Source organism: Pan paniscus, chromosome 7 (genome assembly GCF_029289425.2).
Source record: "Pan paniscus chromosome 7, NHGRI_mPanPan1-v2.0_pri, whole genome shotgun sequence".
NCBI lineage: Eukaryota > Metazoa > Chordata > Mammalia > Primates > Hominidae > Pan > Pan paniscus.
The window spans coordinates 23,822,559-23,949,524 of record NC_073256.2 but is presented as its reverse complement, the minus strand read 5'-3'; the positions used below and the strand labels follow the sequence as shown (position 1 = coordinate 23,949,524).

At 42.0% G+C, this 126,966-nt stretch overlaps 4 protein-coding genes and 2 pseudogenes across 9 annotated transcripts; 4 read left to right on the top strand and 2 right to left on the bottom strand.

Annotated features, from left to right (window-relative positions):
• Positions 1–4,896: 4,896 nt before the first annotated feature.
• LOC129395876 (beta-defensin 104A) lies at positions 4,897–9,579 on the top strand. Its single transcript, XM_055107300.3, has 2 exons — positions 4,897–4,954; positions 9,419–9,579. Exons 1-2 carry the CDS (start codon positions 4,897–4,899, stop codon positions 9,577–9,579), a joined length of 219 nt encoding a protein of 72 aa, XP_054963275.1.
• A 6,768-nt stretch (positions 9,580–16,347) lies between these two features.
• On the top strand, positions 16,348–32,480 carry LOC129392922 (sperm-associated antigen 11A-like). 6 transcript variants are annotated; one of them, XM_055107303.2, is made up of 4 exons: positions 16,480–16,540; positions 17,124–17,276; positions 29,088–29,165; positions 31,950–32,480. In XM_055107303.2, exons 1-4 carry the CDS (start codon positions 16,480–16,482, stop codon positions 31,982–31,984), a joined length of 327 nt encoding a protein of 108 aa, XP_054963278.1. In that variant the 3' UTR covers positions 31,985–32,480. The 6 variants fall into 6 exon arrangements, with proteins under 6 accessions (XP_054963276.1, XP_054963278.1, XP_054963279.1 ...); XM_055107304.1 differs by lacking the exon at positions 31,950–32,480 and adding an exon at positions 28,789–28,864 and having other exon boundaries at positions 29,088–29,109; XM_055107301.2 differs by lacking the exons at positions 29,088–29,165; positions 31,950–32,480 and adding an exon at positions 18,445–18,614 and having other exon boundaries at positions 16,348–16,540.
• A 26,967-nt stretch (positions 32,481–59,447) lies between these two features.
• LOC100969098 (60 kDa heat shock protein, mitochondrial-like) lies at positions 59,448–61,874 on the bottom strand (annotated as a pseudogene).
• A 1,182-nt stretch (positions 61,875–63,056) lies between these two features.
• On the top strand, positions 63,057–65,067 carry LOC129395878 (defensin beta 4A). Its single transcript, XM_055107307.3, has 2 exons — positions 63,057–63,224; positions 64,898–65,067. Exons 1-2 carry the CDS (start codon positions 63,167–63,169, stop codon positions 65,032–65,034), a joined length of 195 nt encoding a protein of 64 aa, XP_054963282.1. The 5' UTR covers positions 63,057–63,166; the 3' UTR covers positions 65,035–65,067.
• Positions 65,068–101,189: 36,122 nt separating this feature from the next.
• LOC117981555 (beta-defensin 108B-like) lies at positions 101,190–106,963 on the bottom strand (annotated as a pseudogene).
• Positions 106,964–116,986: 10,023 nt separating this feature from the next.
• Positions 116,987–122,115, top strand: LOC129395879 (putative zinc finger protein 705G). Its single transcript, XM_055107308.2, has 5 exons — positions 116,987–117,156; positions 118,853–118,979; positions 119,760–119,855; positions 120,391–120,473; positions 121,531–122,115. The coding sequence occupies exons 1-5, from the start codon at positions 117,145–117,147 to the stop codon at positions 122,113–122,115; spliced, it is 903 nt and encodes a 300-aa protein (XP_054963283.1). The 5' UTR covers positions 116,987–117,144.
• The last annotated feature ends 4,851 nt before the right edge of the window (positions 122,116–126,966 follow it).

Below are 126,966 nucleotides of genomic sequence, written 5' to 3'. Positions count from 1 at the left end.
GACAGGAAAGACAGCGTGTGCAGGGGAACTGACCTTTATAAAACCATCAGATCTTGTGAGACTTACTCATTTTCATGAGAAAAGCACAGAAAAAAAACCCCTCATGATTCATTTACTTCTCACCATGTCCCTCCCATGACTCATGGGGATTATGGGAGCAAGAACCCAAGATGAGATTTAGATGGGGACAGAAACCCTATCATCCACCAACCTTGTTCTTTCCAGTATTGTATTGACGATTCTAGGTCTTTTGAATCAGTTTGGAAATGTCAACAGCATATCTTGCTAAAAGTTTGACTGGGATTATATTTAATCTATAGATCAAGTTGTAAATATTGACATCTTAACGTTAAATTATCTATTATATGAACACAGAATATTTCTCTTGTTAAAATAATTAAATGAGAGGCGATTAGACTGCGGGAGCTTCAGTGCACTCGGTTTCTACATAAGCAAACTAAAACCCAACTCGGTTTGAATGGTAAAAGAAAACTTTAACCAATCAGAAACCACCAACTAACCTCTAACAAGGGAATGGAATGATTCGAATAAGGCTTATACTCCACCTTAACCAATTAGATGTTTAATTTGCCTTTCTTCCATTTTCACCCTATAAAAGCCTTTTCCTCGTGCCTCTTTGCGTGAGCCCCAAAAGACTTGTGATTTGGAGCCTGCCCGATTCTTAAATTGATATCTGCTCAAAAGAAAACTCTAAGATTTTTATGTGCCTAAGTTTATTTTTTAATACTTCTGTTGTCAGAAGAGGGACCCAAAGAAGCCCTGATAATGGTTCCTGGGACAATGAGTAGCCAGATGTAGTTACCAGCTGAGCCGGTTTTACTCACCGCTTTCTCTCTGTGTCTGGATCCAGCAGAAACTGGACTGGGTCCAACAGAAGGACTTAAGAAGGTAGGGTTTAGGGAAGACAAAGAATCATGAGTTCATCTGTATCCAGGTAGTCTGGAACCTCTTCATCTTGGACACTAGCTACGTTCATGTATAAAAATTATGGACCCAGAACCTGTGTTTTTCTAAATAAATGTGTAAACTTTACTAAAGACAACTTAGAATTACACTGGTCACAGTGAAGAAATTTTAACCTAAACAGTTATTCATCTATAAGCTACATTGAAAGAGAAGTGATCTTAAATGCCTCAAAAAAAAATGAGATATGTTTTTAATTGGCATGCAGAAGCTTCTAAAAGACTAAGCAAATCAAAACTTGCCTTTCTTAAAGACTCTTTACAAAAGGCAAATTAAAACCTTAAGCACTTAATCAGTGATGATAAAAAATTGTACATTGACTCACTCAACTCTCAATGCTCCTTCTTTTCCTCCTGTCTCTCTTCTTCCTCTGCCTAATTACTCTGATTCCACTACCCTCTTCACTCAGCTGCCTTTCTACTCTGAAGATGAGAAGCAAGTTAGGAAAATGCCTTCTAAAGTTAGTTCCTCAGATCAACTGTGTCTGCCTTCTTTAATTACCTTTATGTCTTGGTCAAAATCCGAACTGACAGAAATAGTGAAAGACTTCCCTAACCCAAAGGAAAACCCCCAGGAATTTGCTGAGGAATTTAGAATCCTCATTTAAACATACAATCTATGACTTCCTGATCTTTGTCAATTTATCCACATGATACTGGGACCTGGTCAAGCCTGCAAATAGAGGCGATGGTTGAATGAGACTAACCTGAGGATGATATTAAGGATCTTATGTCTCAGACAGCTGCAAGGGATGAACAAAAAAGAGGCAGGGGAAAAGGAAGCATTCTATAATCTTATAAGTAAATCTCATCTTTACCTGAGCCTGTGTGTCCCTGCACTGTGACTGTCACAAGAAAATTTTTTTTTTAAATCTCTGTCACCAGGCTGGAGTACAGTGGCATGGTCTTGGCTCACTTCAACCTCCTCCTCCCAGGTTCAGTGACTCTTCTGCCTCAGCCTCCCAAGTAGCTGGGACTACAGGTGTGTACCACCACACCTGGCTAATTTTTGTACTTTTTAAGTAGAGATGGGGTTTCACCATATTGGGCAGGCTGGTCTTGAACTTCTGACCTTGTGATCTGCCCACCTTGGCCTCCCAGAGTGCTGGGGTTACAAGCATGAGCCACCGTGCCTGGCTCTCAAGAAATTCTTAGCTACCCCCATCCCTCAAGTGAGACAGGAAGGTCAGATGGGGCTGGAATAGGGAAACGTCTTCCCCTCCAGGTGGGATATGGCTCGAGTAAAATCGTTTTTCCTGCAGAGGAGGAGGCTTTGGTTATGGGGAATCCTCTGGACATGTTTCACAATATCACTCTTCCCTTCTCCTTTCAGGGCAATGAGGGCTTCCATTCTGGCCCTTCACCATGATAACCTTGGGGGCTTCCTGGATTTAAAACCCAGGAAAGCAGGGGTTGAGAAGGGAGAGCCTTTGACCATGGTCTCTAGCAGTTTTTCACTCTCCTAAATGTCCACGTTCGGCCTCCAGCAAGTTGTCGAAGTCACCGTAAGTGTTCCTGCTAGTTTATGGTTACAGAGCTTCCATTCCAGGTTAGCTCATCTCAGCTGTGACTCCAGATTTCCACGCAATGGGTTTGCCCGGAGCCCTCAGTTCCCTAATGGGTCCAAGAAAAGTCATTGATTTTTCCATTTATTTGGCTTTTTTTTTCTTTTTTTAAGGAGTAAAGTAGTTACTTTCAGTCTTTTTACTTGTAGCGACCGAAACCAGAACTCTGAAATACTTTATAAGGACTCAGCAAATAAACCTTTTATTATTTTTTTCTCCTAAGAAGATATAGGATTTCTTTTGAAGTTTGGTTATTCAGTCCCTGTATATGAATTACTTTTTTTTTTTTGAAGAATTGCTGAATATTTATTATCATCAGAATTTTTCAGTTTTCTTCAGAATCCTGGTCACATAGATGACCTTGAATATTGGCTGATGTTTTTCCCTTGAAGCTCATCATCAAAAATTACTAAAGCCTGACATGTGGCAGGCTAGGAGGGTCCCATGGATCCTGCACATTTGTGCTTGCTGTGTGTCTGCTGTGAGGAGAGTATCCGACGGCCTCTACGTGCTGCACGTTTGTAACCTGCGGCAGGATTCCCATGGCTACCACTCTTGCCCTGGCTGCTTCCAGGCAGTGAATGAGCACAATGTGGTCTAGAGCTGGGCCATGTCTGCTGGTGTAGGACAGTCTTTGCCCTGGGGTTCCCCACTGGCAATGCTGAAATTTTCTGCACTGTAGTCTGAGGCTCCCCCGACTCCAAACCTTTTCACAGGTGTTAATTGACATCATGTTCTGAAGACTTTCCCTACTCAATCTTGCTCCCTCTCCCCTTCAACTTTTTATTTTGAATTTTTATTTTATTTTATTTTTTTCAGAGACAAGGTTTTGCTGTATTGCCTACTACACTGGAGTGCAGTAGTGCCATCATAGCTTACTGCAACCTCGAGCTTCTGGGCTCAAGAGACCCCCTGCCTCAGCCTCCCAAGTAGCTGGGACTACAGGGACACACCACCATCCCTGGCTAATTTTCTTTTTGTGTAGAGACGGGGTCTCTCTATGCCGTCCATGATGGACTCAAACCCCTGAGCTCACATGATCCTCCTCCCTCGCTCAGCCTCCCCAAGTGCTGAGATTTACAGGTGTGAGCCACTGCGCCTGGCCCCCCTTTATCTTTCACAGGCATTTCCCAATAAATTTATTTCCTTTCTAATTCCTGTTGATAAATGCTTCATGGAGCACCCAAACTGGCATAGTTTATGATTTCTGATGTTCTATTCTATTCCGTTACTGTGAAAGGAGACCTGGTTTTCCATCACATTCTCCCCTAAGTGAGAACTCTGGGGAAGACACACTGACTGCTAGATTTTGCTTAGGATGTGCAAGCAACGTATGTCTGTCAGGCTTTGTCTAATCTGTGTTCTAGAATAAGGGGAGCTTATTCGAGAATGTCAACTTCCAAGATTGGACGTTTTTACTTTCTCTAAAATACTTCATTTTAGAGAAATGAAGTATTTTTTTTTTTCTTAAAATAAAATTATCTGGTGTTTTCCCTAAGGGCAAATGCCAGGAGCATATGCTCTATATGTTTTGCCTCGGGTGGGGTTGGGGTTAAATCCAGGGAGCATGTACCCCGGGTTGAGGGCCAGGCGTATGCTCTCTGGAAGGTTATGTTTTATTTGAAGCCATTGTTAGAAATACAGCATTCTCATGAATTGTCTCCTTTTAACCTCTCTTCTCATTCTTGTCCTCCTTTTCACCTAAGCCCTAAGTGAGCCTGATGCTCTGTGGTTACAATCCCACCCTTGGACAATGCCTGCCATCAAGTATTCCTTGTTGTCACTTGTCATCCTCATCCTACACTCTTTCTATCACAGAAATGTGCTGGGACCTTTCACACATTTATGACCTCCCCACGCTCCATGCCATTCTTCTCCTTGACATTGTATGTTTGTTTCAACGTTTACTTCAGAGAGGTCTTGGGGGCTATGGACTTCAATTCCATTAGCCACATCACAATTTTCAACAAGAATCTCCTGACTGAAATGTACTGAAATGGAAGAGAAAGTCCTCTCACCAGAATTGAGGAATGTCAAGGCTGGAAGGTATCTTAGAGATCATCTAATCCAGTTCTTGCTTCAGAAACGATTCAGGGAAGCAAGTGAAGTGACTTGGACTTTACCTATGGTAATACTGTCTCCCCACCCTCAACACTGCCCAGCTGGCATTTCTGTAGCCCCAACACCTCCCCCACACTGTGCCTTGGTGAGTGTTCACCAAGGAACGCTGCATTTTGATAAGCCTCAGTAATCAAGAGTAGCCTCTGCCCATAAATACACCTGCCCTGCTCCTGCTTGGGGTGATTCCCTCCGACTTGCGTCTGCTTCTCGCCAGCAGCCCCAGCATTATGCAGAGACTTGTGCTGCTATTAGCCATTTCTCTTCTACTCTATCAAGATCTTCCAGGTAAAAAGGGACTCTCAGCTGGAAACATACACAGTTGCTGGGGATGACAGGGGGAGAAGAAAAACATTTGATTTAGAAAATAAATCCTGAAGGATGGAGTAACCTTCTTCAATCTCAGCCTTTTTTCTCTTTGCTTTCATTGGGTCCATTAGTAAAATGCAGTATGTGGCAGTCCTTGTATGCACCTTATAGCCACGAGGCTTACTAGCTCAAGGAGGAAAAAAGAAATGTAGGTATCAGGAGTCCTAGATGTCCTTGGCGCCCTGGCCACACACGGTAACAATTCCTCATGGAATCCTCAGCGATGAGGACTCACTAGCCATGCTTGTTCCATTGCAGGGCAGCAGCAATTATTCATTGTTGATTTTGTAGAATAAGATGCCTTCCCCCATCCTCCTCCTTCTGAACAACTTTACTCTGCACAGAAAGGGCGCCTACTCATCCTCCTAAATTTTGCAACTTTTCATATCAAGTCAGATGATTAGGATTAAAGGGGATGCAGTGATTTCAGTAGGCAAGAACGTAATTTACTGACAACACAAATAGCAGGTGCCTTTGAACTCTGCTCAGGAAATTTTAGACTGAGATGTCAGCAATCTTCTGACTCCTACGTTAATCTATGTCCCCAGAAGCATGTATTTCTTAATATATTTGCAATGGATATGAGAGAGCACCTAATCTAATTCCCTTCTTTTACAAGCTGAGCAGCATTCTCTATAGTACAGTGAGAGAAAATAAGATTTTTAGAGTTGCTTAACAAGTCTAGCAGTGCTGGGACGAAACCAATTGTTTTGACTCGTAGAAGCCATCGGATCTTCTCTTCCAAGCTGCTCAGTCAATTTTATGGGGCTTTGACAGACACCCAGCACCCATCTTTTTACCCTTCCAGGCTGTGCCTCCACTGTGATTCAGATGGGTTAATGATTTTTTTTCAGAGGGTACCTGTTTAGGTTAACTCTTCCTTTTTCTTTCTTCCCGTGTCATTTCCCAAAGACACTTCTGTGAAATTCTGCTATGAGCATGTTCCAGGTCTGTTAAAATATGTTAGCAATTTATCAAAGAACAGGTTTTCTTCAACCTTTGATCTCAAGACAAAGAACTTGGGATGGAAAGCCTGGGTCAGGGATCCCTCCAGATCCCGAAGAATGCACCGCAGAGCTGGCTGCCATTATCCCCACCTGGCTGCTGAGGGCTGGGTCAGACTGTCCTCTGCAGTTGAATTCTGAGAAAGACCATTAGCAGGAAGAGGATTAGGGAGGGAAGTGGCAGAAGTGGATGAGGGTGAATGACATGCGCTGCCTGCCTCTTCTCCTGCCACCCCTGCTTTGGGTAAGTTTGGCTGTCACACACTGTCAGCCCCTCAGATACCCACAGGGACTGGGGATGGGTGCTGTCAACCAAAAATAAAATTCTAAGACCCCTCCCCAACCATCCAAATGGACTCCCTCCTCAGCCAGGGCTCTTAAAATTTAATCTGAAAGACTGCTTCAGGCCATGAAAGGAAGTGGGGGTTGGACATGCCTCATTACACTTTCCATCATGAACATCAACACAGACTTTAAGTGTGATAAGAAACATTTTACAGCCTGTTCTCTCTGAAGCCTGCTATCTAAAAGCATCAACTGCATGATACAACTTTGGCCTCCACAATACAACCTCTTGTCGCAACCCAAACATTCCTGTCTATTGATCCCAGGTCTTTAGGCAAACTCAATCAATTGTCAACCAGAAAATGTTTAAATTTACCTATAGCCTGGAAGGCCATCTGCCACTCACTCCCACTGCACCCCCACAGGCCCCGCGCCACCCCCACTTTGAATTGTCCCACCTTTCTGGACCAAACCAATGTAAATCAGCCAGGTGTAGTGGCTCACACCTGTAATCTCAGCATTTTGGGAGGCTGAGGTCTGCAGATCACTTGAGGTCAGGAGTTCGAGACTGGCCTGGCCAACATGGTGAAACCTCGTCTCTACTAAAAATACAAAAATTAGCTGGGTGTGGTGGTGCATGTCTGTAATTCCAGCTACTCAGGAGGCGGAGGCAGGAGAATCGCTTGAACCCAAGAGGTGGAGGTTGCAGTGAGCTGAGATCGTGCCATTGCACTCTACCCTGGGCGACAGAGCAAGACTCTGTCTCAAAAAAAAAAAAAAAAAAAAAAGCAAATCACATGTATTGATTGATGTATTATGTCTCCCCGAAATGTGTAAAAGCAAGTAAGCTGTATCACAACCACCTTGGGCTCATGTCCTCAGGACCTCCTGAGGTTGTGTCACAGGTGTGTCCTCAACCTTGACAAAATAAACTTTCTACATTAACTAAGACCTGAGACCTGTCTAAGATTTTCTGGGTCTGTAGAGCAGAGGAGGAAAATTGCTTATGCAAGAAAGAAACTAGTGTAGTGTAGTCTACCCTGGAATGTATTTATTGCTTAGGATATATTTATTACTCAGCCTTAGTGTATGGACCGTATTCTCCCTTTTGCATTCTGTTTACTCAGACTATAAGACATACCAACTAGGTTTTTGTTCCAGCTTTGACACATAAGTTGCTGTGTGACCTCAGATTAGTCACTTTCCTTCTCTGAGCCTTAATTCCCATCTCTAAATAGATGGCCTGTGAGGGCTTGTTTGAAACTGACAGTCTAACAATTTAAAGGTTGTGTTCTCTTCCTAGTCTATTCTTCTTCTCCCCTAACGCTAAGCTTCGTTTTCCCTGAGCGAGCATGCTGTCCTCTTTTTCCTCCTCTAACTCCAGGTTGTAAAGTGACCTGCCACAGATATGTCAGAAGGCACATATCTGCTACTCAACCTCCACCTACTCCCTCAGCATGATACACACTGCAGCCCACCTCACTCCTTTCTTCATTGCCTTGTACTGTGACCACAAGGGCTTGCTTTTGAATGAAGCCTACAGCAAAACAGTCTTTCCTCATCACCCACTGTGGGGCCATTCCAAATATTAACCCCTTCAATATCCTATCAAGCACATGAATTGGTCAAACAGCCTTTTAGTCCTCACCTACATCCTGGACAAAGAACCTTGATACCTAAGCATCAGAAACAGGAGGCTTCTCTTTACCAGAACAAATGAAAGACATAAAACCCTGGTGCGAGGATTAGCAGCCCGTTTCTGCTTTGTAGAAAAGGAACAGATGCAACAGGGGAGAAGGACTTAAGGCTAAGATGAAATTAGGACTCTTGGGCCCCGACCTCTGCAAAGAGGTCCATTTGCAGCCCTGACTCTCCTCTCCCCAGGGTTCCTCTGACACCCTCCCCCAAGCCTGACTCCTGCTGAGTTTGCTAGAGAACCTCTCGCAAAGCTCTCTCCAGCGAGACTCTCTCGGTCCACCTTACACCGTCCTCCCTACCATCAGCCTTGCTTCTGGGTTTTCCTGATATCTCTGTAAGATCCTATCAGTGTGGCATGTGAGATAATGAGTTTTACAAAGCTGCTTTCAGCCTCAGAGAGCGCACCCTGAGACTGAGAAGCTAAATCCATGTCTCCTGAAAACTGCTCTGGGCCAACGGCCGAACAATCAGGATTCTGCTCCTTTCTAGTTTCCTCCGCTCTACTTGCAACCACTCTAGTTTATTCTGCTCTAGTCTATCCAATCATTTACTCTCCACGTCCTTACTGAGAACAGGCTATGTTCCTCGTAGCAGTTACACAATGGTAAGCAACATAAACATGGGCCTCATTGTCAGGGAGCTCATAGTTCGAATGAGAATAGCAAATAACAAAATATACATACATATATACATATCTATATCTATGTTTGTATGTATCTCTCTATATATATGTATATACATATACCTATATAGATACATAGATATATAACTACAACTTGCGATAGGTGATATAAAAGAATAACAAATGCATAGGGAGAAAAATACTTTTGGGGCATTTCAATACACGAAGAGGACAGAGAAAGATTTGCCCAATATTGGGAACTTAAGGTTGAGACATAAAAGTTCAAAGAATCCACTTATGGGAAGGAAGAAAAACCTTCCAGGCAGAGGGGACAGTGCACGTGAAGGTACTAGGATAGCAAAGAGTAAGCTCACATGGAACAGAAGGGAAGCCGGCAAGAGTTTCATGGACAGAGTGAGGGCCACAGTGGAAAAGCTTGAGTCTGAAAAAGTGGCCCAAGATCAGATCACGATTGCTTTGGAGACCCAGTAAGGGGCTTGGAGAGATTTAATAAAGAAAACAATAGTAAACTTGTAGGGATTTTGAAAATAGCTGTGACATGGAATGATGTACATTTTCAAATAAAATCCATGCTGGTTGGGAATCAGAAGGTCAAGTCAATCATCTAGGAAAGTGGAGGAGGATGGGGGTCCAGGAAAACCTCTACCACCATGCACTAGCATTCTCTATCCCCCTCTGAAAACACCTTCTGCCAAAGCCTTGCCTTTTGGTGCCAGTAAGCAATTAATGACAGTGCCATATCCCGTTATCTAGTGAGAAGCGAATTTGAATTGGACAGAATATGTGGTTATGGGACTGCCCGTTGCCGGAAGAAATGTCGCAGCCAAGAATACAGAATTGGAAGATGTCCCAACACCTATGCATGCTGTTTGAGAAAATGGGATGAGAGCTTACTGAATCGTACAAAACCCTGAAACGCAGTAGTGCTGGTCCCTAGAGTCGCTGGAAGTAGGACCTCAGTAGCTTTCCTTCCTGCGGCCTAGCAGCAAGGGCATCCCCATTGTAACCACGGGTTCAGTTATCAAAGAAGGTTTGCTGAGCTTCCACTCAATGCAAAGCCAATATAGGAGACTGAAGAAGAATACAGGCTGGAAAACCGCCTCTGGTTGTGATAATGGAGAATAACAATGGGAGTTAAGCATGAGTTTCAACACTTTATAAGTTGAACAAAAAATATGTCTACCTAATCAGCTATAAACCTAAGAAAAACATCATTTTTATCCTGATAATATCGGTTTTCTTTTCCGATCGAAAGTTTTGCTCAGGAGTTATATATATCGTGTGTTAATTAAAATGTAAAGTAAATCAATGTTAAGTGTGCCTTGTTTAGAATACACTATATTTCAAAACATAGACCTCTGAGGAGAAAAACAAAAGAGGTGATGTGTGATGACAAGCTTGGGAACCCATTGGAGCTTAAGGGGTTGATCAAGTGGGCGTCTGTGGAGGGTCCCATCCAGCAGAGGGCAGCAGAGAGCAGCCCTGCGCTGAGCTGTGGATTCTTGATCCTGAAAACCTGTAAAGAAAGGTGAGTGATGAAACATTTGACCTGCCTGCCTTTCCTGTCCAAACCAAATTTTAAGGTAGTCAAAAGCTTCTCTCTTCGAAAGCAGTCCAGCTAATAAATGAGGAGTGTCGCCATTTTGCAAACACATAGGGAAACAGGGATCTAGCCAAGGAATGTCAACAGCGATTCAAATAAGCCAGAAAGACAACCTGCTACCCTGTGCTTCCTAATAGAAGGACATAATGCCACGTACGAGCTTCTAGTCATGGTAAGCAGCATCATCCTCACCTTGTCAGGGTGGAAACTGAGGCTGGATTGTGCCCTTTCTACCAAAACAGTGTAATGGCCCTTCGCGTAGGCATCGCCCAGCCTCAATATGTGGTTAGTCTTGTTTCATCCCTTGATAACTCTCTCCTAGATTATCTCAAATAAAAATAAATTATTTCAAAGGTGCCCATTTGAAAATACTCTAGAAGGTGTAACTCAGGGGGAAAGAACTCGTTTTGTAAAATAGAACCCCAATACTATTATCACCCCTGGAAAAAATCAGCATTCATTCCTAAATACAATTTAACAGCCAATCTGTATTCAAATGACCCTGAGCATTTCATAAATGCCTTTTTAAGAGTTGATTTATTAGAATCTGGATCCTGGAAGGTCCACTTACTGCCTCAGGTTGTTTACCTCCAAGGCCTCTTGCACAGATGGTGATGTGTACTTCTATTCCATCTATAAAATATTGTGCTGAAAATTGAGTGCATATCTGGGCAAGCCCCTAGGTCTCAACACTGCAATTACAGGAAAAGAAGAAACTACTGAACCACGCCCAAGGATGCCACACTCCAAATGCAACATACAGAACACGCTATAAGACAATGTGACATTTATTTTAGTCTTATATTTTTTTAGACTCTTTTCATTATTCTCATATTTTGTATTTTATAAAATACTTTTAATACATAATCTCCTTTGATCCTCACCATAAACTCTTGAATTAGGCATGGTAAGTGTCAACATCCTCACCTTTTAGGCACTGTTACTAAGGTTCAGTAACAGTGAACCTTAGTGGTTCACTAAGTGAACCACTTAGTGATTTTCCTAAGTGGCTTAGTGGTTTTCCTAACACTGGCCACGATATTAGGCAAGACCAGGCCTAGACCCCACATCTCAAGTGCAATTCAGAGGCAGCACAGCATGGCATGTACAAATACACAAAGCCTGGAATCCCAGCTCTACTGCTTAGCAGGTGACCTTGGGAAGGTGACTTATTTGACTTGTACCTTGATTTCCCCTCCTGCCATATGGCCATTCTGCCCAACAACACTTACAAACAGAGATCCAACTGCTGACCCTGTGCTACAATTATTTTTTGTCTCCTTTTAAAATGTAATTTGATGCCTTGCCAAGAGAAGCCATCTTGTACTTCCCAATGTAAATATAGAGCAAAGCAAGGGACTTCTACAGACTTTAATCAACGCCACCCGCCGTAGTGGCCAGAGAGACAATAACAAGCAGAAAGCAAAGCTATCTCATTGTCAGATAACGTAGAAAGCCTTGTATCGTGGTCTTCACTGAAGAGCCCTGGGTTTGGCTTGCCGTCCTGGTGTCCTATTGTTTTGCTCTCTAAAGAGGCTGGATTCTGAAACAGCGCCCCCTCCCGCCCTCAGGTGTAATTCACATAGTCATATTAATGAACTGCTATCCTCAGCACTTAACGACATCACAAAGTCACACTACTTTAATTTCAGGGCTTTACAGTAAAAGAACAAAGATAGATTGTTCTATTTTATTGTTTCCAGAATTGGCAGGAAATATTTAATAATTTGTACCTGATGCACTACAAACACAATCAGAAACCCAATAACATTGCTACTTATCTTCTGTCTCCAAAGGATGGATACAGATCTGAAGTCTGTAGTTCATAATGAATGATCAGTAACCCTTTGAAATGTGCCTAATGAAAATCAACAGAAGGAAGGATTGTTTGGATATTTTTCACTTTTTAATTTATGCGTTTTTTATTATTTGAAGTTGAGAGAGAGAGACAGAGATTGACAGAGAAAATCTCTGGGTGAGCAAATCACCACCCAGGTCCTTACTTAAATATCCAAAAGAGCAGAACTTGAAATTTTCAACGTGCAGGAGTTAAGGTTTTCCACACTGGCATATTCTCTTTCTTGCCTCCCAAGAGACATCCCATTAAATCCTGGAAAATATGACTGTGTAAAGGGGAAACATATTGCAGCCAAGTCTGTGCTCAGAAGTTGCTATAGAATCAACTTTCTCTTGCATTACCACATGACCCAAAGAAAATTAGCCTGGAAGAGTCTCACAGGTGAGTGAAGCAGAGATTCCTATGTAGATTTTCTTATTCCTGAATTTTAGATTGTGATATGTCCACAAGGACTGCTGGGACCTCACTTTCATAGGCACAGAGGGCCCTGTGGGTAAAAATAGGTGGGGTCCTGAGTCTTCCCAACATGACAAAGTCAAAGACAGACACATGATGAGTGGTAGAGCTGCCTTTGTGGCTGAATCCGAGAGAAAAAATGATCAACCTGTAAGGACTGGGAAGGGGCTGAAATGCTTTCCAGTTATGAGAAATTACACACAAAATAATAAAAGCATCATGGCACCGTGGAGAAAAGATACTATTCCCGTGAAAAACTACATTTCTTCTTATGTGTGTGACCACCATGAACTCCTGCTCTTCCCCAAACAAATTTGTTGCCTTTCCCTTTAACTTTGAGCACCCCTTTGTTTATTTACATGGACTCCATTCTGTTAATAGTGTCTGCAGTGCATAGCCTCCTCCAGATCTTTAGTCTTTAATTAACACATATAGACACATCGCTTTTTCACTCATCCTCCATTTCCTCTTCTTAAAATATTGGTTAGGTCTCTAAGACAGTTTTCATTTCCAAAATGTTATGATTGTTTCGTCAGAATTGCCAACCTCGGCCAGGCAGGGTGGCTCACGCCTGTAATCCCAGCACTTTGGGAGGCAGAGGTGGGAGGATCACTTGAGGTCAGGAGTTCAAGACCAGCCTGGCCAACATGGTGAAAACCCGATCTCTACTAAAAATACAAAAATTAGCTGGGCGCGGTGGCAGGCACCTGTAATCCTAGCTACTCAGGAGGCTGAGGCAGGAGAGTCGCTTGAACCCGGGAGGCGGAGGTTGCAGTGAGCTGAGATGGTGCCGCTGCACTCCAGCTTGGGCAACAATGCCAGACTCCGTCTCAAGAAAAAGAATAGGCAATCTCAACACATTTATTTAAACTTATAAGAATACCATGTTTTTATTACCAAAACTAAATTGTGTTTATGCCTTAGCGCTCATGAAAGGATTTCCTGTGTTCTTTTATATGCTGCCTTAAGAGCATTCTTGGGATGGCTGAAATGGCTACAGATCAAATTGACTTCTGAAAACACAATTCATTTTGTGATTCTGTGCATGAAAAAGAAACAAAATACCAAGGAATATTTTTGCACAATTCTCAAAGCTACTTCTTTTACCACAATCCAAAAGCAGTTTTCTCTCCTATCATGTAATTCTTCCTGACTGCTTTTTCCAAAGAAGACTCTAATATTTGTGTGTTTTTCATATATCAGTTATTTTCCCTAGAGGGGAATCTGTGCCTCTGTAAATGGCGTTCTAGTTGGTCTTACAGACTTGTTAGCATGTTACAATCTCAGACTTAAGAATAAGAAAATCTGCATAGGAATCTTTGCTTCGCTCTTCTGTGAGTCTCCTCCAGAGAAACTTTCACTGGGTCATTTAGTAATGCAAAAGAAGAGTCTAAATTTGATTCTGCAGAGAACTTCTGATTCCAAACTGGGCTACAATAGGGTTTTCCTTCTCGCATTCATATTTTCCAGGATTTACAGGATGCTACTTGGGAAGCAAGAAGGAGGATGTGCCGATGTGGAAAATCTTACTCCCTGCACGTGTGTGCAATTTCCAATAAGATCCTTCAGGAATATGTATTTGCAGAACTTCTTATTTGACAATAAAATCTTGATCATTTTACTTTAGCCCACCTACTTAGTCCAAACGAATCAAGATACCACATACTAAGCAGCTTAAAAAAAAAAGAATATGATTTATTGATTGAATGGACCAAAAAAAACTTGAAACAATTATTAGAATATTCTATAATGGGTTCTGCCATCCTCCCCCTCAGGATGGATGTGGCTTTTAGCAAGAGAATTATTCAAAGATTTTTTTAGGACACAGAAATCTGGCAGAAGAGGACAGGAGCTGAGAGCATTGTTGTGTTAGGACAGATGTAACATTAATTGCCTTTATTACGACTTCACCAGCTTTTGCCTGTCAAAGAGCAGAACTAGGCTTTCCCGGCTGCTCTTTTTTAAGATTGTTCTTTTCAGAAGCATGGAAGAGGGGGCTTACTTTATCTCAAGACGTAGACAAAGGAAGTGAGATCTAACTATTTTTGGCTCAGTTTCTTCATTTAAATTATTTCAAATAATTCTAACGACTTAAAAGAAGATTCCGTTACCTGGGTGGTAATTACTCAAATGCTGTTATATTTTAAGTCACGATTTTGATTAATGATTCATTACTATTAATATCTGAATGGTGGAATAGGCTTGTTTTTGTTTTCTTTCCTTTTATAGAGAAGATAAAAATATATAGAAATAAGTTACCAATATACTCCAAAATTTCCATCACTGTTATAAAAGATCCACATTCCAAGTTTAAATAATTACAAATACAACTGTAAGAAGTTGCTATTGAACTAGAGTATAAAAAATACCCAGAGTATGTAGATGAGCGAATAAATCTTCATTTAGGGTTGAGGTAGAGCAGCTGTCTACCTCCTTTCTTGACTGTCTATGTTCTTCCAACATCCAATTATCAGAATTTGATGTAGTAAGTGATTAAAGAAACTTATCATGGGCCAGTTGTCACCTATCTCCGCAGTGTTGCCCTGTGCTCTTGGAATTGGAAGACTTCCTAATTCCTTAAAGTGAAAGGATGTGAATGATGCTCCTGCCCTCCCTGACCAGCACCTCATGCTTTGCAGTGGAGAATCTGTCCTGAGACCCAAAAGATAGTGGCCTCCGCATTGTGCTGCCAGGGCAGCTGCTATGTGCACCTGTCCGCAGCTGCAAACCTTCCGCCCTTTGTTGGTGCTTCAGCGGATGCCCAGGTCTCTATTGTCATTGCTGCCTCTTTCTCCATTTGCTTCCAGCTTTCTCCAGGTAGAGAGTAAGTATTTTTATTTACACAAATGACCTAAGTTGTTTTCTCTGTCTGGATTAAAATATACATGCAAATGAGGCATATGAGATAAGCACTATCTTTTCCAGACATCACTGATGTTACAATGGATGATATATGAATGCAAAACTCTTCAACCAAAGCCTTCTTCACTTTAGTTAAGTCCAGAGCAGACTGTCTGGGTTACATGCATACCTGAGCTAATGCAGCCAAGTAAGAAACGCACACTTGGTTAAAATGCTTAAAAAGATGAAGGAGAAGGGAAGACAAGTCCTCTGCTTGGATATTACTAGAGGAGAAAACCCAGACTCAAACACAGATTTTTTTTTTCTTTTTTAAAAGAATTGAATTGGACCCAGTGACATCAACAGGAGGTGTCTGGGGGTAAAGAGAATGGAAAGCGGAGACAAAAATCAAGACAACTCAAATAAGTTAAAATAGAAAGGAGGGGGGTCCAAAGTGAGGAAGGAGAAGTGGAGGGGACCAAGAAACAGGGAGAGAGACTCAGAGAGGAGAAGAAAAAGAAAAGAACATTTTGAGCAGCCTTGGAACTCTCTGTATAACTTCAGGAAGGGATAGTTTGTAAAACCAGGTCCTACCTGTTATGTTGTGTCTTATGCATGATTTTTTAACACTAAAATAAAAACGCTCAGCCAACAGGATAGAATCGACATGGCAGTTTATTTATGTCCCTGTTCTCATGAACATTAGGGGGCTTTTGAGAAGCGTTTGAGGACATTGGCAACTTTATGATAGTTATGTTTGTTCTGCCCCTCCATGCCTTTCATCTTTCTGTTTCTCTCTGTTCTTCCTTATTCACCAAACCCACCCAAGGCATTCAGGTATATTATTTACTTCCTGAAATATGTGTCTCAAGTGTTTGTTCCACCAGCAGTGGGATAGTAGCGTGTCCACATTGTCCTTTGAGAATGAGAAGTCATCCTGGAGCACAGCTCTTCCCACGCTCCAGGCCCACACACCCAGCCTCACTCCATCAAAGAAGCCCCGCTGCCTGCCCACCCACCCTGGGTGCTTTCTGGCTTGCAGTGCTCTTGGCAGACATGAGGCAACGATTGCTCCTGTCCGTCACCAGCCTTCTCCTTGTGGCCCTGCTGTTTCCAGGTAAAATGGAAAGGTGACCCGGGTCTGGGTGCCAGAATCTCTCTGCAATGGTCGTCTGAGGTATGGGAGTCCAGGCTGGACAGGGAGAGATGAAGTCCTTGGAGCATGTATTCCTGGTGGAGCTTTGGGTACGAGTCTCTGAACTGGGTTCATAAATGGCACTCTGAATTGGCTGATGGCACTTGCTTCCCAGGGAAGAGTGTCCCTCCCCGACTCCATTTTCTTATCCTTTTAACATTCCCCTTTCCCTTACAGAGAAGAACATTACATTTTAGGGAATCTTAACAACTGCATTAGTGACACTTGAAATAAATTCTCTGGCTGTGCTGGCTTTGAGGAGGTGCTCAGACTCACCGTTCATGGCATACATTTCTTACACTTCATTCATCTTCTCTTTCTACACATAGGTGCATACAACGCATGTGCACAAATGTGCACACACACGGAACACTAGCACGTCTCCCAACTCCCCCACCCAATCACCCATGCTCACTCACCTGGTAGAGTGTAGGTGCCTCATGCTGACGGGTCTGCCAGGCGGAGGCCTCAGAGCATCCTCAGACGTGTGTTGCCACTTGCACAGGATCGTCTCAAGCCAGACATGTGAACCACTCAGCCACTGAGGCTCTCAGAGAACTCAGGGAAAGAGCCCCTGGGCAAGGCACAAACGGGTTTCAGCTGCTACGCCACCCAGTGAAACGGGGCCTCTTACCACCGCGCACCCCACCTTACCAAGGTGAGTCAGGGACCAACACGTGCAACAAGTGCATCCACTGGGGAGACGTAGAGGGAACAAATAGACGGGAAGATGTCTGTGCTGGTCGGGGTGGGTGAGCAGTCATTGTTTGGGGAAGACATGGTGCGGGTGCATTGGGCTGCCCTGCCCGTCAGGGAGACCACGGGGTCTCACAGCTTCCCCTGGGGCTGGATCATTGAGGGCCTTGTGGAACGTGGGAGTATTGAGGGGCCAAAAGGCAATTTATCTGAAGCCACGTCTGTAATTGCTGGCTTCCTCCAAGAACAGGAGCCAGAGGAGACACTGGTGGAAACATGGCCTCCTGCCAGGTTGCAGCCCCATGCCCTTAGCTTTGGAGGTTGTTCCCGTTCAAGGAATTTACTGAATACCTACTAAGTTTCAGGTGTCCATTGAGGTCTGGGAAATGCTTCCTGAGGATGGGGGCAGAGAATAGACTGTATTGTCAGTCTACTCAGGCAAGGAGGTAGCAGGAAATGGCAAGGGACAATTGAGCCCACAGCCACTCTCCTGGACTCTTCCAGAAGGGCCAGTCTTCTGGTCAGCCCCCGAACCCCTGGGCAGGACCAGCTTCAAATCCAAAAGGGCCTGGAAGAGCCTGTAGTTTCCAAGATGCTTCTTTAATGCCAAGCTGATTGCTGACCCTAAGACAGGGAAAACTAGGTTAGCAGATCAGTGGGCAAGAGCAAGAAAGACAGGAGGGTGTTGGCAAATTGCTGTGACATCCAGCAAATAAAGTCCTGCTGAATTTGATGCCTGCAGCATCCTACCCAACCTCCCATCCCTTTCTAATTGGCCCACAGTTCCAAAGGACTCATTCATGTGGATCTCCTCCCAAGGGAAGGGAAAAAGAAAACTCAATTATTACACAACAAATATAAACAGGTGCAATAGTAGGCATGTGTTATTTAGTCTAACAGTATTCCTATGAGACAGGATTATTCCTTCCTTTGGTTAAAGGAGATTTAGTGGGGCAGAGCTATATATCTGGAGTTGATGTTTTAGTTTGGAACTTGAAGCTATTAACTATGGAAAGCTGTTTCATATCCATGCCACCCCCACCCTGTCCCTCACGGCTCAAATGACCACTGTTTGATTCTGGAGATGGTCTTAAGAAGCTAATGTTGGATTTTTTCTTTTTTTAATGCAGAACCTGCATCAGATTTAAAAGTTGTTGACTGCAGGAGAAGTGAAGGCTTCTGCCAAGAATACTGTAATTATATGGAAACACAAGTAGGCTACTGCTCTAAAAAGAAAGACGCCTGCTGTTTACATTAAAACTGATGTTGCTGATATAGAAACAAAGCTCTGCCACTTACCTGTTCTCCGGGGCCACGTTGTCCAATCAGGTGCAGGTTTTTTGCGGAAGTGTCTGAGCAGCAGGGAGCGGAGATATTGCCACTTGTGCCAGACAGTTCAAATATTTTATTGTGGCAAGATAAATGACAAAAATGCTACCTGTGATCTTACAGAAGATGACTTAGCTTGACATGAACAGAATTTTCAAAATCACACAATTTGTGCTAGTAAATGTGGATATCATAAACTTTTATTAGAAAGAATTAAAATAATTTGTTCTTTTATTTAAAAACTATTTTTTGAATACCTACTTCTATTCTAGGTACTGTGCAATGGAGTCCATTCTATTCTAAGTACTGTGAAATGTAGTTGAAGTGTTAGGTGTGTGGTCAAACCCATTCTCCATCAGCCCCATCATCTCCTACCTGCAGGCCAGTTCGAAGCCCTGTTCTCTAGCAGCAGCAGAGAGAGTATGCAGGCAAATGCCTTATGGGGAGATACTGAGAGCTGGGAGTTACTGCCTGTTCTCTTTGTGCTAAACCTGGAAGAATACCCTCTGGAAGTCCTCTTGTGCCCCTTTAAAACTACCCATTTGTTCTCTGTGGCCTTAGAAGACACAAAATGCAGAGACCCATTTATGACCCGATGGTGCTGTGCAATTCCAGGCTTTTGGTGTCCTGAACAAAGAACTGGATGTGATACTCAGACAGCAAAGCAAGCAGCAAAAGTGTGTGAAGCGCAGTATTACACTCTCGGAGAGGGGAGAGTGGGCTGACTTCCGCCAAATGAGATTAGCATGGCTTCGGTGTACCTTGGGTCTTTTTATGCGTTTTTTTTCCTTCTCTTCGCAAGGCTGCCTGATCTTTTGCCGGTGCCTGCCTTTTGATAGATAGGTGTGTTGCTTAGTTACTTTAGCCTGTGCGGGCTTGTGCATTGTCTCCATCCCATAATTTTAACTACATGCATGATAGGTAGTCCATATGCATGAGCTTTAATGAGCTGATTATCATACAGCATCCTGTTAAGGATACTTTTTCTCTTTAATGCCTATCTCTGAAGAGCTGCCCCTTCCTGGTTTGATGTGGATCTTGCTGGCCATGGGGTCCTTGCTCTCTTCTTTATCTCACTTTTTCTTTTGGCTGCTTCACTTCTGCCTTTCATCTTGCTTCTTGCTCACCCACCCTTCACCTTGCTTCTGTTTCTGCTTTTATTCACTCTATCCTTTATCCAACTTCCAATTTCCTCTGCAATTCTCCTGCCTCACATTAACTTCTAGAGATAAGTGATTTAGGAGCCAGTCCCCCAGGTGGCAGCTATAAAACTGTGCTTGAAGTATTCTCCTTCAAGGGAGAAGCTGGAGACCTGGATTTCTTGCTGGAGCTAGTCGAGAGGAGCAGGCGCAGTGCCTAGCTATACCTCTGTTCAGGCTCCCACAGGTCTACTGTTCACCCTGCCCCTTTGGCTCCCAGATACAGACCCAGAAGTCAACCCTCAGGCAGCAGATGGGAAAATGGGTAGATAAACCCCTTGCAGGTAGAAACCGGGAGGTGGGCATTTACCTGCCTGCTCTGGCCTCAGCCCAGGGAGAGAGCTGCCAAAAGTGCTTGCAAATCTGTGTCCCACCATCTCTTTGGTGTCTGTGGTTTAGGGAGACCTGCAGATGCCCAGCTCTATCAACCCTGAGCTGGGTGATTTAGGAGCCAAATCCCTGGGTGGGAAGCATAAAGGTCAGGGTACTATATGTGTGGTCCAAACCCTTCACTCCTCAGGGAGAAGCTAGGAGTTGGGACTTCCTTACCAATTAATTGTAAGGTGTTATGCCTGGGATAGGGATTGTGCGGGGAGTGTGTCTCAGCTCTTCCCACCTGTTTTCACATGAATATTTTCTCAGTTGCTTGATGTGTAGTAGTCTTTCAATTAGTCCATGGTTTTCTCTCAGAAAGAACCGATCTGTGTGTTGATATTTCTTTGGTATATCCGTGGAAGGAAGGAAAGGCTGGAGCCTCTTAGTCCACCATCTTGCAGATATCAGTCTGGCACACCCTTGATTACTGTGTAGTTGAGCGTTTTTTCGTTTGTTTATTGATCATTTTTTCTCTTCTGTAAAATTTAATAGTTTTACTGGGTTACTACTTTCTTTTCTTTTCTTTTTTTTTTTTTTTTTTGAGATAGAGTTTCACCCTTGTTGCCCAGGCTGGAGTGCAATGGTGCGATTTTGGCTCACCACAACCTCCACCTCCCGGGTTCAAGCGATTCTCCCAGGTTCAAGCAATTCTCCTGCCTCAGCCTTCCTAAGTAGCTGGGATTATGGGTGTCCACCACCATGCCCGGCTAATTTTGTATTTTTAGTAGAGACGGGGTTTCTCCATGTTGATCAGGCTGGTCTCAAACTCCCGACCTCAGGTGATCTGTCCGCCTCGGCCTCCCGAAGTGCTGGAATTACAGGCGTGAGCCACCGCGCCCGGCCAGGTTACCGCTTTATTCTTATCCATGTACATGTGCTCCTTTTATATCTAACCTTACATATTCTTTCCTCCATCAATTATCTTCCCTTTCTCTGGAATGCCTCCGGCTTAAACCCCAGTTATCCTTGAAATATCCTCTCATTATCTTTCAACCATAATTTTCATGCTTTTCCCTTTTGTTCTCTACTTTGCAGATATTTATTTTTATATCAGTTTCTCTTTCTGTAGAGCCCTTCTTTTTTTTTTTTTTCTTTTTTACTATTTTTGGATTTTGAAGTTCAGTTATTAGATTTTTAATTATTTTTAAATAGTCTTATGTTTGCAAATAGTCTCTTTCTTTCTCAACGTGTGACTTTCTCATGGGATCTAATTCTCATTTTGCTTACCACAGTTTCTCAAATCTCATTAGGAATAAATACATATTGATTGTTTTAAAACTGCATTTTTTCATTGAAATCGCACATATTCCAGTTCAGTTAAGTCTCTTCCAGTTTCTAAAAGTGCTGACTTCACTTCTGCTAGTTTTACACTGACCGCTAACATCTGCTTGCTCATGCAGACCAGCTGTTGCAGGATTGCTTTGCTAGGGTAAGCAAGCGAGTGAGAGGTGGCACAGAATGAATGTGGGTAGAATCTGCTGTTTGTCTTAAACTTTTCTGTAGGGTATCTCTACTTAAAAGAAGTTTCATGGATGTCTTTAATAAATAAATAGGGAAGAAATAATGATATTTGCCTAATCTGTCCATAAAATCTTCATCAGTGATAATTATTTTAGGCTCAAGTTAATTAATAATAAACTGCACATCACAAAACTTTGAGCTCATTATTCTCTTTGCAGCTTTCTTTAATCCCCATAAATTAAAACTTCCTGCAAATATTGTTATGTATTAGATTGCTACAAAAGTAATTGTGGTTTTTGCCATTGAAAATAACGGTCAAAACCGCAATTACTTTTGCACCAACCTAAATATAAGCATCTGGGTAAGAATCAGGATCCTGGGGCTCAGCATAGGAAAGAAACTAGGTACACAGAGCCCTTTACAGAATGCCACCTTTCCAGGCTTTTTTTCTGAACAAAGGTGTTCCTTAATCAACTTATATATGGGCACACTCACACGGGGCTGATAGCCACGGATAATGAAGGTATATGAAACTAGTCCTCACATACAAAACCAGAAGCACTGGTAACTTAAATAACCTCTTTGTAAAGCAATCTCAATATGTATGTAAGATATAAAATACTTGTTCTCATTGTTTCAGTTATTCTGCTCAGAAATTATCCTGGGAAATAAAAAATACTTTGAGAAACCAAAAAAAACCTCTAAAAAGTTCAAAATGGAGCACTACATTAGCGAACTACAATAAATCTACTCAGAGATATTACATATTCCTTAGGTATAATAAATATAACACAGTGAAAAACCATCAAAATGCATAACATTTTCAAAATACTTATATGTCCTAAAAATTATGATACCAATGTTCACATATTTGATATAAAATTAACTGTGAAAAGTATGCTTAAAAACAATAAAGTTTCTAATGTTAAAATTATTGGTGATTTTTAGATATTTGCACCTTTAAAAATACCATCAAGTTATTGCATTACTCTTAAATGTTAAATATACATTTGTAAGAACAAAATTAATGTGCCTAAAAATAAACATATATATGTATATACAAAGATATCACTTAATTATAAGCAAAGACATTCTGTTGTAGACTTAAGTTGCATCCAGAAACTCACAGAGTTAACATAAGAAAGCGCTTCCTGGGCAGTAAGATGATAAGACTCCTTGTTTGCATAGCGGTGAGTAAAAATAAAAAAAAAATTTATAAAAAGATGATATGACATTTAAAGCATGTTACCCAGGGAGATTTTGGAGCCTACCTGGGATTCATAAAAAACAGGTAGAAACTGATTTTTTTTTCCTCTCATTCTTTGATATTATAATATTTGCAGTGCTGGGTTGGGGACAAGGGGAGGGAGAGCATTAGGACAAATACCTAATGCATGTGGGGCTTAGAATATAGATGACGGGTTGATGGGTGCAGAAAACCACCATGGCACATGCATATCTATGTAACAAACCTGCACGTTCTGCACATGTATCACAGAACTTAAAGTAAAATAAAATAAAAATAAATAAAAATTACAGACATTAAAAAGAAAATGTGCCATCCTGCTTGGAGACAACTGAATAAATATAATGGGTTCTCAAGGTCAGTCCTGAGCCAGCAATTCCATTAGTTATGCATTCTTTGTTCTCACAGCAGCTTTTTAGTACAGGCCCCTGAGCCCTGATGAGGTTGTATGGCCACCAGTTTTACGCAGTGGGAAGAGGTCCTTAGACAGGAGCTTGCTGGAGGCTGTCTCAGAACGCCCTGCAGCACACCTGACTGCCTTGTATTCCACTCTGCACGCCCACCTTCCGCGCAGCGTCCTTCCCTCCCCTGCACCCCAGCAGCTTTCCCCGGGATTTGATCCTTCTGACTCATCCATTGCTCAGAGAGTCCCCATCATCAGGAAGCCTGTCTTCTCTTCAATGCCTGAGGTTTGCGGGGCAAGGAACAGGTGGGCAGGCTCAGTCAATTCCACCCCATTGCACCTCGTGTGACATAAATAATGGGCGCTTCTAATCTTTTCTTCCTGTCCCTACATGTGGTCGTCACTGCAACTCTGCAGGCTTGACCTGCTCTCACCTGGCTTATTTTTACCTCTTTGGGTCATGGGAAATGACCTTCTGCACCCAGGGAATCTCCCTTAGTTGATAAGACCAAAATGGAAATAAATAATAAGACCAAAATGGGAAGTTAGTATGCCTTCATAAAGAGAGATTAAATTCATGAACACAAACCCTGCCTCTTTCTTGAAAACCCAAAATACATAAATAAATAAAACCTCCGGAGCAAGAGGAGTAACATTAGCATTGCCCATGAGGATAAAAAAGTGGGGAGAAACCCCAGCTGACTTTTTCATCATCCCAAAAGGAGACACCAGTAAGCAGCCACTGGATTTGCCAGCTGTGCACATTTCATATATATGGAATCATACAATATGTGGTATTTTGTGCCTAGCTTATTTTACTTAATGTGAGATTTTCAAAGTTCCTCCATGTTGGAGAATGTGGCATTACTTCTTTTCCTTTTGTGACTAAATAATATTGCATTGCATGGATGCGCCACACTTTGCTTATACATTCATCAACTGATGCACATTTGCATTGCTTCCACCGTTGACGCTTGTGACTAATTCTGCTATGAACACTACACTCATGTACAGGTTGCTGTTTGAACACCTATTTTCACTGCTTGTATGTATACACCTAGGAGTTGAATTGCTAGGCCATATTGGTAACTCATATTGTTTAACTTTCTGAGGAACTGCCAGACTTTTCCACAGCAGCTGCACCACTGTACATTCCCAGCAGCAACATATGAAGGTTACAATTTCTCCACATCCTCACCAACACTTGCTGTTTTCAAAAATTTTGTTTTGTTTTGTTTCATTTTGAGACAGAGTCTCGCTCTGGCGCCCAGGCTGGAGTGCAGTGGCCCGATCTCAGCTCACTGCAACTTCCGCCTCCCGGGTTCAAGCGATTCTCCTGCCTCAGCCTCCTGAGTAGCTGGGATTACAGGCGCCCACCAGCATGCCTAGCTAATTGCCCGGCTAATTTTTGTATTTTTAGTAGAGATGGAGTTTCACCATATTGGCCAGGCTGGTCTTGAACTCCTGACCTTGTGATCCACCAGCCTTGGCCTCCCAAAGTGCTGGGATTACAGGTGTGAGCCACTGCTTCTGAAGTTTTATTTTTTTTATGACTGTCCTAGTAGATGTGAAGTGATATTTCATTGTGGTTTTGATTTGCATTTTTCTAATGACTAATGATATTGAGCATCTTTCGTGTGCTTGCTGGTCATTTGAATTTCTTCTTTGGAAAAATCTATTTAAGTCCTTTGTCCATTTTTAAGTGTGTTGTTTGTCTTTTTGTTGTTGAATTGTATCAATATTTTTTAAAATACAGAAACATTTTTTCTACTATCAAATGTTTGCAAACCCAAAGTTATCTTTCCTCTCTTCTCCTTACACTCTTCATTTCCATTCATGAGTATGATGCACATCAGAATAATTAGCTTGTGTGTTGGGACAAATTGAACTCTATTTCCTTTCAACTATGCAATTATATGAACCTATGAACCTATAACCAGATATTAACAAAATTAGCCAATACGCGTGATTTTCTAGTTTGATTTCTTTGAAATGATATGCCTTATTCTTCAGAATTATCCACAAAATAGTTCCGTGGGGATTGCTTTCTGGGTCTGTGATTTGGAAATGGATTCAAGTCTGGAGGAGAAGGTACATGATAAAATTTAGTACTATTAATTTATTTCTCCCCCAAATGAATTTATTTTCCAACATAGTTTATTGTTTCCAAACTATATAGAAATTTTCTAAACTATAATTTCACAATGATTTGATCAGTAACTGCACTACTAGAAAAAATATGCCATCCAGCTTTACCTTGGATCCTTTCCAAATAACGTGTAGTATAAATAGAAAGAATGAATGTAAAGCATAAAATATGCATTTTATTGTTTTATCTATAAGTCATCTTAGTGACTTTTAAAAAATGACTCAAATTTTTGAATATCCACACTCAGTGTTTTTATCAAACAATGGTTCATGTATCATACAGCCACTTTGTCCATGCACAGGATACATTCAGAATTGTCATTATTCCTTGGGACCCTTGAACTTAGGGTATCATCTTGGTGTGGAAGCCAATTTCCCTAAGGGGCAAATGAAACTGCTTTTCTTTCTTTATTTTTTTTTTTTTTAATGAGAGATTTCAGAGATGTCTTCAGAACAAATGCTCCACAGAGAAAGAATTTCACATTTTAATCGATTTTTTAAAGTACTGAGTTGGACCCTCACAAATATTCATAACTATTTTACAATTACTTAGTACATAGCTAACATTCAAGGTAACTTTTTTTCTCTCTCTTTTTTTTTTGGTGGAGGGTCAAAAGCAGCTTGGAGTGCCCAATTTTCCCTAAAGTCTTAACTTCAAAGGTGATTTTGCAAGGTACAGAAAGGTCTGTGAGTCAGAGAGTCCCTGCCAGGGCACATTGTCCTGCTTAATCTCTCCAGAGGTGGAAAGTTCAAAATGAACACCCAGCCCCTGCCTCTTTGAGATGCTCACACTGTTCACCCATGCAGAAAGTCCAAGACCACTGCTTGATGTCTCTTTTTCAAAATCCATGTCTAGGTAAGACTCATGGTGAGATATGGTTGTTGTAGACTGGTTAAATAATGCAGAAGACAGCTTGCAGAAAATATGATGTGTCTAATCTGAAGAATAACAAAGCTCTGCAAGCTATAACAAGTAATATAGGAAAGTCCAGAATGATATCTAGAGTCTGCTATTGTTTACATAAAAATGGGGTATGGATTCATCTCTGCTTCCATACACATGGGACACCTCTGGAAGGATTAATAAGAAGCTAACAGCAATTGTTATGAAGCCCAGGGGGATAGGAGAGAAGACATCCTTCTCACTTGCCCCTTTTGCTTAAGAGAATTTTAAGGGAAATAAATCTAAGTGATCCTGGGACTAAAATCAAATAGGGGCAAAATGTGCAGCTTTATCCACTGTGTGTTTTAATACCACATATTATATAAACCCACACACAAAAATATCATGTCCTTGCAGATTCTGTTTTCACAACTCCCAGCACCCCAGAGCCCACAAACCTCCCTCCAGCCCAGGATGACACAGCCCTGTGGTTGCCGGGGGCTCTCTGCATCCCTCACTAGACTGTCACCTCCGACAGCGGATAACTTCATCAAATGAGAGAAGAGCCTGTCCTCTTCCTCCAAAGTAGACAATATCCTGGCTCTTCATAAATAGGTGAATTTTGCCAAATTTTTGGAATAATGTGGTATGTTGTCTCTGTTTTTTTTTTCTTTCAGCATAGCGTTTGTGAGGTTCATCCACGTTGTTGTACACATCTTCTTGTTTTTCTATTCTTGTTGTGGTGTGGAAATACATTGTGTTTTGTTGTTGTCATAATACACTATTTGGTTGCATTCTCTTGGCTGCAAGGAAATGTGCTACAATGAACGTTCGTGCACATGTCTCCTAATGCACGTGGGCCTATGTTTCTGTTGGTAGATGGGAGTCATGTTGCTGGGAAATAAGCTAATTATCTGCTCAACCATGGTGGACACCGCAGCTTTCTGAAGGCGGAAAATATATCTTTACACAACCATGTCTCTAGCACCTAGCACAGGGCTTGGCACTAAGTAGCCACACCTCAACGTTGGTTCACTTTCATCTTCAATATCCGTATATGGAATTATTGGTTGATCCCTGCTTCTCTGAATATTCGGAAGCCAGTCTATTTTTAGGCAGAAAGGGAAGAGTAGTCAGTAACCTTCTGCCCACAGCCTTACTCAGTAGAGCAGATAAATATGCTCATGCTGATCAGTATTCCCAAAAACCTATAAATGTCCCATTTTGTGCCTTCTCCGCTCCATTTCATTCCATCATTCATCATATTTGCTCTCCTTCACGGGAGGGCAGGGAGGTTCAACGGACCTTAAAACATGAAGGTCTTTTTTCTGTTTGCTGTTCTCTTTTGTTTGGTCCAAACAAACTCAGGTAAATGTCTCCTGGTTAGCCCTGGGGAAGGTAGTGCAGGAATTCCATTTATGTGTGTGTCTATATGGACAGTGGGTAGGTGTGTCTGTATGTTGTTAGTGGATGCAGGTGGGCCACTGTGGGGCTCAGTCTTGGACAATTTTGATCTCCCCTGTGAAGTTTTTTAAAAGCTAAATAAGTGTTATAAAGGTCTTGACACAAGACAAAGGGGTATGCTTGCTCTGATACAAGTGGCAAGCACTCACTGCAGTCTGAGAAAAGTTTTCAGAAGGAAGTTATAGTCATATGAATGTCAGAGCTGGAAGGGAATCAGAGATTGTCTATAGCAGCCCCATGCTCTACAAAAAGAAAACCAAAGTCCAGAGAAAGTGTTAATTTACCACTGTGCAATGAATCTTTATGGTCATAGTAGGTCTTCAAACTTATAATATTCCCCCTGCTTGCACATAGAACACATTTTACAGATGGGCAAGCTGAAGTGTAACCAGTTAAATGAGTTGTCTAAGGAGACATAATGAGATATTGGAAGAAGTAAGACCAGAATCCAGGTCTCCACGCTTCCAGGCTGGGGGCTCTTCTGTCTTGACTAAAGGTGGACCCCCCACCTTCTTCACTTTGCCGTCTCCTCCAAGCTGTGACAGGGCTGAGATGATACAGAATCAGGGATTAGACCCCGTTTGGAGGTTGGATGTTGTACAAGAGTGTTTTCCTAATCACGCAAGACCAACACTGTGCTGTTGTTGTTGTTGCTGCTGTTGTTGCTGCTGTTTAAAGTCATCGTACGTGGCATTTGCAGATCTGACATAAGTAAGATCTTTCTTTCAACCATCTCTTGCCCAATGTCCTGTTGTTATAAAAATTTAGGTGGTCATTTGTGACTTACAAGCCCACAGGTCCTGGTGAGGAGAGAGGTTTTATTTTCTCCTTTTTGTTGTAGGACATAAAACTAAAAATTGGGCCATAAGTTGAGAATGGGTTAATACCTCTAATTTCCTTAGAGACCAAGACCTGTCCTATTCTGGACCACTTCTGTTTTCCAAAACTTCCTTTGTTTCCTTCTAGTGCACATCTCTCACCAGGAGGCTCGAGGACCCTCATTTAAGATCTGCGTGGGCTTTTTAGGGCCTAGATGGGCCAGGTGAGCATTCATAAAACACACCCTATCATCCTCCTGGCAACATTTCAGATATAAATTATCGTTCCTGTTTTAAAGCTAAGAGGCCAAAGTTCGGTTAAACTGGGGCTTGTCCAAAAATACTTAGCCTTGTCAGAATATATAACCCTTGGCAGTGGGCTGGGGTCATCTTCTATTCTCTGCACTATATGAGTTAAATGTCAACTCTCTTCTGTTGTATCCATAGGGGATGTTCCACTGGGAATTAGAAATACCATCTGCCGTATGCAGCAAGGGATCTGCAGACTTTTTTTCTGCCATTCTGGTGAGAAAAAGCGTGACATTTGCTCTGATCCCTGGAATAGGTGTTGCGTATCAAATACAGATGAAGAAGGAAAAGAGAAACCAGAGATGGATGGCAGATCTGGGATCTAAAATATAAGCTCCCGGAAGGCAGGGATGTTGAAGTATCCCAAGGGCTTAAAGGAATGTGTAGCTTATAGTAGGTGTTCAATAAATATTTGTTGAATGAATTTAGCACCAAAGGTGAAGAGCTGATAAAAGACATTTTTTTAACTTCCTTACTTCTCCATGTACTGCCTTTTCAAAGGGGTCTCAGAATTTTGTGATATTCCACTTTCCTTTCCTAATCAAGGGAATGTCTCTTAAGTATCTGGAGATGGGAACCGACTAGAAACCAAGCTCCAAACTGATTTTCAGAGAGACATAAATGCAACCAATCTGCTGCTCTGTTTTCCATCTGATGACATCTTTCTTACCACACCCAGCACTAGCCTTCTCCTGCTTATTCACCCAGATGGTAATGCACCTTATCCCTTTTCCCTTTATGCCTCCTCAAGCAATAACACCAACAGGTCACATTTCAGTAGGATAGTATTGTTTTCAAGCATTTACTCTTAGGCTATTTCAATTTATTAATACAACAAGCTGATAGTGTGTATAATAGGGGGTAAGCGGGTCCATTTTAGGAATGAAAGAAAAACGAAAATCATCAGGTGAAGCACATTTCCCCCAGGCTAGCAATTCATAAATGGCATTCTCAGTATGCCTATCAGCCAGCATTCATTCTTCTATGATCCTTCTAAAAAACATATTTCTGTGTAATTGGAGCAAGGCAGGGCCCCTGTTCATGGAGATTCCTGAATGCTTAGCTGCCTTTTGCCTTTCTCTGGATCCTGCTTGAATTTGTTGAATACTAGTTCCAATGGTAGTGAACACCAATTACAAGCAAGGAATTTAAAAAATAATAAAAACAAACGTGCTGAGAGATAGAGACCACATGCCAAGCTTTTTCCTGACTGACAGGTGGCTTGGGAAGATGCTCTGTGTTCCTCTTTCTGTCGCTGCCTGAGTCCAGTGTGCTCCTGAATGAGCTGAGGTGCTGTAAAGAGCCCTCTAGAATGTATACTTTGGGGCTACAGTCTCAATTCCCAGCTCAAGTTGCAATGAATATTTGTCATCTTGCCTTTGGCCTCTCGCAGCCTCTTCTAAACTCACTCTTGTTTTTTTTTTCTTTTCTAAATGCAATCAGACAGACCTCTGGAAGTGCACAGAGTAAGTCTCTCTTAGGCACAGGCACCTCTGCAGGGCTCTCTGTCATGCCTCTAGAGGGGAGAGCCATTGTTCCATCCCTGAAGGGAATGACTTCCTGAAGGGCATTGGCCCCTATTAGCCTTGGCTCAGAGTGAAACGCAGCAAACGTGCATGCCTCAGAACTGGCAGACACATTCTCAGCCAGGAGTGCCACCAGCCCACACCAGCAGATCTGTGTACCAGAAACACAAAATAAAATGAAGGGCCACTGGGGGGCTGGAGCCTGGTTCCATAAGGATGGGACTTCTGAGCAGGTGCCGTTAGACAGCAGCCCCTTCTTTTGGCCTCATGTTCCTCAGAAATGAAATGAAGGAGCTGGGCTCGATCTCAGACCCCATCAGAGCACAGCAGCCTGGGGGTGTGGAAGCAGAGCCTCACCCAAGGACCAAGGGGTCTCCACCAGGTGAGATGGGGAGGATGGGAACCCCGTCCCTCCCTGCCAGGGTGCTGCAGGTGAGAACCCCCAGGGAGCCCTCCGCAGAGTCCAGGGCCAGCCAGCAGGGCACTCGCGTGGGCCCTAGGCTGTACTATTTAATATTTTTAAGGTGGACCTTGGGCCTGGGCTGATCTAAATTGTAGAAAATGTCATCTCCCTCTTATGTAAAATTTCTCCAAAGGAAGTGTTTGTCCACCTGTAAGGCATGGTAAAAAACTGGTACCTATGGCATTGCGCAGCACAAAACAGGCTGTCTGGGAGTGTTTGCTGAGGCTTCCGGGAAGCAAACATGGAAGGGAAGGGAAGGGAAGGGAAGGGGAGTGGAAGGGAAAGGAAGGGAGGGGAGGGAAGGTGGTGCAGGCTCCTGGAGTCCTCAGTGGTGAGCTCCGGAGTTGCTCTGTTCCCTTTTTAATTTTTGTTTACTTTTTGGCTGTTTTTTCTTTTTCTTTTTTTCAATGTAAAGTGTCTCTGTAAGGCCTGAGAATGAATCTGACTGGATCAGCCCAGAGACCAAGTGAGAGCCCCCAAAACTGGGGCTTACTTTCTTGTTCCGCCCCTCTGGGATATTGGGCAGATCTCCATAGCATCCCTGTCCCCATCTGTAAAGTGACAGGATTGAACTCCGTCCTAAAATGTCCTGGAGTGGTTCTAAGACAGAATCCCCAAAACGCTCTTTTTCAAAGCCTGAAAGGCTTGGGTCAGGCAGGCATCCCGGCAATACCAACACCTACCACGCGGGGGCGCGCTGCCCTTCCAGTGCCTGCAGATGGGATTTTTTTTTTTTTTTTTTTTTTTTTTTTTTTTTTGAGCACTTGTTCTGAAGCTGGGCACTGGGCTAAGGACAGGAGCAGCTGGGGTCACCGCAGGGGAGAGCCAGGGCGCCCAGGTTACCAACGCTCCTGGCCTGAATCTCATGGCACTGATTACAGTGCCTCATTCGTCTCTGTCCTGCACAGGGTACCATTGACGCCAGGGGGGTGGAAATGAATTAAGTTCAGACTGAATCAGCAGGGATATTTATTGAGGCATTGTCAGGCATCTGCTCTTATTTGGGAACAGGGACAGGCCAGCAGCACAGACAACGCTGTGGATAAGGAGAGTAGAGCCTTCCTCTTCCTGCCTCCTGTCTTCTGGAGTTGTGACCGCAGGGTGGCCCAGGTGGATCGGCCTCAGAGGCCAGGAGGCAGCTCTCTGCAGCCGAAGAGCAGGAGCCTCACCCACGGTCTGTGGCTCTGACTAAGCCTGGACTGCCTCTCGGCTGTGCTCCGTGGACTGGCTCCCCAGGGATCCATGTGAGAGACCGGAGTATGATCCTCAGTGCGAGGACAAATAAAAGTAGTGATTACGTCCACCCCATCCTGCCCTCCGTCCAGATCTGTTTTCAATTTGAGGATTCACCTGCCTTGTCCTTGCTAAGACACCTTCAGCCTGTGGTCAGGGGAAGCTGGGAAGAGGTGCTGGGAGACCCAGGACATTGCCAGTTGCTTCTCTGGCTGGCACTCAGAGGTGCGTGAACCCTCTGCCAACCCCAAGAGGGGCAGGAGGGTGCCTGGTGGTGGGCCGGAGCTCCAGCCAGCCAGCAGGGGCAGAAGGACTAGGCATGGTCCAATGGGGGCCCAGGATGTTTTTCTTGGCAAATCCTCATACTTTTCACATAGCTCTTTCTTCTGAGATAAGTATGATAATCTCCACTGTATCTCTAAGGAATCAGCTTCCTGATATGACACAGTAACGAGGAATGACAGAGCTGTTCCCTCCTAGTACTCAAATTGGCTCGAATTTCAACCCCACTCTGAAGCTTTCCTGGCCCTCTACCCGCATTCCTGCCTGGCATTATCAATTGGTCTACGTCTCTGCCCCTCAGACACTTCGGTGCATCCTATCATAGGGTCTAGTCACTCTGTTGCCATCATTTATTTACATATTTATAGTCCTCCCACTAGACCTTGAGCTCCTCAAGGACAGGGCCTGGTACATAAATACTCATATTTACATCTTTAGTAACCAGTGAAGAACAATAAATATGAAATAGAGGAAGGAATGAGTGAATTAACCTAAGCCTCAAACACTGGTCTTCTTCAGTGCACCACTACTGTCCTTTTTAATCCAAGCACTGGGGCAGATTTCACCAGGGGATGCTGGGAAACCCCACTGTGATCGCGGCCACATCCTAGTCACAGCCTGAAGCCCGCATCCTTGTCTTATCTCTCACAATCCCCTGGTTTCACCGCCTTCTTCCTCTCCTCATTCCAGCCACTCCCCGTCCCATTGGGGTACTCGTCTCTACAATCGGTCAGAAGGTGGGGCAAAGCCTTTATTAGCTCTCCTTTATTATAGGGCTTCACAACAGAACTTGTAACCCCTTCATTTTCAGGGGCTTGACACTTACCCCACAGGAGGCAGCAGAGCTAACAGGGAGGCTCGATGTGTTGGGGCTGGAGAAGTGAAGAGTCCCCTGGCCCCTGAGTCTCCACACTGAGCATCTGCCTCTGACAGCATGACATGTGTATCTTCTGTCCCTCCCTCATGGAATCATAGACAGAAAAGGGACCCAGGATGTCACTAAATTGAAGCCATGCCCCAGTGAGCCTCATGGCATCCTGGAAAAAGCCCTGAACTAGGAATGAAAATGCCTGCGTCCTTGTCCTATGTCTGCCGTCCTTGACCTCACTGAGCTTTGGCCCTTCCTTGATAATTTGAACACACGCTGTTTGCTCTTTGATTTTGAAAACAGAGGATACACGAAATTCCTTATGAACCATACAGTATTGGGACTGTACAGGTGATTCATTTTATTAACTAATAATTGAATCTTCTTGATTCAAATAAGATACAGCAAATGTGATTTGAGATAGTTGTCAACCTGGAAAGAGTACATATTGCATTTTAACATCATACAGGTGGAGTAATTTAGTGACTAAAATACACACATGCAGATACATGTATAATTTACACATAGTGTCTCACTATGCAATTATAGCCAGAATGGATTTTTTTTTTTTTTTTTTTTTTTTTTTAGACTGAGTCTCACTCCGTCACCCAGGCTGGAGTGCAGTGGTGCAATCTTGGCTCACCGCAACCTCCGCCTCCCAGGTTCAAGGGATACTCCTGCCTCAACCTTCCCAAGTAGTTGGAATTACAGATGTGCGCACCTGAACCTGGCTAGTTTTTAAATTTTTAGTAGAGACGGTGTTTCACCATGTTGGCCAGCTGGTCTCGAACTCCTGACCTCAGGTGATCCACCCTCCTTGGCCTCCCAAAGTGCTGGGATTACAGGCATCACCCACCGCGACCGGCCTAGAATGGATTTTTAAACCACCCATGCATGAGCCAATCTCCCACATAAGCTCAAAGTCTAAACCTTTTAGAGTTGGTCTGGGCTCTTCAGATCAAGGCAGTCAGGCCTGTCTTGCCACCTCTTGGAACACTTGAATGTGAATAATCGTCACAGAAAGGTGAGGCTCTTGTCCTGCCACCCATCTCTAAAGGTGATTTATTATCACCAAATCCCACCCCCATGACAATCCTGTGCTGGGCGATATGAGCAGGTCCATCCCACCGAAACTCCTCCAAGCCCCTATCCTTCCTCACATGAGGCAGAGACGGGCAGCATAGCTCTCCCAGGCTGATTATCGACCACTTGAAAATAGCTCTCTGTTAACATACTGCAACAATAAAGGGGTAAGATGGATTTTTAACAAAACAAAGAAGGAAACCTTTCAAAATACTACTCTTGCAGGACCATAGGCTATGTGCTTTAACAATAACACTGCAATACCTCAGAATACTAAAATTCCTCTTTTGGAATTGCCTTCCACATCCCCCTCTATGCACACAAATAATGTCATCTGTTCGGAATGAATTAAGAAATTCACCCAAAATTATAAAAGAAATTCACCCAAGGTCCTCGGCTTCCTCCCTCACTCTGCAGAGAAGCAAGGGTCCGCCACACTGAGAAGACCATAAATGGCGTCTCTAAAATCCTGACGGTCCTTGGGATGGCGGGATGCCAGAGGTTCAAGCTTTTTCCAAGATTCCTCCCCATGGGATGCCATGGGTGTGTTAGATCACCTGCAGATTGTTCTACAGGTGACTCCACTGGAAGCTTAGTCACAGGTCTCGCCTGCAGGGAAACATGTGCCTGTCCTGCCTAAATCTGAGAATGCACACAAAGGAGTAGCCCACCCTATAGACAGGCTAGCAAGGGCTTCGTGGTCACTGTGGTTACCCAGAGGGAGGCCCCTGGGATGGGACACAAGCGCCGGCACAGACAAGGCCCAGGCAGATGGAGAGCTCAGACCAGATCTGTCCAGCATACAGGTATAGAAGAACTCTGCTGCTAAACTCCCAGGGGTCCAAGTACCTCCTGCAGGTAGACCTAGCAACACCACCTCTCCCAGCTCGTTGGAGCTTACTGAATGCTTTCTCCACTCCAGCTTCTATGCCGAGCACTGCCCATGCATTGATCCCAGGTCATCTATGGAGTGGCATGAATATGCCTACACTGCAGATGAGATACTTAAGACTCAGAAATGTGAAGTCACTTACCCAGAGCCACACAGCCGGGAGCCAGCAGACTTTTACCATGTCTATTTTAAGGTTTAAGAGGCATGTCTGCACGAAGCAAGTTAATGGTGGACCCTGATGGGCCCCCAACCTGGTGCACTTTCCCTTATGCCACATGGTTCCTATGCCATAGAATATAGGAGACATGCTGTTCACCCACAACGTCACTTCTAGCTCTCCCTCTCTTAATAAATAGTGCTTGTGACAATCACTGTGGTCATAACAAGGATAACAGAAGACCATGCGTTAAGAATTGCTTTTTATGTTTTACACTTGATCTGCAATGAAGTGGTTATTATTACTTGGACATGAAGAAGTGGAAACTCACCCAAGTTAAGAAACTTGCCCAAGAGCACACAGCTGGTAAAGTGGAAGAAAGGGGCGGAGTCTCCTATTCTCGCTGTGGTGGGAATGTGTGAAAGGAGTTGGGGTTTCTGCGAAATGCATGTGTTCCTGGATTTGGGCAAGGTGGAAAATGACTTGTGAGCTTTGCTCCATGCCGCTCTGGGAAGCCATCTCAAGGTATTTCACAGCTCACCTCAAGACTAAGAGATAAGGGACCCCTGCCCTGTCTCAGGAGAAGGAAGCAGACAGGAGCCTGGCAAGATGGTCCTGGAAGGAGGGAGATTTGTGTCTGTCCCAGCAGTGGGTATTGGGAGAAGCTGGTGGATGATTTTACACTCAAAAGTCTCCATCCCTTTGATCCATGTTAGCATAGCAGGCTTCTCCTCCTGTCATTTGAACTTCCAAGGAGAGGTTTGAATCCACTGTTCATCATATTTCCCACTCAAAAATATAAATGGAACTACAGGCACAGTTCCATGCCTCTAGACACTGGCTTAAGCCTGTTGTCAGGCCTTGAATTGCCAGCTTCTCGTGTCCTGGGACTCCAATGCAGGGCTGCAGGGAGAGAGAAGGGTCAGGCTCAGACATGAGACCCATCACTACAGGAGGCTCCCCTGGTCCCCGAGTGGGTCTGCATGGTGCAGAAAAGCAAGAGAGAAGCATAAATTCAATGTAGCAGAGCGAACTGGCTTCCTTCCTATGGTAGGATCCTGGGTACAGCATGGAAACTGAAAATGACAAGTGGGAAAGACTCAATGAGCAAGCACAGGGAGGCCAGCAGAGAGCAAAGCCAGGTCCCAGGCCCTGGGCATGGATTCAGCCACTGGTTTTGGTCTAAAAGCAAGATGGAGACATCCAAACCAAAGCCAGGTGGCCCGTAAAGGGGCGATGGGCACCAGACAGGAAGGAGGTCAAGAGCCTCCCTGACGCTGAGCCTGGTGCTCCCAGGCCTCCCTAGGTACCAGGCTGACTGTCCTGAAGCCTAGTCTGACCCCCGCATTGACTGCCTAAACCCCATCACAAGCTGCTCACTGTCCTCCTGGTTAGCCCCAAACTTCCCAATAGGGTCCCCAAGACCCCTTGTATAGAAGCCCCTGCTAAACTCCCCAGCCAGAACTGCTGCCTTGTTCATCTCCAACCAGCCCAAAGTATTTTTTCTTGTTGTTGTTTCTTGAAACAGGGACTCACTCTGTTGCTCAGGCTGGAGTGCAGTGGCACTGTTACCGCTTATTGCAGCCTCCACCTCCTGGGCTCAAGTGCTCCTCCCACCTTAGCCTCCCAAATACCTGGGACCACAGGCATGCACCATTGCACACTGCTAGTTTTTTTAGGTGTTGAGCCACCACTTCCAGCCCCAAGGTATTTTAAATTCCTGAACTCACATGCTTTTTATTTTCCAGTTTTGTACCCTCTGGTTCCTACACCTGGGACGTTGCTCACATTTTCCCCTGTTCACCCTTTAGCTTGCAGCTCTGACTACACTTTCTCCGGGAAGCTGACACTCAGGCCCGAATGTGGCTGGCTGCCGCTCCTGTGACTCCTCCACTGCTGGGCCCACCTGGAGCTGGAGTCTGTCACCATTCAACTGCCTCCTGTGTCTGCTGTCCTCTACAGACTCCTGTGCCACCCAGAGCCTGTGACCTGTGCACCATTTATTTTCCTGAATATTTAGCTCGATGCCTATGTTTGTGGAAAGAAGGAGGAAACGGAGGGAGGAATGAAAGTGGGAGTAAGGAAGGAAGAAATGAAGGAAGGAAGTTAAGGACTAGCCCAGTGGCTGGCACCCGGAAGAGTGACAGATCAGCCCCACCAGAATGTGGGGAGAGTCAAAGGGACTCTGTCCTCCCTTCCTGCCTCCCAGTTGACTCAGTGCCTAGATCCTGGGTGGGGGAGCCCATGGAGGGAAGCATCAGCTGCAAGGCCGGGTAGAGGGGCAGCAATGGGGGGACCAGGTGACAAAGAGACTCTCAGCCTCTCTGTAGGATTGACCAGGCATGTGGTAGTGCCTGGAAGTGGGGAAAGTTGCTACAGCTGAAGAAGTCTTGGAAGGCAGCATTTTGGCATCATTGTGCTTCTCCATCCTTCTTCCCCTAAAGGGGGGTGTCTTTCTATCCAATTCCTCCCACAAGACTCACGTGTCCTCCTCCAGGTGAGGAAAGCCTGGCAGACTCTAGCATGACTGGGAGTAAAGGTGGCTGGGCAATCTCAGCACCAGGAATGCACATTCACACCACGAGACAGGGCAAAGGCTAGGTCCCTTCCCGGCAGGGGGATGCGCCAGCCTCGGGCTTCCTGGAATTCTCATCTGCCTGACCAGCTGATGGCAGAGTCACGGTGACTCACAGGACTGAATATTCAGCTGCGATGTTCGATGCTAGGTGTGGTGCACGTCACAGGTGAGCAAAACCAAAGGAACTGGAAAAGCTTCACATTTGAGTTTACCATTGTCACTGAGTTGTTGTTACAGGGAGGAGCCTGAGGTGCAGACGGTATCAGCTACAGGCCAGGTTGTGTCTCTAAGCCAGATGAGTGTCCTCATCCTTAAGGAGTCATCTTCCTCTAATCCTCTGGTTCTCATCCCCATCTCGGCTGCTTTTGAAAATTAAATATTATGCCAAGGCACCTCCTGCAGTGACGTGACTTCCTTGTCTGGGGTGGATCTTTAGCTGTTATTATTAAGATACCTCATTGTGTTCATTCTGCATCCAAAGCCCAGAACCATTGCTTGAAGTACAGAGTTGTGGTTCTTCCTGAACAAAGTGTTTCTGGGTCCTCCTATGTGTTGTGAGCGTTGCCTGGAACCGAGGCCCTGCTGGGGGTCATGGTCTTCTGCTGTGGTCACCTCCATGTAAAAGGTGATGCCCTCTCTCCAGGAGCACACAGGAGGGTTGCAGTGGACCACAGTCACCCTCCCCTGACCAAAAGTTCCCTCAAACTCCCTCACACTTTTGTACGAGACCTATGCAGTACAAACAGAACATTTTATCAAAGTTTCTGGAGATTTCATCAAAGAAGGGCAACAAATTAAAGTCTGGAAAATTAATGCTTTTCCCAGATTCCAAAAGGGAAGTTTCTTTGCTTAGGTCCTTTAAAAGGCCAGTGGGCTCTTACATGTTCCAGCCTCAGTCTCTTGACCCCAAGTTGTCCTCCTCCTTCATTCACCCTCCTTCTCTCCTTCACTGCTTGGGAGTGCAGTCTTGCTTCACTGCTCTCCTTTGCTCCCTCCCTCCCACCTGCCAGCAGTGAGGACACCACTTGATTGTTCCAGCACCTCTTTCCCTTTGCTTAAACAGGCTGGAGCAGTCACTGAGAATAGCAGCAGGAATATCATGGGTATCTAGTGACACCCAAGCTCCAGAGAACATTAAGCCTGAGGGGCTGAGTTCTCTAAAATGCCTTGTCTACTGGGTACTGGTCCAACCCTCAGCCTGTCTCCATGCATGCCCACCAGGGTGAGTGCCAACAAACTTATATCTTAGCTCATGAACCTGTTAGATAGAACATCTGTACAACTCCCCAGGACAAATGTTAGGTTCTGAGGACAGTACAGTCTCAACCCCAAGTGAAGAAAGAAATATTTCCCTGAGTACTCAGATGCTTCTCACCTCCCCAAGAGCTAGGATCTCATTGTTCACCAAAGTAGCATTTGATTTCTTTCCTGCTCCACCTCATGCCTTCTTGGATCATTAAGGTACACTGTCACCCTCTTTTTGTATCTCAGGAGGTGTTGAACCTGGATTCTTCAAGTTAGGATCAAATTAAATATTTTTTTTCTTCCTGGAAAAAAGGAAAAAAGGTAAGAAGAAGTTGGAACCTTGAAAAAAGAACAAATAGATTGCAGGGTAGGGAAAGAAACAGCTATCTCATTTATTTGGCTGAGTAGCCTTTATGGAAATAAAAATAGAGAAAAAGACTTCCTTTTCAAAGAAGCTGTCCCCAGGAAATGGAGAAATGCCAAAAACCACCTCTGTGCACATGCTTGTATCAGAGATGAATAGAGAAGAGGAGGGTACTGATTTCCACTCCTATAATCTTCCGTCTCCAAAAACTAGATAAAGAGATTTCAATGTGTTTTTGAGAAAAACTAAAACACATTTTTGGTTTGCCATTGCACAGAATGGCATGAGGAACTCAAAGTCTGACTTAAAGAAGATGCTCAGTTTTGAGATTGAATTAATGGGCAACTGCTCAAAGATGTGATATTCTTAAATACACTCTGAGATCTGAAGTTAACAAAGAGAAAAAAAATAGTGCATTGATTTTATAAGCAAAGTAACTACAAACACTAAAGAAAAACAATTAACAACATGACAATAGTAAGTCATTACCTATCACTTTGAATGTAAATGGATTAAATTTTCTAATCAAAACATGTAAAGTGGTTGAATGTATCAAAAAGCAAGGTCCAACTATATGCTGTCTACAACAGACTCACTTTAGCTAGAAGGCCTCACATTGGCTGAAAGTAAAGGGATGGGAAAAATATTCCATGCCAGTGGTAATCAAAAAGAGCAAGAGTGGCTGTTCCTACATCAGATAAAAGAGACTTTAAGTCAAAAACTGTAACAAGAGACAAATAAAGTTATTATATAATGATAAAGTGGTCAATTCATCAAGAAAATAAAACAATTATAAATATATAAAGCAAAGATTTAGAGAACTGAAAGGAGTAACAGCAATTCAGTAATATCAGAGACTTCAACACCCCACTTTCAACATTGGATAGGTCATCTAGAAAGAAACACAATAAAGAAACAGTGGACTTGAACAACACTAAAGACCAAACGGACCTGACAGACATATACTGAACATTCTATTCAACAGCAGAATACACATTCTTCTCAAGGGCACGTAGAATATTCTCCAGAGTAGATAACATGTGAGGCCACAAAACAAGTTAACAAATTTAAGAAGATTAACATCATATGAAGTATGTTTTACCAAACACAATGGTATGAAACTAGAAATGTCTGTGTGTATGTAGAAGTGTGTGTCTTTTTCTGTAAAGAGGGAGGGATAAGATGTATTCTAGATGTAAGGAAGAGAGAGAAGAACATAAGAGCTCTAATGTTCTAACATAAGAATATGTGGCTCTGATCTGGGATTTCCCTGAAGTTTGCGTGAGCGGGACTTGTGGATCTAGATGTTATCACATCACAGAACTTTGCAAAGGCCATATTGAACTAAAAATTGGCCAGTGTCCTGGACCCAAGATACAAGCAGATGGTAAAAGAACATAATTTCTCTGTTTTAGGGAAGATCTCAAAATAAGCATCATTCAAGTGGTTCCCCAAAGTCCATCAGAGCCAGGCCAGTGAGAGATATTAAGGAATTGGCTACTGCAGTGCATTGGAGCACTCATGTACTATGTAAAGAAGCTGTCCCCAACCTTTTTGGCACCAGGGACTAGCTTTGTAGAAGACAATTTTTCCATGGACCAAGGTGGGGGAGATGGTTTTGGAATGATTCAAGTGCATTACATTTATTGTGCACTTTATTTCTATTATTACATTGTAACATACAGTGAAATAATTATACAACTCATCATAGTGTAGAATCAGTGGGAGCCCTGAGCTTGTTTTCCTGCAACTAAAGAGCTCTATCTGGGGGTGATAGGAGACAGTGACAGATCATCAGGCATTAGATTCTTATAAGAAACATGCAACCTAGATCCCTGGCACGCACAGTTCACAATAGGGTCCGCACTCCTATGAGAATCTAATGGTGCCACTTATCTGACAGGAGATGGGGCTCAGGTGGTAATGCAAGTGATGAGGAGCAGCTTTAAATACAGATGAAGCTTCGCTCACTTGCCTGTCACCCACCTCATGCTGTGTGGCACAGTTCCTAACAGTCCAGGGACTGGTACTGGTCCATGGCCCAGAGGTTGGGGACCTGTGATGTAACGGGACAAGAGATTTTTGGATAAATCTTAGTGTTACATGTAGAAACGTGGGCCCTGGTGGTTTAATCATTGAATTTTTCTGAGGAAGTCAGAAAACTGAATTTTTATACAAAATTTTTAGTTTTTTAAATGTTGACACCTAATATCAAAATACGTCGATGGACTATATTTTACTCATGGGCTTCCAATTCAAGACTCTGGTTTAGACGCAGGAATCAGCTTGACTCAATTCAATGAACCATGAAGACTTAGACCTGTAATGACCTCAGAAATCCATGATTCCTTTCCCTTTTGTAGGCAGAATAAAAAATGGAAGGGCTAGACTTGGTCAACAGTTAGTCTAAATTTACGTAGTAAATTTGTAAAAAAACTGGGATTGAAACATAGGTCTCTAAATCTCTTCCATTCTTTGCACTATACCTCACTATATTTGTTATCCATTGCTACATAACAAATTATCCCAAAAATTAGTGGATGAAAACGAGAAACATTGTTATCTCACACATTCTGTGGATTGTAGAAACCAGGCATGGCCCAGCTGGATGCTTCTAGATCAAGCTCAGTCATGAAGTCGCAGTTAAGCTGTCAGCCAGGGCTGCCGTTGTATCTGAAGCCTACACAGGGAAGGATCTACTTCCATAAACTCACTCACATGGTTATTGGAGGGAGTTAGTTCCCTGTGGGCTGGTATATTAAGAGCCTTAGTGACTGCCTAGCTGTTGGCCAGAGAAGCCCCTCAGTTCATTGCCTTGTAGGTCTCTCCATAGGGCGACTCAAAACATGGAAGCAGGCTTCCACAAGAGCAAGAAGAGTGAGAAGGCATCCAAAACTGAACCCACAGCCTTTTTATAGCTTACTCTCATGACTTCTGAGATTAGGTTATAATCTATTGCTTCATAGACTTATAATCTATTTATTAGAAATGAGTGAATGAGGCCAGCTCATAATCAAAAGGAGCGGCTTACACCAGAGCATGAATAACAGCATTTCACAAAGACAGGAATCCTTGGCAGCAATCGTAGAGGCTTCCTGCCACACTCAGTGTCTCATAAATTTATGCCAGGGATCAGAAAACTATGGACTACTGGCTAAATCCAGTTGCCACCCAGTTTTATAAATACATTTTTATTGGAACAAAGCCACGGCCATTTGTTTATGTATTGTTTATGACTGCTTCTGTACTATAGCTGCAGAATTAAGTAGTTGCAACAGAAGCCACATGGCCAGCAATGCCTAGAAATATTTACTGTCTAGCCCTTTACAGAAAAGGTTTGCTGGCCCCTAATATACGCAATCATAAAACCTCTTGAAAAATAGGGAAGAGGAGATTGAGTCAGAGATGTCAAATTCATCATTTTATTGAATTTTTCTTGGTGCTCTAGCACCATAAATACCATGCTATGTAATTTTATAAGGCAGTTAGCTGGAAATTCTCAAAACAGGAGTAGCCTTGTGGTCTGAGCCAAGTGGGTGAGGTGTAGCTTCCATTCCCCAAGCCCTCTCTCATTTATTCTCCACCACATATAATCATTTACCTTTCCACTGGGAAACCCCACACCGAAAACCTTTGACAGAAACATTGATATAAAATATAACTACAATAACCTGAATGATAAAGCAAGTAGTTAGCATAATCTGTGAGCCTGATGGTCCTGGGCTTCAAATTTTAGAAAGTTATTTCATTTGTCTTAGCCTTAGTTTCCTAATCTTTTTTTTTTTTTGAAACAGAGTTTTGCTGTCACCCAGGCTGGAGTGCAATGGTGTGATCTGGGCTCACTGCAACCTCCACCTCCCAGGTTCAAGCAACTTTTCTGCCTCAGCCTCCCAAGTAGCTAAGATTACAGGTGCCCACCACCACTTCCAGCTAATTTTTGTATTTTCAATAGACACGGGGTTTCACCATGTTGGCCAGGCTTGTCTCAAACTCTTGACCTCAGGTGATCCACCCACCTTGACCTCCCAAAGTGCTAGGATTACAGGTGTGAGCCACTGTGCCTCCTCCTTCTCCTTAAGTAAAAATTCTGATACCTACTTTATGCCTTTTTTTGTCAGAGAAATGCATTAAAGCACCAATTGCCATGCCAGGTACGTAATAACAGCTCCATAGATACTAGCCACCATGTGCAAATCATTTAATAGTCATCCATGGCCTATTACCACATCAGTCAATAGGCTCATCTCAATTACCAGTTCTGAAGAAAGGATAGTGGCAGATGACCTGTTTTAACAAAAAAGTCCCCTGGGTCACACCTTTTGCCTTGGATGCATCACTTCCCCACCTCTGCTGCCAGCCCATTGATGAGTTGACCTCATGATTGTTTTGTAAGAGCCACCTGTCCCCTAAAAGTCCTCCCTGAGGAAGCAGCCATCAGAACTGTGTAGGCTGGTGGCCAGAGGTAGTATAGGGTGTGTTTTTACTGGGACAGGGCCATGATTAAATAGAAAGAACCTGGTTGGAGTTACACAGGCTAAACAGAAGGTGAGGTACTATTATGCACTTCATTCTATTTGTGGCGAAAATATTGCTGCCAAATGGGTAGAAAAATGTCTTTAGGGTAGCTTTATATGAATTTCTCATACACTTATCCCCTCCTTGATTTTGCCTATAGGAATTAGGAGAGTCAGTCCCCATCTTGTCAAGCATGATTTTAGAAATTCTGGGAAAGGCATGCAACCCCACATCACTGCTAAGCCTATAAATTCCTAAACTAGTTTGAGCCTGTTTTAAAAAGATGCCATATGTTAAGCCTGGCTCTCTCTCCATAGCATGTCTCCCTCAGTGCCTGCTGGCATCACCACTTTAATTCTAATTGATGGGACCGCCACCTACCCTGTCCCCTGAACAGTATCCCTAGGCTGCCTCCTCTCTTAATTCCTTCTCTCATGCTCAACCATTGTATTAACTCTTGATTGCTTCTTCTAGATGGCTCTGGCACTCAGGTCTGCCTTTCTCCCACTGGCATCCAAAACACAGCAGCCCTGAGTTCAGCTCTTGGTCTTCTGGCCTTCAGTCTCGTAAGCCTCTGCTCCACCCTCCATATCATATCTGCACCAAAGCATGATACCAGCATTCCCTAAAGGCAAGGGTTACTGGGGGCCATTGCAGTGGCTGCCTGCCACACTCAGTATCTCACGAATTTATTTATGTTTTGTTAAACCATAAGTGTGTTCAGATTGTTCTCATGTGGTAAATCATTTGTTGTCTTTGCATTAGCTGCTAGTGTTCTCTCCCTATTTCCTTGCTCTTCTGGAAGTATTTCTTCTTTGTGATATTCATCCTGAGCATCCTAGGAGATACTCTAGGATTTGAAAATAATTCTTATTATCTAAAGGGTGAAAGCAACATAGGACTTGAGTATGTACTTTCTCATTAACATAAGGACATAAATGAAAAGACACCATCTATTAAAGATAATAAGAAATGTTCACAAATAGTATATGGCATTCATTATGGAACTTGGTAGAAGCTCCAAGTGTCATGCAAAATGCGCTCTGCAGAACTGCAGAGGAGGGAGGGATCACTTTCAACTGGGGTGACTGTGATCATGAGGAACTGGTATTTGCGTTGGTCCCTGAAAATTATGCAAACCACTTTGTAGAAAGAATTGGCTGATGCCTGTAAACCCAGCACTTTGGGAGCCCGAGGAGGGCAGGTCCCTGGAGATCAGGAGTTCAAGACCAGCCTGGCCAATGTGGTGCAACCCTGTCTCTACTAAAAATACAAAAATTAGCTGGGCATGGAGGCACAAACTTATAGTCCCAGCTATTTGGGAGGCTGAGGTGGGAGAATCGCTTGAACCCGGGAGGTGAAGGTTGCAGTGAGCCAAGACTGTGCCACTTCACTCCAGCCTGGGAGGCGGGGTGAGATTCTGTCTCAAAAAAAAAAAAAAAAAAAGAAAGAAGAGTCAGAAAGAATCTAGTTTCCAGCATCTATCACCAAGCAATCTGGAGAGTGAAGTTGATATTTACAGAAAAAGTGATGTAAAGATTGGTTGAGAACATTGGGGAAATGGTCCAGACTAGAGATGAAGATGGAAGGTAGCTGCATGCAGGCATAGATAACCACATCCCAAAGATCATATGAAGCCAGCAGAGGCCCACGAGTAAGCATCTGGAATACAGTTAGGAGCATGGGAGCATCAACAGGCCTTTCCCCATTTGGGAAATGCAGATAAGTGTATCAACATTATTAAATTACTGCATGATTCAAATGAAATAAATGCAAGTAAATTGCTTAGCACAGTGTCTAGAACATAATATGTACTCAATAAATCTGTTACAATGACTTGACGATGATCATGAGGAGGAGGATCATTATCATCATCATCATTATGATTGCCATGAAAATGTTAAATTCTTGAAGATGCTCCCTTTTGGGGACTTCAGGGACAGGAGAAGGAGGAAAAGTTCCATGATGAATCAAAGGCAGTAATGGGAAGGATAGGAGGAGACAATGGAAAGCAGATGTCTGTTATATCGTGTTACTGTCAGCTTGTATCTTTTTCCATTAGACTGGGAAATAGTGAAAATTCAGAGCCTAGAGGGTGAATATTGTTTATCTTTCTTTCCTGCACAGCACCAGGTCCTAAGACCCTAATACAGAGCAGATGTCCATGAAGTTCTCTGGACGTTGAATTGAAATCGAGGGATAGGTTTCTGAAAGTGGCCTTATGAGGCACATGTTGCAAAATGGTCAGGTTGGAAGATTACAGACAAAAAACTCACTGAGCTGGGGATGTAAAAGGCTTGGCTGGACTTAGGAAGAGTAGTTTGGACAGATTTCTTGAGACGCTAGGATGCAAAGAATTTAGGGACAATGGGGTGATGGAAAAGGGTACACACCTAAGTATAGACCACTACACATGAGTGTAGACCACCAGTAGTCAAGGGATGACTCTGAGAGCAGGCAGAGAAATGACTGGACATCCTGGCTTCAGGTCACAATGCTGCCATTCACTACAGCATGTCATTCAACCTCTCTGAGCCTCAGTGTCCTCATCTATAAAATTGGAAAAATGTCTGCCTTTATTTGTATAACTTATATAATGGTGACAAGATTAATGGCTGCAAAGGAGAATGGCTCAGCCAAACTTCATCTTAGACTATGTCAAGATGAAGAAGAGTTGACACCCTGGATTCCCGTGCTGGGAGCCCATGCCAGAGTCTTGATATCGTTAACCGAGGGTCACGTGGGTGATACTTGGGTGATACATGGGTCACATGGTAATTTGCAATGTACAAGTCAATTTCACACCATTAACTCATAGGGCTTTCACTGTGACCTAAACAGGAAATGTACTGCTCTCTGTGCTTTGTTGCTGAGTTACAGATGCTCACAGAGCTTAGGTAATTTATTCAGGTAAACCCACGCCATACACAGTAGGGCTGAGTGATGGCCCAGTGACGCCTCACTTCAGACCTGGTGTTTGTCTTCTACATAGCTCTGCCCTTCAGCCACAAACTTGGACCAATCACATCTCGGCTCCACATTTTAAGAACAGGATTTAAAAAATAATAATTAAAGGAAAGTCTGACATGAACAAAGGTGATAAATAACTAAATTTTCTCTTCCTCGCTCAACCTAATCAAAATTGTCGAAATGCTGGCTGTGAGAGCTACAAGGAAACCAAGCACATGGGTACAAAAATTTGCAGGATCTGCAGTTCCAAGCGCTGTGACTCAGAGCCCAGGGGCAGGGAGTGACAAGACCCAGCTCTCGTTAGTGTTGTGAGGCTTCAGACACATGAATCTATTCACCCAACTATTAGACAGCACACGTGTACTTGTTATCATTTGAGAGGCTAAAAGTATTTATGACATGAAAAGGATTATAATAAGCCAAAAAGAGGGCAATTCACAGTTATCAGTGGCTCCCTGGAGTAGAGAAGTAAATTACACAGTCTCTCTCTTCTATTGTTTGAAATTTTACCATAAAAATGCATTAGTTTTATAATTTTCTTAAAACACGTAAGTCCCTCTCAAAACGGATTTTGTGTGTCTGGAGTATGTCCAAACTTGAAAAGGCTGATTGTCACAGCCCAATCTCCAATTTCCAGCTCCCAAATTAGTTGACAAGAAAAAGTGGCACTTTTTCCTCCCCAAGGAACCTTTATGAAATAGTGGTGTTGCCATAAAAATGCCTCCCAGTCTATGAAGGAACAGGTTAGACCAGGGGTTCACCTGTGGAAGTCTATTCTCCATGTGGAAAAGCAAGTCATCTCCAGCGTCTGACTGTCTTCACCCCAGGCTGAGGGCTGGTGTTAATCCTCTACAACACCCAATGCCATCGTTATCTCTGACATAGTAAGACTGTGAAGTCAGCACCCATCCCACCCACACTCACCTCCTTCCCCCATTTATAAATATCTCCAATTGCTTCGTCTGAAATCATGAACTTAAGAGGAAAGTTAGATTTTAAAAAGAAGCATCTACATATCTAAAGTCTTAAATCTGCTGATTGAGCTCCACTCTTGGCTCAAAGAGTTATCTTTGAGTTATGATGAGTTATCTTTCTTCTACGTTTCTGCAGCCCTGTGCTTGAAATCTTCCTATGACTCCCATTAGAATCCATCCTAAATTTATCATTTGACTGTCTGCCCATCTACCTGGCCCTACATGGAGCTTCTGGAGAGAAAGAACCAAGACTGGTCCCTCTTGGTATCTCATCCACTTCACCCTCACCTATGCTGAAAACATGATACTTGTCCCTTCCTATAGTATGTGTTCAGAGTTTTCTTACTGAATCTGACAGGTGTGGTGCACCCAAATTCTGAACACACACTCCCAGAACTAACACACCCTTGATCCTTAGTGGATCCGTTATAATTGCATTCACATGAAGCAGCAGCTAGGAGACATCACGGTGACTTCAGCTCCCAATTGAATTGTCATTGACTTACTTAGTTCCCAATTGATAGTCAACCAAATACAACCCATCCATTGGATTCCTGAACATTTAAGTTTAATAGCTGTTTTTTTTTTCTTTTTTAGCATTTTTCCCTCTAAACGTTGAATCTATATGCAGGGGAAATCATCTGGCCCCTGGACTGCCTTGAATGCTCCTGAGTCAAGAGTAACTTGAGGTCTTAAATGTCTATTCTGAAGCCCCTCTTTTGCACAGGGACAGTCATTGACTAGGAGGAGATGCCAGTCTATTAAATCTATCATCCCAGCATCCTCTTTCTCTGATGAAGTAAAATTAAACACCTTCTTTACTCATAAATTTGGTAGGTTTTAGACAATGATGAAGAATCGGACATGGGCCGCACACAGTGGCTCATACCAGTAATCCCAGCAATTTAGGAGGCTGAAGCAAGAGGATTGCTTGAGCCCAGGAGTTCACATCTGGGCTCGAAACCAGTCTGGGCAGCATAGTGAGACCCCATTTTATTTTCTACAGAAAATTTAAAATTTAGCCATGTGTGGAGGTATGCGTTTGTGGTCCCAGCTACTCAGGGGGCTGAAGTGGGAGGACCTCTTGAGCCTGACAGCTCAAGCTGCTGTGAGCTGTAATCATGCCACTGCACTCCAGCCTGCACAACAAAGTGAGACTCTGTCTCTCAAAAAAAAAAAAAAAATGAAAGAATGAGACATGTTTCACTCAAATTATAGCACCCCATCATAGGCCAAGGGCCAGGCGGTCAGCTAACCTTGAATGTAGCCCATTTTCCTCCCTTACCTCACTACCAAAAAGCCAGTCCTATTGCCAGGTATTGAATATGTCCAGGGCTGGATTTATTTGGTCCCCAGGAGGGTCTTAGACTCTCCCAGCATTTTAGGAAGAGGAAAAAACTCCAAAGTAGCAAAGTACGGACAAGTCAGCCCCTAGTCACATGCCCTGAGACTATTCTCCAAAGGGGGCATTCTTGCCCATGCCAGCCCTATCTGTACCCACACCCCAATCCGACCCACACCCAGACAAGCCCCTGGAGTCCAGAGAGCACCCGGACAGCCACAAATCCATAGGGAGCTCTGCCTTACCATTGGGTTCCTAATTAACTGAGTGAGTGGGTGTGTTCTGCATGGCGAGAGGCATTGGAATGATGCATCAGAAAACATGTCATAATGTCATCACTGTAATATGACAAGAATTGCAGCCGTGGCTGGAACCTTTATAAAGTGACCAAGCACACCTTTTCATCCAGTCTCGGCGTGGGGTGAAGCCTAGCAGCTATGAGGATCCATTATCTTCTGTTTGCTTTGCTCTTCCTGTTTTTGGTGCCTGTTCCAGGTAAGATGGGCTGGGAAATCTAAGGATTGAGCTAATTGAGAATATATAATTCAGAGTCAGTATTTCTCCATCCGTCAGAGTGCTTTGGACCAAGCAGGTTTGTTATATGGGAACTAGGCATCACCATTTTTTTTTCAGACAAGAATCATTAAGAGGCCAAGTGCGGCGGCCCATGCCTGTAATCTCAACATTTTGGGAGGCCGAGGTGGGCAGATCACGAGGTCAGGAGTTCAAGACCAGCCTGGCCAAGATGGTGAAACCCCGTCTCTACTAAAAATACAAAAATTATCTGGGCACGGTGGCGGGCACCTGTAATCCCAGCTACTCGGGAGGCTGAGGCAGAGAATTGCTTAAACCTGGCAGGCGGAGGTTGCAGTAAGCCGAGATCATGCCACTGAACTCCAGACTGGGTGACAGGGTGAGAGTACACCTCAAAAAAAAAAAAAATCATTAAGAAACTAAATAGCTCCCCAAAGGTATCTCTTTCCCCAACTCTTCAAGGGAAGATTATTATACCAGCTGATGAGACATGAATCAGACATAAAATTTTAATATAGCAGGAAAGATTGATTTACTCTGAGAATAGAAGCACAGGCTCCTGTTTTACTAAGTGCGGTGGTTGGAGGTGGAATGTTTGTGCTACCTCTGAGGACACCACAGCCTCAGCACCCCCACTGTTCCTGCGGCAGTCACAGGGTCACGCCACTTCCCCGGTGCCACTGTGGGTCCACAGCTGAGCTGCAGCCTTAGAAACATTGTCTATGGGTTGTTTAGTCATACCTTTATTTTCCTCCTGATTTTATAGAAAAAGGAAAAAGAAACAAAAGAATACAAGAAAAGCAAGAGATGAGTTATTTGAGGAATTCCAGAAGCCTTGTATGTGTACTAAAAGCCTTCCTAAAACCTTTCTGTGTGTGCTATTTTGTCATTGCAGGTCATGGAGGAATCATAAACACATTGCAGAAATATTATTGCAGAGTCAGAGGCGGCCGGTGTGCTGTGCTCACCTGCCTTCCAAAGGAGGAACAGATCGGCAAGTGCTCGACGCGTGGCCGAAAATGCTGCCGAAGAAAGAAATAAGAACCCTGAAACATGACGAGAGTGTTGTAAAGTGTGGAAATGCCTTCTTAAAGTTTATAAAAGTAAAATCAAATTACATTCTTTTTTAAAAAAAAATTAGGAGCTTGATTTTTTTTTTTTTTAATCTGGTTATTTTGGTACTTGTTTCCAAACAGACAACTCAGAAAATCTTAAGGACTCACCTGTCATTCAAAGAAAGTAGAATCTCTGGAGAAATCTATAAGGGAGCCCGACCTTATTATCCAAGGGTTACCAGGTTCTATTCCTCCTTTGTGAATGTTATGCCCCAGTGAAGTTGGACTATTCACTCTCTTGGAATATGCCCTTTGCTTTCATGTCATCCAAGCCTTGGGCCTTTTCAGTCCCTCTACCCCAAATGGCATCTCTCCACCAAATCTATCTCTAAGGTTTTCATGCATCCCTCAGGGGCTATCCCAATTCCTTCCAAAAACTTTGTCTTCAGAGAAATAAGGAAACTGGCTCTTCCTCAGATATTCACTTTGCTTTCTCTCACCGATGCCTCTGCTCTGGTTGACCTCATGTCTGCCTCACTCCTCCAACTTCATCTCTAAACTTTAAACTGTCCTTCAGGGACTGTCTGACATTTTATCTCCACCTTAAAAACACAGGTGATTTCCCAAATGCTTACAGTCTTTCCTCTGGTTCACCACAGGGTTCTGACTTGAGTCCTCCATCTACAACCCTTGCTTGGTTTTTACATTGTGTACACTGACATATTGCCAATCTCCATATTAGATTTTGTGAGCCTTAAAAGCAAGGAGTTTGTCTTAATTCTTCCTGTAGTGCTTGTAAAGTGCCCTGAGCATGAAGGCTGCTCAACAAGTATTTATTGAATTGAAGTACATTCAAATGATTTATTGATTGAATTATCTTTAATCATTCAAATGATTTGGAGGTACTGCAGTTTAACTATCTAGTGCTCTCTCAACGTTGACACAGAAGGATTCCAGCAAATGGAGTGTGTGGTTTTTCATACCTGACACCAGACCCCAGTTATGGCTCCATGTATGGAGAAAAGACAATACAACAAGGCTCTTAGGAAGAAAGGCTCAAGGGCCCAAAAAGATGAGACTGCTCCTCACTTTCCATCCAAAATGGACTCACTGCTATGGGAATCTCCCTCTGACAGCAGACAAAATGGAACCTGTCAAGATGCGTGACAGCTGTGTTCAGACATTGGATAATAAGCAGTGCAACAGACCAATTAAGTGAGACTTTCGATTGCCCCCAGCTCACTACAGCAGCAGGGTGCAGACCACAGCACACAGAGGAAGACTCAAACGAAATCCAGCAATCCTGAAGCATTGAAGAGACTGAAATCAAACTTCCCAAAGCACAGGACACCCCCACTTCCAGGGCAGAATAGCAGAGAGAGGGTACCTAGAAGGAAGCAAGGCCCCGAAGTGTTGGTGGTGGGGGCAGGGACACATGGTAAATCTTTAGTCCTGGGCTGTGTTTTCATGTGAGCACGCTTGGGGTAAGACTTCACAAGGCTAGAGGCAAACAAAAACACCCAAAAGGGATTGGATAACAATTTTAGGAGCACTAAAGGCTGGAAAAATTTTCATTCCCACTAGCAAAGTGGAGAGACTGCAGAGTCCTTGGGCAACTAACACATTAGTAGTAGTGCTATTTGGCTCTAGATTAAATTGTTCTGCAACCACTCTAACAAATTTTTTTCTAAACCATTCTTGAAAGGACCAGACTGATCTATAAGAAACTTAAATGTGGGACAGAATAAAGCCTAACATTCTTCAAAGAAAAACAACTAAATCCATCACTCAACAATTTGTGCTTTATAGCACACTGAATCTAATAAAAAATTAGCTGCTATGCAGGAAAATATGGTCATAATCAAGAGAAAAATCATTCAGTAAAAACAGATCCAGAAATGACAAGGATACTAGGATCAGCAAAAAAAGATATAAATGAGCTATTATAAATGTTATAAATATGTCCAAGTTTGAAGAGAAAAACTGTTCATGATGAGTGAGAGATATAAAGAAACAAATGGAATTTCCAGAGATTAAAAATAAACATCTGAGTAAAAGATACTATGAATTGGATTGTGGCATATATTCCAAAATAAAGATCAGTAAACCTGAGTTTATATTACTACAAATGAATGAAGAAATAGTGCAAAGAGAGGAGAAAAGGGCTGGAAAATAATAAGCAGTGACCTGTGCAGAAACATCAAGCAATCTAGCAACTATGTGTGTTTAGACAGCCAGGCGCGGTGGCTCACGCCTGTAATCCCAACACTTTGAGAGGCTGAGGAGGGTGGATCACAAGGTCAGGAGTTCAAGACCAGTCTGGCCAATATGGTGAAACCCCATCTCTACTAAAAATACAAAAATTAGCTGGGTGTGGTGGCGTGCACCTGTAATCCCAGCTACTCTGGAGGCTGAGGCAGGAGAATCGCTTAAACCTGGGAGGCAGAGGTTGCAGTAAGCCGAGATCATGCCACTGCACTCCAGCCTGGGTGACAGAGCAAGACTCCATCTCGAATTAAAAAAAAAAAGTTTTGAGAGAGAGGATAGAGCTAAGGAAGGAATGGCCTATTGTTTTCCAAATTTGGTGAGACTATAAACACACAAATTTACCACATGAAGACATCCAAGTTGAAACATGAAACATGAAGAAAACCACATGAAACATATCATAATCAAATTATTTTAAAACAGTAATAAAAATAAAATTTTAAAAGCAGCCTGAGGGCGGGCACAGCGGCTCATGCCTGTAATCCCAGCACTTTGGGAGGCCAAGGTGAGCGGATCACCTGAGGTCAGCAGTTTGAGACCAGCCTGGCCAACATGGTGAAACCCTGTCTCTACTAAAAAAAAAATACAAAAATTAGCCAGGCATGGTGGCATGCACCTATAATCCTAGGTTACTCGAGAAGCTGAGGCAGGAGAATTTCTTGAACCCAGGAGGCGGAGATGGCAGTGAGCCGAGATCACCCTACTGTACTCCAGCCTGAGTAACAGAGAGAGACTGCATCTCAAAAACAAAAATAAAACTAAAAAGCAGTCTGAAAGGAGACATATTACTTACAGAAGAACAAAACATAAGTGATATCTTCAAAAGCCGAAAGAAAAAAAATGTCCTTTTAGAAATCCACCCCAGCAAAAGTATATTTCTAAAAAAAGGGTAAACACATAATCAAATAATAAGTAAAGGCATTTTCCAGTAACAACAATAAAAGCTAAGAGAATTCCTCACCAGCCAGTCTGTACTATAAAATGCAAAGATAAGTTTTTTGGCAGAAAGGGAAGATGCTAGGTAGAAATTTGATTCCATATGATGAAAAGAGCATGCTGTGAACATTCTAGAAGCTCCTTAAAGAGAGAGATTGTCAGTTCAGTAAAAAGCAAGACCCAACTACATGCTGTCTATAAAAACCCACTTTATATATAAACTTTAAGAACAAACTTAGAGTAAAAATAAAAGGATGGAAAGAGATATAGTATGAAAACATTAGTATAAAGAAAATAGGATTGGCTATACTGGCTCATTGATATAAATTAGGGTAGATTTTAGAGCAAGGGGTATTATCAGTAATAGGGAGAGATATTTTTCCTAATGATAAAGTGGTTACATCACCAAGAACAGATATTAATATTAAATCAGTGTGTGCCCCTAATAACAGAATTTTGAAATTCTTAAAGAAAAATCAATAGACATTAAAGAAATAGACAAATTAGCAATTGCAATTAGACAATTCAACACTTCTCTTCCTGTAAGAGATTTTTTAAAGCAGACAAAATATTAGTAAAGGTAGAGAAGACTTGAGCAACGCTACCATCCAGCACAATCTATTTGAGATTTATAGAACACTCTACCAAATAACAGCAGAATGCATTAAAATATTACCCAATAGAGCTCATACTAATCTATGAAACGTCTCAAAAAATCAACATAGTTTAAAGTTATACAAAAGACAGTGTCTATCTACAGAGGAATTTACAAAACTATCAATACAGAAAGTCATCTGGAAAAATCTCCATATATTGGGACATCAATGAACATGTCTCTAAGTGGTCCAGAGAAGAAATCACAAGATACTTTAGAAAATATGTTGAACTGATAGAAAATGAAACCATAACATACCAAAATTTGTGGAAGTGCCACTAAAGTGGCTCTTGGAGACAAATTTATAATTAAATGCTATTATGATAGAAAGCAGAAAAGCTCACAAATAAACAATTTAAGATTCCACTGTAAGAAACAGTAAGGGAAAAGGGAACAAACTAAACCCAAAGTAAATAAGAAAAAGAAAAAAAAGAGAAAAAGAAAAAGTGAATAAAAAGAAACTGGACATAAAAAACATTAAAAATTAGTAAATAAAAGCTGATTCTTTGAGAGGATCCATACAATTGTGAGAACTCTCAATAGGTTCGTTAAGGGGTAAAGAAATTACTGTAAGTCTCAGGTGCACACCCAGGCTTCAGGCAGGCAGGAAACAGATTACATCTGCGTTTTAGGGTCATATAGACGAGCCGCCACGAGGTGGCAGTAACTGCGCACTCATTCCCTCACCTCCTGCAACAACAGGCCAGGCCAGGCTCTGGACTCACCACTCAGCTCAGAAGATGGGAGAGGGTGACAGTAGCTCCATGGACTTTGGCTTTAGGCAGAGCGTTACTGTAGCTTTGGGGTTGTAGGAGGTTGAAGAGGGGAGGTTATCAGGACACCATGATGATTGTGTGGCGCTGGTTAGGAACATGGGCTTTGAAGAGAGGGGGATTTTATTTCAAATTGCATCTTTGCCACTTAGTAGCCAGGTGACCTTGAACGTGTCCTCCAACCTTTCCATGCCCCAGGACCTGCCTCTGTAAACTTGTGTAATACCTACCTGGCAGGCTTGTTTCTGAGGATTTAATAAGATAACTAATATAAAAATGGCCATAGCAGGGCTGGCTGCAAAATTCCTAAGTTTCAGTGCGAAATGGAAATGCAGGGTACCATGGTTTAAAGAGCAGAAAAAGAAAGTGTAATGAAAGGCAGTAGGATATTAAGCTTTTTCAAACAAATATTTTTCATTGTTTGAAAAATGTAATAGTTATACAGGAGTAATGACAGAATCTTACAAATCTCCACCAGAAATTAATTTCATAGTTTTAATAGAATAAAAATACTACTTTATTAATTGGATTTAGATGAATCATACAATTTTTCTGGCCCACTTTTCTGTCAAATAATATATTAGGACAACAAACTTTATACCTTGAGCAACTTCATTTTATCTTTTGGGAAGAATCTGCTGAAGCAACTGTTTCTGGAATATATTCCAAGCTGTGACAACATGTGGATAAATTATTTTGAAACAGATTTTAGTATATCTGGAGCTGGTGATTCTTGTGAAACAATTTGTCTCAAAAGATTTAACTCTTTAAACAAATCAGTTTCATGTAAATTTGAATCTAATTTTAAGTGTCAATTTCTCCAGCGGAATTTTGATGCATCTTCTGACATGTTCTGTAAGTTGCAGAGGCCCACAGCAGACCAATATGGCATCATGATTTGTAACTTATTCAAAACCCCTGTTTATGAATTCTATTGCTATGTATATATTAACAAGAAAAACTTAATTTTTAAAATTGCCCTGCTTGTTAATAATTGATTAATCAGAAGGGTTTTTTTGTTTGTTTGTTTTTTGTTTTTTGACAAGGTCTGTATTTTTCAGGCTGGAGTGCAGTGGTATGATCATTGCTCACTACAGCCTCAAACTCCTGGACTCATGTAATCCTCATACCTCAGCCTCCCAAGAAGCTAAGGCTACGATCATGTGACACTATGGCCAGCTAATCTTTATTATCTTTATTATCATTATTTGTAGAGATGGTGTCTGGTTATACTGCCCAAGCTAGTATCCAACACCTGGCCTCAAGGAATCCTCTGACCTGAACCTCACAACGTGCTGGGATAACAGGCGTGAACCACCGTGCCTGGCCCATCAGAAGTTTTATACAAATATAGCATCCTTCTCTGTTGAATCTGACTATTATTACATGTTTAATTTCCATTTCTGAGCCTTGGATAATGCCTTAAAGAATTCTAAACTCTCTGAAGAATTCCAAGAACTTCCTGGTATACTTTATTGCAATGTCCATGGGCACACTTTTGTTTTGTGCTTCTCTCCTCCCAGTTTGCTATCTGAGCGCCTATGGTTCCTGTCTCAGTGCTCAGGTCAGGGGGTAAATCTTTGTGCAGAAGCTCCAAGGATGACTCTGAGAATGCACAGGCACAGAGGTGTCAGTGCTGCCTCCACACAGAGACCCTCCATTCACCCCAGGGCTGAGGACACCTGCTGCTGCTGCTGCTGCTGCCACCTCCCATCCCAGTCCAGATGTGCCTGGGCTGCTCCAAGATTGCCTATGCTCAGGACAGCAAAGCTCTAGAACGTCCCTGGGCCTGAGCCTGCCCACCTTGTCTTCCCTCATAGCCACTCTGCCCATGTGCCTGCTCCATTGTCCTCAGTAAGCTTCACTTACAAAACACAAGTTCAAAGAAAAAACTAAGAAAGTCAGGGAGCTATCAGCAGAGCCTGACACCAGGTACCGGCCCTTCTCAGAGCAGATTCCTGTGTCACTGCCCTGCCTTCAAGCCCATGAAGCTGGCTCTGCCTCCAGAATTGAGAACCAGTAAAACTGCTTCTGTTACTTAACATTGAGGATATAATGCAGAGAAACTTTGTTTTCTAAATCATAGAGATGAGAGAGTTTGCTTTCTGGGAGCCTATCTATAAGAATGAGGCTTCCCACTCTTGCCTGGGGAACTGAACCATTTTGCCACAAAGAAACAGCCTGAAATTCTCTCCCCAGTTATAGAGAGAGGTTTGGGGACACAGCGCAGGTCATGTTTCATTAAAAGACAGCATAGTGAGTCTATTTGTCAGTTAGACTTGATGGTTCCCATTTTACACACAACCTGGCTTTGCTTTTAGCTCATTAAGAAAAAGAAAAGTCATGTATATTTTACCAAATCTTGACATGTCCCCAAATCCTAGAATTGCTGCATCTCTGGTTTTGGTGAAGAGCCCCATGGTTCTGCCAGTGGATGGTCTTCCTTGCTGAAGCAAGATCATAACCCTACCTTTAAAACAAAGATGACCCTCTATTGGTCCTTATCAAACACACTTCATCACTAGGATGAACACAGCTGTGAAGGAGTCACACTGGGCTGTGCCAGGAGAAAAGAAGCAGCTGCAACCATAGGAATCTTCATGGGAACAGTCAGCCCAGCTGTCCTTGAACAACCAGGCACATATTCCCTAAGCCTTGGTGGCTTCTTCCCCAGGGACATAGGTGCTGCATTTCACAGTGACTTTCCTATTTCAGAGTAATTTCACCTCCTTCTCTAACAAGGCCTCACAAATGTACTGAGATCTAGAGAGGACAACAAGTGAAAAACCACAGTGCTATCGGTGGTTCCTGGGATTGGAACCAGTGTGTAGGAAAAATTCACTCTCTTTTATGGGTGAGTTTTTAAATGTGAGTGTATTACTTTTATAATAATAATGTTAAGCATAGTAGTCATTAAGAATGTATCGATCAGGAATGAAGTCACACGTGAAAAAGATGGCAACCAGTCCCTTAATTCAAACTCTAAGCCCCAATAAGGTTCTTCTCATAGTACCATGACATTTCCTTAAGAATATTTGCTCAACAAATTAAGAGACATGACAACCTGATTTGATGTGCAAATCTAGATTAAACATGTATCCAGAAACATCAACAGCCATGAATCCATGGTTGGAACAATTGGAGAAATGTGAAATATTGACAAGATAATAAATAACATTGAGGAACTAGTTTTCTTAATGTGTGTAAATTGTATTGTGTTTGATGTGGGAATGTCTGCTCATATGTAAGAGATTCTGCTGAGATAATTACAGTGAAGTGTCATGATGTTTGCGTCTTTCTTTTTTAACTTTAAACAAATTTTTAGTACACAAAGGTTGTCACATAATTGGAAGTTTCTCTACTTTGTACACAATTATTCTCACTCTGCACAGAAAGGCTGCTTAACTTCTCATTTGGTGGTTGCAAGCACTAAAATCCTGATTTTAACAGAATAGACTACTATTCATTTTTACTAAAAAATGCCTCAGTGATTTAAGTTGAAAACAGTACATCAGTACATGGCTCTTGTACTCAGTGTCAGGAATGTACAAGATCTTTCTATTCAAAAATACAAACTAAATTATCTGTAGGCATGGATGACAGCTGTAAACCATTATGTATTTTGTCAGTTGAAACCAGTAACTGATGGTTATAGTGGTTTCTTAAACATCAGCCAGCCTTTTCTTCATTTTCTCCAACTGACTTCTCTGAAATTATTGGTGAGGAACACTGCCTTGGGCTTCCTATCACAATTCATTAATAAAGGTAAAGCCCTATTCTAGGAATTAGAAAAGGCCACCTCCCATTCCACACATTGCACCCATTCCAGGGCTGTTCCCTTCTTTAGGAATTTCTGTGACTACAACAGCTGCTGTAGTTAGTAGAGAGGCCATGCCAGCAGCATCCAATAAAGCAGTTCTCACAACCTTTGTTGGGTCAATAATGTCTTTTTCCACCATATTCATGACATCTCCTAACACAGTATCATAACCAACTTCTGAGGAACTTTGCATAATTTTCTCAGCTATCAAAAATCCATCAATACCTGCATTCTTAGCAATTGTCATTGCTGGAATTTTGAGTGTTCTTTTAATAATTTCTACACCAATTATTTTATCTTCATTAGCTGGAGTGAATGAGTCCAAGGGTGGAATGCATCGAAGCAGGGCACAACCCCGTCCCTAAACAATGCCTTCTTCAACAGCAGCTCTTGTAGCATTAAGTGCACCTGTAACTCTGTCTTTCTCTTCATTCACTTCAACATCACTTGTCCCACCAACCTTCAGCACAGCTACTCCATCTGAAAGTTTCTCCATTCAGTTTTTCCTTTTCGTATTCACTAGTTGTGACATCTGACTGGTCAATTATTTCCTGAACACATTTTTCAATTTGAGACTTGTTACCTTTTCCTTTTAAGAGCATGGCATCATCTTTGATCACAGTGACCTCTCCAACTTCTCCTACATCACGAGGCTGAACGTCTTCAAGATTTAGTGTCAGCCCTCTTCTCCAAACACTGTACCACCAGTAGCAATAACCGTATCTTTAAGCTGGTTCTTTCTATTGTCACCAAACCCTGGAGCTTTGACTGCCACAACCTGAAGACCAACCTTTATCCTATTCAGGATGAGTGTAGTTACAGCTTCTCCATCAATGTCTTCAGCAATTATGACCAAAGGCTTACAGTAAGCATTGGCAATTTCAAGAGCAGGTACAATGGACTGGACACTAGAAATTTTCTTTTCATGCAACAGAACATAGGCATCCTGGAATTCACATTTCTCACCTTTTGATGTATTAATAAAGTATGGAGAAATATATCCTCGGTCAAATTTTCATGCCTTCAATAATTTCTAATTCACCAGTCAGTGTTTTTCCATCCTTTACTGTGATGATGCCCTTTCTTCCAAACTTTTTCATTGCATCAGAGATGATGTTACCAATTTCTTTGTCTCCATTTGCAGAAATTGTAGCAACCTGCGCAATTTCTTCAGGTTTGGTCACCGGTTTAGACTGCTTTTTAAGTTCTGCAATTATAGCATCAACAGCTAACATCATACCTCTCTTGATTTCCACTGGATTAGCACATTTGCTAACCTTCTGGAAGCCTTATTTGGAAATAGAGCATACCAGTACATCAGCAGTGATAGTGCCATCCCCCAGTCTCTTCATTTGTGTTATTGGCAACATCTTGGACAAGTTTAGCTCCAATGCTTTTATATTTATCCTTTAAGTCAATTGACTTTGCATCAGTCACACCATCTTTTGTTACTTTGGGACTTCCCCAGCTATGTTCAATAATTACTGTTCTTCCCTTTGGCCCCATTGTAATGGCTACAGCATCGACAAAAAGTCTACACTTTGAAGCATTAAGGCTCAGACATCAGCACCAAATTTTACATCTTTACCATCACTTCAAGTGAGGTGAGGAGCCAGTAGCCTGGACACTGGTCTCATCTGGTGAAAGACTGTGGGTAATGGAAGCATTTTTGTGGGGTGGTGGCAGGACATGCGCATGGCGAGGCAGGTCATTAGCAGCAAGTGAGAGCTGCCTCTTACGTTCTAAAGGTGACATAGAAAATATACAAAAAAAAAAATTAATTTAGGCAGAGCACATAAAGGCTTTATTTCATATTCCATTTCTCTGTATGCTTTCTTCACCAGGAAGAAATAGTTTTAGTGTCAGGAATGAATGAGTCTGCCCCTCAATTCCAGCCTGCTCAACACACAAGGAAACAAAGCCCTGACAATCAGAGTGACTCCCTGGTGACTAAGCTCCAGTCCTGGATGCATATTTGTTTAGCAGTTCTGACAGCATCTGACCCAGCCCTCTCTTTGCATACCCCATCAGAGCCTTCTTCTTTTTTTTTTTCTTTGAGACTGAGTCTTGCTCTGTCGGAAGCGATTCCTGTGCCTCAGCCTCCCAAATACCTGGAATTATAGACGTAAGCCATCATGCCTGGCTAATTTTTGTATTCTTCATGGAAATGGGGTTTTGCCATGTTGGTCAAATTGGTCTCACACTCCTGACCTCATGTGATCCACCTGCCTCAGCCTCCCAAAGTGCTGGGATGACAGGTGTAAGCCACCATGCTAGGCTCAGAAATTTCCTTTTATAAAAATGTCATTAAGGATCTTGGCTGCACAATATTGTTACCAGCTTCCTTTAAATCCACCTCTGGCCTGCCAGGAATCAGGGTTCTTCAGAACCTGATATTTTAAATGAAGAGGTCAGGCAGGTAATGAGGAAAGCCTCATTGTCCCCATGTCTCTGTCACTGCTGTACCCCTGAGACATCACAGACATGGACACTGGGGCCTGCTTGTTTCTCAAACTGCCCTTAGATTGAAAGAGGGAGGAACCAGGATGAATGCCACTCATTTTCCCGAGAAAGGCCCTCTCCTGAATGCCCAGGATGGGGCTCTGTCCATTGCCTGGGGCCGCCAATTGCTACTCTGGGTTACGGAGGAAGGACAGGGTCCTGAGAGACACCAGAGACCTCACACAGCCCTGAAAACATGGGGCTCCTTCAAAAGTGTTTCCCATCACCAACAGGGAGACCACATGGAGGCCTTGCAGCCCCACTCGGTGCTTCTCCACCAAATCCCAATGGCAGTGAGCTCCCTTCACGCTGACGTCTGTGGAAAGCAGAGAAAGCCCTGGCTCCCAAAGCCCTGAAGTCCTGTGGAGCTGACATTCCCTGAGTGACGGTGTGAATGGAAGGAACTCAAGTGCGGGTAGTAGGCCACCTCCTGGCCCAGGCCTGGGTGAACTCTGAGGGGACACATGTAGTCACAATCCCACCCTCCCATTCTCCTTCTCAGAGGAAGGAAGTGGGCATCCATCTGCCTCATCTCTCTCCCGTGGGGAAGATGGGGAGTTTCAGGGGAACTTTCACATAAATTTCACCAGCTCAGATCTCCTGTGAGGATGGGGCCCACCATGCTCCCGGTGCTGCCAGAGGCCCTGAGCCCCTCCAGGGTCCCTGGGTTTGAGCCAGCCCTGTATCATCCCCAGGAGCTGAATGTCTGAGCAATGGATAGAATTAGATGGAAAGAGCTCTCAATTTGGCCTGAGACTGTCCCCAGATACTCAGGAAAAACAGGACGTCCCACAGAGTGGGCAGCAGGTGAGTGGCAGGTTATAGGTCCTGAGGTTGAGTTTGTTCTCACGTGAGACAGACCCAGCCCCTCACTCCATTCACACACTGGGTTTTAAATGGTTCAAGATAAGATGAATTTTCTGGTCCCAAGAGCAGGAGGAAGGGATTTTCTGGGGTTTCCTGAGTCCAGATTTGCATAAGATCTCCTGAGTGTGCATTGTTCTTTGAGGACCATTCTCTGACTCACCAGGTAAGTGGCTGAATCCTAATCTCTGTAATGAACATTGCACCCAATACCAGTTCTGAACTCTACCTGGTGACCAGGGACCAGGACCTTTATAAAGTGGAAGGCTTGATGTCCTCCCCAGACTCAGCTCCTGGTGAAGCTCCCAGCCATCAGCCATGAGGGTCTTGTATCTCCTCTTCTCGTTCCTCTTCATATTCCTGATGCCTCTTCCAGGTGAGATGGGCCAGGGAAATAGGAGGGTTAGCCAAATGGAAGAATGGCGTAGAAGTTCTCTGTCTCCTCTCATTCCCCTCCACCTATCTCTCCCTCATCCCTCTCTCTCCTTCCTCTCTCTCTGTGTCCCCTCTATCCTTTTCTCCTGCTTCTCTCTCTTCTTCCCTCTCTCTCTTTTTTTCTGTCTTTCTTTTTCCTCTCTCCCTAGAGCATGTCTTTCTTTCTTTCTCTTTCCTTTCTTCTACCCACACTTTTAGACTGAGTAGACTGAATGCCCTATTTAATTGAACCAAGCATTGCTTCCTTCAATAGAAAAGGAGTTTGAGAACCCAATGGACACCTCACTCGTTCTTCTAAGCCAATATGAAGGAGCCCAGTAGCTTGTAAATCTCATCTCTTCACTGCTTTCCATGCTACAACTGCTAAGACTATGGTTGAAACCTGTTAGGTGACTTTTTAAATAAAAGGCAGAAATTTTGATTTTATCTAAAAAAAGTAGTATAGAATGTCATTTTCTAAATTTTTATATTTAAAGGGTAGATATTGCAACCTAGAGAATTCCAGATAATCTTAAGGCCCAAACTATACTGTGAGAACTACTGCAGCAGACACTCTGCCCCCAGGACTTTTCTGATCAGAGGCCCTGAGAACAGTCCCTGCCACTAGGCCACTGCAGGTTCACAGGACAGGGACAGCCCATTGAAACCAACCTTTAAACCTGGATGCCTAACCTTCATTTTCTCCTTGATATTATGAAAATAAAATAAAAACCATGAAAGGATAAAAGAGGGAGAGTGGAAGGGAAGGATGGAGAAAGGGAAAAAGAAAATTTGAGAATAAATCCTAAAACAATTAATCTAATAGATATCATATTGTGAAATCCTCATTTTACCAATCTTATTTATGAGTCCTGGGTTTTGTGAGAACAATGGGGTTCTGAGAGGCACCACAGACCTCATATTTTCCAAAACCTAGAACAGTATAATGAAGGAAGGCAGGGAGGCAGGGAGGCAGGGAGGCAGGGAGGCAGGCAGGCGGGGAGGGAGGGAGGGAAGGAGGGAAGGAGGGAAGGAGGGAGGGATAAAAAAAGAAGAATGAGGTTGAAACCAGGACTTAGATATTAGAAACAAGCCATTACAAAATTTATTTCTATGGTTAATTGTGGTTTTCAACTGTAAGTTACTTGGTGTTAATTTCCTATTAAACAATTTCAGTAAGTTGCATCTTTTTATCCCATCTCAGATCAAATACTTAACAGACTAAATGATTTGAAAAAGCAAAAGTTTACTGGCTTGTGTGTGTTAAAATGGAGGTATGGTGGCTTTGATATTATCTTCTTGTGGTGGAGCTGAATTCACAAGAGATCGTTGCTGAGCTCCTACCAGACCCCACCTGGAGGCCCCAGTCACTCAGGAGAGATCAGGGTCTTTCACAATCAGGTTCTACAAAAATAAACATCCCCCAAACCACAGCAGTGCCAGTTTCCATGTCAGAAACTTAGATCCAAATGACTGACTCACGTCTCATTATCATGATGGAGAAGCCCAGGCTTGAGAAAGAAGCCCGCTGCGGATTTACTCAAGGCGATACTGACACAGGGTTTGTGTTTTTCCAACATGAGTTTTGAGTTCTTACACGCTGTTTGCTCTTTTTGTGTGTTTTTTCCCTGTTAGGTGTTTTTGGTGGTATAAGCGATCCTGTTACCTGCCTTAAGAGTGGAGCCATATGTCATCCAGTCTTTTGCCCTAGAAGATATAAACAAATTGGCACCTGTGGTCTCCCTGGAACAAAATGCTGCAAAAAGCCATGAGGAGACCAAGAAGCTGCTGTGGCTGATGCGGATTCAGAAAGGGCTCCCTCATCAGAGACGTGCGACATGTAAACCAAATTAAACTATGGTGTCCAAAGATACAGAATCTTTATCCTAGTAATTTTGGTCATTGGGTGATGTTGGTTTGGGCAGGCCATCTCTAATATCCTTGAAACACCTTTTTCTGCTCTCCAGGCAGGGGTCAGAGATGCCACAGTGGGGCTTGGAGTGCTTTCCAGGGTCACAGGCATCTGTATTCTTTGGATTCCTTGACCTTCCCCATTTATTCCCGGCATTTTCCTAAAACGTGTGCTTTGCTCCTCCTGCATCCTCCCCTTGCATGCCCTCACCTACCCCACATCTTCCCTAAAAAAAGCAAGCCCAACTCAAAGACCAGTTCCCTCATGGAATCATAGTGGATCTGCCAAGGGAGGGGATGCCCAGTCCTCTGTTCTTCACAAGGACTCCCTTCTCCTGGCTAAGGTTTCTTATGCAATTATGCCTCCTACGGAGGTGCGTGAATTTTCAATTCTCCATTTAGCTATGAGATTTCTACTAGTGTGGACTTTGTCTTATTCATTTATGTGCTGGCCATTCATAAACTATTTCATTAATTGGATGGCAAAATGCAGTTGTACAAGGGTTTCCTTACATACAAACTTAATAGGATCCAAGTAAATGCTGTTAAAAACAAGTCTCTTTGAGGGCACAATTAAATGAGGACAATATGGCATGGGACACAAGCAGAGGGGAGCAAACTTCAAGAAGAAAGACGCATCGACTCTAAGGGGGAGCATCAAGATAGCTCCCTGGCCCTGCTCTCTCTCCTTGGGAGGGTTTGGCCCTTAAATCATGAACTCTGTGGGTGTATCCTAGACGCATAAGAAGCTCTCTATTTCTTCACATTAGCTCTGCACTGAATGTGCATATCATCTACGTCTGGGAAAATGCACCTTAGTTCCAAAATAATCCATTGTCTTTCCTAATCTCAAGATTGAAAAAAGTAACCAGACCTTGTTAGAGTAAAAGCATTTTTATCTGGACATAGATTTTATCCAGACGTGATGACAGAGCCAGGACTAGGGCGAAGCGAGGGAGGCTCTGGCCTCAGGTATAAAATGTAAGCACTAAGATATCCTGTACTTAAGATAGATGATCTTATAATGCGATAGATTTTTAAAAAATAATATTCATGAAAAAATCACCATAATTAACAAACTCTCCAAAATTTAAATCAAGACAGGGTCTAATCCTGTGATTGTCCAACTCAGTCGCACTCACCTACCTTGATGCCAGGATAGTCAGACCCTGCCTTTATTTAGTCATTTAATATTCATCGTGTATACATTGTTATTTTGAATAAATTAGTGGATTTCTTGATTCCTGGAAGCATATATCATTTGACTGTATAAAAGAAGTGAAGCTTCACACACACACACAAAGTAAAAGTCACCATGACAATGACATTCATTCCTATGTTCTAGGGGAAACAGCACAACTCTCTTAGGAAGAAACTCTCCTTTTATTTAAGAAGGCCCTTTAATGGCTGTTTAGGTCTTGGAAGATAGGACACCTGACTGCATCTGTGAAATAGAGATACAATTCATAAGCGCTAAATCATTCTACAATTCTAAAAATAAAATGTTAAAGGTTTCTTGGCCCTCAGAGATTAACAATGAAAGGAATTCTGGGTTCCAAAAGAGCAGGTATACCTGTAACATCAGGGCACAAAGTAGTCTGTAGAGGTTATTACCAAGAGTGGCTGAACTCTTTAGCTAGAATGCACTCTGATTTCTATTCTTATTTTTAACAGTTCTGTGCATTAACCACCGTCATTATCCTTATGTTTTTGCAAAACTGTGTCTCAATCAATGGCTGTGTATTTGAAAATTCTTGGAAAAGGGGGAAAGCCTCAGTAATTCTTAATGTGAAGCTACAAAGAAAATGGGTAGTTGGTTGTAGGAGTGAGGTGGAGGTGGCCAGAGAATGTCACACAGAAGACAGAAATAAGAATTTGCACAAGATATTAGGAGCATAAGCACCTGTAGGGAGTTCTGAGAAACATTTGGCTGTCTACACTAATGAGGAATGGGAGCTGGAGCTGTTTAATTTGGATGGTCAAAAATAGGATAACTCCGGGAGTTTACAGAATTCACAGAATCCATTCCAAACAAGTGAGCTTGCAAGTCATACTCTAAGTCCCTGAACCTGTGAACTCATGACATAACAGAATAAAATTGTTCCCATTTCATCGTGCCTGAAGACTCATAAGAAAAAAAAAAGGTGTTAATTTTAAATACTGAAGCTCATTCATCATTTTATTGAATTCACCTGGCTACAAAATTAGCAACTGATCTTGTTCCAACTATATTTAAAGCAGATGAAGAAACTCTCCAAAGAACAGGGTTTGTCTGTGACTAGTCTAGGTAGAGTTTACTTTCGACACATCCTCTTGGTGTTTTCAGAGCTTTTTGAATATGTGGAATAATATCATTGCTTTGAGCAGATTTTCAGCCATTAGTTCTTCAGTTATTGCTGCTGTCCCTCTCTCCTTTCTCTTCCTGGAAATAGAATTGTCTAGATAGATAGAGAATTGGTCCAAAAGTAATTGTGGTTTTTGCCTTTAAAGGTAATGGCAAAAACTGCAATTACTTTTGCACCAACCATACGTATGTACACAAACACATATGCAATATGTGTGTATTGCATATATATTCAATACAAACACACAGACACACATATACAAAGCATCCTTTTACTGTGTCTTCACATATACATTTATGCCATTTTTTGTATTTTTCATTATTTTATATCTCTGCACTTCAACCTGAAAATTTTCCACTGACTTGTATTCTTACTTTTTTTTTTTTTTTTGAAACAGAGCCTTGCTCTGTCACCCAGGCTGGAGTAAAGTGGTGTGATCTCAACTCAACTGCAACCTCTGCTTCCCAGGTTCAAGCAATTCTCCTGCCTCAGCCTTCTGAGTAACTGGGATTACAGGTGCCCTCTACCACATCCAGTTAATTTTTTTTTTTTTTTTTGTATTTTTGGTAGAGATAGAATATCACCATGTTGGCCAGCCTGGTCTTGAACTCCTGGCCTCAAGTGATTCGCCTGCCTTGGCCTCTCAAAGTGTTGGGATTACAGGCATGAGCCACCACGCCCAGCCCACTGACCTGTGTTTTAATTCTTGGATCCTCTACTCTGCTCTGGTCACTTTGCTATTAATCCCATCTATTGTGATATTGACTTCACATATTGTATCAAGTACTAGAATTCAATTATTTAATATTTTTACATAAGACAGGAGAGTCTATTCAAAAATGAAAAGGGTCAGACATGTTTCAGATGCCCCAGCCTTCTTGGGATATGGGCTTTTTCATGCTAACATCTGTCTCTTAATGAATCCAAAATGGAGGAGTGTTTGCTTTTAAAAGAATACATTTCAGTGAAGGTCTTGATCAAAGAGAGATAATTAAAAAAACACTAAAGAAACATCAAAAAGATCTAATTGTAGGGTATCTGGGGAATGATAACACATCCAGGAAACTTTTTCTGAGAGACCTGTGATAGAACCTTAAATGTACTTTTCTTTGTTTTGCTCTCATATGTGAGCAACTTAGAAGAAACATGCATTTGTTTGTATTAATCCTACATGACTAGGGTTGACAGATTTAGCAAATAAAAGTATAGGGACACTCAGTTAAATGTGAGTTTTAGATAAACAACATCCAGTTTATTGTGGCATTATCTATCTCATACTATTTGGGATTAAATACACTAAAAAGTTCTTCATGGTTTTTCTGAAAGCCAAATTGAACTTGGCCTCCTATATTCATCTAATAACACTATGAATCACTGAAAACATTTTTTCTTTAAAGATATTTTTCTTGGCGAAAGTATTTATTATGTCACTGAATTTTATTTTACTAGGTGTAGCAGGCGTAATAACGGCATCCCAAAGATGTCCATGTCCTTATCCCTAGAACCTGGGATTATGTTACACTTTACGGCAAATAAGAACTAAGACAGCAGATAGAATAGTTGGCTAATATGCTGACTTTAAAACCGGGAGATTAACTTAGATCATGTGAATGAGACCAACGTAATCCAAGAATCCTTAAATGTGGAAAAGAAAGGCAGAACAGTCAGTGTCTGGGTGATGCGATGTGGGAAAGACTCAACAGCCATTGCTGGATTTGAAGATGAAGGAAGGATCCACAAACCAAGGAACATGGGCAGCCTCTCAGATTTGAAAAGGCAAAGAAGAAAAAAAAAAAAAAAGGAAAGCAAACAGCTTCTTAGAACCTCTGGAAAGGAACAAGGTCCTACGGACACTTTGATTTTTCATGTTTGATCCCCCAAACAGCAAGATAATTTGTGTTGGTTTAGGTCACTAAGCTTATGACAATTTGCTTAGAAACAGAACACAAATACAATTGCTCCTCAGTATCCATGGGGGATTGGTTCCAGGACCCCCTGTGTATACCAAATGCCTCAGATGCTCAAGTCCCTGATATAAAAGAGTAGTAATTTCATATAATCTTCACACTCCTTGCATATACTTTAAATCATTCCTAGATTTCTTGTAACACTGAACACAATGTAAATGCTAAGTAAGTAGGAGTTATGCTGTATTTCCTAGAAAATAATGGCAAGAGAAAAAGGCCTGTGCATGCTCAATTCAGACACAATGTTTTCATAGAATGTTTCCTGATGTGGAACACACGAACAGGAAGGGCCTACTGGTTTCAAATTATAAACTGAGCACAAAATTAGTAACACAAAAAAGCTAAGGCTACATTTCTGTAATGGAGAACAAAGATGAAAACCTACCAACATTTTACGGAATTTTATGTATATCTTTCTCAAATTCTGAAGGCTTATATGAAAAGACAATGAGGCTCTCGGGAAGAAGGGACAAAGACTGAAAAAGTTGAGCCTGTTCCTCAGTTTCCATCCAAACGGACTCACTGCTAGGGGAATTGCCCTCCTACAGTAGACAAGATGGAACTAGTCAGCAGGTGTGAGACAGCTGTGTTCACATATTGGATAATAAGCAGTGCAACAAACAAATAAAGTAGGATGTCCTTTTGCCCCTAGCTCTCTATAGGGCCAGGTTACAGGCCACAGCACAGGGAGGAAGACTCACATGGAGACCAGCACGCTGTAGCATTGAGGAGACCAAGGTCAAAGCTCACACAGCACGATACGCCCTGTGTCAGTCTGTGTGCGTTGCTCTAAAGGAATACCTGAGGTGGGATAATACTTCAGGAAAGGAAGTTATTTGGCTCACTATTTTTGGCTGTGTGAGAAGCATGGTGCCTGCATCCGCTCCTTGTTAGGACTCCATAAGCCTTCAGTCATAGTGGAAAGACAAGTGGGAGCAGGAATATCACGTGGTAAGAGTGGAGCGAGAGGGTGCAAGGAGGTTCCAGACTCTTTTAAACAACTACATGTTGTATGAACTCGGAGCAAGAACTCACTCATTTTTGTGATGAAAGCAGTTAGTCATTCATTAGGGTTTCACCCCCACAACCCAAACACTTCCCACCAGATTCCACTTCCAACACTGAGGATTAGATTTCAGCAGGAGGTTTCGAGGGGACAAACATCTGAAAAATATTATTCTTCCTCTGGCCCCTCAAATCTCATGTCCTTCTCACATTGCAAAATGCAATCATCCCTTCCCAATCACTCCCCAAAGTTTTAACTACTTCCAGCATTAACTTAATCAAAAGTCCAAAGTTCAAAATCTCATCCCCTGAGACTCAAATTCCTTCCACCTTTTAGCCTGTACTATCAAAAACAAGTTATGTACTTTCACGTTACAATGATGGTACAGGCATTGGCTAAACACTACCATTCTAAAAGGCAGAAATTGGCCAATAAAAGGGATTACAGGCCCCACACATGTCAGAAACTCAGCAGGGCAGCTATTAAACCTCAAAGTTCCAAAATAATTCCTGATTCCATGTCCTTTATTCTGCTGTGAGGGTGGGCTCTGAAGACCTTGGGCTGCTCTGCCCCTGTGGCTTTACAGGGTGCAGCCCACATGGCTCCTGTCACAGGTCAGAATCTGATGCCCGTGGCTCTTCCGTGCTGAGGGTACAAGCTGTCAACGGTGCTACTATTCTCAGGTCTGGAGGGCAGTGTTCCCCTTCCCTCAGCTCCACTAGGCAATGCCCCACTGGGGACACTGTGTGGGGAATCCAACCCCACGTTTCCCCTTAGCACTGCCCTGGTAGAGTTTTTCTCTTGGTACTCTCCCTCGGCAGCAGTTTTCTGCCTGGAGAACCAGACTTTGCCACACATCCTCTGAAATCTCAGTGGAAGCTGCCAAGCCTCCTTCCTTTTTGCAATCTGCAGACTTGCAGGCTTAGCACCACATGAACGCTGCCAAGACGTTCTGGCTTTCACCCACTGAAGCAGTGGCCAATCTGTACATTAGGCCCTTTGAGCTGAGGCTGGAGGCTGGGCAGCCAGGATGTGTCTTGAGGCTGAGCAGGGCAGCTGTGCCTGGGTCTGGCCACTGAAACCATTCTTTCCTCCTAGGCCTGTGGGCTGTGGTGGGAGGGAATGCCTCAAAGTTTTCAAAAATGCCTTGTAAGCCTTTTCCCCATTGTCTTGGCTATTAGCACTTGGCTCCTTCTCAGTCATGCACATCTCTCTAGCAAGTGGTTTCTCCACAGCCCCTTACAGTCCTCTTCTGAAAATGCTTTTTCTTTCTCTACTAAATTTCTAGGCTGCAAATTTTCCACATTTTTATGCTTTGCTTCTTTCATGCGCGTCCGTGTGAAGAGACCACCAAACAGGCTTTGTGTGAGCAACATGGCTGTTTATTTCACCTGGGTGCAGGCGGGCTGAGTCTGAAAAGAGAGTCAGCAAAGGGAGATAAGGATGGGGCCATTTTATAGGATTTGGGTAGGTAAAGGAAAATTACAGTCAAAGGGGTTTTGTTCTCTGGTGGGCAGGAGTGGGGGTTGCAAGGTGCTCAGTGGGATTGCTTTTTGAGCCAGGATGAGCCAGGAAAAGGACTTTCACAAGGTAATGTCATCACTAAAGGCAAGGACCGGCCATTCACACTTCTTTTGTGGTGGAATGTCATCCGTTAAGTTGGGGCAGGGCATATTCACTTCTTTTGTGATTCTTCAGTTACTTCAGGCCATCTGGGCATGTACGTGCAAGTCACAGGGGATGCGATGGCTTGGCTTGGGCTAAGAGGCCTGACATTCCTGCCTTCTTATATTAATAAGGAAAATAAAACAAAATAGTGTTGAAGTGTTGGGGCGGTGAAAATTTTTGGGGGGTGGTATGGAGAGAGAATGGGCGATGTTTCTCAGGGCTGCTTCAAGCGGGATTAGGGGCGGCGTGGGAATCTAGAGTGGGAGAGATTAAGCTGAAGGGAGGTCTTGTGGTAAGGCGTGATATTGTGGTGATGTAAGAAGAAACATTTGTCATGTAGAATTATTGGTGATGGCCTGGATACGCTTTTGGATGAATTGAGAAACTAAATGGAATAACAGAAGGAGAAAAACAGGTATAAAAGGTCTAAGAATTGGGACGACTCAGGATATCTGATTAGAGAGTGCCTAAGGAGACTCATCATAGTCCTCCCAGCAAAGATTATTTATTTACTTCAAGAGTTAAAAGCGGCAGTTTGGGGATAGCAGCAGGAGATATCAGCTGTGATGGCTTGGAAAAACTGTGTAAAACGGCAGTGTAAACAAGAGCAGGGCATGTATGAGTAGTTGAGAATGGTGAATAGGAGTATGACTAGACAGAAGATAGTAGGGATGACAAGTTTTTTGGGGCACAGTTTAAGTTGGTCTGGTGTCTGGAATGAGACTGGGGCCTAATAAAAAGGAGCATCTATACAGGAGCTTAAATGGGCTGTACCCTGTAGCATTCCGAGGACAGGCCTGAATTCTGAGATGGGAAAGTGCTAAAAGTATTGTCCAGTCCTTTTTGGTGGCTGAGCTTGGTGAGGTGTGTTTTTAAAAGACTTTTAGTCCATTCTACTTTTCTTGAAGATGGAGGACTGTGAGGGATATAAAGGTTTCACTGAATACTAAGAGCCTGAAAAACTGCTTGGCTGATTTGACTAATAAAGGCTCATCTGTTATCAGACTGTATGGAGGTGGGAAGGCTAAACTGAGAAATTATGTCTGACAGAACCAAAGAAATGACTGTGGTGGCCTTCTCAGACCCTGTAGGAAAGGTCTCTACCTATCCAGTGAAAGTATCTACCTAGACTAAGAGGTATTTTAGTTATCTGACTCAGGGCATGTTGAGTAAAGCTAACTTGCCAGTCCCGGGTGGGGCAAATCCTCGAGCTTGATGTGTAGGGAAGGGAGGGGGCCTGAATAATCCCTGAGGAGTAGTAGAATAGCAGATGGAACACTGAGAAGTTATTTCCTTCCTTGAGGATAGATTTCCACGATGGAAAGGAAATAACAGGTTCTAAGAGGCGGGCTAGTGGCTTGTACTATAGTATAACCTGCTTTTGCTGGTGTGTGGCAATTAGGCCTGGTGGAACTGCCATCAATAAATCAAGCGTGATCAGGGTGAGGAACAGGAAAGAAGCAAATATGGGGAAATGGGGTGAATATCAGGTGGATCAGAGAGATACAGTCATGGGGGTCAGGTGTGGTATCAGGAATAATGTGGGAGGCCAGATTGAAGTCCGGGCCAGGAACAATGGTAACTGTGGGACTTAAAGAGTGAGTACAGCTGAAGGAGCCGGGGAGCAGAAAGTATATAAGTCAGGTATGAGGAAGAAAATAGATTTTGGAAGTTATGAGAACTGTAGAGAGGGAGTTGAGCATAGTTTGTGATTTTGAGGGCCTCTATAACTATTAAAGCAGTGGCAGCCACTGCACACAGACATGAGGGCTAGACTAAAACAGTAAGGTCAAGTTGTTTGCACAGAAAGGCTACAGGGTGCTGTCCTGGCTCTTGTGTAAGAATTCTGACTGCACTAACTATGCCTAGGAAGGAAAGGAGTTGTTTTGTAAGGGATTGTGGTTTGGGAGATTAATCGGACATGATCAGCAGGGAAAGAACATATGTTTTCATGAGAACTATGCTGAGATAGGTAACAGATGAGGATGACATTTGGGCTTGACTGAAGTAATGGGGGCTGTCTATGAAGCCTTGCGGCAGTACAGCCTAGGTAATTTGCTGAGCCTGATGGGTGTCAGGGTCAGTCTAAGTGAAAGCAAAGAGAGGTTGGGACAAGGGGTTCAGGGGAATAGTGAAAAAGCATCTTTAAGATCAAGCACAGAATAGTGAGTTGTGGAGGAAGGTATTGAGGACAAAAGAGTGTACGGGTTGGACACCACAGGGGGGATAGGCAAACCAATTTGGTTGATAAGGTGCAGATCCTGAACTAACTTGTAAGGCTTGTCTGGTTTTAGGACAGGTAAAATGGGGGAATTGTGAGGAGAGTTTATAGGATTTAAAAGGCCATGCTGTAACAGGTGAGTGATAACAGGCTTTAATCTTTTTAAAGCATGCTGCGGGATGGGATATTGGTGTTGAGTGGGGTAAGGGTGATTAGGTTTTAATGAGATGGTAAGGGGTGCATGATCGGTCGCCAAGGAGGGAGTAGAGGTAGCTTATACTTGTGGGTTAAGGTCGGGGGTTACAAGAGGACGCAAAGGAGACTTTGGATTGGGAAGAAGGGCGGCCATGAGATATAGCTGTAGTCCAGGAATAGTCAGGGAAGCAGATAATTTAGTTAAATTGTCTCGGCCTAATAAGGGAACTGGGCAGGTGGGGATAACTAAAAAGGAGTGCTTAAAAGAGTATTGTCTAAGTTGGCACCAGAGTTGGGGAGTTTTAAGAGGTTTAGAAGCCTGGCCATCAATACTCACAAGAGTTATGGAGTCAAGGGAAACAGGCCCTTGAAAAGAAGGTAATGTGGAGTGGGTAGCCACCGTAATGATTAAGAAGGGGACGGAATTACCCGCCACTGTGAGAGTTACTCGAAGTTCGGCGTCCGTGATGGTCTAGGGGGCTTCCGAGGCGATCGGGCAGTGTCAGTCTTCAGCCACTAAGCGGAGAAGATCTCTGAAGGAGTCAGTCAGAGAGCCTTGGGCCAGAGTTCCAGGGGCTGTGGGAATGGCTGCCAGGTGAGTTGAACAGTCCGGTTTTCAGTGGGGTCCCACACAGATGGGACGCGGCTTAGGAGGAATCCCGGGCTGTGGGCATTCCTTGGCCCAGTGGCCAGATTTTGGCCTATGTAGCAAGCTCCTGGGGGAGGAGGTTCTGGAGGACTGCCTGGCTGCTGTGGTTCAGGCATTTGGAAGTTCTTGTGTGCTGGAGATGTGGCTGGGGTTTGTCTCACAGTGGAGGCAACGAATTGCAACTTTTTTCTGTTATTGTACACCTTGAAGGTGAGGTTAATTAAGTCCTGTTGTGGGGTTTGAGGGCCAGATTCCAATTTTTGGAGTTTTATTTAATGTTGGGAGCAGATTGGGTAATAAAATGTATATTGAGAATAAGACGGCCTTTTGACATTTTAGGGTCTAGGGCTGTAAAGCATCTCAGGGTTGCTGCCAAATGAGCCATGAACTGGGCTGGGTTTTTATATTTGATGAAAAAGAGCCTAAACGCTTCTGATTTGGGATAAAGAAAAAGGAGCATTAACCTTGACTATGTCTTTGGCTCCAGCCACCTTTTTAAGAGTAAATTGCTGGGCAGGTGGAGGAGGGCTAGTCACGGAAGGAAACTGTAAGCCGGACCAGGTGTGAGGAGGGGAGGTGATAAAAAGATTATAGGGTGGAGGAGCAGAGGCTGAGGAAGAATTGGGATGTAGCTTGGCCTGGTGAGGAGCAGCCTGGGGAGGAAGGGAGATGTCAGATTGGTCTGTAGAAAAGGAAGATTAGAAAGACTCAGCGACACTTGGGGTTGGTACTGAGGGGACAGGCGGGAGGGAAAGAATGAAGATTTGGTATGAGTTGCACTGGGCACAGAGACTAGGAGGGACTGATGTGTAAAAGAATGCCTGGACATCAGGCACCTGAGACCATTTGCCTATTTTACAACAAGAATTATTTAGATCTTGTAGGATGGAAAAATTCAAAGTGCCATTTTCTGGCTATTTGGAACTACTGTCGAGTTTGTATTGGGGTCAAGTGGCATTGCAGAAGAACATAAGGCATTTAGGTTTTAGGTCAGGTGTGACTTGAAGAGGTTTTAAGTTTTTGAGAACACAGGCCAAGGGAGTAGAAGGAAGAATGGAGCATGGAAGGTTGCCCATAGTGAAGGAAGCAAGCCTAGAGAAAAGAGAGAGTAGAGAAATGGAAGGAAGGGGTTTGGGGGTTCTTACCTTCCAGAAAAGTGGGAAAAGGGGTTGGGGCACAGAGATAAGAGGTCAGGGCATGGAAATAAGGGATTGGGGTGCAGAGATATGAGGTTGAGGCACTGAAATAAGGGATTGGAGCACAGAGATAAGAGGTTAGGGTGCAGAAATAAGGGATTGAGGCACAGAGAAAAGAGGTCAGAGTGCAGAAATAAGGGATTGGGGTGTAGAGATAAGAGGTTGGGGCATGGAAATAAGGGATTGGGGTGCAGAGATAAGAGGCTGGGGCGTGGAAATAAGGGATTGGGTGTTCTTGCCCCATAGAAAAGTGGGACTTGCCGCTAAGGGTGAAGGAGAAGGGGTTGAGGGGTACTTGCCCCTCTCCCAGAAAAGCAGAGAAGGGGTAGAGACAAGGTGAGAAGGAGTTGAGGTACTTGCCCCTTCCCCAGAAAAGCGGGAATTGCCGCTAAGGGTGAAGGACCAAGGCAGGTGTTCCTGCATGGTCAGACACCCTTGAAACGTGGGTGTATAATCAGAGAGGCATCCCTGCAATGATTAAACACCAAGGGAAGGCTGCCTTCCCAGTCCGTGACCAGTGCCGGAGTTTTGGGTCCATGGAAAAAATGTGTCTCCTTTGTCTCTTCCAGAAAATGAAAGGAATTGAAATTAAGAGAAGGGAGAGATTGAAGAGTGGAAAGGAGAAAGTGGTTGAGGGACAGTGAGAGAGGTTGCAGGAGAGAGTAAGAAGAGGCCGCTTACCTGATTTAAAATTGGTGAGATGTTCCTTGGGCTGGTCGGTCTGAGGACCTGAGGTCATAGGTGGATCTTCTCACAGAGCAAAAAACAGGAGTACAGGGGATTGATCTCCCAAGGGAGGTCCCCCGATCCAAGTCACGACACCAAATTTCATGTGCGTCCGTGTGAAGAGACCACCAAACAGGCTTTGTGTGAGCAACATGGCTGTTTATTTCACCTGAGTGCAGGCGGGCTGAGTCCAAAAAGGGAGTCAGTGAAGGGAGAAAAGGGTGGGGCTGTTTTATAGGATTTCGGTAGGTAAAGGAAAAATACAGTCAAAAGGGGTTTGTTCTCTGGCGGGCAGGAGTAGGGGTTGCAAGGTGCTCAGTGGGGGTGCTTTTTGAGACAGGATGAGCCAGGAAAAGGACTTTCACAAGGTAATGTCATCACTTAAGGCAAGGACCGGCCATTTACACTTCTTTTGTGGTGGAATGTCATCTGTTAAGGTGGGGCAGGGCATATTCACTTCTTTTGTGATTCTTCAGTTACTTCAGGCCATCTGGGCGTATACGTGCAAGTCACAGGGGATGCGATGGCTTGGCTTGGGCTGAGACGCCTGACAGCTTCTCCTTTAAGTATAAGTTCCAAATTTAAAGCATTTCTTTGCTCCTGTATCTTATTGCAAGCTTGTAGAAGCAGCTACATATCTTGAATACTTTGCTCCTTGGAAATTACTTAGACCAGATGCTCTAGCTAATCACTCTAAAGTTCAACTTTCCACAAATCCCTAGGACGTGAACACAATGCAGCCAAGCTCTTGACTGGGGTGTAACAATGGGGACCCTTGCTCTAATTCCCAGTAACTTCCACTTTTCCATCTAACAACTTGATAGCCTGGACTTCACTGTCCATATCTCTGTGAGCATTTTGGTCACGTACATTTAACAAGTTTCTAAAGAGTTCCAAACTTTCCCTCATCTTCCTATCTTTTGCTGGGCCCTACAAACTCTTTCAACCTCTGCCAGTACCCAGTGACAAAGCCACTTCCATATTTTCAGCTGTCTTTACAGCAATGCCCCCTGCACAGTACCAATTTTCTGTGTCAGTTTGTTTTTACTCCTATAAAGGAATACCTAATGCTGGGTAATTCATAAGGAAAAGAAGTTTATTTTGGCTCCTTATTCTGTAGGCTGTATGAGTAGCATGGTGACATCATCTGCTCCTTTTGAGGCCTCAGAAGGCTTCCTTTTGTGTAGGAAGGGGAAGGGGGAGCAGGAGTATCACAAGCCAGGAGAAGGAGCCAGAGTTGGGGAGGTGCCACACTGTGTGAAACAACCAGATCTCCCATGACTCAAAGAAGGAACTCACAGATTATCTCCAGGACAGCACCAAGCCATTCATGAGGGATCCACCCCAATGACCCCAACACCTCCTGCCAGGTCCCACCTCCAAGACTGGGGATTACATTTCAACATAGTATTTGGAAAGTACAAACATCCAACCTGTATCAGACCCCAATTTCCAGTGCATATATCAGAGAGTGGGCTACTGAAAGGAAGCATTGATCTTGAGTGTTGGAGAAGAGAAGAATGCCTTCACTCTTGGGCTATGTTATGATGTGTGCACACTTGGGCTAAGACTTCCCCAGGCCAGAAAAAAGTAAAAACTCCATAAGGGAGTGAACGGCATTTTCAGGAGGACAGACAAGTCTTGAAAACTTTGCATCCCCACAGCAAAGTGGAGAGAACTCGGAACCTCAGAAAGCCATCAGCAAGTAGTGGTGCTAGTTAGCTCTAGATTAAACTGCTCTGCAACTGCTTCAAGAAATTTTCAAGCCATTCCTGAAAAAACCAAATGAACGTATAGAACCCCCAAAATGAACCAGATGACGTCTAGCATTCTTTGGGGAAAAAAAACAACCAAAACTGTTACTCAACAATTCAAGCTGTCCAGGCGTGGCAGTTCATGACTGTAATCTCAGCACTTTTGGAAGCCAAGACAGGTGAATCACTTGAGGGCATGAGCTCGAGACCAGCCAGGCCAACCTATGCCTACTAAAAATAGAAAAATTATCTGGGCATGGTGGCACAGGCCTGTAGTCCCAGGTACTCAGGAGGCTGAGGCAAGAGAATTGCTTAAACCAGGGAGGCAGAGGTTGCAGTGATCTGAGATTGCACCACTGCATTCCAGCCTGGGCAACAGAGCAAGACCCTGTTTCCAAATTAAAAAAAAAAAAAATAGGCTTTATAATATACTGAATCCAATCAAAAATTTCCAAGCATGAAAAGAAGTAGGAAAATACAGCCCATAACTAGGAGAAAAGTCATTCAGTAAAAACAGACCCAATAATGACAAAGGTACTAGGATCAGAAAAGGGAACGTAAAGGAGCTATTATAAAAGTTATAAATATGTCAAAGGCTGAAGAGAAAACCTTTTTGATGAGGAGGAACACATAAAAAGAACCAAATGGGCCTTCCAGCAATAAAACAAAATGATCATGAGAACAAAAAATTTTCTGAATTGGATTAATGACATATGACAGTATAGAAGAAAGGATCAGTAAGCCTGAGTCTACATTAACACAAACAAATGAAAAAAATGAAGCAAAGGGAGAAAAAAAAACTCTGGATGAAAAATAAACAGTGCACTTCGTAGAAATATCAAGCAATCTAGCACCTATGTGTGTTTGAAGGCAGAAAGAAGTTCCAGGAGAAAGCATAAAGTTAATGAAATAATAGCCTATTTTTATAAATTTGGTGAGACTGGAAACATACAAATTTGCTATTGAAAGACATCCAAGAAGAATAATTATTTAAAAAAAAAAACAGAACAAGAATATCATAATTATACAAGTTCATTTTCACACTGCTATAAAGAACTACCTGAGACTGGATAATTATAAATAAAAGAGGTTTCATTGACTCCCAGTTATGCAGGATTAACAGAAAGCATGGCTAGGAGGCCTCAGGAATCTCACAATCGCGATGGAAGGTGAAGCAGAAGCAAGCAAGTCTTCCACAGTGTCAGACGAAAGAGAGAGGGAGAGAGAGAGAGAGGAAGAGAGACAGAGCACAAGAGTAAGCACAGAAGGAAACTGCCATTTATAAAACCATCACATCTCTTGAGAATTCACTCACTATCATGAGAACAGCAAGGCAGAAATCACCTCCCCATGATCCAATCACCTCCCACCAGGTCCCGCCCCCCGACACTGGGGATTATGGGATTATAATTCCAGATGAGATTTGAGTAGGGACACAGAGCCAAACCATATCAATAATCAAACTGTTTTGAATCAAAAATAATGAGAAAATCTTAAAAGCATGCTGAGAGAAGACACTGCTTACAGAAGTAGAAAAAATAAAGTGACATATTTAAGTACCAAAAGAAGAAAAATAAGTCAACATAGGACCCTGACAAACAAAAATACATTTCTAGATTAATGCTAAACACATATTCCAGTAATAAGTAAAGGCATTTTCTTTTCCTTTTTTTTTTTTTTTTTTTTGAGACGGAGTCTCGCTGTCACGCAGACTGGAGTGCAATGGTGTGATCTCGGCTCACTGCAAGCTCCGCCTCCCGGTTTCGTGCCATTCTCCTGCCTCAGCCTCCCGAGTAGCTGGGACTACAGGCGCCCGCCACCATGCCCGGTTAATTTTTTTCGTATTTGTAGTAGAGATAGGGTTTCACCGTATTAGCCAGGATGGTCTGGATCTCCTGACCTCGTGATCCGCCCACCTCGGACTCCCAAAGTGCTGGGATTACAGGCGTGACCCACCGCGTAAAGGCATTTTCTAATGACAATAACAAAAACTAAGAGAATTCCTCACTAGCAAACTTGTAGTATAAAACAAGACCCAAATACACGCTGTCTATAAAAACCCAATGTCTTTATCAAATATAAGGACAAAGATAGGTTGATAGTAAAGGGACAGAAAGAGTGATAGTATGGAAACATTAATCTAATGAAAACAGAATTAGCTGTATCGGCTAACTGACTATAATTCAAAGTAGATTTTACAGCAAGGTGTATTATTACTGATAAAGAGCCTATGTTTTCCAGTGATAAAGTTGTTAAATCACCAAGAACACATATCATTATTATTAAATTAGTATGCACCTAATAAGAGAATCTCAAAATTTTTAAAAAGAAATTGATAGAACTAAGAGAAGAAGTTGAAAAATTAAGAATTACCATTGAATATTTCAACACTTTTTTCTTTGAAATAGTTTTTTTTAGCAGCAAAGTATAAATAAAGATAGAGAGAACTTGAACAACAGTATCATCCATTATGACCTATATAAGCTTTACAGGACACTCCTCCCGATAACAGTAAAATGCATTAAAATATTATCTAAGAGAGCTCATATTGGACTAAGAAACAAAAAAATCAAAACAATTGAAAGTCATATGAAGCATAATGTCTATCCACAGTGGAATGTATGAAGCTGTGACTAAAGGAAAATAGCTGGAAAATTCCTCACATATTTGGACATTACTCAACATATTTCTAATGAGTCAAAGGAGAAATTTAAAAATATTTTCACATGACAGCAAATGGAAACATAACATACCAAAATTTGTGGCAATACAACAAAAGCAGTGCTTGGAGGGAAATTGATAACATTAACTGCTATTATGATGGGAAGTCGAAAGCTCAGAAATAGACAATCTAATATTCCATTGTAAAAAACCTGGGGAAAAAAGAACTAATTAAGCTGAAAGTAAATAGGAAAACGAGTGAATAAAAAAGAATGTGGACACAAAAGAGAATATTTAAAATAAATAAATGAAAGCTACTTGCTTGAGAGAATGCATAAAATTGTGAGAACTCTCAATAGGTTCCTTAAGGGGAAAAAGGAAATTACTAGAAGTCTCAGGTGCACACCTAGGCTTCAGGCAGGCAGGAAACAGATTAGATCTCCGTTTCAGGGTCATGTAGTCAAGCCGCCACGAGGTGGCAGTAACTGCGCGCTCATTCCCTCACCTCCTGCAAGGCCAGGCCAGGCTGTGGACTCACCGCTCAGCTCAGGAGATGGGGGAGGGTGACAGTAGCCCCGTGGACTCTGGCCTTAGGCAGAGCGTTACTGTAGCTTTGGGGTTGTAAGAGGATGAAGAGGGGAGGTTATCAGGACACCATGGTGATTGTGTAGTGCTGGTTAGGAACATGGGCTTTGAAGAGAGAGGGATTTTATTTCAAATTCCATCTCTGCCACTTAGTAGTCAGATGACCTTGAACATGTCCTCTAACCTTTCTAGGCCCCAGGACCTGCCTCTGTAAACTTGGGTAATAACCCCCTGGCATGTTTGCTTCTGAGGATTAAATGAGATAACTTGTATAAAAATGGCCACGGCAGGGCTGGCTGCAAAATTCCCAAGGCTCAGTGCAAAATGGAAATGCAGGGTGCCTTGTTCAAAGAGCAGCAGAAGAAAGTGTCATGAAAGGCAGGAGGATATTCAGCTTTCTCAAGCCAGTATTTTTTATAGTTTGAAAAATGTAATAGGGATAATACTTCTAGAAGAGTAAGAACAGAATCATATAAATCCCCACCAGAAACCAGTGTCACAGTTTTAATAGAATAAATAATAATACTTTATTAATTGGATCTAGATGAATGAAACAATTTTTCTGGCCAACTTTTCTCTCAATTAGTTTATTAGGTCATCAAACTTTATACCTTGAGCAACTTCATTTTTTCTTCTGAAAAGAATCTGCTGAAGCAACTGTTTCTGGAATATTATCTAAACTCTGACAATATTGGGATAAACTATTTTGACACAAATTTTAGTATATCTGTAGCTGGTGGTTCTTGTGGAGCTATTTTTTTCAAAGGATTTAACTGTTTAAGCAAATCAGTTTTATGGAAGTTTGAATTTAATTTTAAGTGTAAATTTCTCCAATGGAATTTTGATGCATCTTCTGACATGTTCTGTAAGTTGCAGAGGCCCACAGCAGACCAAATGTGGCATCATGATTTGTAACTTACTCAAAACTCCTTTTTATGAATTCTATTGTTGTATCTTTAACAAGAAGAACTGAAGTTTTAAAATTGCTCTACTTGTTAATAATTGATTGATCAGAAGTGTTCTTTTCTTTTCTTTTCTTTTCTTTTTGAGGTAGGGTCTCCATCTGTTGACATGATCATGGCTCACTGCAGCCTCAGACTCCTGAACCCGTATGATCCTCCTACCTCAGCCTCCCAAGTAGCTAGGACTACGGGCATGTGCCACTGTGCTCAGCTAATCTTTTTTTTTTTTTTTTTTTTTTTTTTTTAATGTTGGGGTCTAACTATACTGCCCACTGTAGTGCCTATGGTGGTCTCCAACAACTGGCTTCAAACAGTCCTCTAACCAGAGCTTCACAATGTGCTGGGATAACAGGTGTGACCCACCGTGCCTGTCCCATCAGAAGTTTTGTGACTATCATTATATATTTAATTTATATTTCTGAGCCTTGGATAACTCCTTGAAGAACTCTAAACTCTCTGAGGAATTCCAAGAACTCCCTGGCATACTATTTCACAATGTCCATGGGCACACTTTTGTTTTGTGATTCTCTCCTCCCAATTTGCTATCTGAGCACCTATGATTCCTGTCCCGGTGCTCAGGTCAGGGGGTAAATATTCATGCAGAAGCTCCAAGGATGACTCTGAGAATGCACAGGCACAGAGGTGTCAGTGCTGCCTCCACACAGAGACCCTCCTTTCACCCCAGGGCTGAGGACACCTGCTGCTGCTGCTGCCACCTCCCATCCTGGTCCGTTGCCATCTTCCTTCCCAGTCGAGATGTGCCTGGGCCGCTCCAAGGCACCCGTGCTCAGGGCAGCAAGCTCCAGCATGTGGCCTTCATGTCACTGGGCCTGAGCCTGCCCACCTTGTCCCCCCTCATAGCCACTCTGCTCATGTGCCTGCTCCATTGTCTCAGTGGGCTTCACTTATAAAATGAAGTTCAAAGAAAAAAAACTAAGGTCAAGAGGGTGTCGGCAGAGCCTGCTACCAGGCACTGGCCCTTCTGAGGGCAGGTCCCTGTGTCACTGCCCAGCCCTCAAGCCCATGAAGCTGGTCCTGGCTCCAGAATTGAGAGCCAGTAACACTGCTTCTGTTATTTATCATTGAGGACACAATGCAGAGAAACTTTGCTTTCTAAACTTATAGATATGAGAGACTTTGCTTTCTGGGAGCCTATCTAAAGGAATGCCCACTCTTGCCTGGGGAAATGAACCACTTTGCCACAGAAAACAGCCTCTGGTTTGGGAAAAAACCCATATCTGTGCTGGTGGATAGTCTTCCTTGCTGAAGCAAGATAATAACCCTACCTTTAAGACAAAAGTGCTCCTCCCTTGATCTTTATCAAACACACTTTATCACCAGGATGAACACTGCTCTGAAGGAGTCACATCGGGCTGTGCCAGGAAAAAAGAAATAGCTGCAACCATAGGAATCTTCATGGGAACAGTCAGCCCAGCTGTCCTTGAGCAACCAGGCCCATGTTCCCTAAGCCTTGGTGGCTTCTTCCCCAGGGACACAGAGGTGCTGCATTTCACAGTGACTTTCCTATTTCAGAGCAATTTCACCTCCTTCTCTAACAAGGCCTCACAAATGTACTGAGAGCTAGAAAGGACAACAAGTGTAAAACCACAGTGCTATCGGTGGTTCCTGGGATTGCAACAGGATTGTAGGAGAAATTCACTCTCTTCTATGGGTTAGTTTTTAAATGCAAGTGTATTACTTTTATAATAATCATGTTAAGTACAGCAGTCATTAAGGACATATCAATCAGGAGTGATGCCACACATGAAAAAGATGGGCACCACTCTCTTAACTCAAACTCTTATTTACATATAAGAGTTATGTAATAACTCCAGTAAGGCCCCTTGCCACGTACCATGGCATTTCCTTAAGAACGTTTACTCAACAAGGAAAGAGGCGTGAGAACCTAATTCGATGTGTGAATCTGGATTGAACATGTACCCAGAAAACTCAACAGCCACGAAGCTATTCTTGGAACAATTTCAATGTCTATGCACTGACTTCTGTTTTGCAATAATTTACTGACACTTTGCTTCCTGAGCACCTATGGCTGCTGTCCCAGTGTTCAGGCCAGGGAAATTTTCTTGTTAATGTGCATAAATGGTAGTGTGATTGATGCAGGAATTTTTTTCTAATTTATAAGAGATCCATGCTGAGATAATTAGGGTGAAATGTCATGACATTTTCCTGTTACTTTCAAAAGGTGACAGCGACATAGAAAGTATATTTTTAAAATTATTTATTAATTTAGACAGAGCACATATGTGCTTTTTTTTTTTTCATTCAGTTTTTCTATTTGGCTTCCTTGGCCAGGAATAGTTTTAGTGTCAGGAAATGAATGAGTCTGCCCCTCAATTCCAGCCTGCTCAGCACAGAGGAAAACAAAGTTCTGACAAAGGGAGTGACTCCCTGCTGAGTCAGCTGCAGCCCTGGATTCAGATTCCTTTAGCAGTTCTAAGGGCACCCAACCCAGCCCTCTCTTTGCCTACCCCATCGGAAACTTCCTTTCATGATAAGAAAGACATTAAAGATCTTGTTCATAGAATCCATTGCAGCTTTCTTTAAAAACACCCCTGGCCTGCCTCAAACTGTGAATTCTTAAAGTGTGACATTTAAAATGTAGACCATGGCTCAAGGCTCATTGTCCCCATGGCTGTCACCGCTAAACCTCGGTGTCATCGCTACACCTGACACTGGGGCCTGCTTGTCTCTCAAACTTCCCTTGGATCCAAAGAGGGAGGAACCAGGATGAATGCCACTTATTTTCCCTTGAAAAGCCCCACCCCTGAGCATCTGACACCAGGGGCTCTGTCCATTGCCTGTGGCCACCAATTGCTACTCTGGGTTATGGAGGAAGGACAGGGTCCTGAGAGTCCCCAGAGACCTTGCACAGCTCTGAAAACACAGGGCTTCTGCAGAAGTGGGTCCCATCACCAACAGGGAGACTGTCAGACCTCTGAGCCCAAGCTAAGCCATCATATCCCCTGTGACCTGCACGTATACATCCAGATGGCCTGAAGTAACTGAAGAATCACAAAAGAAGTGAAAATGGACTGTTCATGCCTTAACTGATGACATTACCTTGTGAAATTCCTTGGCCTGGCTCATCCTGGCTCAAAAGCTCCCTCACTGAGCAACTTGTGACCTCTACCCCTGCCAGCCAGAGAACAACCCCCTTTGACTGTAATTTTCCATTACCTACTCAAATCCTGTAAAACGGCCCCACCCCTATCTCCCTTTGCTGACTCAGCCCACCTGCACCCAGGTGATTAAAAAGCTTTATTGCTCACATAAAGCCTGTTTGGTGGTCTCTTCACATGGATGCACGTGAAAGAGACCACGTGGAGGCCTTGCACCCCCACTCCGTGCTTCTCTACCAAATCCCAACAGCATTGAGCTCACTTAGCACTGACATCTGTGGAAAGCAAGGAAAGCCCTGGCTCCCAAAGCCCTGAGGTCCTGTGGAGCTGACATTCCCTGAGTGATGGTGTGAACGGAGGGAACTCAAGTGTGGGTGGTAGGCCACCTCCTGGCCTGGGCCTGGGTGGACTCTGAGGGGACACATGTAGTCGCAATCCCACCCTCCCATTCTCCTTCTCAGAGGAAGGAAGTGGGCACCCATCTGCCTCATCTCTGTCCCATGGTGATGACAGAGAATTTCAGGGGACCTTTCACATGAATTTCACCAGCTCAGATCTGTGAGGATGGGGCCCACCATGCTCCTGGTGCTGCCAGAAGCCGTGAGCCCCTCCCAGGTCCCTGGGTTTGAGCCAGCCCTGTATCATCCCCAGGAGCTGAATGTCCCAGCAATGGATAGAACTAGATGGAACTGGCTCCCAGTTTGGCCTGAGACTGTCCCTAGACATTCAGGAAAAACAGGACATCCCACAGAGCAGGCAGGTGATCTCCAGTTCACAGACCCTGAGTCTGTTCCCCTGTAAGAAAGACCTTGCCCCTCATTCCATTCACATCCCAGGTCCCAAATGGTACAAGACAGAAAGAAGCCCTGGTCATATGAGCAGAACGAGGGGATGTTCTGGGGTTTCTTGTGTCCAAATTTGCTTAAGAGCTCCTGGGTATACTTTTTTCTCAGAGGGCCATTTGTCTGATGCCCCCAGTAAGGTGGTCAGTTTCAATCACTGTAATTACTGACGTGGTAGGCAATACCTGTTCCAAATTCTGCCCAGTGACCAGGGGCCAAGACCTGTTTAGATGGAAGGCTTGGTGTCCTCCCCAGCCTCAGCTCATGGTGAAGCTCCCAGCCATCACCCATAAGGGTCCTTATCTTCTCTTCTCATTCCGCTTCATATTCCTGATGCCTCTTCCACATGAGATGAGTCAGGGAAATAGGAGGCTTGGAAAAGTGGAAAAATGGGGTAGAGGCTCTCTCTTGCCTCTCTCTCACCTCTTTCTCTCTCATCCAAGTACTAATTAGGCCCACTCCTGCTTAGCTTACAAGATCAGAGGAGATCAAACATGTTCAAGGTGCTATGGCCGTAGACACTCTCTCTCTTTTTCTCTGTCTCTCATGTCTATATCTCTCCTTTGTCTCCTTTCTCTGCCTCTTGTATTTCTCTCAGTGTCAGGGCACTCCCTCTCTCCCTGTCTCCCCTACAGCTTGACTCCCTTTGTCCCTTTCTCTCTTTCTTCTACTATCACTTCTAGACTGAGTAGATTGCATGCCTTGCTTTGTTGAACCAAACTCCATTTCCTTCAATATGAAAGGAGTTTAAGAGCTTCATGGCTGCCTCACTCCCTCTTCTAAGCCAGAGGGGCCCAGTAGCCTGTAAATCTCATCTCCTCCCTGATCTTCACTCTATGACTGCTAAAACTATGGTTGAAAACTGTCAGGTGACTTTTATTTTTCAATAAAAGTGAGAAATTTTGATTTTATCCAAAGAAGTAAGTACAGAATGTCATTTTTTAAATTTTTATATTTAAAGTGTAGATTTGAGTGACCTAGAGAATTTCAGGTAGTGATAAGGCGCAGCCTGTACTTTGGGAAGTTGTGTTTGGGACACTGGCCCTTCGTCTTTTCAGATGGAAGGCCCTGGAAAACACTTGCCCTCTGTGGCTGCTCTAGGTTCACAGAACAAAAATGCCTATTGAAAGCCACTTTTAAAATGGAATGCCTAATTTTATTTTCTCCTTGATATTATAAGAATAAAACAAAACGGTGAAGGAAGAAAAGGAGAGTGGAAGGGAGGAAGGGAGAGAGAAAGATACTTTGAGACTAAGACCTGAGATATCTAATCTGATAGAAATTACATAGAAAAAGCCTCATTTTATCCATATTGTTTATGGGTTTTGGGTTACAGAGGAGCAGCAGGGCTCCTGGAGGCACAGACACTGGGCGATATTCCACCACTTAGGAGAGTATGAAGGAAGAGACAAAAGGGAGGATAGGAGGAAAGGAAGGAGGGAGGACAAATGGAAGGGTGAGCTTGAGAACAGAATTTAGAGATTAGAAACAATTCATTACAAAGGTTTATTTCTACTGTTAATTATTGTTTTTAATTGTAATCTACTTTCTTTTATTTGTCTTTTTTTATTCCGAGCTCCCCTCCCCCTGCCCCTCCTTGCCCCTCCTTGCCCTCCTTTTTTTTTTTTTTTTTCTTTTTTTTTCTGAGACAGAGGCTTGCTCTGTCACCCAGGCTGGAGTGCAATGGCATGATCTCGGCTCACTGCAACCTCTGCCTCCCAGGTTCAAGTGATTCTCCTGCCTCAGCCTCCTGAGTAGCTGGGATTACAGGTACCCACCACCATGCCCAGTTAATTTTTGTATTTTTAGTAGAGACAGGGTTTCACCAGGTTGGCCAGGCTGGTCTCAAACTCCTGACCTCAGGTGATCCCCCCACCTAGGCCTCCCAAAGTACTGGGATTAGAGGCGTGAGCCACTGGGCCCGGCCCTAAGTTACTTTCATATTAAATTCACATTAAACAATTTCCGCCATTTGAGCCACATCTTTTTCTTCCATCTCATTTTAAAAACTTAACGGACTTCATGATTTGGAAAGCAGAGGTTACTGGCCTGTGTGTGTAAATGGAGGTAGGGTAGCTTTGAGGTTATTTTTGTGTGGTGGAGCTGAATTCTCAAGAAATCCTTGTTGAGCTGCTACCTGAGCCCATCTGGAGGCCCCAGTCACTTAGCAGAGATCGGTCTTTCACATTCTGGTTCCAGGAACTAAACATTCCCAAACCACGGCAGGGCCAGCCTCCTTTTAAGAAACTTAGGTTCACGTCATCATTCACTCATGTCTCATGATCATGATGGAAAATCCCAGGCTTGGAAAAGAAACTCACCAGAGATTTATTCAAGACAACACCAACACAGGCTTTGTGCTTTTCTGACATGGGGTTTTGAATTCTAACACCCTATCACTCCTATTGTCCTTTGATTTGCTTATTGTTTATTGCTTCTGGGATTTTTTTCTTTTTTTTCTTTTCCTTTCTTTAGGTTTTTCTAAAGATATAAGAAATCCTGCTAGCTGACACAGGAATAAAGGTGTGTGTGTGTTCTGAATATTTGCTCTAGAAGCTTGAAACAGATTGGCACCTATGGCCATGACAGAATAAAATGCTGCAAAAAGTAACGAGGAGTCCAAGAAGCTTCTGTGACTAATGTGGATTCAGAAAGGGCTCACTCAGCAGAGACGTGCCACATGTAAACCAAATTAAGCTACGGTGTTCGAAGACATGGAATCTTTATCCTAGTAATTGTAATTGTGATTGTGTAATGTTGGTTTCGGACAAGCGAATCTCTGACATTCTGGGAATGTCCTTCCCAGCTCTCCAGACCAGGGGTCAGGGATGGCACAGGAGGAGTTTTTTGGGTTGCTCCTCCAGTAACCCAAAACCAACAGGAGCAACGGGATGTTAGAATTCAAAACCCCATGTCAGAAAGGCACAAAGTCTGTGTCAATATCATCTTGAATAAATCCACGGTGAGTTTCTTTTCCAAACCTGAGCTTTTCCATCATGATCATGAGATGTGAGTGAATAATTATGAGTCATAAGTTTCTGACAAGGAGACTGGCACTGCTGTGATTTGGGGGAGGCTTAGTGACAGCTGTTCCCTTGAGGTCCCTTCACCTTCCCCAATTATTCCCATTGTTTTCCTATAACTGTGCTTTGCTCCTCCTACTTCCTCTCTTTGCGTGCCCTCACCTACCCCACATCTTCCTGGAAGACTGTGCCTCATTAATGTCCCAACTCAAAGACCTCTTTCCTCCTGGAATCAGGGTGATCCACTAAGGAGGGAACGCCCTATCCTCCTGTTCTTCACAAGCACTCCCTCCTTCTGGTTTAGCCTGCTTATGCAATTGTGCTTCCTGCTCATGTGGATAATTTTTTACTTCTCCAATAGTCTATGAGCTCTCTACAGGTATAGACTTTCTCTTATTCATGTATGTAGTGGTCATTGAGGAAGAGGTGTTACTTCATAAATTATTATACATTTAATGGCAAAATTGAGTTGCACAAAGCATTTCCTCACATCTAGACATAATTTTAATTCATGTAATAGCTCTTAAAAACAGGTCCTTTTTGAAGGTACAGTTAAATGAGGGCAATATAGCACAGAACACAATGAGAGGAGAGCAAACCTCAAGAAGAAAGACAGTATAGACTCTGAGGGGAAGCATCAAGATGTCTGCCTAGCCCTGCCCTCTCTCGTTGGGCAGTTTAACTCGTTTGATAGTTAAATCGTGAACTCTGCAGGTATACCCTACATGTCTATGAAGCTCTCTGCTTCTTGATATTAACTTTTCTCTTAATGTGCATACCATCAACCTCTAGCTAAATGCATTTTTGTCTAAAATAATCCATTGGATTTCCTAGAGTATCAAGATTGGAAAAAAAAAATCAGACCTAGAGATTTTTTGTAGATCCTTTAACCAGGCCAAGAGGTGAGGGAGGCACTGGATGCAGGTGCAGAATTTGGGGATCAAAAAATTCTGCACTCAAGATAAGTGATCTTATAATGCATGTGGTTTTTTTTTTTTTGTAAAAAAAAAAATTGATTCAAAAGTAACACATGATCTAGAAAATATTCAAGTTTTCAATAAGGACAGAATCTAATCCTGCTATTGTCCAACTCAAACTTACCCACCTCACCTTGGTCCCAGGCCTGTCCGATAGTCTTATTTATTTAATCATTTCATTTAGTTTTTATAATATGTGACATTTTTAGTTTGAATGAATTTGTTGCTCTCCTGGTGCCTTGAAGTTTAAGTAGTGTTTACATTATATATCCCATGATATTTGCAATGTCCATATACTAAAAAGTTATTCACAGACATTTTTCTCCTTAAAGACAATTTTTGTGGCCAAAGTATTTATTTGCTACACTGAGTTTTATTTTACTAGGTGTAGTAGGCATACTAATGGCCTCCCAAAGATGTCCATGTCCCAATTCCTAGAACCTATGATTATGCTTCTTTACATAGCAGATAAGAATTAATGTCAGCAGACAGAATTAAAGTTGCTAATCAGCTGACTTTCAAATAAGGAGGTTATCTTAGATTAGGTGAACGAGACCAATGTAATCAAAAGGATCATTAAATTTGGAAAGAGATAGAACAGTCAGTGTCTTCATGATGTGATGTTAGAATGACTTGACAGGCATTGCTGGCTTTGAGATGAAGAAGCCACAGGCCAAGGAAGTTGGGCAGCTTCTAAAGCTTGAAAATGCAAAACAAAACAAAAAAGCAAACAAAGATTCTCACTTAGAGACTCTAGGAAGGAACACAGTCTTGCTGACACCTTGATTTTGGATATTTTATTCCCCCAAACTGTAAGATAATTAATTAGCATTGTTTAAAGCCACTAAGGTTAATGACAATTTACTACTTCAGCAGTAATTAACAAATACAGTTGCTCCTTGGTATCCGGGGGGGATTGGTTTCAGGTCCTCTGTGGATATGAAATTCCTCAGATGCTGAAGTCCTTGATATAAAATGGCATGGGTATTGTCATATAACCTTTGCATTTCCTCCTATGTACTTTACATCATCTCTAGATTACCTGTAAATCCTAAATCGATGTAAATGCTAAGTAAATGGGTGTTAACTTATATTGTTTAGGGAATAATGACCAAAAAAAGCCTGTATATGTTCAGACCAGACACATTTTTTTTTTCCTGAGTATTTTCAGATCAACACAGAGGGTCGACTATATCCTAGTTTCAAATCATGAATTGAGCATAAAATTAGTAACACAAAAGACCTAAGCCTACATTTGTTTAATGGAGAAAAAATGATGAAAAACTCGCAACAAGTTACTGAACTTTCTATGTTTTTTTCCTAGAAATGAGCAAGGCTCATATGATAACTCTTCCTCCCTCAGAAGGCACTCTGAGCTCGGTATTACATGAATAGCCCATTTATTTCAGATCTGTAGCTTGCAATTTATTGTGAACAGATTCAGTCTTAAGTGAGGGTGGAAGACATATGTCTCCATTCCGTGATTTCATATCTCCAGGATATTCCTACACCAAAAGCACTTCCTCCATAGAATTTGCAAAGAGTAAATATGTACTGTCAGAGATTTATTCTTATGGTTCAAAGTCTAATTCTTTATTAATCAATCACACACCTACAAAGTGCTATTCTTAAAAAACAAAACAAAACAAAGCAAAACAAAAAACCCCAAAAACAGCAAATTGCTGCCTTGCAAAACATCAGGTTGCCTTTAATGCCTTCAATCCTCATCTGAGTTCCAGAAGTGAAAGATCATAATCCATAAAAACCTGAGGTCAAAAATGTACGTTCTTAGAATCTGCATTTGTGTAGAAAGTGTCAGACTCTTAAGAAGGTAGCAATCTTGGCTGGTCACTTGGCTGGTCAGCCACCAGCTATGAATGTCGGTTACCTGCTCTTCACTTTGCCATTTTTATCCTTGTTGCCTGCTCCAGATAAGAGGGAGCTGAGAAACAAGAGGGTTGACATAAATTGAGGTTAGATTGTAGTTTATTACTAATTCTTTCTCTAGACCAGATAGACTATTTGAACAGTTTGTGAAAACTAAGCACCTTCCCTTTAACATTGAAGGTACGTATAGCTTTAGAGGAGGTTTCAGAGTTTTATGTGTTCATGGCCCAACCTAACAGACTGAAATTACCTGTGATGATCCCATCACTTTTTCTTGGCAAGACTGGGGTGCCTATATTTAAGGGATAAGTGCCATTTTAAATGGAAGTAAAATGATTAATTTTATTTCAAGGATAGAAATTCTGGCTATCTCTTCACTAGTATATCCTTTTGTAATTAAATGGAAGAGTTTTGGGGCACCTAGAGAGGCTCATAATATGCCTGGGGCACTTTATACGGTGAACCCTTGCCATAAGTGCCCCATGTGGTCTCTTCACTGTTCTCCATCACAACTTTGGCTTTCAGATGACTTTAGCTTCGCTATTCCTTTATTTTGTCCTGGCATGTATTGAAAGAGAAGTTAAAAAGAAAAAGACAGGGCACTGAAAGAGAGAGAGAGAGAAAGAATGGTAAGAAAAGACAGAAGGGATGGAAAAAGGAAGAAGGAAAGGGAGGAGGAAAGGAGAGGGAGGAAAGCAGGGTGGGAGGAATAAAGAAAAGGGAGGGAAGGAAGGAGAGAGGAAAGGAGGGAACAAAGGTGGGAAGGGTAAAGAGGGAAGAAGAGAGAAAGGGTCGTAGATCGCATTTCCTTGCTTACTCATAGACAGTACTTGTATTAGTCCATTTCACACCACTATAAAGAACTGAGTAATTTATTAAAAAAAAAAAAAAGGTAGGCTTAATTGACACACATTTCCGCAGGGTTGGGGAGGCCTGAGGAAACTTACAATCATGGCAGAAGGCAAAGAGGAAGTAGGCACATCTTACATGGCAGCAGGAGAGAGAGAGAAGAGGGAAGTACCATTTTTAAACCATCAGATTTCATGAGAACTCACTCACTATTACAAGAACAGCATGGGAGAAACTGCCTCCACGATCTAATCACCTCCCACCAGATCCCTCCCTTGACATGTGGGGATTACAATTGGAGATGAGATTTGGGTGGAGACACAGAGCCAAATCGCATCAGGACTACAGCAATTCTTTCTCTCACCTAATCTATCTCTTATTCCCTTCTACTGCATCTATACCAACTAAAAGAAAAACACTTATTGGACACACAAGAGCTGTCATCTTTTGTATTTGCCCAGCTTTTCAGGGAAAGCCTATGAAAGGGGTGCTACACAGTCCCCACATCCTACCACCCTTCTTTCCCTCACTGCCACTCAAACCTGACTTCTGTCAATAGGATCACAATGCCTTCTGCGTGACCTCACTAAGGCCTGCCTCTGCCCGTTGATATGACCCTTAATTATGTGGTCACTGGAGCTGCTCTCAGGTGTCCTTGCCCCAAGGGACATACAGCACACAGCCTGTGGAGGGTGGAGGAACCAACTGCAAGGTGGGTTTCCAGTAGGGCCAACTGGGGTTAAAGAAGGGGTGGGAGGCAATAAAGAGGCTTGCTTTCAGGGTGTAAGTGTAGGAGACAGGAATGTAGAAAACAGATTTCAGCCTCCACTTTACTTTCTAGTGGTATTATTATTATTATTATCAGTATTATTATCACCATCATTATTTGCTGTGGTTTGAGTGTTTGTGTCTCTCCCCCAAAATTCATGCTGAAATCTAATCCCCAATGCAATGTATTAAGAAGCGGAACATTTGGGAAGTGATTAGGGAGCACTGACCTTTACCCACTTGGCCCACTATGACCCACCTGATGCAGACTTTCCCCCTTTGTTAGGGAAGTGCAATTCAGACAACCTTTTATGCACGACCCTGTTCATTCTCTAAACCTCAAGCTCTATTGCTGTCAAACAGACAGAACTAGTTTATCTCACTAGAGATGTGTTCCTTTATTCAAAAAATATTATCTTTCTTTTTTAGCAAGAAAGACTGTAAAATAAGCAAAAGTTTTGATTGTGGATAGTTCAAATCCCAGCTCAATCACTAGTTGTATAACCTGCATTGACTTGCTCAGAGAAAATTCCTATCTCATATAAAAGTTATGTCAACTAAGATACCACTTTCAAGATTCGTGGTATGTGATAGGTGTTCAAGAATGTTCATTCTTACTGGAGTGACAGAGGAGTTTCTATATTATTTTATTAAATTATGTAAACCTAAGTTATGCTAACATTTAATAAGTGAAATTCTGTGTGTTCCTACAATTTTAGGCCTTATCTAAGACCAACTTTCTCCCACACCCAAAATGGCCAAAGTTTCCCTACCAGCCTCTAATTCCATGGGCCCTAAAAGGCAAAGTTGTCCTTATTAAGTTTTAAATTTTAGGGATTTTTTGGAGACATTCCAGGCCTTATGGAGGAAAGTAGTATCTTGTGTGATTTCAGGTATCCAGAAGTTGACTTAAAAGTTCCTCTTACTGGTTAGGTTCATTTGCATTTCTCTAATGACCAATGATGATGAGCTTTTTTTCATGTTTGTTGGCTGCATAAATATCTTTTTCTGAGAAATGTCTGTTCACATCCTTTGCCCACTTTTTGATGGGGTTGAAACTCTTGTGGTGATCCTAGTTAAAACAGAAATCTGTGTGGATAGGTATTGGGTAGCAATTGACTCCTCCTAAGATTTTTTATTTTCCTGAGACAAACAGTAGGAAGTTGACACTATAGCCATCACCAAATAAACAGGAGACACTGGAGCTTTGAAAGGTTGAATTATTTGCACAAGATCACTCAGTTGATGAATGGCAGAGCAAAAGTTTTGAAACCAGAGTTATCTGACTTTAGAGCTCTTTTATTCTTAGGTACAAAAAAAAATTGTCTCTATTTTTGCAAAGACCACAGCTTACATCAGAGCTTGGCTGATATCTCTGATGTCTACATCTCAGCAACAATCTACCTTTTGGCTTCTCAACACATGCTGATTATTAATGTAGGGTGACCAGTGTTAGAGAAGTCGAAAGGTCTGCATCCCTGAGTTTCCTCCCTGCCTTCCTTCCTTCTTTTCTTCCTTCCTTTCTGCCTTAGTCCATTTGGGATGCTATTAAAAAGTAACATAAACAGGGTGGCTTATAAAGAGCAGAAGTTTACTTCTCACAGTTCTCGAGGTTGGAAGTCCAAGATCAAGACACCGGCATAGGTGTCTGGAGAGAGCTCGCTTCCTTCTCTGTGTTGTTATGTGAAGAAAGGTACAAACGAGCTCCTTCAGGCCTCTTTTTATAAGGGCAGCAATCCCATCACAAGGGCTTCAGCTCCATGACTTAATCACCTCCTCAAAGCCTGCACCTTGTAATATCATCACCACCTTGGGGTTCGCATTTCAACAGATGAATGGGTAGACACAAATATTCAAACATTCAGGCCACAGCACTTCCTTACCTCCTTCTTCCATCCATCAATTTATTCATTCATGTATTGATTCTTTCATTCAAGTTTCATCTGTGTAAACAAATACGTGAGTACCTCATCTCTGCTAGGTACTTCTCAGGGGCTGAGGAAGTAAGGTAATCAGACAGTGCCTGTTACTTTAGAAGCTCACAGTGTAGAGAAGGAGAGAGATGTAGAAACAATATAAAGCAACACAGATGTGGGGGGGAAAGAGACAAGGAGGAATTTCAGTGTTTTACCTTGTATACTTTCTGCTGTTTAATTCCTTTACCGTAAGAATGCATTGCACTACATAGATTAAGAAATTCTTTGGCCCCTAATGTGTCACCTAGTTGTAATCTATGCAAAACTTTGACATGGTAAGAGCCTGCCTAGAATTATCGCTTTTAACCAGGTAGCAAAAAAAAAAAAAAAAAAAAAAAAAAAAAAAAAAAAAAAAAAAAAATCAAACATTGAACTCAACCAAGGAAAAAAGGTAATTTCCATTTACAGAATTTCTTCTCCTTTTTTAGCTTCTAAAATGGGTAGTTTTCCAAAAAACTATATGCTCTCATTTATAAGTGGGAGCTAGGGTATGAGTACAAAAAGGCATACAGAGTGATATGATGGATTTTACAGACTCAGAAGGCCGCAGGGCTAGGGATACAAAACTACATATTAGGTACAATGTACTCTACTCAGGTGACAGGTGTACTAAAATCTCAGAATTCACCACTATATAATTCATCCATGTAACAAAAAACTATCTGTACCCCAAAAACTACTGAAATTTGAAAAGAAGAGAGAGAATTTAACCTCTCCTTAATGATTCATGTAGCACTGTCGATCTTGAAATAATGTAATGTCAGTGGTATTAAATATTGGTTAATTTAATCCATAGATGTGTGGAAAGAGGCAGTTGACAGAAAGTAATCTTGCATGAATTCAAAATGCAATTTTAATCAAAATGCAATTTTAAAATAGATGCACTTACATGGTCTGGCATTAAAAATAAACTTCTTTATAGAATGGAAGAAATAAAAAATTTTTAAAGGGTGGTTTTCTTTATATTTCCAAAGGGAAAGTTGATAGATGCAGGGACATGAAATGAATGAGGATAAATGAATAAATGGATGAATCCTCAAAATCACTATTTTATAATAATTTATTCTGGGGAAAAAAAGGCACCAAACCTCAGAGCCATAAGCAGAAATGAAAATCCACCAGAAAATGCAAAATTATTGTGAAGACTTTCTATTTGAATAGGAGGCGACTTGGATCTGTAATCATGAGTCCATAGATGGAACATTCTCAGGTTACACCCATGCCATAATTTGAACATTTGAATCAGGAATACAAGCTTTTTCTCTCTAGCTGAATTGTTGTCGTTGTTGTTGTTGTTCTTCTTTTTAAATTTTGCAGTGATTTACTTTGAGTGGAGTCATTTGCTCTTGAGAAGAAGCATCACCACTAAAGGATGCTTTATTTTATTTCTGAAAGGCATTTGCAGGTAGCTCAGCAGATCTGTTTTGCCACTTTTGTATCATGCCCTTGTGTGCTTAGCCACATACATGTAGAAATTGGCTAAAATGAAACAAAAGTGCAATAAACTGCTGCTTCTGGATTTAAGTATTAGTTACCCAAAATTATTTCAAAAAAGATCCATTTACTCTATGTATGTTCATTTTTTAAAAATTTCAACTTATTTTAGATACAGTAGGTACATGCGCAGATTTGTTACATGGGAATATGTTATTATGCGGTGGTTTGGAGTATGGATCTCATTACTCTGGTACTGAACATAGTACCAGATAGGTAGTTTTTTAACCCAACTCCTCCCTCCACCCTCTAGTAGTTCACGGTGTCTATAATTCCCATATTTATGTCCATGTCTGCTCAATGCTTACCTCTTATTTATAAGTGAGAATGTGCAATATTTGGTTTTCTATTCCTGTGTTAGTTTCCCAGCTGAATTCAAACTCATTCCCAGATGACTTGGCCTCCTCAATTGATGTACACTGAAGAAAGAGCCACCTTCAGGCTGTAAGGTCATCGTATAATCCTGACCACTCATTTCCCATCATGACGCTGCTGTTCCTTCTCTTTCTCTTTCTTGGATGTCTGATACAAACAGCCTCAGGTAAGCTACAAGTCCAGCTGGAGGATGATGAAGTGGATGCCCTTGGAGCTGACGTAGGCCAAATTGATTGATCAGCCAATGATGCACTGAAATATGGAATAACTGAACAGCTGCATAGCTGAGAAAAACACAGCATGTACAACAAATTTCATTTTACAAATCAGGAGAGAGAAGCTTAAAGAAATTTAAAATTTTTTCCCAAGATTACATTCATCTAGTTGTTGCAATAGACACCAGACATAACTAACAATTGTGATAGATAACATTAATAGTAGGCATCACAGCTTACAAACCATTTCCATGTGAATCAAAGCAATGGCAACGACAACACTAATACTAATAACAAATAATGCTGACCACTTTCTCTTTACCAGACATCACGGCAAAGATGTGTTGTGTTTTTTTGTTTCTTTGTTTGTTTGTTTGTTTTTGAGACAGAGTCTAGCTCTGTAGGCCAGGCTGCAGTGCAGTGGCACAATTTCAACTCACTGCAACTCTGCCTCCTGGGCTCAAGCAATTCTCCTGCCTCAGCCTCCCGAGTAGCTGGGATTACAGGCATGCGCCTCCATGCCCGGCTAATTTTGTTTTCAGTAGAGATGGAGTTTCTCCATGTTGGTCAGGCTGGTCTTGAAATCCCGACCTCGGGTGATCTGCCCCCCTCAGCCTTCCAAAGTGCTGGGATTACAGGCATGAGTCAGGTGGCTTTCTCAAGTGCCAGCAGTGACAGTGGTGAGCTAGGTAGATAGGCATGCCCTCAAGACCCTGGGAGGCATGTGTAGCATCAGCAATTGCAGTAGTCATAGCAGGTCAACTCTCGTGACCCCAGATGGCATGTGCAGACACCAACAGTCATGGCAACATGATGGACAGAGTAGTCCTCAGGCTTTCACCTGGTGCAAATATGTGGGCACTGGTGGCAGCGGTTATGGCAGGCTGGGAAGTCCTATCCTTAGGCTCTCAGGAGACACACAGGTACTTGATGGTGATAGGCATGGTGGATTAATCCCCAGGCTCCCAGACAATGTGCACAGGCACCACCAGGCTGGGTGGGCTCATACTCAGGTCACAAGAAGGCATGCACAGGTGCCAATGACAGAGAGCAGTGTGGGTTGATCCCCAGCGTCCTGGACAACGAGCTTGGGTAGTGGTAGTGACAGCAATGGGTGGGATGGGCCTGTGCTCTGGCCCTGGAATAGTGCTCAGGCAGGCGAGTCCCCAGGTCCCCTGAGGATGCCTGCAGGTGTGCAGTGGCCCTGCTCCTGGGGGTCAGGATTGCTGTCAGTATCAGTGGTCCTGGGAAGGTGACTCTCCACTTGTGAAGAGTGCCTGCTTCAGCTCCCTTTGCACTGGGGGCAGCCTCCCTAGTGAATGGCACAGCCACTTCCCTGGAGTGAAGGACACTGTGTAGGCTAGAGTGATGGGGACCAAGCTACACTGGTGAGTTCAGCTGGTATTGTGACTCTGCAGGCCTCTGGATGGACATGAGGGAATGTCACTGAGGGTCCAGAGATGTGGAGAAGCAGGGGCTGTTGGGCCCCAGGGCAGGATGTAGTCTTTTGGGGGCTGGGCTCTCAAATTGGCACTGTGCCACAGCTGCCTGTGTCTGGGGGTGGGTGCAGACGATCCAGTGCCAACTCCTTCTCTGGGACAATGACCACCACATAGACTCCAGGCAGCTCCCTATAGTAGTCTCAGGGCCTGCGAGGGCTGAGAGACTGTCCCTTGGCTAGGATTGCAGTGTCCACAGTGGGAATATGGACCACTGGAGCTGTCTTTTTTACCTTTTCACCACCCTGGAGAGGCTGTCCTGGCTTTAAGCTGATTCTGGCTGGGATGCTGCTTCATTTTCCTTTCCTTCCATACCTCAGAGATTCCTTGTCACTTTGCTGCTGAATTCTAGTGCCCTCTTTCATGCCCTCTTAAGGTATGATTATCTACTTGCTGTTTTGGTCTTTCTTTGGGAGGACACAGTGCCTGGTACCTCTAGTCAGCCATCTTGAAGACCACCTCTTAGCAATGAGAGGATAATATTCTATGTGATGGCTTTAATATATGTGTCCAAACTGCTTCTTTTCTAGGGAAGCACTTACTCTAAGAAATAAATGTTATATAGTGCAAAAATATATTAAAGGGTCCATTGGTGATGCAGTTTCAAGAGTGCACTGAGGAAAACTTGGCACTTCCATAGGGTTGAGTTGGTTGGAATATATCTCAATCTCTGAGATTTTGAACCCAATGTTTTGAACTTTTTGAGATTTCAAGTAGTCCATGTGACATAACTTAACATTGTTTCTTGGCCAAATCAGGCATAGTGAAAAATAAAATCCAGCTAATATACTTTTAAATATCTTGATTCTATACTCTTTCAATGACCAAGGGGAGGCCCCCCACTACTTTACACAAAAAAGAAAACTCTATGAATGAGAATCTCTTCACACAAAGCCACTAAAGTTGTGTCTAAATGGAGCAAAATTGTGACAGGTGGTAAAAGCACTCAGTGGCTGTTGTAGGCAGAATAATGTCCCCTCTGTCTCCCACCAAAGCTATCCACATTCTAACTCCTGGGTCCTGTGAATGTGCCACCTTGTAAGGCAAAGGGGAATTGAGGTTTCATGTGAAATTAAGGCTGTTAATCAGCTGACCTTAAAATAGGGAGATTATCTTAGATTATCCAGGTGGGCCCAATGTAATCATGAGTCCTAAAAAATGGAAGAGTGGGGAGAAGATGAATTCAGAATGATGGAATGTGAGGACTCAATGCTCCATTGCTGGCTTTGAAAATGGATGAAGGAAGCTATGGTGCCCAGGAGTAACCTGCCATTGCTGGGATAAAGGTGCAGGAAGAAAACTGCAGAGCTTCCAGAAGAAAGCTCAGCCCTGCTGACACCTTGATGTTGGCCCACTGAGATCCATCTGAAACCTGCAGCCTATAGAACCGTCAGATAATGCATTTGTGTTGCTTTAAGCCACTAAGTTTGTTGTAATTTATGATAGCAGCCATAAGAAGCCAATACAGTGTTTTAAAAGATGGAAGAAAATGCTGAATGATTATGCCCAGTGAAAGCTGGGAAGTAAAGGAATTCCCTGAATCTTGGCCAGGCATACATATACAGACCCAGGGAATTGCCTCCGAAAAGGGTGCTGAAGAAATTGCCTTTAATCTGAGTGCAACTCTTTTTATAATTTAGATTTCTGGTGAAGTCTGGTTGACTTGATTGTGCAATTTTCCCATGTGCTGCACCTTTATCAGGGAGAGACAGACCCCCGCAAGGCTGCATGGAAAAGGATGGCGCATTTTCCCAGTAAAAAAGGGGAGTGGTCTTCCCACACGCAGGGTGAAGGGTTACAGTGCTAGACAAAAGCAATAGGTATGGTTGAAAGTTCCCCCACCCTGCTGTAGGTCATTTTCAACTAAGAGCTCATCTAGATGGGATAGAAGGATACTGGAAACCAAACAGTAATCAAGTCATAACATGTAATATAAACTTATTTTTTTCTTTTCTTTTCTTTTTTTTTTTTTTTTTGAGACATTGTCTTGCTCTGTCACCCAGGCTGGAGTGCAGTGTCGGGATCTCGGCTCACTGCAGCCTCCACCTCATGGGTTCAAGTGATTCTCCTGCTTCAGCCTCCTGAGTAGCTGGGATTACAGGTGCCCACCACCATGCCTGGCTAAATTTTTTGTATTTTAAAAAGAGACAGGGTTTCACCATGTTGGCCAGAATGGTCTTGATCTCCTGACCTCACGATCCACCCACCTTGGCCTCCCAAAGTGCTAGGATTACAGGCATGAGTCACCGCACCCAGCCAGTAATATAAACTTTTAAAAGAGGTTTTGTGCTGGTTGGTTTTGGTTTATTCTTTTTTGAGGATTCAATAATAATCCCTGTGAGAAAAATGGAGAGAGGGAAAGGGAGACAGGGAGACAGGGAGAGGCAGAGAGAAAAAAGAGAACCTAAAACCTCCAGAAAACAACAGGCTTCAGTCCTTTTTGGGTGTAGTGCTCTCAATTCTTGGTTGATGCCCCAGAGGCAGGCAGCAGGGTCAGCTATTTAAACATCTCCCAACATGGATTTCTGTTTCGATGCAAAAGTCCCGACAGGAGCCATTTGGACTATCACAGATCTCCTTGAATTTGCCCCTGGCTACATGCAGAAGAGGGTTATTGTAACCATTCATCAGTCTTTCTTTACTTTGTATTGAATTACATGGACGTAGGGGGCAGTGCCTGAAAATAATCTTGTGTGGATTTGTGTGTGTGTGTGTGTGTGTGTTTGTGTGTTATTTGATTTCTTAAACACTTAAAAATCTGCTATCACACAAAAATTTGGATTTTTTGATGTTCTTGAAAAATCTGAGAATATTGGGTGCACCTACATGACAAAAGGCTGGAGGTGAGTAGCCCGCTCCCCTTTACAAGTTCTAGAGCATGCAAGTTTCAGTTTATTTCTTCCTTATTATCTTCTAACACTGATGGGAGATTTCAGCCTTTTAAAAAAATATAATGTCCTGTACTATGGATTTTCCTGGAGTGAAAGAGAAGAAAATCTCTTTTGGCTCATCTGTTTTTATTCCTACACACACACACACACTCTCTCTATATATATATGATAGATTATAATAGATGTATCTTTCAAAAGTAGAACTGAAATATAGACCTAAAAGATAATATACTTTAATTGTTAGAGAGGATATTTTTCTTGTGGAAGGGAACAATATTCCTATGTGTTTAATACACAAATATATCTGTGCCAGTACTTGTTACACCCTGAGACTTCACTCACTACTTATGTCTCTGGCGCTGGTCTTTGAGGTTGCAATTTTTCTCTAGAAACCATTGCATATATTAAGAGTGAAACATTCAAAGTCTTCTTAAAGGCTCAAAAACTATACTTGTTGAAAACATTGAATAGTATTTCATTTATGTCCTAAGATATCACTGCTCTGGGAATAGGCCACACACTCTGAGGTATTTAGTTTGAAAAGTGTTTTAATTCTGAACAGTCTTTGTATGTAACACAGAGCACCTTTTCCATGATAACTTCTTGGCAATAAGAGAGGTATAAAAACCAGCACATTTTTTTTTTCTATTCTGGAACACAAAAGCCAATTCTAGAATAGCTTTCAATCAGTACAGCAATTTTAATAAACATTCAATAAATGCCTATTTAATTGAACTGAAATCCAAATGTATTAGATTCAATTAAACTTTTCAATGGTCACAAAGCAGTTAGTGGATTGATGTGAAGACCAAATATATGCAACATCATATTTATATCTGTAATGCAAATTGGGAAATACAGGTCATGCTTTTCTGAAGACAATGGTAATTCTAAATGTTGACCACTTGGTAGAAACAAGCTGAAATCTGAGTTTTTTGATCCCTGAGCTTTCCATCTCTTCCTTTTATCTGTAAGTAGTCAGCTACTATGTATAGTAGTACCCAAGCCCACTGGCCTTCTGCTAAAATTGGCCCTTTGCAGCTGGAAGAGTCATAAGAGATTAGTATAGTGTAGAGGATGAACCACTGACCTGACTTGTGATATGTGATAAATCACTCTTGAACATCCCTCTGTGGTAGTACTTCTTGCATTCTACTACAGGTGGTGTTTTCCCATCTGACCTCAATTCTTGATAATGAATTTCTTGAGGGCAGGAATAGTATCTTATTCTCCTCTGTATGTATATTCCAGAATCTGATTAAAGTCTTGGCTTATAATAGCTATTCAGTAAATGATTGTGGAATAATTGATTAAAATACAGCTATTTTCTAACTTGCAATATGTTTGTGCGGAAATTTGTTGTTACTCTCAGTTCACAGCTCTTTGAATCATGTGTACTATTTTACTATACCTGATTCTATTGAGCATTATATTTTCAAACCACTTTTCAAGAAACTTAATACAGAACTACCATTTGACCCAGTAATCTCACTACTGGGTGTATATCCAAAGGAAAATAAATCAGTCTTGTAAAAAGACCTAAATTTGTATGTTCATCACAGTGGTATTCACAGTAGCAAAGGTATGGAATCAAACTAGGTGTTCATCAACAGTGGATTGAATAAAGAAAATGTAGTACATATATGTCACTGAATACTATGCGGCCATAAAAAGAACAAAATTGTCCTTTTCAGCAACACGGATGTAGCTGGAGGACTTTATTCTAAGCAAATTAGCTCAGGAACAGGAAGACAAATACCACGTATTCTCAGTTACAAGGGGGAGCCGAGCAATGAGTGCACATGGATATAAAAATGGGAACAAGAGAGATTGGGTCTTACCAGGAGGGGAGGGAGAGGGAGTAAAGTCTGAAAAGCTACCCTTTGGGTACACCCTACCTGCGTGACAGTTATTCATACCCCAAACCTCAATATCACACAATATACCCATGTAACAAATCTGCACATGCACTCCCTGAATCTAAAATAAAGGTTGAAATTATTTTTAAAAATTGAAATTACAAAAGGCTTTTTAAAATTATGATGTACCATTGTTCATTTGTAAGAATTCAAGTAACATTAGGGATTTTAAAAATCTTTCGTTTTCATTTGTTCTTTGCTTGTAAACCTTGTGTATTGCATGTTGTGGACACTGTGTCTTTTCCAGTCATTTGCTTTAGGAACAAAAGATAGAGTTACAATGAACATAGGCTGTCTTGTCTAGTCACTTACCTTAAAGATGAGGAAATAAGCTGATGGAAAGGAAGAAACTTGCCCAAGATTACCCAGTGATCGAGTGAGGCAGATGATAGGGACAGCACTAAGGCTTGGTATTCTGAGCCTCATTCTATTTTCCACTCTTGCCCTCTCTCTGTGTCCTCCTCTCCTCTCTAGCCTTCTACAAAAAGTTGGCAGTTCTGCTTCAATGTCTACCTAAGGACATCCAGAGGAGATGCCACCTTTCATTAGGCTGCATTCTTTAGCACCATCCTGTGTTTTCTTCTCCAGTCTTGATGCATCCCATTTTTTACTGTGAGTAATGCTACTGCCTGTGCTGTTCTATCCAATTAGTTGCTTCTATTTTGATTGAGTGACAGTGAAAACAAAACAAAACAAAATTTGTTTATCCAAATTTGGAATTTTTAAACCTTGATTAAAAGCATTGATTTTCTGGGGTTATATATGTAAGACACATATTTTAAAATATTTTTAACTGATTAAAAAAAATCAAACCCATGTATTTAGCCAGGGTGACTATTTAACAAGTACTAGTGAGACAGGACTTCAGTAATGCCACAAGGATAATAATCTTATATCAGTCCCCTATGTTGTGTGCTACCGAGTTAATATAATTGGATATGGTATCACCTTTTTTCAGGCTTTAGAAAGTCATACAAAGGAACAGAACTCCAGGGTAGGATGTATAGGGAAAGCCAGGATATTAAAACAAAGCATTGACTCTGACATTTACCCCACTGCTGGGAAAAGCAGTTCAGTTTCCAGGGCCTTAATTTTTTTCTCTATAAAACAGCAAAAAAGAGGCAATAAGTTGCTTATTCATCCTTGAATACACATGTTCAGGAGTTCCAGAAAATTTTCGAATCTACTTTGGGTGTCTGGTAACCACCTTGGGTAAATCCAAGAAGTCCTATACACACTTCTCCAAAGCATGTCTGTGCAAAGGGGCCTTATACCTGTAATTAATGTTCGCATGCTGAATGCAGTAGGCTATGCTCTGGTGTGGGATCATCCCTGGTTCCTGTGTTTAAATTCTACATTACAAGACTAGATGCTGAGAAGGAAGAGGGAAAGCCAGGGATGGAGATGGAGACTTAAGGGGAAAAGTCAAGCCCCAGGGACCAACAGTATTGGGGAGCAATAGGTTAAAGATTTCTTAGATTATAATAATATTTTCAAAGAGACTTCTTCCACCAATCCCTTCTGTCTGAGCCTACCACAGCTTTGGCATAGCTCTTATGCCAGTTCTTAGGATAACTAACTTTTGCCAAAAGAAACTAGAGGAGCTTTGCAGACAAAAATTTAGTAGAATAATGCCTGATTTTTAATTTCTGAGGTCTAGTAACTGCTAGTAAACTTGCCTAATTTGGAGATGGAATAAGAGGGTTTGAAAGACTTGAAACACCACTGACTTCATTTAACTGAGTTGCTATGGAGAATTAACGAATTAGATGGCTGCAGGCCTCACAGCCAATGAGTCTTCCAGATTTCCTGAGACCCCCTTTTCTGGTCATAGGTGATGGTGATTTCTCTTTGAGTATTGAATCCATGTAAGGTGTTAGGCATTCTACTCTTACCAAGTTTATTTTGTTATCTGGTAGAACTTGGCTCATAAAGAAGAAAATGGTGAAGAGGAGGACAGCAATCCTCACGGCTGAAGAAAGAAGAAAGTTTGGCTTCATTTCCAGGAGGCAGAGAAAACTTCCATATGAGGCTCTCTAGCACCAGTGGAATGTCTCTATTTGAATAATAAAAGTCTTTCTGTACCTCATTAGGGATATTCATAGATAGAGGTGTCCTATGCACGCAAAATTGCTTTTATGGGAAGACTGAGAATCCTTTTTTTTATTGGGCAGCCAGTTCATTAGAATGATGTGGGTGCACAGTTTTGGCCAGAAAACCTTGTTAAATGGGGACATAAGCTACAAACATTTTCGCAAAAGATGAAAGTTTATGAACAAACAACCATATATATTGTTACAATAAATTAGACTGTGTTGAGAAACCAGTTGGTTTCATTAATGACCAGACATTTTGTTAGTGAACACTTCCCAGACTTTACTAGCTAAGAATTAATCACCCCACTTGCTCCTGGTCTGAAACTCCAAAGTGCTTTGTCTATGTTACAGTACTTACTGCCTTGTATGTTAGATTAGTGAATGTATATTTGCCTCATCCACTACTGTATGAACTTCTTGCTTGCTAGGACAAGGCTATATTCCTCAGAACTGAGGAGGGAGTTGAATCATGTGGCTATTTATTCTCAAATCCTCTTCACCAAGTGGAACAAAACAACAGCGAAAGACCACCGCACATGGAGGCAGGAGGTCTGGATTTGGGTTCTAGATCTCTAGATCTATTACTAACTGGAGGTATGGATGTAGTCAGGAAAATTGTCTTCCTTAGGTGCTTCCTTGATAGCACCTATAAAGGTCGAGATCTATTGGATCTAGGTCAGGGGATTCTCAATCATTACTATGCAGAAAATCAACTGGGAGAATTACTTTGCAATACAGATGCTTAGTATCATCTCATGATATTTTTATTTTTTTAAAAAAATTGGTCAATTATTTTTCATTAAATAATGTAAACTTTCTTAGTCTACATCTAATAAAACTCCCACCAGCATACAAATACATTGAATGATATTAGCAGCAGAATCTTTAAATAAAGTAACCATACACAACTATTAGGCCACTTTTTTTCATTGCTTATTATTTCATGCTATTTGTCACCATTGTCATCATAATCAGCCTCATCCTACATTGTTGAACACCCATCATGGACCATATAGCATAAACATTTTTCCTACTCATAAAGGAGCATATGTTCTCTATATGTATGTAAAATTAATGTCTGAACAAAGTGGTTTAAACAAGGCAGAAGTTTGTTTCTCCCTCACTTAAATCTATAGTTCTACCTACCATGGCTAGTACAGATACTTGCCAAATTCATTAGGGACACAGGCCCCTTCCAGCTCTCTGTTCTGCTATACTTTAGAAGAGGCTCTAGTTTGGCTGCTAAATCCCCACCTATCATTTTTGAATTCCAGGCAGCAGGAAGGAAAAAAGCCAAGAGAGAAAAACAAGGGAACATCTACCCCTCCTTTTAAGTTTTTTAACCAACCCCCTCTTGTTTTTTTTTAACCGACTTTGTTGAGCTATGATTACATTTAAAAAGCTGTACATATTTAAGGTGTACATCTCAGTGAGTTTGGGGATAAGTATACACCATGAACACATCACTACCATCAAGATTATAAACATATCCTTCCCCTCCCTAAGTCCCCCCCTTTATTATTATTATTTTTTTTTGGTAAGAAATATTGGTAAGAATACAAAATCTACCCTTTTAGCAAATTTTAAGTATGTAATACAGTATTCTTAGCTGTAAGCACTATGCTGTAAACGAGACCTCCAGAACTTACTTACGTGGTATATCTGAAACTTTGTGCTCTAACCACATCTACCCATTTCCCCAGCACCACGGCCCCTGGCAACCACCATTCTACTCTCTGCTTTTGTGAGTTTGTCTATTTTAGATTTCAAATACAAGTGAAATCATATAGTAATTGTCATTCTGTGGTTGGCCTATTTCATATAACGTAATGCCCTCCAAGTCCATCCATGTTGTCACAAATGACAGGGTTTCATTATTATGTAACACTGAACAATATTCCATTGCATATATGTATTAGCCATTTATCCTGATACTCTCTCTCCACCTGCCTCCCAACAGGCCCCAGTGTGTGTTGTTCCCCTCCTAATATCCATGTGTTCTCACCGTTCTGCTCCCACTTGTAAGTTAGAACGTGCAGTGTTTGGTTTTCTGTTCGTGGGTTAGTTTGCTGAGGATAATGGCTTCCAGCTCCATTCATGTTCCTACAAAGAACATGATCTCATTCCTTTTTATGGCTGCATAGTATTCCATGGTGTATACGTACCACATTTTCTTTATCCAGTCTGTCACTGATGGACATTTGGGTTGATTCCATGTCTTTGCTATTGTGAATAGTGCTGCAATGAACATATGTGTACATGTATCTTTATGATAGAATGATTTATATTCCTTTGGGTATATACCCAGTAATGGGATTGCTGGGTCAAGTGGTATTTCTGGTTGTAGGTCTTTGAGGAATCACCATACTGTCTTCCACAATAGTTGAACTAATTTACATTCCCACCAACAGTGTAAAAGTGTTCTTATATCTCAACAGCCTCATCAGCAGGTAGTTTTATTTTAAAAATTTTTGAGAAACCTTCATACTGTTATCTGAAATGGACATAGTAATTTATATTTCCACCATAAGTATACAAGGGTTATCTTTTCTCCACAACCTCACTAATACTTGTTATACATCTTTTTGATAATAGCTATTCTATCAGGTGATATTTCATGGTGGTTTTTATTTACATCCCCCTGATGATTAGAGATGGTAAGAATTTTTTCATATATTTGTTGGCCATTTGTATCTGTTCTTCTGGGAAATGTCTACTCAGATCTTTGCATATTTTTTTTTTTTGAGATGGAGTCTCGCTGTGTCACACAGGCTGGAGTGCAGTGGCGTGATCTCGGCTCGCTGCAAGCTCTGCCTCCTAGGTTCACACCATTCTCCTGCCTCAGCCTCCCAAGTAGCTGGGACTACAGGCACCCGCCACCATGCCCAGCTAATTTTTTGTATTTTTTTTTTTTTCCAGTGGAGACAGGGTTTCACAGTGTTAGCCAGATCTTTGCTCATTTAAAAAAAAAATTCAACTTTTATTTTAGATTCAGGAGATGCATGTGCAGGTTTTTACATTGGCACATTGTGTGATGCTGAGGAGTATGAATAATCTTGTAACCCAGATGGAAAACATAATACCCAATAGATAGTTTTTCAGGCCTTTGTCCCCACCTTCCCTTCCCCCTCTAGGAGTCCCCAGTATCTGTTGTTCCTATCTTTACATCCATGTGTAACCAATGCTTTGTTCTCACTTATAACTAAGAACATATGGTATTTGGTTTTCTCTTCCTGCATTATTTTATAATAATGGCCTCCAGCTGCATGCATGTTGGTGCAAAGGACATAATTTTTTTATGGTTGTGTTGTATTCCATGGTGTACATATACTTTATTTTCTCTATCCACTGTAACATTGATGGGCATCTAGGTTGATTCCATGTCTTTACTATTGCAAATAATGCTATAATAAATATATGAGTGCACACGTCTTTATGGTAGAACAATTTATTTTCTTTTGGAAGCAAGGGTCAGTCCCCGTGGCTGCTGTCAAGGGCCAGTGTTGAGTGCCTGCAGCTTTTCCAGGCTCAGGGTGCAAGCTGTCAGTGGATCTACCATTCTAGGGTCTGGAGGATGGTGGCTGTCTTCTCAGAGCTCCACTAGGCAGTGCCCCAGTGTGGACTCTGTGGGGGCTCCAACCCCACACTTTCCTCTGCACTGCTGTAGTAGACATTCGCCATGAAGTCTCCATCCCAGCAGACTTCTACTGGACATACAGGCTTTTCCATACATCTTTAGAAATCCAGGCAAAGGCTTCTGATATGGTTTGGCTCCGTGTCCCCGCCCAAATATCACCTCAAATTGTACTCCCATAATTCCCACATGTTGTGAGGGGACACAGCGGCGATAACTGAATCATGGGGGCAGTTTCTCCCATGCTGTTCTCGTGGTAGTGAATAAGTCTCACGAGTTCTGATAGTTTGATAAGGGGAAACCAGTTTTGCTTGGCTGTCATTCTCTCACTTGCCTGCTGTGATGTAAGACATGCCTTTTGTCTTCTGCCTCCCCCCAGCCATGCGGAACTGTAAGTCCAATTAAACCTCTTTCTTTTGTAAATTGCCCAGTCTCAGGTACACCTTTATCAGCAGTGTACTCCTGTACTTTGTGCACCTGCAGGTTTAATACCCCATGGAAATTGCCAAGGCTTGTGGCTTGCACCCTCTAAAGTGGTGGCCCAAACTATGTCTGGGGCCCTTTTAGCCATGGCTGGAGCTGGAGTGGCTGAGACCTAGAATGCTGTGAGCACTGTCCTGTGCTTGCACTGGGCCCAGCCCACAAAACCATTCTTCCCTCCTAGGCCTCCAGGGCTTTGAGGGGAGGGGCTGCCACCAGCCAAGGTCTCTGAAATGTCTTCGAGGCCCTTTCTTCATTGTCTTCTATTAGCATCTGCTTTCCTTTTAGTTACCCAAATTTCTGCAGCCTGCTTGAATTTCAGACAATACCAGTGGTCTTACAAGTACTACATGACCCCTATAACACTTCCTGACTTCATTTCTGCAATATATTTTATTTTTTTACATCATCATGAACATTGAAACTTTTTATATCTATTCACCTTCCATTTGTTTTCAAGTCCAGTTTACCTCCAAAGAATTTTAGAATATAGAGTCTCCATAAGACTCTAGTTTGTCTGGTTTCTTGCTGTATCCCTTGACTGCGAATGCTTTATAGTACATATAATACACTCAAAAGAACTTATGAATAAAAAAAGGAATTAATGTTCATATTTTTCCTTCATAACAGCCTTAACTCTTTGGTTTCCAACTTTATGTGAGGGTTTTTAGTAGTAGTCTCAAAAATCCAATCAAATTGAACAGGGAGTGTCTCCAGAATGAAGTTTTTGATTAGATTCAGTGTCTGTGCAATCAGGGCATGTCTCTTGGAATGTAGTGGTGATTCGGTTTATTAATTTTTTTTTTTCATATATAAGGGGAAGCCAATCAGAGGATGCATTTTCCCAGAGAAGGAGCATCTGAAGAGTTTAAGACCTTGGGGAAAGAGAGTCTTGCTGCTTGCTTGTGGGACTTGCCTTGGAAGGTAGATAAGTTCACTGCATCCTGCAACTTTTTATTTCTGGTGAGTTCTCCAAGCACTGAGATGTGAACTGGCCTCATTCCCCTACAATGATACTGTTACCAGTAGAAGAGATTCCAGTTACTGGCAGCATAGCTGCATGGGTCCATAAGCAACTTCAGTCCTTGCCTCCTCAGAAGAAAGAATTCGACTGAAGGGCATACAGTGGAAAAAGAGACTGAGCGGTAAGTTTCAGAGCAGGAGTGGAAGTTTATTTTAAAAGGCTTTAGAACAGGAAGGAGAGGAGAATTCTCTTGGAAGAGACCCGAGCAGATGACTGAAGGTCGAAGAAAGAAAAGAGAAGAGCCTTTAACCTTGATCCTGTGATGGGTTTGCCTCTTTCCCATGATTCTTCCTTTAAGGAGAGTTTCCAGCATGCACAGTGCTTTCCTTACCCTTTGAAATTGAGCATGCACGGTGTGTTTAGGGAGTTATATGCATGTCCATCTGAAGCTTTCTTTCCTTTTCCGGTGGAGTGTGCCCCCAGAAGATTATGCTTTGCCATTTTGGTCTCTTAACATGCATGCCCAAGAAGTTGCTTCTTCCTGGGGTCTGCATTTAATTAACATTTTTGATGTTAACAGGTGTAGACCATCAGGAAATGGCCTCTCTGGTGCTGCCTAATTATCATTTTTAGAGAGGCAATGTGATAATTGACAGGCCATCACCTGACATTTCTAGTGGGTAGGGGAAGAGCCCTCTCCTGCCCTGCTCATGCTCTTCTACCTGTAACAAGACAAGCCTTGTATATCATTAGACATTTGTCCCATCAAGGCAGCATCTCATTATTACATTTTATTGTGTGAATTGTCACTTCACATTCTCATATTCTGTGTTCACTATTTGTGTGCCTTTTCCATTTTTGTTTTGACCATATCTCATTATTTTAACTGCCTCCTCCAAGATTCTAGATCTGCATTGGCCAATATAGTAACTACTAGTCACATGTGACTATAAACTGTAAATAAATTATAATTAAATAACTAAATGGCATATCCTTAGTAGTAATAGCCAATGTTCTGGCCAATCTAGAAATTCTGTAACTACATATGAGTGGTAGTTACTGCATTGGACAATGCAGATATAGAGAATTTCTTTCATCACAGAAAATCGTGTTGGGCCTGTTGGCTACCACTTATTTTTAAATTCTATTTGTGTGGTTTATAGTTAAATTATATTCTGCTTCTCTATATTCATATCCTTTCACAGATTTTCTCAAGTAATTTTTAAATTTCATTCATTTACCTTATTGAGGTAAGTACTTAGATTACTTTTTTAAAATAATGTACAGCAAATAATTTTTCCATGGATATTGTTTTAGCTTTATTGTATTGGTACTTTTATGTACTATATTCAGGTATTATTATTTTTCATAACGTACTTTAAAAATTGCGCCAAGTTTATTTAAAATAGATTTCTCCCTTGATTTTCAGATGTTAGATTCTGTCTTCTATTGCTGTATTTTAATTTAGTTTAATTTTATTGTATGTAAATATGTTGCATATTCCTTTTCTTAAAATGTGAGATATTTCCTCTCTCCTGTTACACAAACTTTGTATGCAGTGTTCATTATGCACTTTAAAAATAAATATTTTGTTTCAGGGCATGGTGCTTTCACACATAAAACCTTAGAATAATTTTAAATTCCATTGCACTTTCACCATTCCTGAACTGCTTTGAATATATTGGATGTTGGAAGCCATGAGAGGCTTGCAATCCTATCAGGATAATACGATTTTCCATTTATAGTGTAATCTGACTTGCAATCCCGTCAAGATAATAGGATTTTCCATTTACAGTGTAATCTGATATATATTTGTTTTGGTTTCATACTTTAAAAAAATCTATTCTCTTTTACTCTGTGGTGATCTTTGCTTTTCTATTTGTTCATTGCTAGAATGTGAGCTGCTGTTTCCCTAGCACCTGAAATGTCATTCAACATTGTATAGCACTGGTGTTGAGAATTGAGAGAATCTACTAAATAATAGCACTTTTTGAGACTGCAGTTCTGAATTTAAGGACGGGAAAGGACAGGCAAAACAATATAGACATCAGCTATTTTTACTGAAGATCTGTTGGAGAACATGGTTGTGTTGTCCAGGAACTTAAGACCTAATAATGCATTCCTAATACTTCACTAAGTTGTGTCTAAATAGCCGTGAAAGGGCTAGGAAGTCACAAGTCGGCCTCTTAATTTTTACGGGTGCCCTTAAAATATTAAGATAACATTGAGGATGCAGAATGGTTCCTTCCTCTTGACTTTTTAAGAGATCTGGGCCGGGCACGGTGGCCCACGCCTATAATCCCAACACTTTGAGAGGCGGAGGCTGGCGGATCACCTGAGGTCAGGAGTTCCAGACCAGCCCGACCAAAATGGAGAAACCCCGTCTCGACTAAAAATACAAAATTAGCCGAGCACGATGGCGCATGCCTGTCATCCCAGCTACTCAGGAGGCTGAGGCTGGAGAATTGCTTGAACCCGGGAGGTGGAGGTTGCGGTGAGTCTAGATCGCGTCACTGCACTCCAGCCTGGGCAACAAGAGTGATACTCCGCCAAAAAAAAAAAAAAAAAATAAAAGAGAGAGAGAGAGAGAGAGAGACATCTGGAGGGAGAAACTAAGCTGTGCAGGCTCACATCTTGAAGTCACCAAATACATAAGTTGTTATTTCTGCTCTGGCGAAAAGTTTGTCAATACATTTTTTTCCATGAATTAATGAAAATTTTAGACTCATAAGTTTTTAAAAGTTTCTCCTAAAGATTGCTTGTGTATGTATGTGTTTTAAAATATATTTAATCTCTACATCTTGAAATAGTTTTTATAGATACCACACAAAAGTCCTTTATGAAATAAGTATGATTTAACTTTCTTATAGTATTTGTCCTTTTTTTTGTCCCTGGCACAGTCTGTATATGACCAGTTAAATGACTTTTCGTTCATGTTTGGGTTATCATTACACACAAATATTCTCTAAAGCCCAAATCTTATTTTGATATTCGAGGAAGAGTTTACATGGTAATAATATTAAGGGTTACAGCTGGTTTCACTGAAGCTTTGTAGGCATTCTCTAATATCTTATTTTTTTGAAGGAATATCTGTTCTGCTTGAATTATAGACTACATAATACATGTACTGTCAGGTACATTCATGGAAGGGACAGGCAGATGGAGTCATATGTTACTGGAATCTTGATGAACAGATGTAGAAAATAGTCCAAGGAATAAGAAAAAAGTTGATATTGAAAAGTGCTTGTTGAAGTATGTAAATGTGCATTAAATGTGGCAGTAAAAATAGACACAATGATGTTTGGGAACTGGGGTCTAAATGCTGGAGTCCCCAGAATCATAGAGAACCTTGGTTAGGGGAGTAATTTTGTCAAAAAGCAAGAAGAGGCAGTGACAGGCAGAATACAATTAAAAGTATTGCTGGGCCATTTTCTAATTTTGTAATTTTGCCATATTGTTCAAACCCTGTTGATCATTTATTAAATTGGTAAATAAATTATAATCAGCAGGGTTATTATGAGGGTTAAATAAGGAAATATATGTACATCTGTAAGCACAATGTCACAATTAATACAAAGTTACCCTTTTTATTTTTCCTGGACTTCATGTACAAATGGGTCAGTAAATTTTTTGTTTATGACACACAATTATCACTTGCACATAAAATATACTTAATTATTTTTATATTTTTAGCAGGGAAATAATACATGCATGTTTCCCCCGTCTCAAACACATACATTCATATAAACATATGCACCTATATACCTACATATCTATGTACGAATATATACATGGACATCGGTATTTCTCAGCAAATATGTATCATGATAATCAGAGATATTGCAGCTAACAAAGAGTAATATAAACCATGATTGCAAGAATTTTAGATACCATGTTAGTAAAACATCAGATTGAGCTGCTAAATTTCTCCCACCCCTAAGTCATTTTGTATTTTCTGAGCATCCTAGAGGATTGTGACTGTATACACAGGACAGAAACACCATGACTCAGGGTACTCCTGCTAATTTCCAATGCAGGAGATTTTAAGAGCTAGATTAGCAGGATGGGAGTGTTGACCCTCTAAGTGAAATAAATCCCTCAATTGATTATCCCCTTCCTAAAACAGATTTTTTTTTTGAGACAGAGTCTCACTCTGTTGCCCTAGCTGGAGTGCAGTGGTGGGATCTCGGCTCACTGTAATCTCTGCCTTCCGTGTTCAAGAGATTCTCCTGCTTCAGCTTCCTGAGTAGCTGGGATTACAGGCAAGCACCACCATACCCAGTTAATTTTTGTATTTTTAGTAAAGACGGGGTTTCACCATGTTGGCCAGGCTAGCCTCAAACCCTTGACCTCAGGTAATCCACGTGCCTTGGCCTCCCAAAGTGCTGGGATTACAGGCGTGAGCCACCACACTCCATCCTAAAACAGATTCTTACTTATTTCCAAGTTCCAAGGGGAAATACAAAAGTCAGAGTTGAGTGAAAATAAAAGTGGAGTAAGGCTTCAGAAGGCTGTGGTGGGTGTTGGAGAAACATTGCTAGGGCATAAAGCTGGGATAATAAAATATGAGAAATCCCAGTGTTTATCTATAGGTGGAAATCATATTCCACATGTGGATGGAGTCAGGGATCCCTGTGTTTTAAAATCAGTGAGGGACTTGAATATCTGGACTTGTGCCAATTAACATACAAAACTCCGTGCTTTTGATGTTCTCATTCACAAGATATCTGTGTTCCTTCTTTATTAGCAACCATAGTCATAGGCTTCTTAATTTTGACCATGGGAAAAGAAGAGAGGCCTCTGTGTGTTTGTGTCTGTTGGTTAGGCTGTGGTGCAGCTGGTGTCACACTTCAGTGAAAGTCTGGCTTTTCATCACAGATTGATGTGAAAATTGTGCACAAAACTGGTGTCTCACATGTTCTTTCTCCAACCTCAGCTTTTCTTAGTGCCTAAAGTGTCTGCAAGTGGAAATCCAGAGGAAGACAGAGAGAAACTGAGTTCCTGACAATGCATTCACTAGTGAGTAGGGGATGCCTCTTTCTACTGAAATTATACCCATATTGCTGGCAAATGGGCAGTTTTCTCCAATTTGCATGGGTGTTTCATTTTTATTCTTTTTGTTTGTTTGTTTTTATGATGTAAAATCCACCCCGCCTGGGTGTTCCAAATGCAGTCAGGAGGCTTTCAGGTATCTGGCCCCCCATTAAGTTTTCTCAGGACTCTAGGTTGGGTATCGTGTGTCAAAGACTCCTAAATTATCAATATAATTTCTAATATTGCACTACTTTATTCCAGCCCCAATTAAGGCTATTTACAAAAAAAGACATGAGAGGTTTCATTCATATATTTCTTTTTCTTCTATCCATCCTATAATCTCATAGGGAAATAATTGACCCATTAACTGTACTGTTGGCTGAAATAGACTTAGGATTGTGATGAATGCAGGCGATAGAGATGAGTGAAGAGCAGAACATCACAGCCCAACAATGAGTCTGATGTTCTAGCAGCTGAGTTCAATAAATCCAGTGTGATAGGACTTGGGCAAGAGCTGTGCAGTGTTGAGGGAAAAGAAGAGTTTGATAAAATGTATTTGAGCTTTTAAAAACTTTGTGAAAGGACAACTAAAGAAGTTATTATTATTCTTATCCCCATTCACTTTACCTTTTGGTAATTAACCTTTTTGCCTTCTGGTAAGTGAAAGTAACATATAAGAAATATAATTATTTAATTATGGTTGCACACTCAGAAGAAGGAATATGGTAGATAGAGTACAATTTAGGGTTCTGTGGAAATGCTTTATAAGGGCTGGTTAGAAAAAAAACAATGAAGAGGCTTTTGAAATCTTTGAACAAGTGAAGTGAGAAGGTAAATTTAAAAGAGAAACAATGATAACTGATGTTTGGATTGTCGAGAGAAAGTTGAGAACAGGAGGCTTCATATCACAGGAATCATCAGACTAAGATTTCCTCAGTATAGCAGCCTCAGCAGTCTTGTCTTGTGCTGCTAGACTGTCTTTAAGCCTTGTCATGAACACCTGAATTATATAACATTAGAGAGACTACATATATGAATTGAATCCTATATTCTGCATAAAGCTTGTTCAGTTCTGAAGAATGCTGGAGTCTGGTTCATTACTTTCTAACTTTTTAATGAATAAGGGACCAATGACTTATATTTAATAAATATTTGCTAGATAGGAAACACGTTTTCTATTAGTTCATTAGATTATTCAAAACACATCATAGGTCTTTTAACCATTTGATTGGTGAGAAACCTGTGGTTCATCTGGAGAAATAATTTATTTCATCACAGTCTTGCTTAAAAAGTAGTAAATCATAGTTATATGCCTTGTGACAAATCTGTAATTTACTTGAAATTCATGGTAAATTTCATTTTATTTATGAATGTTCAAGTGAAAATTTTATAATCAGTTATGTAGAGGTGATCAACACATTACTGAAAAATGTCTGGGTTATATTATGCCACACCTCATGCGATATTTCTTTATAGTAAAGTTTAATGGATTCAGAGTGGGTATATCTCTGTGAGTGAATCTGAAATGCAGATACCAGCTTAGTACTGAGAATGAACTGGCTGGAACCCAAAACACTGAGTATTCTGCATACCCAGCTGCTAGCTATGTCATCTCAGCCTTCCTCTTCCGGACAGTGAAAGGAATTTCTCTGTCTAAAGTAAAATGTCTGTGATGTTTTAGAAGAAAGTGACTTTTGAAGATTTAGCTATTGACTTCACCCAGGAAGAGTGGGCCATGATGGACACATCCAAGAGAAAGCTGTACAGAGATGTGATGCTGGAAAATATCAGTCACCTGGTGTCCCTCGGTGAGTCCCTCAACATTCACGTACATGTGTAGACGCACATTCAGTCATTCATTCAATAAGTGTTAGAACAGCTTCCCCATATCTCACTCTAATCTCTTCTCTGATTCTCTCACAGATCTCATCCAAAAAAGGTTTGAACTCTCTAAATCTATCTGAAATAAATAATCTTTCTTTTTATTTTATTTTATTTTATTTAGTTTGTCACTCAATTAGAGTGTAGTCTTGACAAGGATTTCATGGTTTCTTTGGTACTCAGTCTCTAATACTCATAACAGACCTGGGAACTTAATGAATATTTTCAGTGTATTAAATTAAATATTTTCTAAATAACTCTTCTGCTTTAGTCTATGCTTAGGCTGAGACCAATTAGTGAAAACAATAGCAATATCTTTTCCATATAGAACACCAATTATTTTTGTAAATCGAATTTTTTTTGTTGTGCGTGAGAATAATAATAAACACACTGTGCAGAGATTTAATTACTCTCTTTCTGAAAAAATTGTGTACTATGCATTGCGTCTTGGAACTTAGGCATGGACTCAGCATTCATAGGTCCTGACTGTTTTGAATTTCCTTTTCTTGATGGACCTTCGGTTTGGATTTATTTTCTAGTCTCATATTGGGTCAGAAAAATCCTGGGGAGTTTTCTGTGTTCTAGGTCTTGTGGCCTGAGCTGACCTTCACTGTTTTTATTCTTCCTTGATAGCCTGCCTTACACTTGGTGATAATGCACATTTATTGACAGTGAACTCAAAACACATGTATTCTTTCCACTAGCAGGGTACCAGATAAGCAAATCCTATATAATTTTGCAGCTGGAGCAAGGAAAAGAGCTGTGGCGGGAAGGAAGAGAATTTCTTCAAGACCAGAATCCAGGTAAGCAACAGGGTCCTGTGCTCTAATAGGAGGAGTTGCTTTGTCAATGAATAATATCAGTTGAATATTAATTAGTGGTTTTATTAAATGAGTGATAATTTCTAAAATGTAGGTTAGGCTACTGGAGCAGAATTCCTTAGATGTTATTATCATTTTGTTCATGTGTCAGATGCTACTCTTGTGTCCTCTTTTTTTTCTTTTCTTTCACTTTTGGGAAAAGGATAATTCATATACTTGGCTGGGGTTAAACTTTCATATGCTGACTCTTTTCCTGATATCCCTGTGAAGACTATCCCTCTTTTTACCTGCCTGATATCTCATCTCCATTTTAACTCTTTTCACATTTTAATTTTAAAAATCTTTTCTAATTTCTGACACTGTACAATCTATTTCTTCTATTCAAGTAGTTTCTTCATTTGACACACTTGCCACATCTAAGTGTCAATTTTTGAAAAAAGTACGTGGGCCTTGGGGCTTTTCAAACAATTTTATTACCATAATACCAATGTAACAATTTATTTTTCAATTATTTCAGACAGGGAAAGTGCCCTTAAGAAAACACACATGATATCCATGCATCCTATCACCAGAAAAGATGCCTCCACCAGTATGACAATGGTAAATTTTATAGCTGTGTACACCAGTCATCTAAGTTAAAGACATGGTAATGGGTTAAGTTAGTAATGAAGCACAATCACCTGAGTGTAATTAGGCTGGCATTAAGTGTTTTCTAAGCAAAGAAAAAAACTGGAGACTTTGAATTTAGTGAATACATTGACCTGTGTTCTAAACCATAACATGAGATCTCTAAAATAGAGCAAGTGCATATACATTGCTCATGCCCAGACATTGAAAGATATTGATATCATCACAATTATGCAATAACTCTACAGTTGAGATGTTACAGAAGAGAACATATCTGTGTCTGCAGGAGATAATGTGTATGCAAATGTCAATCGAGAAAAATGACAAGACAAGTCTCAATCATTTTAGGAGATTTATTTGCCAAAGTTAAGGACATGCATCCAGGGGACAGGTGTATGCCTTTCTCCAAAGATGATTTTGAAGGCTCCAAATTTAAAGGGGAAAGGTGGGATATTGAGAAGTATACAATTTTCATGTAAAAGGTGGGTAGAAAAAATAGTCATTCATGCATTTTTCTGGCTCAGTGAATCTGGATTTTTTTAGATAAGATGACATAAACAAATGAGGCAGAGGAATAATGCAGGAAAGCTGCATTTTACATAAGACAACATAGACAAAATGGGGCAGGGAAACAATCAGATATGCATTTGTGTCTGGTGAACTGGGGATGACTGCACCTGTAAAGACAAGTTATCAGTTTGCATTGCCATGGTGTAATTTTAACAGCTCATGAGGAATTTCCTCATGGGCAAAATATGGGGGAGGCGTGTAGCCTTTCATCTTGTAGCCATATTATTTAGGAACCAGAAGGGGGAGGCAGGCTTGTGTGACCCAGTTCCCAGATTGATTTTTCCCTTTGGTTAAATGAGTTTAGGGTCCCAAAATTTAATTTCCTTTCACACAAGAAACATTGGAAAGCTTTCAACTGGGGTCTACCACTGAATGGTTGGTCTAGGATTCAAAGGTAGTGAAATGAATGTATAGATATATGTGGGTAAACCATTAAGAGCTTTTAATCTTTGCCCCAAAGGAGAATTCTCTCATTCTGGAGGATCCTTTTGAATGTAATGATTCAGGAGAAGATTGCACTCACAGTTCCACAATAACTCAGTGTTCATTAACTCATAGTGGAAAGAAACCCTATGTCAGCAAACAGTGTGGAAAATCCCTTCGTAATCTTTTGTCCACTGAACCACATAAACAAATTCATACTAAAGGTAAATCATATCAGTGTAATCTATGTGAAAAGGCCTATACTAATTGCTTCCACCTTAGACGGCACAAGATGACTCACACTGGGGAGAGGCCATATGCATGTCATCTATGTAGAAAAGCCTTCACTCAGTGTTCTCACCTTAGAAGTCATGAGAAAACTCACACGGGACAGAGACCATATAAGTGTCATCAATATGGGAAAGCCTTTATTCAATCCTTTAACCTTCAAAGACATGAGAGAACTCACCTTGGAAAAAAGTGTTATGAATGTGATAAAAGTGGGAAAGCCTTTAGTCAAAGCTCTGGCTTTAGAGGAAACAAAATAATTCACACTGGAGAGAAACCACATGCTTGTCTTCTATGTGGGAAGGCCTTCAGTCTGTCTTCCGACCTTAGATGACATGAGAGAACATGCACTGGAGAAAAGGCATATGAATGCCTTTTATGTGGGCAAGCCTTCAGACAATGTACTAATCTTAAAGAGCATCAGAAAATTCACCCTGGAGAGAAAATTACAAACTTCTTCAGAACATATTGTGACTTTAGATGACACGGTGTTAGGAATGACGAAGGTAAGGAATGTGGAAGAGACTTCAGCTGTAGTTGTAGCATCTAAACATGCCGAAGGACTCACATTTTGAAGAAATACTGTAATCAACATGGAAGATACTTCAGTTACCTTTATTCTTCAGTCCACATCAATAAATTCATATGGAAGAGAAATTGTATGACTTGTATGTACCAAAGACTTGTTAGTGATCTGAGCATAAGTGACATGAGAGAGCTGAAACTGTCAATATAATCAACTAAAAGTGTTCAGCAACAGCTATAACTTAAAACATGTGGGACTTTCAGGTAGAGAATCTCTAACTCTGAATTCAGTGTGAAAATGTTTTTATTTGCAATTTATTGCCAAATAACATGAGAAAACTTTACTTGGATGAACCCTTTATTTGTATTTTCTGTGAATAAACATTCAGCCAAGCACAGGCTTGATGTTCACAAGAGAAGAGTGATAAAATGCTGCTAAAATGGAAAATAAGAGAGGAAAGCCTTCATGAGCTAAATAAGAAGGGAAAATCTTTCCAAGGGCAATGAATTCTCTCGGAATACCAAATACTTCTTACTGGAGAAGTTATGCAATGAAAAATCATGAGAAATCCTTTCTTCATAGAGCTACACTTGTGGCACATGTGAGATTTCTCACTGGACAAAACATGGTTAGCATCTTGAAAGGAGAAAATTCTTTAGTGGTAATTCATTTCTTAGTTGACATTGAGTTTCTCACATTGAGGAGCTATCAAACTTGAAAATCACTGTGGAGAAACCTGATAGATTTCTCATCAGAAAAGTGAGTCAAGAAGGTGGACCCCTAGAAAAAACTCTTAACACATACTTTAGCAAAATAATTCAGAAATTTGAGAAAATATCTATTCATAAAAATGTGGCATGTAAATGCATAATAGCAAAGTGACCAGGGAATAAATTGAGTGCAGAATTATATAAGAAATCTCATTAAACTTTTCCAAAAGACCAATACTTACAAATATTGAAAGAATACAATCTGTTGTTGAACAAACTTAGTATGTTGGCGAAGCCCTTGTTTCATTTATGCAGCCCTAACAAATCGATTTGCATCTGCACTCCTTGGGTGAGATTCTTGGTCGAGATTCTACCCCAACTTCTGAGTCTCCCCAGTCTTCAACAGCTCTTTCCTCACAGCTCACCTCCCTTTACTTCAACGTCCACTAAAACCACTTGTTTCCATCCAACCCTCGAGTTGACACACCAGGGATCTTCAGCCCCACTTGCTAGATTTCTCAGTGTGTCATTGCATAGATTTAGCAGGGAAATGGAGGCTGTATCAAAGACACCTTGTATATGCATTTGGGTGTCCGCAGCCCTTTCCTCTGTCTCTGAGCTGTTACCTGGGATCAGAGAATAAGGCAGCTCTTCTCTTCTATCCCTCAGAAGGCTCTTGAAATTTTGTCCCTGGACCCTCTCTAACTGGAAGTAGCAGTTCATCTCATAACACCCCACATTTTATTCCGGTAAGTCCTGAGTTATTACACAGAGACAGACACAGCTGTGCTCCTTTTACTGCAGTCCAGAAGATAAAACACCAGCATGATAAAACAGCTGAACCTGTCAGCCACCTTGCAAGCCTTTCCTATATTTGATTCAATATAGGGATTTCATTTTCCTGAAGCAAAATGAAAGTTCTCACAGAGGGGCCCTCCTCTGCCTTGTCCTCAGAATTGGAAAATGTATTGTCTGTGAAGGAGCCTCACCACTGAACTTAAAACTCAAGAGAAAATGTTTCCTGAATATCAAGTGGGATGACTTGAAATTTTGCCAAACAGGCACAATCTTAATATGATCGGCCTTACTAAGGCTAAATGGCCTTATCCATGGTTGAAATTGACACATCATTATATTTTAAAATCTCCACAAGTGATTGATTTTACTCTGCAGCCAGGGTTGATGTCAAGTGTGAGGATAATGAGCAAGAAATTCAAGCCCTTGGCAAACTGGTTGGAGAGGCAAGGACTGTGTCCAGGCAGAGCTCATATCATTATTTATTGTTTAATCTATTTAATTAAATATGTAATTTACCCACAAACTGTGGCTGACATTATATGTACTCCTGAACCCCATTAAGATGTACTATTTGTGCTGTGAAATTCTATGGGATTTGACAAATGCATGGTGGCAGATCTCCAGCCATTATTAAAGTGTAACACAGAATGCTTGTCTTATTCAAGCTCGTCTTCCCTCCACATAGAGGGAATCACTCGGCTTTTGTATACTGATTTTTGGATTTGCTTCTTTATTTCCATCTTCTTTAATTAAAGCACAAGATATCGTACTCAATTTCCATTTGATCTTCCAAAAGAAATGTACTGAATAATCTACACCTGAATTTCAGTGATTCAGACTCAGGTCCACCGCTAAGGCCAAACGTCCTGTGCTGCCACCTCTTGGCCGACAGAGGGCAATGAAACCCATCGTTCCGGCCATGCCGGGCGCATGCGCGGTCTGCCTCCCGCGACGGGCCGGGTCTCCAGGGAGGACCTGAGTTTTCCTCACCCATGGTCAGGGAAGCGCCATCGCCCTGGCTTTGAGGCTGGGGCCTCCGGGGAGGTTCCGGTAGGGGCTTTGGACAGGCCGCTCTTTTTGCAAGGCCTGAGACGGCCGGCCCTGCGCAGGCCGCCCTATTCCGCGCCCTCAGGACGTCAGTATCCGCCTGAGGCCGGATACCCCCTCTGGGCCCGGATGCCCCCGCTGGGACCGGAGCATCCTCGGCGCTGCCCTCCCAGAGCCCCGCAGAGGCTGAGGTGGCGCGGGGGCGGCCCTGGCTCCGCGAGAAGCAGCGGCAGCGAGGGCTGGAGGACCCGGGCTACGGGGCTCCGGGGCATCTGGCCTGGTTGGGACTGAGCCCATCCAGGGACTGGGACTCTGGGATTCTGTTGTAGGTGGATCTGGGGCAGGCTCAGGACCAAGTCCCTCTCCTTCCACCAAGGAGCGCCCAGAGGCCGGCGGGAGCTCCAGGTTCACCTCCTCCTCCTCCAGGTGTTTACTTTTCCTTTATTTCTGTGAGGCCAGAAATTGTCGCCATCCTTCACATCAGTGAATAGGGACCCTAACACTCATTACCTCAGGTTCATTGTTATTGCCATTAACAGTGTTGGTGGCATTATCACTAAGATCATCGTTGTTGTTATTATTGTCATTCATGATTATTAGCAGATGTGTTCATCATTTTGTCTCACTATGCATATATATATATATATATATATATATATATATATATATATATTTGGGATTGGTTTTGTATGACGTTGAATTGAGCTTCTTTAATCTTGACCAGTGTTGTCAGATTTCTGAAGAGCATTCCAGAGGACATCTCCTGCCTTTCAGCGCAGCCACAGAATTTCGTGGGCACAGGAGAGCACCTAGAATATTCCCCTTTCATTGCACAGCAGCTTTGGGAAATAGTGGCTGCCTGGCTCTGAGATGACGTAGAAAAGACTGGATACTGGGGCAAGTTTTAGCACCTCCACTGGTGTTTTTATGAAGCTAAGAGCACTGTCTCCCAAGTAGACTTAGAATAAAATCTGATGGCTCTAAAGGGCTATGGCTGCCCTTCCTGGGACTTCCTGGGAACCTTTAAACCTTCTGTGGTTCTTGGAGTAGGTAGGTTGCCAAGTCTGTTCCTCATATGGTAGCACCAGTCTTTTCTGGGCCAACAAGAGCACTTAGAATATTTCCAGAAGCTCAGGCATGCCATCTCTGTTCCTCCCTTCTGTTCAGTGGCAATTCCCTGGGTCCCTGGCTGTCATAGAACGTCCTGCAGAAGGTTGGGCTTGGGTGACTTCCTGGCCAGCCTTCTCAGGCAGTCATCTTTGAAAACCTTGAAGAGACTCACAGAGGCCATTCACTGGTATTTCATGACTGCAAGTGGGGTTTCTGGATCCTTGAGTTTACTTGGAATATTTGAATGGCTCTGAATGGCCAAGAAACTCTCCCTGGTCTTAGAAGCTGCCAAAAGCTATTACTGGGCCTCTGAAGAGACTTTTAAATTTTTCCAAGTACATTTGGGCATAGGAAACTTTTCCAGGTCTAGCTGAGCCAGCTCAGGTCGAGTCCTGAAAAACTGGTGGGTATTGGGTGATCTCATCTTATGAAAGAGCAATTGGTGGCAAAGCTGGGTCTCCAGGACAGCTGTGTGTGTATATGTCTGTAGAACATGCCTTGTAGTCATCTTTGGTAACTGAACACCATTTGTGAATGGATAAACTATATTCATTGCTGTACAATAATGAAAAATCCATATTAACAATGGCAGTAATAAAAATATTGATGTATATTAACAGGAATAATGATCATCATGATACTAGTACTAATGGTTTTAATAGTGATAATAATACTAACCCTATGGACTTGGGACATATAAGTTTTCCATAAGTGGATAATAGGCATAAATATTTGGCTGTGTAGGGTTATTTCAAGTCCCAAAAAGCAAGGATGAACATCTAGAACGAGAATAAAAACAATCTGGAAGTTAGTATGTGCACACCTGGGGACTCCTGTGTTAACTTCTGGTGTTTCAGCCTAAGAGAGAATGTTAATATAACCCTGGTCCTGGAACACCATGCTGACCAACACCTACCAGCTTTCAGGAGATAAGACAGCTGGCTGATGGGGCAGGGATCCAGAGAAGGCACGGGTCCACACCTGCACATGTTGC

What these genes read in the sequence shown, in the direction of transcription:
- LOC129395876 (XM_055107300.3), top strand. Translation starts at nt 4,897, where the DNA reads ATGCAGAGACTTGTGCTGCTATTAGCCATTTCTCTTCTACTCTATCAA. An exon ending in ACTCTATCAAGATCTTCCAG is followed by an intron (nt 4,955 to 9,418) that starts GTAAAAAGGGAC and finishes CCCGTTATCTAG; the next exon opens with TGAGAAGCGAATTTGAATTG.
- LOC129395878 (XM_055107307.3), top strand. Translation starts at nt 63,167, where the DNA reads ATGAGGGTCTTGTATCTCCTCTTCTCGTTCCTCTTCATATTCCTGATG. An exon ending in ATTCCTGATGCCTCTTCCAG is followed by an intron (nt 63,225 to 64,897) that starts GTGAGATGGGCC and finishes TTTCCCTGTTAG; the next exon opens with GTGTTTTTGGTGGTATAAGC.
- LOC129395879 (XM_055107308.2), top strand. An exon ending in CAGTCACCTGGTGTCCCTCG is followed by an intron (nt 118,980 to 119,759) that starts GTGAGTCCCTCA and finishes TTCCACTAGCAG; the next exon opens with GGTACCAGATAAGCAAATCC. An exon ending in CCTCCACCAGTATGACAATG is followed by an intron (nt 120,474 to 121,530) that starts GTAAATTTTATA and finishes TTTGCCCCAAAG; the next exon opens with GAGAATTCTCTCATTCTGGA.
- LOC129392922 (XM_055107301.2), top strand. Translation starts at nt 16,348, where the DNA reads ATGAGAAGTCATCCTGGAGCACAGCTCTTCCCACGCTCCAGGCCCACA. An exon ending in TGTGGCCCTGCTGTTTCCAG is followed by an intron (nt 16,541 to 17,123) that starts GTAAAATGGAAA and finishes CCACTTGCACAG; the next exon opens with GATCGTCTCAAGCCAGACAT. An exon ending in GCGCACCCCACCTTACCAAG is followed by an intron (nt 17,277 to 18,444) that starts GTGAGTCAGGGA and finishes TTTTTAATGCAG; the next exon opens with AACCTGCATCAGATTTAAAA.